The 142,233-nt window shown below is 40.8% G+C and overlaps 28 non-coding genes and 2 pseudogenes across 28 annotated transcripts; 28 read left to right on the forward strand and 2 right to left on the reverse strand.

The window, feature by feature from the left end:
* Positions 1–59,826: 59,826 nt before the first annotated feature.
* Positions 59,827–59,990, forward strand: LOC134995222 (U1 spliceosomal RNA). The gene has a single exon (XR_010198081.1). It is a non-coding gene; the product is annotated as a U1 spliceosomal RNA (small nuclear RNA).
* A 152-nt stretch (positions 59,991–60,142) lies between these two features.
* LOC134995220 (U1 spliceosomal RNA) lies at positions 60,143–60,284 on the forward strand (annotated as a pseudogene).
* Positions 60,285–60,976: 692 nt separating this feature from the next.
* On the forward strand, positions 60,977–61,140 carry LOC134995212 (U1 spliceosomal RNA). The gene has a single exon (XR_010198072.1). It is a non-coding gene; the product is annotated as a U1 spliceosomal RNA (small nuclear RNA).
* A 152-nt stretch (positions 61,141–61,292) lies between these two features.
* LOC134995237 (U1 spliceosomal RNA) lies at positions 61,293–61,455 on the forward strand. The gene has a single exon (XR_010198096.1). It is a non-coding gene; the product is annotated as a U1 spliceosomal RNA (small nuclear RNA).
* A 674-nt stretch (positions 61,456–62,129) lies between these two features.
* On the forward strand, positions 62,130–62,293 carry LOC134995239 (U1 spliceosomal RNA). The gene has a single exon (XR_010198097.1). It is a non-coding gene; the product is annotated as a U1 spliceosomal RNA (small nuclear RNA).
* Positions 62,294–63,265: 972 nt separating this feature from the next.
* On the forward strand, positions 63,266–63,431 carry LOC134995221 (U1 spliceosomal RNA). Its single transcript, XR_010198080.1, has one exon. It is a non-coding gene; the product is annotated as a U1 spliceosomal RNA (small nuclear RNA).
* A 152-nt stretch (positions 63,432–63,583) lies between these two features.
* Positions 63,584–63,746, forward strand: LOC134995223 (U1 spliceosomal RNA). Its single transcript, XR_010198082.1, has one exon. It is a non-coding gene; the product is annotated as a U1 spliceosomal RNA (small nuclear RNA).
* Positions 63,747–64,417: 671 nt separating this feature from the next.
* On the forward strand, positions 64,418–64,581 carry LOC134995233 (U1 spliceosomal RNA). Its single transcript, XR_010198092.1, has one exon. It is a non-coding gene; the product is annotated as a U1 spliceosomal RNA (small nuclear RNA).
* A 152-nt stretch (positions 64,582–64,733) lies between these two features.
* Positions 64,734–64,896, forward strand: LOC134995234 (U1 spliceosomal RNA). Its single transcript, XR_010198093.1, has one exon. It is a non-coding gene; the product is annotated as a U1 spliceosomal RNA (small nuclear RNA).
* Positions 64,897–65,567: 671 nt separating this feature from the next.
* Positions 65,568–65,732, forward strand: LOC134995227 (U1 spliceosomal RNA). The gene has a single exon (XR_010198086.1). It is a non-coding gene; the product is annotated as a U1 spliceosomal RNA (small nuclear RNA).
* Positions 65,733–65,884: 152 nt separating this feature from the next.
* Positions 65,885–66,047, forward strand: LOC134995235 (U1 spliceosomal RNA). Its single transcript, XR_010198094.1, has one exon. It is a non-coding gene; the product is annotated as a U1 spliceosomal RNA (small nuclear RNA).
* A 674-nt stretch (positions 66,048–66,721) lies between these two features.
* On the forward strand, positions 66,722–66,885 carry LOC134995211 (U1 spliceosomal RNA). Its single transcript, XR_010198071.1, has one exon. It is a non-coding gene; the product is annotated as a U1 spliceosomal RNA (small nuclear RNA).
* A 152-nt stretch (positions 66,886–67,037) lies between these two features.
* LOC134995224 (U1 spliceosomal RNA) lies at positions 67,038–67,200 on the forward strand. The gene has a single exon (XR_010198083.1). It is a non-coding gene; the product is annotated as a U1 spliceosomal RNA (small nuclear RNA).
* A 674-nt stretch (positions 67,201–67,874) lies between these two features.
* On the forward strand, positions 67,875–68,038 carry LOC134995215 (U1 spliceosomal RNA). Its single transcript, XR_010198075.1, has one exon. It is a non-coding gene; the product is annotated as a U1 spliceosomal RNA (small nuclear RNA).
* A 152-nt stretch (positions 68,039–68,190) lies between these two features.
* On the forward strand, positions 68,191–68,353 carry LOC134995230 (U1 spliceosomal RNA). The gene has a single exon (XR_010198089.1). It is a non-coding gene; the product is annotated as a U1 spliceosomal RNA (small nuclear RNA).
* Positions 68,354–69,027: 674 nt separating this feature from the next.
* LOC134995216 (U1 spliceosomal RNA) lies at positions 69,028–69,191 on the forward strand. Its single transcript, XR_010198076.1, has one exon. It is a non-coding gene; the product is annotated as a U1 spliceosomal RNA (small nuclear RNA).
* A 152-nt stretch (positions 69,192–69,343) lies between these two features.
* Positions 69,344–69,506, forward strand: LOC134995228 (U1 spliceosomal RNA). Its single transcript, XR_010198087.1, has one exon. It is a non-coding gene; the product is annotated as a U1 spliceosomal RNA (small nuclear RNA).
* A 666-nt stretch (positions 69,507–70,172) lies between these two features.
* On the forward strand, positions 70,173–70,336 carry LOC134995213 (U1 spliceosomal RNA). The gene has a single exon (XR_010198073.1). It is a non-coding gene; the product is annotated as a U1 spliceosomal RNA (small nuclear RNA).
* Positions 70,337–70,488: 152 nt separating this feature from the next.
* LOC134995231 (U1 spliceosomal RNA) lies at positions 70,489–70,651 on the forward strand. The gene has a single exon (XR_010198090.1). It is a non-coding gene; the product is annotated as a U1 spliceosomal RNA (small nuclear RNA).
* Positions 70,652–71,325: 674 nt separating this feature from the next.
* LOC134995219 (U1 spliceosomal RNA) lies at positions 71,326–71,489 on the forward strand. The gene has a single exon (XR_010198079.1). It is a non-coding gene; the product is annotated as a U1 spliceosomal RNA (small nuclear RNA).
* Positions 71,490–71,641: 152 nt separating this feature from the next.
* Positions 71,642–71,804, forward strand: LOC134995226 (U1 spliceosomal RNA). Its single transcript, XR_010198085.1, has one exon. It is a non-coding gene; the product is annotated as a U1 spliceosomal RNA (small nuclear RNA).
* Positions 71,805–72,478: 674 nt separating this feature from the next.
* Positions 72,479–72,642, forward strand: LOC134995214 (U1 spliceosomal RNA). Its single transcript, XR_010198074.1, has one exon. It is a non-coding gene; the product is annotated as a U1 spliceosomal RNA (small nuclear RNA).
* Positions 72,643–72,794: 152 nt separating this feature from the next.
* On the forward strand, positions 72,795–72,957 carry LOC134995229 (U1 spliceosomal RNA). The gene has a single exon (XR_010198088.1). It is a non-coding gene; the product is annotated as a U1 spliceosomal RNA (small nuclear RNA).
* Positions 72,958–73,631: 674 nt separating this feature from the next.
* On the forward strand, positions 73,632–73,795 carry LOC134995240 (U1 spliceosomal RNA). Its single transcript, XR_010198098.1, has one exon. It is a non-coding gene; the product is annotated as a U1 spliceosomal RNA (small nuclear RNA).
* Positions 73,796–73,947: 152 nt separating this feature from the next.
* LOC134995236 (U1 spliceosomal RNA) lies at positions 73,948–74,108 on the forward strand. The gene has a single exon (XR_010198095.1). It is a non-coding gene; the product is annotated as a U1 spliceosomal RNA (small nuclear RNA).
* A 674-nt stretch (positions 74,109–74,782) lies between these two features.
* Positions 74,783–74,946, forward strand: LOC134995217 (U1 spliceosomal RNA). Its single transcript, XR_010198077.1, has one exon. It is a non-coding gene; the product is annotated as a U1 spliceosomal RNA (small nuclear RNA).
* Positions 74,947–75,098: 152 nt separating this feature from the next.
* Positions 75,099–75,261, forward strand: LOC134995232 (U1 spliceosomal RNA). The gene has a single exon (XR_010198091.1). It is a non-coding gene; the product is annotated as a U1 spliceosomal RNA (small nuclear RNA).
* Positions 75,262–76,085: 824 nt separating this feature from the next.
* On the reverse strand, positions 76,086–76,248 carry LOC134995225 (U1 spliceosomal RNA). The gene has a single exon (XR_010198084.1). It is a non-coding gene; the product is annotated as a U1 spliceosomal RNA (small nuclear RNA).
* A 152-nt stretch (positions 76,249–76,400) lies between these two features.
* Positions 76,401–76,564, reverse strand: LOC134995218 (U1 spliceosomal RNA). Its single transcript, XR_010198078.1, has one exon. It is a non-coding gene; the product is annotated as a U1 spliceosomal RNA (small nuclear RNA).
* A 3,497-nt stretch (positions 76,565–80,061) lies between these two features.
* LOC134995238 (U1 spliceosomal RNA) lies at positions 80,062–80,240 on the forward strand (annotated as a pseudogene).
* Positions 80,241–142,233: the final 61,993 nt, after the last annotated feature.

The following is a 142,233-nucleotide window of genomic DNA, read 5'->3' on the forward strand; positions in this document are numbered from 1 at the left end:
AGCACTCACTCATCATGGGAAAGTACCAATGTGTTTCTTCATTGGTTGCTGGAAGAAACATCTTACAAAAACTCTCCAGATTATTGACTTTTTAAAGTTTTTCTAGGAAACGTTCTAGATGAATGCTTATTAGTCTTTGTCAGTATGGACTTTTTGCAAAGTGTCTCTGTGGCGCAATCAGTTAGTGTGTTCAGCTATTAGTCAAAAGGGTGGTGGTTCAATCCCACCCAGGGACGTAATTGACCTTGTGATCAGATTTTGGTGATATTTAAGTAGACAAGTCAAAATTGCAAACCCCCTCTTATGGTGTAGGGTACCTGGCCTTCTCTGATGTAATCAGAGTTAGATTTGTTTAAGTGATTTTATAAAAAATCAGCTAGGAAGCACAATTTAGCAGTGGGTTGCAGAGAAAAAGAAAAATGCTGGCAGAAAAATCCAATTGAGTGATTAAACAGCTCTTCATTTTCTGGCTTTATTTTTATGATAACAAATTTGTTCTCTGAAAAGTGTCCACAAAGCCAAGTATCTGATTAACATCTTTGTAGGGATGGTTTTTCACCTATTACTAAATTAAACTTGCTTCATTGGAAAGGCAGCAAGATGCATCCTCATTTCAATATCTACGGAAATAATACAGGTTGACACCAGGAAACATTAACGCCACTGCATCTTTGCTGTTTTCTCATGTGGAAGTCTGTTTAATGTGAAAACAAGGTGATATCTAATTAGCACACAGGTAAGGAATTAAGAAAATCTTTATTTAAGGGTGAAGATGTTTCTCACAAAATCGTTGCCCCAATGCATCATTGAAATTCAAGCTGGAAAGATGATTTTAATATATCACTTGTACATTTTGTATTGCTCTTCTGGTGACAATGTAGTTTGTTTTTGTCAATTACCATTTTAATAATCGGGTAAAGAAAATTAATTGGATTTTTGAAAGAAAACAATACTGTCAATATACTATTAAAACAAATTAAAATGGTAAAAGTTATTGTACTTTAAGTAAAAATAAAAGCTAAAATATCAATCCCAGTTTTGGATTACTTTAATGAACAAAAAAAAATGCATATAGCAAAGGATAGTTTCAATCTGCCTACCACTGGGTTATGGACCCAGCATGCTTCCATTGCAGTACTCTGCTGCACATGTAAGTGCAAGAGATCCTGAAGCACTCACTCATCATGCGAAAGTACCAATGTGTTTCTTCATTGGTTGCTGGAAGAAACATCTTACAAACACTCTCCAGATTATTGACTTTTTAAAGTTTTTCTAGGAAACGTTCTAGATGAATGCTTATTAGTCTTTGTCAGTATATACTTTTTGCAAAGTGTCTCTGTGGCGCAATCGGTTAGTGTGTTCAGCTATTAATCAAAAGGTTGGTGGTTCAATCCCACCCAGGGACGTAATTGACCTTGTGATCAGATTTTGGTGATATTTAAGTAGACAAGTCAAAATTGCAAACCCCCTCTTATGGTGTAGGGTACCTGGCCTTCTCTGATGTAATCCGAGTTAGATTTGATTCAGTGATTTTATAAAAACAGCTAGGAAGCACAATTTAGCAGTGGGTTGCAGAGAAAAAGAAATATGCTGGCAGAAAAATCCAATTGAGTGATTAAACAGCTCTTCATTTTCTGGCTTTATTTTTATGCTAACTAATTTGTTCTCTGAAAAGTGTCCACAAAGCCAAGTATCTGATTAACATATTTGTAGTGATGGTTTTTCACCTATTACTAAATTAAACTTGCTTCATTGGAAAGGCAGCAAGATGCATCCTCATTTCAATATCTACTGAAATAATACAGGTTGACACCAGGAAACATTAACGCCACTGCATCCTTGCTGCTTTCTCATGTGGAAGTCTGTTTAATGTGAAAACAAGGTGATATCTAATTAGCACACAGGTAAGGAATTAAGAAAATCTTTATTTAAGGGTGAAGATGTTTCTCACAAAATCGTTGCCCCAATGCATCATTGAAATTCAAGCTGGAAAGATGATTTTAATATATCACTTGTACATTTTGTATTGCTCTTCTGGTGACAATGTAGTTTGTTTTTGTCAATTACCATTTTAATAATCGGGTAAAGAAAATTAATTGGATTTTTGAAAGAAAACAATACTGTCAATATACTATTAAAACAAATTAAAATGGTAAAAGTTATTGTACTTTAAGTAAAAATAAAAGAGCAAAAATATCAATCCCAGTTTTGGATTACTTTAATTAACAAAAAAAAAATGCATATAGCAGAGGATAGTTTCAATCTGCCTACCTCTGGGTTATGGACCCAGCATGCTTCCATTACAATACTCTGCTGCACATGTAAGTGCAAGAGATCCTGAAGCACTCACTCATCATGGGAAAGTACCAATGTGTTTCTTCATTGGTTGCTGGAAGAAACATCTTACAAAAACTCTCCAGATTATTGACTTTTTAAAGTTTTTCTAGGAAACGTTCTAGATGAATGCTTATTAGTCTTTGTCAGTATGGACTTTTTGCAAAGTGTCTCTGTGGCGCAATCGGTTAGTGTGTTCAGCTATTAGTCAAAAGGTTGGTGGTTCAATCCCACCCAGGGACGTAATTGACCTTGTGATCAGATTTTGGTGATATTTAAGTAGACAAGTCAAAATTGCAAACCCCCTCTTATGGTGTAGGGTACCTGGCCTTCTCTGATGTAATCAGAGTTAGATTTGATTAAGTGATTTTATAAAAAATCAGCTAGGAAGCACAATTTAGCAGTGGGTTGCAGAGAAAAAGAAAAATGCTGGCAGAAAAATCCAATTGAGTGATTAAACAGCTCTTCATTTTCTGGCTTTATTTTTATGATAACAAATTTGTTCTCTGAAAAGTGTCCACAAAGCCAAGTATCTGATTAACATCTTTGTAGGGATGGTTTTTCACCTATTACTAAATTAAACTTGCTTCATTGGAAAGGCAGCAAGATGCATCCTCATTTCAATATCTACGGAAATAATACAGGTTGACACCAGGAAACATTAACGCCACTGCATCTTTGCTGTTTTCTCATGTGGAAGTCTGTTTAATGTGAAAACAAGGTGATATCTAATTAGCACACAGGTAAGGAATTAAGAAAATCTTTATTTAAGGGTGAAGATGTTTCTCACAAAATCGTTGCCCCAATGCATCATTGAAATTCAAGCTGGAAAGATGATTTTAATATATCACTTGTACATTTTGTATTGCTCTTCTGGTGACAATGTAGTTTGTTTTTGTCAATTACCATTTTAATAATCGGGTAAAGAAAATTAATTGGATTTTTGAAAGAAAACAATACTGTCAATATACTATTAAAACAAATTAAAATGGTAAAAGTTATTGTACTTTAAGTAAAAATGAAAGAGCAAAAATATCAATCCCAGTTTTGGATTACTTTAATTAACAAAAAAAATGCATATAGCAGAGGATAGTTTCAATCTGCCTACCTCTGGGTTATGGACCCAGCATGCTTCCATTACAGTACTCTGCTGCACATGTAAGTGCAAGAGATCCTGAAGCACTCACTCATCATGGGAAAGTACCAATGTGTTTCTTCATTGGTTGATGGAAGAAACATCTTACAAAAACTCTCCACATTATTGACTTTTTAAAATGTTTCTAGGAATCGTTCTAGATGAATGCTTATTAGCCTTTGTCAGTATATAGTTTTGCAAAGTGTCGCTGTGGCGCAATCAGTTAGTGTGTAAGGCTATTAACCAAAAGGTTGGTGGTTCAATCCCACCCAGGGACTTAATTGACCTTGTTATCAGATTTTGGTGATCTTTAAGTAGACAAGTCAAAATTTCAAACCCCCTGTTATGGTGTAGGTTACCTGGCCTTCTCTGATGTAATCAGAGTTAGATTTGATTCAGTGATTTTATAAAAACAGCTAGGAAGCACAATTTAGCAGTGGGTTGCAGAGAAAAAGAAATATGCTGGCAGAAAAATCCAATTGAGTGATTAAACAGCTCTTCATTTTCTGGCTTTATTTTTATGCTAACTAATTTGTTCTCTGAAAAGTGTCCACAAAGCCAAGTATCTGATTAACATATTTGTAGTGATGGTTTTTCACCTATTACTAAATTAAACTTGCTTCATTGGAAAGGCAGCAAGATGCATCCTCATTTCAATATCTACTGAAATAATACAGGTTGACACCAGGAAACATTAACGCCACTGCATCCTTGCTGCTTTCTCATGTGGAAGTCTGTTTAATGTGAAAACAAGGTGATATCTAATTAGCACACAGGTAAGGAATTAAGAAAATCTTTATTTAAGGGTGAAGATGTTTCTCACAAAATCGTTGCCCCAATGCATCATTGAAATTCAAGCTGGAAAGATGATTTTAATATATCACTTGTACATTTTGTATTGCTCTTCTGGTGACAATGTAGTTTGTTTTTGTCAATTACCATTTTAATAATCGGGTAAAGAAAATTAATTGGATTTTTGAAAGAAAACAATACTGTCAATATACTATTAAAACAAATTAAAATGGTAAAAGTTATTGTACTTTAAGTAAAAATAAAAGCTAAAATATCAATCCCAGTTTTGGATTACTTTAATGAACAAAAAAAAAATGCATATAGCAAAGGATAGTTTCAATCTGCCTACCTCTGGGTTATGGGCCCAGCATGCTTCCAGTGCAGTACTCTGCTGCACATGTAAGTGCAAGAGATCCTGAAGCACTCACTCATCATGCGAAAGTACCAATGTGTTTCTTCATTGGTTGCTGGAAGAAACATCTTACAAAAACTCTCCAGATTATTGACTTTTTAAAGTTTTTCTAGGAAACGTTCTAGATGAATGCTTATTAGTCTTTGTCAGTATGTACTTTTTGCAAAGTGTCTCTGTGGCGCAATCGGTTAGTGTGTTCAGCTATTAATCAAAAGGTTGGTGGTTCAATCCCACCCAGGGACGTAATTGACTTTGTGATCAGATTTTGGTGATATTTAAGTAGACAAGTCAAAATTTCGAAAACCCCTGTTATGGTGTAGGGTACCTGGCCTTCTCTGATGTAATCAGAGTTAGATTTGATTCAGTGATTTTATAAAAACAGCTAGGAAGCACAATTTAGCAGTGGGTTGCAGAGAAAAAGAAATATGCTGGCAAAAAAATCCAATTGACTGATTAAACAGCTCTTCATTTTCTGGCTTTATTTTTATGCTAACAAATTTGTTCTCTGAAAAGTGTCCACAAAGCCAAGTATCTGATTAACATCTTTGTAGGGATGGTTTTTCACCTATTACTAAATTAAACTTGCTTCATTGGAAAGGCAGCAAGATGCATCCTCATTTCAATATCTACGGAAATAATACAGGTTGACACCAGGAAACATTAACGCCACTGCATCTTTGCTGTTTTCTCATGTGGAAGTCTGTTTAATGTGAAAACAAGGTGATATCTAATTAGCACACAGGTAAGGAATTAAGAAAATCTTTATTTAAGGGTGAAGATGTTTCTCACAAAATCGTTGCCCCAATGCATCATTGAAATTCAAGCTGGAAAGATGATTTTAATATATCACTTGTACATTTTGTATTGCTCTTCTGGTGACAATGTAGTTTGCTTTTGTCAATTACCATTTTAATAATCGGGTAAAGAAAATTAATTGGATTTTTGAAAGAAAACAATACTGTCAATATACTATTAAAACAAATTAAAATGGTAAAAGTTATTGTACTTTAAGTAAAAATAAAAGAGCAAAAATATCAATCCCAGTTTTGGATTACTTTAATTAACAAAAAAAAAAATGCATATAGCAGAGGATAGTTTCAATCTGCCTACCTCTGGGTTATGGACCCAGCATGCTTCCATTACAGTACTCTGCTGCACATGTAAGTGCAAGAGATCCTGAAGCACTCACTCATCATGGGAAAGTACCAATGTGTTTCTTCATTGGTTGATGGAAGAAACATCATACAAAAACTCTCCACATTATTGACTTTTTAAAATGTTTCTAGGAATCGTTCTAGATGAATGCTTATTAGCCTTTGTCAGTATGTACTTTTGCGAAGTGTCGCGGTGGCGCAATCAGTTAGTGTGTAAGGCTATTAACCAAAAGGTTGGTGGTTCAATCCCACCCAGGGACTTAATTGACCTTGTTATCAGATTTTGGTGATCTTTAAGTAGACAAGTCAAAATTTCAAACCCCCTGTTATGGTGTAGGATACCTGGCCTTCTCTGATGTAATCAGAGTTAGATTTGATTCAGTGATTTTATAAAAACAGCTAGGAAGCACAATTTAGCAGTGGGTTGCAGAGAAAAAGAAAAATGCTGGCAGAAAAATCCAATTGAGTGATTAAACAGCTCTTCATTTTCTGGCTTTATTTTTATGCTAACTAATTTGTTCTCTGAAAAGTGTCCACAAAGCCAAGTATCTGATTAACATATTTGTAGGGATGGTTTTTCACCTATTACTAAATTAAACTTGCTTCATTGGAAAGGCAGCAAGATGCATCCTCATTTCAATATCTACTGAAATAATACAGGTTGACACCAGGAAACATTAACGCCACTGCATCCTTGCTGCTTTCTCATGTGGAAGTCTGTTTAATGTGAAAACAAGGTGATATCTAATTAGCACACAGGTAAGGAATTAAGAAAATCTTTATTTAAGGGTGAAGATGTTTCTCACAAAATCGTTGCCCCAATGCATCATTGAAATTCAGGCTGGAAAGATGATTTTAATATATCACTTGTACATTTTGTATTGCTCTTCTGGTGACAATGTAGTTTGTTTTTGTCAATTACCATTTTAATAATAGGGTAAAGAAAATTAAGTGGATTTTTGAAAGAAAACAATACTGTCAATATACTATTAAAACAAATTAAAATGGTAAAAGTTATTGTACTTTAAGTAAAAATAAAAGCTAAAATATCAATCCCAGTTTTGGATTACTTTAATGAACAAAAAAAAATGCATATAGCAAAGGATAGTTTCAATCTGCCTACCTCTGGGTTATGGGCCCAGCATGCTTCCAGTGCAGTACTCTGCTGCACATGTAAGTGCAAGAGATCCTGAAGCACTCACTCATCATGCGAAAGTACCAATGTGTTTCTTCATTGGTTGCTGGAAGAAACATCTTACAAAAACTCTCCAGATTATTGACTTTTTAAAGTTTTTCTAGGAAACGTTCTAGATGAATGCTTATTAGTCTTTGTCAGTATGTACTTTTTGCAAAGTGTCTCTGTGGCGCAATCGGTTAGTGTGTTCAGCTATTAATCAAAAGGTTGGTGGTTCAATCCCACCCAGGGACGTAATTGACCTTGTGATCAGATTTTGGTGATATTTAAGTAGACAAGTCAAAATTGCAAACCCCCTCTTATGGTGTAGGGTACCTGGCCTTCTCTGATGTAATCAGAGTTAGATTTGATTCAGTGATTTTATAAAAACAGCTAGGAAGCACAATTTAGCAGTGGGTTGCAGAGAAAAAGAAATATGCTGGCAGAAAAATCCAATTGAGTGATTAAACAGCTCTTCATTTTCTGGCTTTATTTTTATGCTAACTAATTTGTTCTCTGAAAAGTGTCCACAAAGCCAAGTATCTGATTAACATATTTGTAGTGATGGTTTTTCACCTATTACTAAATTAAACTTGCTTCATTGGAAAGGCAGCAAGATGCATCCTCATTTCAATATCTACTGAAATAATACAGGTTGACACCAGGAAACATTAACGCCACTGCATCCTTGCTGCTTTCTCATGTGGAAGTCTGTTTAATGTGAAAACAAGGTGATATCTAATTAGCACACAGGTAAGGAATTAAGAAAATCTTTATTTAAGGGTGAAGATGTTTCTCACAAAATCGTTGCCCCAATGCATCATTGAAATTCAAGCTGGAAAGATGATTTTAATATATCACTTGTACATTTTGTATTGCTCTTCTGGTGACAATGTAGTTTGTTTTTGTCAATTACCATTTTAATAATCGGGTAAAGAAAATTAATTGGATTTTTGAAAGAAAACAATACTGTCAATATACTATTAAAAAAAATTAAAATGGTAAAAGTTATTGTACTTTAAGTAAAAATAAAAGCTAAAATATCAATCCCAGTTTTGGATTACTTTAATGAACAAAAAAAAATGCATATAGCAAAGGATAGTTTCAATCTGCCTACCTCTGGGTTATGGGCCCAGCATGCTTCCAGTGCAGTACTCTGCTGCACATGTAAGTGCAAGAGATCCTGAAGCACTCACTCATCATGCGAAAGTACCAATGTGTTTCTTCATTGGTTGCTGGAAGAAACATCTTACAAAAACTCTCCAGATTATTGACTTTTTAAAGTTTTTCTAGGAAACGTTCTAGATGAATGCTTATTAGTCTTTGTCAGTATGTACTTTTTGCAAAGTGTCTCTGTGGCGCAATCGGTTAGTGTGTTCAGCTATTAATCAAAAGGTTGGTGGTTCAATCCCACCCAGGGACGTAATTGACTTTGTGATCAGATTTTGGTGATATTTAAGTAGACAAGTCAAAATTTCGAAAACCCCTGTTATGGTGTAGGGTACCTGGCCTTCTCTGATGTAATCAGAGTTAGATTTGATTCAGTGATTTTATAAAAACAGCTAGGAAGCACAATTTAGCAGTGGGTTGCAGAGAAAAAGAAATATGCTGGCAAAAAAATCCAATTGACTGATTAAACAGCTCTTCATTTTCTGGCTTTATTTTTATGCTAACAAATTTGTTCTCTGAAAAGTGTCCACAAAGCCAAGTATCTGATTAACATCTTTGTAGGGATGGTTTTTCACCTATTACTAAATTAAACTTGCTTCATTGGAAAGGCAGCAAGATGCATCCTCATTTCAATATCTACGGAAATAATACAGGTTGACACCAGGAAACATTAACGCCACTGCATCTTTGCTGTTTTCTCATGTGGAAGTCTGTTTAATGTGAAAACAAGGTGATATCTAATTAGCACACAGGTAAGGAATTAAGAAAATCTTTATTTAAGGGTGAAGATGTTTCTCACAAAATCGTTGCCCCAATGCATCATTGAAATTCAAGCTGGAAAGATGATTTTAATATATCACTTGTACATTTTGTATTGCTCTTCTGGTGACAATGTAGTTTGCTTTTGTCAATTACCATTTTAATAATCGGGTAAAGAAAATTAATTGGATTTTTGAAAGAAAACAATACTGTCAATATACTATTAAAACAAATTAAAATGGTAAAAGTTATTGTACTTTAAGTAAAAATAAAAGAGCAAAAATATCAATCCCAGTTTTGGATTACTTTAATTAACAAAAAAAAAAATGCATATAGCAGAGGATAGTTTCAATCTGCCTACCTCTGGGTTATGGACCCAGCATGCTTCCATTACAGTACTCTGCTGCACATGTAAGTGCAAGAGATCCTGAAGCACTCACTCATCATGGGAAAGTACCAATGTGTTTCTTCATTGGTTGATGGAAGAAACATCATACAAAAACTCTCCACATTATTGACTTTTTAAAATGTTTCTAGGAATCGTTCTAGATGAATGCTTATTAGCCTTTGTCAGTATGTACTTTTGCGAAGTGTCGCGGTGGCGCAATCAGTTAGTGTGTAAGGCTATTAACCAAAAGGTTGGTGGTTCAATCCCACCCAGGGACTTAATTGACCTTGTTATCAGATTTTGGTGATCTTTAAGTAGACAAGTCAAAATTTCAAACCCCCTGTTATGGTGTAGGATACCTGGCCTTCTCTGATGTAATCAGAGTTAGATTTGATTCAGTGATTTTATAAAAACAGCTAGGAAGCACAATTTAGCAGTGGGTTGCAGAGAAAAAGAAAAATGCTGGCAGAAAAATCCAATTGAGTGATTAAACAGCTCTTCATTTTCTGGCTTTATTTTTATGCTAACTAATTTGTTCTCTGAAAAGTGTCCACAAAGCCAAGTATCTGATTAACATATTTGTAGGGATGGTTTTTCACCTATTACTAAATTAAACTTGCTTCATTGGAAAGGCAGCAAGATGCATCCTCATTTCAATATCTACTGAAATAATACAGGTTGACACCAGGAAACATTAACGCCACTGCATCCTTGCTGCTTTCTCATGTGGAAGTCTGTTTAATGTGAAAACAAGGTGATATCTAATTAGCACACAGGTAAGGAATTAAGAAAATCTTTATTTAAGGGTGAAGATGTTTCTCACAAAATCGTTGCCCCAATGCATCATTGAAATTCAAGCTGGAAAGATGATTTTAATATATCACTTGTACATTTTGTATTGCTCTTCTGGTGACAATGTAGTTTGTTTTTGTCAATTACCATTTTAATAATAGGGTAAAGAAAATTAAGTGGATTTTTGAAAGAAAACAATACTGTCAATATACTATTAAAACAAATTAAAATGGTAAAAGTTATTGTACTTTAAGTAAAAATAAAAGCTAAAATATCAATCCCAGTTTTGGATTACTTTAATGAACAAAAAAAAATGCATATAGCAAAGGATAGTTTCAATCTGCCTACCTCTGGGTTATGGGCCCAGCATGCTTCCAGTGCAGTACTCTGCTGCACATGTAAGTGCAAGAGATCCTGAAGCACTCACTCATCATGCGAAAGTACCAATGTGTTTCTTCATTGGTTGCTGGAAGAAACATCTTACAAAAACTCTCCAGATTATTGACTTTTTAAAGTTTTTCTAGGAAACGTTCTAGATGAATGCTTATTAGTCTTTGTCAGTATGTACTTTTTGCAAAGTGTCTCTGTGGCGCAATCGGTTAGTGTGTTCAGCTATTAATCAAAAGGTTGGTGGTTCAATCCCACCCAGGGACGTAATTGACCTTGTGATCAGATTTTGGTGATATTTAAGTAGACAAGTCAAAATTGCAAACCCCCTCTTATGGTGTAGGGTACCTGGCCTTCTCTGATGTAATCAGAGTTAGATTTGATTCAGTGATTTTATAAAAACAGCTAGGAAGCACAATTTAGCAGTGGGTTGCAGAGAAAAAGAAATATGCTGGCAGAAAAATCCAATTGAGTGATTAAACAGCTCTTCATTTTCTGGCTTTATTTTTATGCTAACTAATTTGTTCTCTGAAAAGTGTCCACAAAGCCAAGTATCTGATTAACATATTTGTAGTGATGGTTTTTCACCTATTACTAAATTAAACTTGCTTCATTGGAAAGGCAGCAAGATGCATCCTCATTTCAATATCTACTGAAATAATACAGGTTGACACCAGGAAACATTAACGCCACTGCATCCTTGCTGCTTTCTCATGTGGAAGTCTGTTTAATGTGAAAACAAGGTGATATCTAATTAGCACACAGGTAAGGAATTAAGAAAATCTTTATTTAAGGGTGAAGATGTTTCTCACAAAATCGTTGCCCCAATGCATCATTGAAATTCAAGCTGGAAAGATGATTTTAATATATCACTTGTACATTTTGTATTGCTCTTCTGGTGACAATGTAGTTTGTTTTTGTCAATTACCATTTTAATAATCGGGTAAAGAAAATTAATTGGATTTTTGAAAGAAAACAATACTGTCAATATACTATTAAAAAAAATTAAAATGGTAAAAGTTATTGTACTTTAAGTAAAAATAAAAGCTAAAATATCAATCCCAGTTTTGGATTACTTTAATGAACAAAAAAAAATGCATATAGCAAAGGATAGTTTCAATCTGCCTACCTCTGGGTTATGGGCCCAGCATGCTTCCAGTGCAGTACTCTGCTGCACATGTAAGTGCAAGAGATCCTGAAGCACTCACTCATCATGCGAAAGTACCAATGTGTTTCTTCATTGGTTGCTGGAAGAAACATCTTACAAAAACTCTCCAGATTATTGACTTTTTAAAGTTTTTCTAGGAAACGTTCTAGATGAATGCTTATTAGTCTTTGTCAGTATGTACTTTTTGCAAAGTGTCTCTGTGGCGCAATCGGTTAGTGTGTTCAGCTATTAATCAAAAGGTTGGTGGTTCAATCCCACCCAGGGACGTAATTGACCTTGTGATCAGATTTTGGTGATATTTAAGTAGACAAGTCAAAATTTTGAAAACCCCTGTTATGGTGTAGGGTACCTGGCCTTCTCTGATGTAATCAGAGTTAGATTTGATTCAGTGATTTTCTAAAAACAGCTAGGAAGCACAATTTAGCAGTGGGTTGCAGAGAAAAAGAAATATGCTGGCAAAAAAATCCAATTGACTGATTAAACAGCTCTTCATTTTCTGGCTTTATTTTTATGCTAACAAATTTGTTCTCTGAAAAGTGTCCACAAAGCCAAGTATCTGATTAACATCTTTGTAGGGATGGTTTTTCACCTATTACTAAATTAAACTTGCTTCATTGGAAAGGCAGCAAGATGCATCCTCATTTCAATATCTACTGAAATAATACAGGTTGACACCAGGAAACATTAACGCCACTGCATCCTTGCTGCTTTCTCATGTGGAAGTCTGTTTAATGTGAAAACAAGGTGATATCTAATTAGCACACAGGTAAGGAATTAAGAAAATCTTTATTTAAGGGTGAAGATGTTTCTCACAAAATCGTTGCCCCAATGCATCATTGAAATTCAAGCTGGAAAGATGATTTTAATATATCACTTGTACATTTTGTATTGCTCTTCTGGTGACAATGTAGTTTGCTTTTGTCAATTACCATTTTAATAATCGGGTAAAGAAAATTAATTGGATTTTTGAAAGAAAACAATACTGTCAATATACTATTAAAACAAATTAAAATGGTAAAAGTTATTGTACTTTAAGTAAAAATAAAAGAGCAAAAATATCAATCCCAGTTTTGGATTACTTTAATTAACAAAAAAAAAATGCATATAGCAGAGGATAGTTTCAATCTGCCTACCTCTGGGTTATGGACCCAGCATGCTTCCATTACAGTACTCTGCTGCACATGTAAGTGCAAGAGATCCTGAAGCACTCACTCATCATGGGAAAGTACCAATGTGTTTCTTCATTGGTTGCTGGAAGAAACATCTTACAAAAACTCTCCAGATTATTGACTTTTTAAAGTTTTTCTAGGAAACGTTCTAGATGAATGCTTATTAGTCTTTGTCAGTATGGACTTTTTGCAAAGTGTCTCTGTGGCGCAATCGGTTAGTGTGTTCAGCTATTAGTCAAAAGGTTGGTGGTTCAATCCCACCCAGGGACGTAATTGACCTTGTGATCAGATTTTGGTGATATTTAAGTAGACAAGTCAAAATTGCAAACCCCCTCTTATGGTGTAGGGTACCTGGCCTTCTCTGATGTAATCAGAGTTAGATTTGATTAAGTGATTTTATAAAAAATCAGCTAGGAAGCACAATTTAGCAGTGGGTTGCAGAGAAAAAGAAAAATCCAATTGAGTGATTAAACAGCTCTTCATTTTCTGGCTTTATTTTTATGATAACAAATTTGTTCTCTGAAAAGTGTCCACAAAGCCAAGTATCTGATTAACATCTTTGTAGGGATGGTTTTTCACCTATTACTAAATTAAACTTGCTTCATTGGAAAGGCAGCAAGATGCATCCTCATTTCAATATCTACGGAAATAATACAGGTTGACACCAGGAAACATTAACGCCACTGCATCTTTGCTGTTTTCTCATGTGGAAGTCTGTTTAATGTGAAAACAAGGTGATATCTAATTAGCACACAGGTAAGGAATTAAGAAAATCTTTATTTAAGGGTGAAGATGTTTCTCACAAAATCGTTGCCCCAATGCATCATTGAAATTCAAGCTGGAAAGATGATTTTAATATATCACTTGTACATTTTGTATTGCTCTTCTGGTGACAATGTAGTTTGTTTTTGTCAATTACCATTTTAATAATCGGGTAAAGAAAATTAATTGGATTTTTGAAAGAAAACAATACTGTCAATATACTATTAAAACAAATTAAAATGGTAAAAGTTATTGTACTTTAAGTAAAAATAAAAGAGCAAAAATATCAATCCCAGTTTTGGATTACTTTAATTAACAAAAAAAATGCATATAGCAGAGGATAGTTTCAATCTGCCTACCTCTGGGTTATGGACCCAGCATGCTTCCATTACAGTACTCTGCTGCACATGTAAGTGCAAGAGATCCTGAAGCACTCACTCATCATGGGAAAGTACCAATGTGTTTCTTCATTGGTTGATGGAAGAAACATCTTACAAAAACTCTCCACATTATTGACTTTTTAAAATGTTTCTAGGAATCGTTCTAGATGAATGCTTATTAGCCTTTGTCAGTATATAGTTTTGCAAAGTGTCGCTGTGGCGCAATCAGTTAGTGTGTAAGGCTATTAACCAAAAGGTTGGTGGTTCAATCCCACCCAGGGACTTAATTGACCTTGTTATCAGATTTTGGTGATCTTTAAGTAGACAAGTCAAAATTTCAAACCCCCTGTTATGGTGTAGGGTACCTGGCCTTCTCTGATGTAATCAGAGTTAGATTTGATTCAGTGATTTTATAAAAACAGCTAGGAAGCACAATTTAGCAGTGGGTTGCAGAGAAAAAGAAATATGCTGGCAGAAAAATCCAATTGAGTGATTAAACAGCTCTTCATTTTCTGGCTTTATTTTTATGCTAACTAATTTGTTCTCTGAAAAGTGTCCACAAAGCCAAGTATCTGATTAACATATTTGTAGTGATGGTTTTTCACCTATTACTAAATTAAACTTGCTTCATTGGAAAGGCAGCAAGATGCATCCTCATTTCAATATCTACTGAAATAATACAGGTTGACACCAGGAAACATTAACGCCACTGCATCCTTGCTGCTTTCTCATGTGGAAGTCTGTTTAATGTGAAAACAAGGTGATATCTAATTAGCACACAGGTAAGGAATTAAGAAAATCTTTATTTAAGGGTGAAGATGTTTCTCACAAAATCGTTGCCCCAATGCATCATTGAAATTCAAGCTGGAAAGATGATTTTAATATATCACTTGTACATTTTGTATTGCTCTTCTGGTGACAATGTAGTTTGTTTTTGTCAATTACCATTTTAATAATCGGGTAAAGAAAATTAATTGGATTTTTGAAAGAAAACAATACTGTCAATATACTATTAAAACAAATTAAAATGGTAAAAGTTATTGTACTTTAAGTAAAAATAAAAGCTAAAATATCAATCCCAGTTTTGGATTACTTTAATGAACAAAAAAAAATGCATATAGCAAAGGATAGTTTCAATCTGCCTACCTCTGGGTTATGGGCCCAGCATGCTTCCAGTGCAGTACTCTGCTGCACATGTAAGTGCAAGAGATCCTGAAGCACTCACTCATCATGCGAAAGTACCAATGTGTTTCTTCATTGGTTGCTGGAAGAAACATCTTACAAAAACTCTCCAGATTATTGACTTTTTAAAGTTTTTCTAGGAAACGTTCTAGATGAATGCTTATTAGTCTTTGTCAGTATGTACTTTTCGCAAAGTGTCTCTGTGGCGCAATCGGTTAGTGTGTTCAGCTATTAATCAAAAGGTTGGTGGTTCAATCCCACCCAGGGACGTAATTGACCTTGTGATCAGATTTTGGTGATATTTAAGTAGACAAGTCAAAATTTCGAAAACCCCTGTTATGGTGTAGGGTACCTGGCCTTCTCTGATGTAATCAGAGTTAGATTTGATTCAGTGATTTTATAAAAACAGCTAGGAAGCACAATTTAGCAGTGGGTTGCAGAGAAAAAGAAATATGCTGGCAAAAAAATCCAATTGACTGATTAAACAGCTCTTCATTTTCTGGCTTTATTTTTATGCTAACAAATTTGTTCTCTGAAAAGTGTCCACAAAGCCAAGTATCTGATTAACATATTTGTAGGGATGGTTTTTCACCTATTACTAAATTAAACTTGCTTCATTGGAAAGGCAGCAAGATGCATCCTCATTTCAATATCTACTGAAATAATACAGGTTGACACCAGGAAACATTAACGCCACTGCATCCTTGCTGCTTTCTCATGTGGAAGTCTGTTTAATGTGAAAACAAGGTGATATCTAATTAGCACACAGGTAAGGAATTAAGAAAATCTTTATTTAAGGGTGAAGATGTTTCTCACAAAATCGTTGCCCCAATGCATCATTGAAATTCAAGCTGGAAAGATGATTTTAATATATCACTTGTACATTTTGTATTGCTCTTCTGGTGACAATGTAGTTTGTTTTTGTCAATTACCATTTTAATACTCGGGTAAAGAAAATTAATTGGATTTTTGAAAGAAAACAATACTGTCAATATACTATTAAAACAAATTAAAATGGTAAAAGTTATTGTACTTTAAGTAAAAATAAAAGCTAAAATATCAATCCCAGTTTTGGATTACTTTAATGAACAAAAAAAAAATGCATATAGCAAAGGATAGTTTCAATCTGCCTACCTCTGGGTTATGGGCCCAGCATGCTTCCAGTGCAGTACTCTGCTGCACATGTAAGTGCAAGAGATCCTGAAGCACTCACTCATCATGCGAAAGTACCAATGTGTTTCTTCATTGGTTGCTGGAAGAAACATCTTACAAAAACTCTCCAGATTATTGACTTTTTAAAGTTTTTCTAGGAAACGTTCTAGATGAATGCTTATTAGTCTTTGTCAGTATGTACTTTTTGCAAAGTGTCTCTGTGGCGCAATCGGTTAGTGTGTTCAGCTATTAATCAAAAGGTTGGTGGTTCAATCCCACCCAGGGACGTAATTGACCTTGTGATCAGATTTTGGTGATATTTAAGTAGACAAGTCAAAATTTCGAAAACCCCTGTTATGGTGTAGGGTACCTGGCCTTCTCTGATGTAATCAGAGTTAGATTTGATTCAGTGATTTTATAAAAACAGCTAGGAAGCACAATTTAGCAGTGGGTTGCAGAGAAAAAGAAATATGCTGGCAAAAAAATCCAATTGACTGATTAAACAGCTCTTCATTTTCTGGCTTTATTTTTATGCTAACAAATTTGTTCTCTGAAAAGTGTCCACAAAGCCAAGTATCTGATTAACATCTTTGTAGGGATGGTTTTTCACCTATTACTAAATTAAACTTGCTTCATTGGAAAGGCAGCAAGATGCATCCTCATTTCAATATCTACTGAAATAATACAGGTTGACACCAGGAAACATTAACGCCACTGCATCCTTGCTGCTTTCTCATGTGGAAGTCTGTTTAATGTGAAAACAAGGTGATATCTAATTAGCACACAGGTAAGGAATTAAGAAAATCTTTATTTAAGGGTGAAGATGTTTCTCACAAAATCGTTGCCCCAATGCATCATTGAAATTCAAGCTGGAAAGATGATTTTAATATATCACTTGTACATTTTGTATTGCTCTTCTGGTGACAATGTAGTTTGCTTTTGTCAATTACCATTTTAATAATCGGGTAAAGAAAATTAATTGGATTTTTGAAAGAAAACAATACTGTCAATATACTATTAAAACAAATTAAAATGGTAAAAGTTATTGTACTTTAAGTAAAAATAAAAGAGCAAAAATATCAATCCCAGTTTTGGATTACTTTAATTAACAAAAAAAAAATGCATATAGCAGAGGATAGTTTCAATCTGCCTACCTCTGGGTTATGGACCCAGCATGCTTCCATTACAGTACTCTGCTGCACATGTAAGTGCAAGAGATCCTGAAGCACTCACTCATCATGGGAAAGTACCAATGTGTTTCTGCATTGGTTGATGGAAGAAACATCATACAAAAACTCTCCACATTATTGACTTTTTAAAATGTTTCTAGGAATCGTTCTAGATGAATGCTTATTAGCCTTTGTCAGTATGTACTTTTGCAAAGTGTCGCGGTGGCGCAATCAGTTAGTGTGTAAGGCTATTAACCAAAAGGTTGGTGGTTCAATCCCACCCAGGGACTTAATTGACCTTGTTATCAGATTTTGGTGATCTTTAAGTAGACAAGTCAAAATTTCAAACCCCCTGTTATGGTGTAGGGTACCTGGCCTTCTCTGATGTAATCAGAGTTAGATTTGATTCAGTGATTTTATAAAAACAGCTAGGAAGCACAATTTAGCAGTGGGTTGCAGAGAAAAAGAAAAATGCTGGCAGAAAAATCCAATTGAGTGATTAAACAGCTCTTCATTTTCTGGCTTTATTTTTATGCTAACTAATTTGTTCTCTGAAAAGTGTCCACAAAGCCAAGTATCTGATTAACATATTTGTAGGGATGGTTTTTCACCTATTACTAAATTAAACTTGCTTCATTGGAAAGGCAGCAAGATGCATCCTCATTTCAATATCTACTGAAATAATACAGGTTGACACCAGGAAACATTAACGCCACTGCATCCTTGCTGCTTTCTCATGTGGAAGTCTGTTTAATGTGAAAACAAGGTGATATCTAATTAGCACACAGGTAAGGAATTAAGAAAATCTTTATTTAAGGGTGAAGATGTTTCTCACAAAATCGTTGCCCCAATGCATCATTGAAATTCAAGCTGGAAAGATGATTTTAATATATCACTTGTACATTTTGTATTGCTCTTCTGGTGACAATGTAGTTTGTTTTTGTCAATTACCATTTTAATAATAGGGTAAAGAAAATTAAGTGGATTTTTGAAAGAAAACAATACTGTCAATATACTATTAAAACAAATTAAAATGGTAAAAGTTATTGTACTTTAAGTAAAAATAAAAGCTAAAATATCAATCCCAGTTTTGGATTACTTTAATGAACAAAAAAAAATGCATATAGCAAAGGATAGTTTCAATCTGCCTACCTCTGGGTTATGGACCCAGCATGCTTCCATTGCAGTACTCTGCTGCACATGTAAGTGCAAGAGATCCTGAAGCACTCACTCATCATGCGAAAGTACCAATGTGTTTCTTCATTGGTTGCTGGAAGAAACATCTTACAAACACTCTCCAGATTATTGACTTTTTAAAGTTTTTCTAGGAAACGTTCTAGATGAATGCTTATTAGTCTTTGTCAGTATATACTTTTTGCAAAGTGTCTCTGTGGCGCAATCGGTTAGTGTGTTCAGCTATTAATCAAAAGGTTGGTGGTTCAATCCCACCCAGGGACGTAATTGACCTTGTGATCAGATTTTGGTGATATTTAAGTAGACAAGTCAAAATTGCAAACCCCCTCTTATGGTGTAGGGTACCTGGCCTTCTCTGATGTAATCAGAGTTAGATTTGATTCAGTGATTTTATAAAAACAGCTAGGAAGCACAATTTAGCAGTGGGTTGCAGAGAAAAAGAAATATGCTGGCAGAAAAATCCAATTGAATGATTAAACAGCTCTTCATTTTCTGGCTTTATTTTTATGCTAACTAATTTGTTCTCTGAAAAGTGTCCACAAAGCCAAGTATCTGATTAACATATTTGTAGTGATGGTTTTTCACCTATTACTAAATTAAACTTGCTTCATTGGAAAGGCAGCAAGATGCATCCTCATTTCAATATCTACTGAAATAATACAGGTTGACACCAGGAAACATTAACGCCACTGCATCCTTGCTGCTTTCTCATGTGGAAGTCTGTTTAATGTGAAAACAAGGTGATATCTAATTAGCACACAGGTAAGGAATTAAGAAAATCTTTATTTAAGGGTGAAGATGTTTCTCACAAAATCGTTGCCCCAATGCATCATTGAAATTCAAGCTGGAAAGATGATTTTAATATATCACTTGTACATTTTGTATTGCTCTTCTGGTGACAATGTAGTTTGTTTTTGTCAATTACCATTTTAATAATCGGGTAAAGAAAATTAATTGGATTTTTGAAAGAAAACAATACTGTCAATATACTATTAGAAAAATTTAAAATGGTAAAAGTTATTGTACTTTAAGTAAAAATAAAAGCTAAAATATCAATCCCAGTTTTGGATTACTTTAATGAACAAAAAAAAAATGCATATAGCAAAGGATAGTTTCAATCTGCCTACCTCTGGGTTATGGGCCCAGCATGCTTCCAGTGCAGTACTCTGCTGCATATGTAAGTGCAAGAGATCCTGAAGCACTCACTCATCATGCGAAAGTACCAATGTGTTTCTTCATTGGTTGCTGGAAGAAACATCTTACAAAAACTCTCCAGATTATTGACTTTTTAAAGTTTTTCTAGGAAACGTTCTAGATGAATGCTTATTAGTCTTTGTCAGTATGTACGTTTTGCAAAGTGTCTCTGTGGCGCAATCGGTTAGTGTGTTCAGCTATTAATCAAAAGGTTGGTGGCTCAATCCCACCCAGGGACGTAATTGACCTTGTGATCAGATTTTGGTGATATTTAAGTAGACAAGTCAAAATTTCGAAAACCCCTGTTATGGTGTAGGGTACCTGGCCTTCTCTGATGTAATCAGAGTTAGATTTGATTCAGTGATTTTATAAAAACAGCTAGGAAGCACAATTTAGCAGTGGGTTGCAGAGAAAAAGAAATATGCTGGCAAAAAAATCCAATTGACTGATTAAACAGCTCTTCATTTTCTGGCTTTATTTTTATGCTAACAAATTTGTTCTCTGAAAAGTGTCCACAAAGCCAAGTATCTGATTAACATCTTTGTAGGGATGGTTTTTCACCTATTACTAAATTAAACTTGCTTCATTGGAAAGGCAGCAAGATGCATCCTCATTTCAATATCTACTGAAATAATACAGGTTGACACCAGGAAACATTAACGCCACTGCATCCTTGCTGCTTTCTCATGTGGAAGTCTGTTTAATGTGAAAACAAGGTGATATCTAATTAGCACACAGGTAAGGAATTAAGAAAATCTTTATTTAAGGGTGAAGATGTTTCTCACAAAATCGTTGCCCCAATGCATCATTGAAATTCAAGCTGGAAAGATGATTTTAATATATCACTTGTACATTTTGTATTGCTCTTCTGGTGACAATGTAGTTTGCTTTTGTCAATTACCATTTTAATAATCGGGTAAAGAAAATTAATTGGATTTTTGAAAGAAAACAATACTGTCAATATACTATTAAAACAAATTAAAATGGTAAAAGTTATTGTACTTTAAGTAAAAATAAAAGAGCAAAAATATCAATCCCAGTTTTGGATTACTTTAATTAACAAAAAAAAATGCATATAGCAGAGGATAGTTTCAATCTGCCTACCTCTGGGTTATGGACCCAGCATGCTTCCATTACAGTACTCTGCTGCACATGTAAGTGCAAGAGATCCTGAAGCACTCACTCATCATGGGAAAGTACCAATGTGTTTCTTCATTGGTTGCTGGAAGAAACATCTTACAAAAACTCTCCACATTATTGACTTTTTAAAATGTTTCTAGGAATCGTTCTAGATGAATGCTTATTAGCCTTTGTCAGTATATAGTTTTGCAAAGTGTTGCTGTGGCGCAATCAGTTAGTGTGTAAGGCTATTAACCAAAAGGTTGGTGGTTCAATCCCACCCAGGGACTTAATTGACCTTGTTATCAGATTTTGGTGATCTTTAAGTAGACAAGTCAAAATTTCAAACCCCCTGTTATGGTGTAGGGTACCTGGCCTTCTCTGATGTAATCAGAGTTAGATTTGATTCAGTGATTTTATAAAAACAGCTAGGAAGCACAATTTAGCAGTGGGTTGCAGAGAAAAAGAAATATGCTGGCAGAAAAATCCAATTGAGTGATTAAACAGCTCTTCATTTTCTGGCTTTATTTTTATGCTAACTAATTTGTTCTCTGAAAAGTGTCCACAAAGCCAAGTATCTGATTAACATATTTGTAGTGATGGTTTTTCACCTATTACTAAATTAAACTTGCTTCATTGGAAAGGCAGCAAGATGCATCCTCATTTCAATATCTACTGAAATAATACAGGTTGACACCAGGAAACATTAACGCCACTGCATCCTTGCTGCTTTCTCATGTGGAAGTCTGTTTAATGTGAAAACAAGGTGATATCTAATTAGCACACAGGTAAGGAATTAAGAAAATCTTTATTTAAGGGTGAAGATGTTTCTCACAAAATCGTTGCCCCAATGCATCATTGAAATTCAAGCTGGAAAGATGATTTTAATATATCACTTGTACATTTTGTATTGCTCTTCTGGTGACAATGTAGTTTGTTTTTGTCAATTACCATTTTAATAATCGGGTAAAGAAAATTAATTGGATTTTTGAAAGAAAACAATACTGTCAATATACTATTAAAACAAATTAAAATGGTAAAAGTTATTGTACTTTAAGTAAAAATAAAAGCTAAAATATCAATCCCAGTTTTGGATTATTTTAATGAACAAAAAAAAAATGCATATAGCAAAGGATAGTTTCAATCTGCCTACCTCTGGGTTATGGGCCCAGCATGCTTCCAGTGCAGTACTCTGCTGCACATGTAAGTGCAAGAGATCCTGAAGCACTCACTCATCATGCGAAAGTACCAATGTGTTTCTTCATTGGTTGCTGGAAGAAACATCTTACAAAAACTCTCCAGATTATTGACTTTTTAAAGTTTTTCTAGGAAACGTTCTAGATGAATGCTTATTAGTCTTTGTCAGTATGTACTTTTTGCAAAGTGTCTCTGTGGCGCAATCGGTTAGTGTGTTCAGCTATTAATCAAAAGGTTGGTGGTTCAATCCCACCCAGGGACGTAATTGACCTTGTGATCAGATTTTGGTGATATTTAAGTAGACAAGTCAAAATTTCGAAAACCCCTGTTATGGTGTAGGGTACCTGGCCTTCTCTGATGTAATCAGAGTTAGATTTGATTCAGTGATTTTATAAAAACAGCTAGGAAGCACAATTTAGCAGTGGGTTGCAGAGAAAAAGAAATATGCTGGCAAAAAAATCCAATTGACTGATTAAACAGCTCTTCATTTTCTGGCTTTATTTTTATGCTAACAAATTTGTTCTCTGAAAAGTGTCCACAAAGCCAAGTATCTGATTAACATCTTTGTAGGGATGGTTTTTCACCTATTACTAAATTAAACTTGCTTCATTGGAAAGGCAGCAAGATGCATCCTCATTTCAATATCTACTGAAATAATACAGGTTGACACCAGGAAACATTAACGCCACTGCATCCTTGCTGCTTTCTCATGTGGAAGTCTGTTTAATGTGAAAACAAGGTGATATCTAATTAGCACACAGGTAAGGAATTAAGAAAATCTTTATTTAAGGGTGAAGATGTTTCTCACAAAATCGTTGCCCCAATGCATCATTGAAATTCAAGCTGGAAAGATGATTTTAATATATCACTTGTACATTTTGTATTGCTCTTCTGGTGACAATGTAGTTTGTTTTTGTCAATTACCATTTTAATACTCGGGTAAAGAAAATTAATTGGATTTTTGAAAGAAAACAATACTGTCAATATACTATTAAAACAAATTAAAATGGTAAAAGTTATTGTACTTTAAGTAAAAATAAAAGCTAAAATATCAATCCCAGTTTTGGATTACTTTAATGAACAAAAAAAAAATGCATATAGCAAAGGATAGTTTCAATCTGCCTACCTCTGGGTTATGGGCCCAGCATGCTTCCAGTGCAGTACTCTGCTGCACATGTAAGTGCAAGAGATCCTGAAGCACTCACTCATCATGCGAAAGTACCAATGTGTTTCTTCATTGGTTGCTGGAAGAAACATCTTACAAAAACTCTCCAGATTATTGACTTTTTAAAGTTTTTCTAGGAAACGTTCTAGATGAATGCTTATTAGTCTTTGTCAGTATGTACTTTTTGCAAAGTGTCTCTGTGGCGCAATCGGTTAGTGTGTTCAGCTATTAATCAAAAGGTTGGTGGTTCAATCCCACCCAGGGACGTAATTGACCTTGTGATCAGATTTTGGTGATATTTAAGTAGACAAGTCAAAATTTCGAAAACCCCTGTTATGGTGTAGGGTACCTGGCCTTCTCTGATGTAATCAGAGTTAGATTTGATTCAGTGATTTTATAAAAACAGCTAGGAAGCACAATTTAGCAGTGGGTTGCAGAGAAAAAGAAATATGCTGGCAAAAAAATCCAATTGACTGATTAAACAGCTCTTCATTTTCTGGCTTTATTTTTATGCTAACAAATTTGTTCTCTGAAAAGTGTCCACAAAGCCAAGTATCTGATTAACATCTTTGTAGGGATGGTTTTTCACCTATTACTAAATTAAACTTGCTTCATTGGAAAGGCAGCAAGATGCATCCTCATTTCAATATCTACTGAAATAATACAGGTTGACACCAGGAAACATTAACGCCACTGCATCCTTGCTGCTTTCTCATGTGGAAGTCTGTTTAATGTGAAAACAAGGTGATATCTAATTAGCACACAGGTAAGGAATTAAGAAAATCTTTATTTAAGGGTGAAGATGTTTCTCACAAAATCGTTGCCCCAATGCATCATTGAAATTCAAGCTGGAAAGATGATTTTAATATATCACTTGTACATTTTGTATTGCTCTTCTGGTGACAATGTAGTTTGCTTTTGTCAATTACCATTTTAATAATCGGGTAAAGAAAATTAATTGGATTTTTGAAAGAAAACAATACTGTCAATATACTATTAAAACAAATTAAAATGGTAAAAGTTATTGTACTTTAAGTAAAAATAAAAGAGCAAAAATATCAATCCCAGTTTTGGATTACTTTAATTAACAAAAAAAAAATGCATATAGCAGAGGATAGTTTCAATCTGCCTACCTCTGGGTTATGGACCCAGCATGCTTCCATTACAGTACTCTGCTGCACATGTAAGTGCAAGAGATCCTGAAGCACTCACTCATCATGGGAAAGTACCAATGTGTTTCTTCATTGGTTGATGGAAGAAACATCATACAAAAACTCTCCACATTATTGACTTTTTAAAATGTTTCTAGGAATCGTTCTAGATGAATGCTTATTAGCCTTTGTCAGTATGTACTTTTGCAAAGTGTCGCGGTGGCGCAATCAGTTAGTGTGTAAGGCTATTAACCAAAAGGTTGGTGGTTCAATCCCACCCAGGGACTTAATTGACCTTGTTATCAGATTTTGGTGATCTTTAAGTAGACAAGTCAAAATTTCAAACCCCCTGTTATGGTGTAGGGTACCTGGCCTTCTCTGATGTAATCAGAGTTAGATTTGATTCAGTGATTTTATAAAAACAGCTAGGAAGCACAATTTAGCAGTGGGTTGCAGAGAAAAAGAAAAATGCTGGCAGAAAAATCCAATTGAGTGATTAAACAGCTCTTCATTTTCTGGCTTTATTTTTATGCTAACTAATTTGTTCTCTGAAAAGTGTCCACAAAGCCAAGTATCTGATTAACATATTTGTAGGGATGGTTTTTCACCTATTACTAAATTAAACTTGCTTCATTGGAAAGGCAGCAAGATGCATCCTCATTTCAATATCTACTGAAATAATACAGGTTGACACCAGGAAACATTAACGCCACTGCATCCTTGCTGCTTTCTCATGTGGAAGTCTGTTTAATGTGAAAACAAGGTGATATCTAATTAGCACACAGGTAAGGAATTAAGAAAATCTTTATTTAAGGGTGAAGATGTTTCTCACAAAATCGTTGCCCCAATGCATCATTGAAATTCAAGCTGGAAAGATGATTTTAATATATCACTTGTACATTTTGTATTGCTCTTCTGGTGACAATGTAGTTTGTTTTTGTCAATTACCATTTTAATAATCGGGTAAAGAAAATTAATTGGATTTTTGAAAGAAAACAATACTGTCAATATACTATTAAAAAAAATTAAAATGGTAAAAGTTATTGTACTTTAAGTAAAAATAAAAGCTAAAATATCAATCCCAGTTTTGGATTACTTTAATGAACAAAAAAAAAATGCATATAGCAAAGGATAGTTTCAATCTGCCTACCTCTGGGTTATGGGCCCAGCATGCTTCCAGTGCAGTACTCTGCTGCACATGTAAGTGCAAGAGATCCTGAAGCACTCACTCATCATGCGAAAGTACCAATGTGTTTCTTCATTGGTTGCTGGAAGAAACATCTTACAAAAACTCTCCAGATTATTGACTTTTTAAAGTTTTTCTAGGAAACGTTCTAGATGAATGCTTATTAGTCTTTGTCAGTATGTACTTTTTGCAAAGTGTCTCTGTGGCGCAATCGGTTAGTGTGTTCAGCTATTAATCAAAAGGTTGGTGGTTCAATCCCACCCAGGGACGTAATTGACCTTGTGATCAGATTTTGGTGATATTTAAGTAGACAAGTCAAAATTTCGAAAACCCCTGTTATGGTGTAGGGTACCTGGCCTTCTCTGATGTAATCAGAGTTAGATTTGATTCAGTGATTTTATAAAAACAGCTAGGAAGCACAATTTAGCAGTGGGTTGCAGAGAAAAAGAAATATGCTGGCAAAAAAATCCAATTGACTGATTAAACAGCTCTTCATTTTCTGGCTTTATTTTTATGCTAACAAATTTGTTCTCTGAAAAGTGTCCACAAAGCCAAGTATCTGATTAACATCTTTGTAGGGATGGTTTTTCACCTATTACTAAATTAAACTTGCTTCATTGGAAAGGCAGCAAGATGCATCCTCATTTCAATATCTACTGAAATAATACAGGTTGACACCAGGAAACATTAACGCCACTGCATCCTTGCTGCTTTCTCATGTGGAAGTCTGTTTAATGTGAAAACAAGGTGATATCTAATTAGCACACAGGTAAGGAATTAAGAAAATCTTTATTTAAGGGTGAAGATGTTTCTCACAAAATCGTTGCCCCAATGCATCATTGAAATTCAAGCTGGAAAGATGATTTTAATATATCACTTGTACATTTTGTATTGCTCTTCTGGTGACAATGTAGTTTGTTTTTGTCAATTACCATTTTAATACTCGGGTAAAGAAAATTAATTGGATTTTTGAAAGAAAACAATACTGTCAATATACTATTAAAACAAATTAAAATGGTAAAAGTTATTGTACTTTAAGTAAAAATAAAAGCTAAAATATCAATCCCAGTTTTGGATTACTTTAATGAACAAAAAAAAAATGCATATAGCAAAGGATAGTTTCAATCTGCCTACCTCTGGGTTATGGGCCCAGCATGCTTCCAGTGCAGTACTCTGCTGCACATGTAAGTGCAAGAGATCCTGAAGCACTCACTCATCATGCGAAAGTACCAATGTGTTTCTTCATTGGTTGCTGGAAGAAACATCTTACAAAAACTCTCCAGATTATTGACTTTTTAAAGTTTTTCTAGGAAACGTTCTAGATGAATGCTTATTAGTCTTTGTCAGTATGTACTTTTTGCAAAGTGTCTCTGTGGCGCAATCGGTTAGTGTGTTCAGCTATTAATCAAAAGGTTGGTGGTTCAATCCCACCCAGGGACGTAATTGACCTTGTGATCAGATTTTGGTGATATTTAAGTAGACAAGTCAAAATTTCGAAAACCCCTGTTATGGTGTAGGGTACCTGGCCTTCTCTGATGTAATCAGAGTTAGATTTGATTCAGTGATTTTATAAAAACAGCTAGGAAGCACAATTTAGCAGTGGGTTGCAGAGAAAAAGAAATATGCTGGCAAAAAAATCCAATTGACTGATTAAACAGCTCTTCATTTTCTGGCTTTATTTTTATGCTAACAAATTTGTTCTCTGAAAAGTGTCCACAAAGCCAAGTATCTGATTAACATCTTTGTAGGGATGGTTTTTCACCTATTACTAAATTAAACTTGCTTCATTGGAAAGGCAGCAAGATGCATCCTCATTTCAATATCTACTGAAATAATACAGGTTGACACCAGGAAACATTAACGCCACTGCATCCTTGCTGCTTTCTCATGTGGAAGTCTGTTTAATGTGAAAACAAGGTGATATCTAATTAGCACACAGGTAAGGAATTAAGAAAATCTTTATTTAAGGGTGAAGATGTTTCTCACAAAATCGTTGCCCCAATGCATCATTGAAATTCAAGCTGGAAAGATGATTTTAATATATCACTTGTACATTTTGTATTGCTCTTCTGGTGACAATGTAGTTTGCTTTTGTCAATTACCATTTTAATAATCGGGTAAAGAAAATTAATTGGATTTTTGAAAGAAAACAATACTGTCAATATACTATTAAAACAAATTAAAATGGTAAAAGTTATTGTACTTTAAGTAAAAATAAAAGAGCAAAAATATCAATCCCAGTTTTGGATTACTTTAATTAACAAAAAAAAAATGCATATAGCAGAGGATAGTTTCAATCTGCCTACCTCTGGGTTATGGACCCAGCATGCTTCCATTACAGTACTCTGCTGCACATGTAAGTGCAAGAGATCCTGAAGCACTCACTCATCATGGGAAAGTACCAATGTGTTTCTTCATTGGTTGATGGAAGAAACATCATACAAAAACTCTCCACATTATTGACTTTTTAAAATGTTTCTAGGAATCGTTCTAGATGAATGCTTATTAGCCTTTGTCAGTATGTACTTTTGCAAAGTGTCGCGGTGGCGCAATCAGTTAGTGTGTAAGGCTATTAACCAAAAGGTTGGTGGTTCAATCCCACCCAGGGACTTAATTGACCTTGTTATCAGATTTTGGTGATCTTTAAGTAGACAAGTCAAAATTTCAAACCCCCTGTTATGGTGTAGGGTACCTGGCCTTCTCTGATGTAATCAGAGTTAGATTTGATTCAGTGATTTTATAAAAACAGCTAGGAAGCACAATTTAGCAGTGGGTTGCAGAGAAAAAGAAAAATGCTGGCAGAAAAATCCAATTGAGTGATTAAACAGCTCTTCATTTTCTGGCTTTATTTTTATGCTAACTAATTTGTTCTCTGAAAAGTGTCCACAAAGCCAAGTATCTGATTAACATATTTGTAGGGATGGTTTTTCACCTATTACTAAATTAAACTTGCTTCATTGGAAAGGCAGCAAGATGCATCCTCATTTCAATATCTACTGAAATAATACAGGTTGACACCAGGAAACATTAACGCCACTGCATCCTTGCTGCTTTCTCATGTGGAAGTATGTTTAATGTGAAAACAAGGTGATATCTAATTAGCACACAGGTAAGGAATTAAGAAAATCTTTATTTAAGGGTGAAGATGTTTCTCACAAAATCGTTGCCCCAATGCATCATTGAAATTCAAGCTGGAAAGATGATTTTAATATATCACTTGTACATTTTGTATTGCTCTTCTGGTGACAATGTAGTTTGTTTTTGTCAATTACCATTTTAATAATAGGGTAAAGAAAATTAAGTGGATTTTTGAAAGAAAACAATACTGTCAATATACTATTAAAACAAATTAAAATGGTAAAAGTTATTGTACTTTAAGTAAAAATAAAAGCTAAAATATCAATCCCAGTTTTGGATTACTTTAATGAACAAAAAAAAATGCATATAGCAAAGGATAGTTTCAATCTGCCTACCTCTGGGTTGTGGACCCAGCATGCTTCCATTGCAGTACTCTGCTGCACATGTAAGTGCAAGAGATCCTGAAGCACTCACTCATCATGCAAAAGTACCAATGTGTTTCTTCATTGGTTGCTGGAAGAAACATCTTACAAACACTCTCCAGATTATTGACTTTTTAAAGTTTTTCTAGGAAACGTTCTAGATGAATGCTTATTAGTCTTTGTCAGTATATACTTTTTGCAAAGTGTCTCCGTGGCGCAATCGGTTAGTGTGTTCAGCTATTAATCAAAAGGTTGGTGGTTCAATCCCACCCAGGGACGTAATTGACCTTGTGATCAGATTTTGGTGATATTTAAGTAGACAAGTCAAAATTGCAAACCCCCTCTTATGGTGTAGGGCAGGCATTCCCAACCACGGTCCTCAAGGCACACCAACAGTGCAGGTTTTAGTGATATCCAGGCTGCAGCACAGATGGTTAAATCAAAATAACTGAGCTACTAATTAAGTTACCTGTGCTGAAGCCTGGATATCACTAAAACCTGCACTGTTAGTGTGCCTTGAGGACCGTGGTTGGGAATGCCTGGTGTAGGGTACCTGGCCTTCTCTGATGTAATCAGAGTTAGATTTGATTCAGTGATTTTATAAAAACAGCTAGGAAGCACAATTTAGCAGTGGGTTGCAGAGAAAAAGAAATATGCTGGCAGAAAAATCCAATTGAATGATTAAACAGCTCTTCATTTTCTGGCTTTATTTTTATGCTAACTAATTTGTTCTCTGAAAAGTGTCCACAAAGCCAAGTATCTGATTAACATATTTGTAGTGATGGTTTTTCACCTATTACTAAATTAAACTTGCTTCATTGGAAAGGCAGCAAGATGCATCCTCATTTCAATATCTACTGAAATAATACAGGTTGACACCAGGAAACATTAACGCCACTGCATCCTTGCTGCTTTCTCATGTGGAAGTCTGTTTAATGTGAAAACAAGGTGATATCTAATTAGCACACAGGTAAGGAATTAAGAAAATCTTTATTTAAGGGTGAAGATGTTTCTCACAAAATCGTTGCCCCAATGCATCATTGACATTCAAGCTGGAAAGATGATTTTAATATATCACTTGTACATTTTGTATTGCTCTTCTGGTGACAATGTAGTTTGTTTTTGTCAATTACCATTTTAATAATCGGGTAAAGAAAATTAATTGGATTTTTGAAAGAAAACAATACTGTCAATATACTATTAGAAAAAATTAAAATGGTAAAAGTTATTGTACTTTAAGTAAAAATAAAAGCTAAAATATCAATCCCAGTTTTGGATTACTTTAATGAACAAAAAAAAAATGCATATAGCAAAGGATAGTTTCAATCTGCCTACCTCTGGGTTATGGGCCCAGCATGCTTCCAGTGCAGTACTCTGCTGCACATGTAAGTGCAAGAGATCCTGAAGCACTCACTCATCATGCGAAAGTACCAATGTGTTTCTTCATTGGTTGCTGGAAGAAACATCTTACAAAAACTCTCCAGATTATTGACTTTTTAAAGTTTTTCTAGGAAACGTTCTAGATGAATGCTTATTAGTCTTTGTCAGTATGTACTTTTTGCAAAGTGTCTCTGTGGCGCAATCGGTTAGTGTGTTCAGCTATTAATCAAAAGGTTGGTGGTTCAATCCCACCCAGGGACGTAATTGACCTTGTGATCAGATTTTGGTGATATTTAAGTAGACAAGTCAAAATTTCGAAAACCCCTGTTATGGTGTAGGGTACCTGGCCTTCTCTGATGTAATCAGAGTTAGATTTGATTCAGTGATTTTATAAAAACAGCTAGGAAGCACAATTTAGCAGTGGGTTGCAGAGAAAAAGAAATATGCTGGCAAAAAAATCAAATTGACTGATTAAACAGCTCTTCATTTTCTGGCTTTATTTTTATGCTAACAAATTTGTTCTCTGAAAAGTGTCCACAAAGCCAAGTATCTGATTAACATCTTTGTAGGGATGGTTTTTCACCTATTACTAAATTAAACTTGCTTCATTGGAAAGGCAGCAAGATGCATCCTCATTTCAATATCTACTGAAATAATACAGGTTGACACCAGGAAACATTAACGCCACTGCATCCTTGCTGCTTTCTCATGTGGAAGTCTGTTTAATGTGAAAACAAGGTGATATCTAATTAGCACACAGGTAAGGAATTAAGAAAATCTTTATTTAAGGGTGAAGATGTTTCTCACAAAATCGTTGCCCCAATGCATCATTGAAATTCAAGCTGGAAAGATGATTTTAATATATCACTTGTACATTTTGTATTGCTCTTCTGGTGACAATGTAGTTTGCTTTTGTCAATTACCATTTTAATAATCGGGTAAAGAAAATTAATTGGATTTTTGAAAGAAAACAATACTGTCAATATACTATTAAAACAAATTAAAATGGTAAAAGTTATTGTACTTTAAGTAAAAATAAAAGAGCAAAAATATCAATCCCAGTTTTGGATTACTTTAATTAACAAAAAAAAAATGCATATAGCAGAGGATAGTTTCAATCTGCCTACCTCTGGGTTATGGACCCAGCATGCTTCCATTACAGTACTCTGCTGCACATGTAAGTGCAAGAGATCCTGAAGCACTCACTCGTCATGGGAAAGTACCAATGTGTTTCTTCATTGGTTGATGGAAGAAACATCATACAAAAACTCTCCACATTATTGACTTTTTAAAATGTTTCTAGGAATCGTTCTAGATGAATGCTTATTAGCCTTTGTCAGTATGTACTTTTGCAAAGTGTCGCGGTGGCGCAATCAGTTAGTGTGTAAGGCTATTAACCAAAAGGTTGGTGGTTCAATCCCACCCAGGGACTTAATTGACCTTGTTATCAGATTTTGGTGATCTTTAAGTAGACAAGTCAAAATTTCAAACCCCCTGTTATGGTGTAGGGTACCTGGCCTTCTCTGATGTAATCAGAGTTAGATTTGATTCAGTGATTTTATAAAAACAGCTAGGAAGCACAATTTAGCAGTGGGTTGCAGAGAAAAAGAAAAATGCTGGCAGAAAAATCCAATTGAGTGATTAAACAGCTCTTCATTTTCTGGCTTTATTTTTATGCTAACTAATTTGTTCTCTGAAAAGTGTCCACAAAGCCAAGTATCTGATTAACATATTTGTAGGGATGGTTTTTCACCTATTACTAAATTAAACTTGCTTCATTGGAAAGGCAGCAAGATGCATCCTCATTTCAATATCTACTGAAATAATACAGGTTGACACCAGGAAACATTAACGCCACTGCATCCTTGCTGCTTTCTCATGTGGAAGTCTGTTTAATGTGAAAACAAGGTGATATCTAATTAGCACACAGGTAAGGAATTAAGAAAATCTTTATTTAAGGGTGAAGATGTTTCTCACAAAATCGTTGCCCCAATGCATCATTGAAATTCAAGCTGGAAAGATGATTTTAATATATCACTTGTACATTTTGTATTGCTCTTCTGGTGACAATGTAGTTTGTTTTTGTCAATTACCATTTTAATAATCGGGTAAAGAAAATTAATTGGATTTTTGAAAGAAAACAATACTGTCAATATACTATTAAAAAAATTAAAATGGTAAAAGTTATTGTACTTTAAGTAAAAATAAAAGCTAAAATATCAATCCCAGTTTTGGATTACTTTAATGAACAAAAAAAAAATGCATATAGCAAAGGATAGTTTCAATCTGCCTACCTCTGGGTTATGGGCCCAGCATGCTTCCAGTGCAGTACTCTGCTGCACATGTAAGTGCAAGAGATCCTGAAGCACTCACTCATCATGCGAAAGTACCAATGTGTTTCTTCATTGGTTGCTGGAAGAAACATCTTACAAAAACTCTCCAGATTATTGACTTTTTAAAGTTTTTCTAGGAAACGTTCTAGATGAATGCTTATTAGTCTTTGTCAGTATGTACTTTTTGCAAAGTGTCTCTGTGGCGCAATCGGTTAGTGTGTTCAGCTATTAATCAAAAGGTTGGTGGTTCAATCCCACCCAGGGATGTAATTGACCTTGTGATCAGATTTTGGTGATATTTAAGTAGACAAGTAAAAATTTCGAAAACCCCTGTTATGGTGTAGGGTACCTGGCCTTCTCTGATGTAATCAGAGTTAGATTTGATTCAGTGATTTTATAAAAACAGCTAGGAAGCACAATTTAGCAGTGGGTTGCAGAGAAAAAGAAATATGCTGGCAAAAAAATCCAATTGACTGATTAAACAGCTCTTCATTTTCTGGCTTTATTTTTATGCTAACAAATTTGTTCTCTGAAAAGTGTCCACAAAGCCAAGTATCTGATTAACATCTTTGTAGGGATGGTTTTTCACCTATTACTAAATTAAACTTGCTTCATTGGAAAGGCAGCAAGATGCATCCTCATTTCAATATCTACTGAAATAATACAGGTTGACACCAGGAAACATTAACGCCACTGCATCCTTGCTGCTTTCTCATGTGGAAGTCTGTTTAATGTGAAAACAAGGTGATATCTAATTAGCACACAGGTAAGGAATTAAGAAAATCTTTATTTAAGGGTGAAGATGTTTCTCACAAAATCGTTGCCCCAATGCATCATTGAAATTCAAGCTGGAAAGATGATTTTAATATATCACTTGTACATTTTGTATTGCTCTTCTGGTGACAATGTAGTTTGCTTTTGTCAATTACCATTTTAATAATCGGGTAAAGAAAATTAATTGGATTTTTGAAAGAAAACAATACTGTCAATATACTATTAAAACAAATTAAAATGGTAAAAGTTATTGTACTTTAAGTAAAAATAAAAGAGCAAAAATATCAATCCCAGTTTTGGATTACTTTAATTAACAAAAAAAAAATGCATATAGCAGAGGATAGTTTCAATCTGCCTACCTCTGGGTTATGGACCCAGCATGCTTCCATTACAGTACTCTGCTGCACATGTAAGTGCAAGAGATCCTGAAGCACTCACTCATCATGGGAAAGTACCAATGTGTTTCTTCATTGGTTGATGGAAGAAACATCATACAAAAACTCTCCACATTATTGACTTTTTAAAATGTTTCTAGGAATCGTTCTAGATGAATGCTTATTAGCCTTTGTCAGTATGTACTTTTGCAAAGTGTCGCGGTGGCGCAATCAGTTAGTGTGTAAGGCTATTAACCAAAAGGTTGGTGGTTCAATCCCACCCAGGGACTTAATTGACCTTGTTATCAGATTTTGGTGATCTTTAAGTAGACAAGTCAAAATTTCAAACCCCCTGTTATGGTGTAGGGTACCTGGCCTTCTCTGATGTAATCAGAGTTAGATTTGATTCAGTGATTTTATAAAAACAGCTAGGAAGCACAATTTAGCAGTGGGTTGCAGAGAAAAAGAAAAATGCTGGCAGAAAAATCCAATTGAGTGATTAAACAGCTCTTCATTTTCTGGCTTTATTTTTATGCTAACAAATTTGTTCTCTGAAAAGTGTCCACAAAGCCAAGTATCTGATTAACATCTTTGTAGGGATGGTTTTTCACCTATTACTAAATTAAACTTGCTTCATTGGAAAGGCAGCAAGATGCATCCTCATTTCAATATCTACTGAAATAATACAGGTTGACACCAGGAAACATTAACGCCACTGCATCCTTGCTGCTTTCTCATGTGGAAGTCTGTTTAATGTGAAAACAAGGTGATATCTAATTAGCACACAGGTAAGGAATTAAGAAAATCTTTATTTAAGGGTGAAGATGTTTCTCACAAAATCGTTGCCCCAATGCATCATTGAAATTCAAGCTGGAAAGATGATTTTAATATATCACTTGTACATTTTGTATTGCTCTTCTGGTGACAATGTAGTTTGTTTTTGTCAATTACCATTTTAATAATCGGGTAAAGAAAATTAATTGGATTTTTGAAAGAAAACAATACTGTCAATATACTATTAGAAAAAATTAAAATGGTAAAAGTTATTGTACTTTAAGTAAAAATAAAAGCTAAAATATCAATCCCAGTTTTGGATTACTTTAATGAACAAAAAAAAAATGCATATAGCAAAGGATAGTTTCAATCTGCCTACCTCTGGGTTATGGGCCCAGCATGCTTCCAGTGCAGTACTCTGCTGCACATGTAAGTGCAAGAGATCCTGAAGCACTCACTCATCATGCGAAAGTACCAATGTGTTTCTTCATTGGTTGCTGGAAGAAACATCTTACAAAAACTCTCCAGATTATTGACTTTTTAAAGTTTTTCTAGGAAACGTTCTAGATGAATGCTTATTAGTCTTTGTCAGTATGTACTTTTTGCAAAGTGTCTCTGTGGCGCAATCGGTTAGTGTGTTCAGCTATTAATCAAAAGGTTGGTGGTTCAATCCCACCCAGGGACGTAATTGACCTTGTGATCAGATTTTGGTGATATTTAAGTAGACAAGTCAAAATTTCGAAAACCCCTGTTATGGTGTAGGGTACCTGGCCTTCTCTGATGTAATCAGAGTTAGATTTGATTCAGTGATTTTATAAAAACAGCTAGGAAGCACAATTTAGCAGTGGGTTGCAGAGAAAAAGAAATATGCTGGCAAAAAAATCAAATTGACTGATTAAACAGCTCTTCATTTTCTGGCTTTATTTTTATGCTAACAAATTTGTTCTCTGAAAAGTGTCCACAAAGCCAAGTATCTGATTAACATCTTTGTAGGGATGGTTTTTCACCTATTACTAAATTAAACTTGCTTCATTGGAAAGGCAGCAAGATGCATCCTCATTTCAATATCTACTGAAATAATACAGGTTGACACCAGGAAACATTAACGCCACTGCATCCTTGCTGCTTTCTCATGTGGAAGTCTGTTTAATGTGAAAACAAGGTGATATCTAATTAGCACACAGGTAAGGAATTAAGAAAATCTTTATTTAAGGGTGAAGATGTTTCTCACAAAATCGTTGCCCCAATGCATCATTGAAATTCAAGCTGGAAAGATGATTTTAATATATCACTTGTACATTTTGTATTGCTCTTCTGGTGACAATGTAGTTTGCTTTTGTCAATTACCATTTTAATAATCGGGTAAAGAAAATTAATTGGATTTTTGAAAGAAAACAATACTGTCAATATACTATTAAAACAAATTAAAATGGTAAAAGTTATTGTACTTTAAGTAAAAATAAAAGAGCAAAAATATCAATCCCAGTTTTGGATTACTTTAATTAACAAAAAAAAAATGCATATAGCAGAGGATAGTTTCAATCTGCCTACCTCTGGGTTATGGACCCAGCATGCTTCCATTACAGTACTCTGCTGCACATGTAAGTGCAAGAGATCCTGAAGCACTCACTCGTCATGGGAAAGTACCAATGTGTTTCTTCATTGGTTGATGGAAGAAACATCATACAAAAACTCTCCACATTATTGACTTTTTAAAATGTTTCTAGGAATCGTTCTAGATGAATGCTTATTAGCCTTTGTCAGTATGTACTTTTGCAAAGTGTCGCGGTGGCGCAATCAGTTAGTGTGTAAGGCTATTAACCAAAAGGTTGGTGGTTCAATCCCACCCAGGGACTTAATTGACCTTGTTATCAGATTTTGGTGATCTTTAAGTAGACAAGTCAAAATTTCAAACCCCCTGTTATGGTGTAGGGTACCTGGCCTTCTCTGATGTAATCAGAGTTAGATTTGATTCAGTGATTTTATAAAAACAGCTAGGAAGCACAATTTAGCAGTGGGTTGCAGAGAAAAAGAAAAATGCTGGCAGAAAAATCCAATTGAGTGATTAAACAGCTCTTCATTTTCTGGCTTTATTTTTATGCTAACTAATTTGTTCTCTGAAAAGTGTCCACAAAGCCAAGTATCTGATTAACATATTTGTAGGGATGGTTTTTCACCTATTACTAAATTAAACTTGCTTCATTGGAAAGGCAGCAAGATGCATCCTCATTTCAATATCTACTGAAATAATACAGGTTGACACCAGGAAACATTAACGCCACTGCATCCTTGCTGCTTTCTCATGTGGAAGTCTGTTTAATGTGAAAACAAGGTGATATCTAATTAGCACACAGGTAAGGAATTAAGAAAATCTTTATTTAAGGGTGAAGATGTTTCTCACAAAATCGTTGCCCCAATGCATCATTGAAATTCAAGCTGGAAAGATGATTTTAATATATCACTTGTACATTTTGTATTGCTCTTCTGGTGACAATGTAGTTTGTTTTTGTCAATTACCATTTTAATAATCGGGTAAAGAAAATTAATTGGATTTTTGAAAGAAAACAATACTGTCAATATACTATTAAAAAAATTAAAATGGTAAAAGTTATTGTACTTTAAGTAAAAATAAAAGCTAAAATATCAATCCCAGTTTTGGATTACTTTAATGAACAAAAAAAAAATGCATATAGCAAAGGATAGTTTCAATCTGCCTACCTCTGGGTTATGGGCCCAGCATGCTTCCAGTGCAGTACTCTGCTGCACATGTAAGTGCAAGAGATCCTGAAGCACTCACTCATCATGCGAAAGTACCAATGTGTTTCTTCATTGGTTGCTGGAAGAAACATCTTACAAAAACTCTCCAGATTATTGACTTTTTAAAGTTTTTCTAGGAAACGTTCTAGATGAATGCTTATTAGTCTTTGTCAGTATGTACTTTTTGCAAAGTGTCTCTGTGGCGCAATCGGTTAGTGTGTTCAGCTATTAATCAAAAGGTTGGTGGTTCAATCCCACCCAGGGATGTAATTGACCTTGTGATCAGATTTTGGTGATATTTAAGTAGACAAGTAAAAATTTCGAAAACCCCTGTTATGGTGTAGGGTACCTGGCCTTCTCTGATGTAATCAGAGTTAGATTTGATTCAGTGATTTTATAAAAACAGCTAGGAAGCACAATTTAGCAGTGGGTTGCAGAGAAAAAGAAATATGCTGGCAAAAAAATCCAATTGACTGATTAAACAGCTCTTCATTTTCTGGCTTTATTTTTATGCTAACAAATTTGTTCTCTGAAAAGTGTCCACAAAGCCAAGTATCTGATTAACATCTTTGTAGGGATGGTTTTTCACCTATTACTAAATTAAACTTGCTTCATTGGAAAGGCAGCAAGATGCATCCTCATTTCAATATCTACTGAAATAATACAGGTTGACACCAGGAAACATTAACGCCACTGCATCCTTGCTGCTTTCTCATGTGGAAGTCTGTTTAATGTGAAAACAAGGTGATATCTAATTAGCACACAGGTAAGGAATTAAGAAAATCTTTATTTAAGGGTGAAGATGTTTCTCACAAAATCGTTGCCCCAATGCATCATTGAAATTCAAGCTGGAAAGATGATTTTAATATATCACTTGTACATTTTGTATTGCTCTTCTGGTGACAATGTAGTTTGCTTTTGTCAATTACCATTTTAATAATCGGGTAAAGAAAATTAATTGGATTTTTGAAAGAAAACAATACTGTCAATATACTATTAAAACAAATTAAAATGGTAAAAGTTATTGTACTTTAAGTAAAAATAAAAGAGCAAAAATATCAATCCCAGTTTTGGATTACTTTAATTAACAAAAAAAAAATGCATATAGCAGAGGATAGTTTCAATCTGCCTACCTCTGGGTTATGGACCCAGCATGCTTCCATTACAGTACTCTGCTGCACATGTAAGTGCAAGAGATCCTGAAGCACTCACTCATCATGGGAAAGTACCAATGTGTTTCTTCATTGGTTGATGGAAGAAACATCATACAAAAACTCTCCACATTATTGACTTTTTAAAATGTTTCTAGGAATCGTTCTAGATGAATGCTTATTAGCCTTTGTCAGTATGTACTTTTGCAAAGTGTCGCGGTGGCGCAATCAGTTAGTGTGTAAGGCTATTAACCAAAAGGTTGGTGGTTCAATCCCACCCAGGGACTTAATTGACCTTGTTATCAGATTTTGGTGATCTTTAAGTAGACAAGTCAAAATTTCAAACCCCCTGTTATGGTGTAGGGTACCTGGCCTTCTCTGATGTAATCAGAGTTAGATTTGATTCAGTGATTTTATAAAAACAGCTAGGAAGCACAATTTAGCAGTGGGTTGCAGAGAAAAAGAAAAATGCTGGCAGAAAAATCCAATTGAGTGATTAAACAGCTCTTCATTTTCTGGCTTTATTTTTATGCTAACAAATTTGTTCTCTGAAAAGTGTCCACAAAGCCAAGTATCTGATTAACATCTTTGTAGGGATGGTTTTTCACCTATTACTAAATTAAACTTGCTTCATTGGAAAGGCAGCAAGATGCATCCTCATTTCAATATCTACTGAAATAATACAGGTTGACACCAGGAAACATTAACGCCACTGCATCCTTGCTGCTTTCTCATGTGGAAGTCTGTTTAATGTGAAAACAAGGTGATATCTAATTAGCACACAGGTAAGGAATTAAGAAAATCTTTATTTAAGGGTGAAGATGTTTCTCACAAAATCGTTGCCCCAATGCATCATTGAAATTCAAGCTGGAAAGATGATTTTAATATATCACTTGTACATTTTGTATTGCTCTTCTGGTGACAATGTAGTTTGTTTTTGTCAATTACCATTTTAATAATCGGGTAAAGAAAATTAATTGGATTTTTGAAAGAAAACAATACTGTCAATATACTATTAAAAAAAATTAAAATGGTAAAAGTTATTGTACTTTAAGTAAAAATAAAAGCTAAAATATCAATCCCAGTTTTGGATTACTTTAATGAACAAAAAAAAAATGCATATAGCAAAGGATAGTTTCAATCTGCCTACCTCTGGGTTATGGGCCCAGCATGCTTCCAGTGCAGTACTCTGCTGCACATGTAAGTGCAAGAGATCCTGAAGCACTCACTCATCATGCGAAAGTACCAATGTGTTTCTTCATTGGTTGCTGGAAGAAACATCTTACAAAAACTCTCCAGATTATTGACTTTTTAAAGTTTTTCTAGGAAACGTTCTAGATGAATGCTTATTAGTCTTTGTCAGTATGTACTTTTTGCAAAGTGTCTCTGTGGCGCAATCGGTTAGTGTGTTCAGCTATTAATCAAAAGGTTGGTGGTTCAATCCCACCCAGGGATGTAATTGACCTTGTGATCAGATTTTGGTGATATTTAAGTAGACAAGTCAAAATTTCGAAAACCCCTGTTATGGTGTAGGGTACCTGGCCTTCTCTGATGTAATCAGAGTTAGATTTGATTCAGTGATTTTATAAAAACAGCTAGGAAGCACAATTTAGCAGTGGGTTGCAGAGAAAAAGAAATATGCTGGCAAAAAAATCCAATTGACTGATTAAACAGCTCTTCATTTTCTGGCTTTATTTTTATGCTAACAAATTTGTTCTCTGAAAAGTGTCCACAAAGCCAAGTATCTGATTAACATCTTTGTAGGGATGGTTTTTCACCTATTACTAAATTAAACTTGCTTCATTGGAAAGGCAGCAAGATGCATCCTCATTTCAATATCTACTGAAATAATACAGGTTGACACCAGGAAACATTAACGCCACTGCATCCTTGCTGCTTTCTCATGTGGAAGTCTGTTTAATGTGAAAACAAGGTGATATCTAATTAGCACACAGGTAAGGAATTAAGAAAATCTTTATTTAAGGGTGAAGATGTTTCTCACAAAATCGTTGCCCCAATGCATCATTGAAATTCAAGCTGGAAAGATGATTTTAATATATCACTTGTACATTTTGTATTGCTCTTCTGGTGACAATGTAGTTTGCTTTTGTCAATTACCATTTTAATAATCGGGTAAAGAAAATTAATTGGATTTTTGAAAGAAAACAATACTGTCAATATACTATTAAAACAAATTAAAATGGTAAAAGTTATTGTACTTTAAGTAAAAATAAAAGAGCAAAAATATCAATCCCAGTTTTGGATTACTTTAATTAACAAAAAAAAAATGCATATAGCAGAGGATAGTTTCAATCTGCCTACCTCTGGGTTATGGACCCAGCATGCTTCCATTACAGTACTCTGCTGCACATGTAAGTGCAAGAGATCCTGAAGCACTCACTCATCATGGGAAAGTACCAATGTGTTTCTTCATTGGTTGATGGAAGAAACATCATACAAAAACTCTCCACATTATTGACTTTTTAAAATGTTTCTAGGAATCGTTCTAGATGAATGCTTATTAGCCTTTGTCAGTATTTACTTTTGCAAAGTGTCGCGGTGGCGCAATCAGTTAGTGTGTAAGGCTATTAACCAAAAGGTTGGTGGTTCAATCCCACCCAGGGACTTAATTGACCTTGTTATCAGATTTTGGTGATCTTTAAGTAGACAAGTCAAAATTTCAAACCCCCTGTTATGGTGTAGGGTACCTGGCCTTCTCTGATGTAATCAGAGTTAGATTTGATTCAGTGATTTTATAAAAACAGCTAGGAAGCACAATTTAGCAGTGGGTTGCAGAGAAAAAGAAAAATGCTGGCAGAAAAATCCAATTGAGTGATTAAACAGCTCTTCATTTTCTGGCTTTATTTTTATGCTAACTAATTTGTTCTCTGAAAAGTGTCCACAAAGCCAAGTATCTGATTAACATATTTGTAGGGATGGTTTTTCACCTATTACTAAATTAAACTTGCTTCATTGGAAAGGCAGCAAGATGCATCCTCATTTCAATATCTACTGAAATAATACAGGTTGACACCAGGAAACATTAACGCCACTGCATCCTTGCTGCTTTCTCATGTGGAAGTCTGTTTAATGTGAAAACAAGGTGATATCTAATTAGCACACAGGTAAGGAATTAAGAAAATCTTTATTTAAGGGTGAAGATGTTTCTCACAAAATCGTTGCCCCAATGCATCATTGAAATTCAAGCTGGAAAGATGATTTTAATATATCACTTGTACATTTTGTATTGCTCTTCTGGTGACAATGTAGTTTGTTTTTGTCAATTACCATTTTAATAATCGGGTAAAGAAAATTAATTGGATTTTTGAAAGAAAACAATACTGTCAATATACTATTAAAAAAAATTAAAATGGTAAAAGTTATTGTACTTTAAGTAAAAATAAAAGCTAAAATATCAATCCCAGTTTTGGATTACTTTAATGAACAAAAAAAAATGCATATAGCAAAGGATAGTTTCAATCTGCCTACCTCTGGGTTATGGGCCCAGCATGCTTCCAGTGCAGTACTCTGCTGCACATGTAAGTGCAAGAGATCCTGAAGCACTCACTCATCATGCGAAAGTACCAATGTGTTTCTTCATTGGTTGCTGGAAGAAACATCTTACAAAAACTCTCCAGATTATTGACTTTTTAAAGTTTTTCTAGGAAACGTTCTAGATGAATGCTTATTAGTCTTTGTCAGTATGTACTTTTTGCAAAGTGTCTCTGTGGCGCAATCGGTTAGTGTGTTCAGCTATTAATCAAAAGGTTGGTGGTTCAATCCCACCCAGGGATGTAATTGACCTTGTGATCAGATTTTGGTGATATTTAAGTAGACAAGTCAAAATTTCGAAAACCCCTGTTATGGTGTAGGGTACCTGGCCTTCTCTGATGTAATCAGAGTTAGATTTGATTCAGTGATTTTATAAAAACAGCTAGGAAGCACAATTTAGCAGTGGGTTGCAGAGAAAAAGAAATATGCTGGCAAAAAAATCCAATTGACTGATTAAACAGCTCTTCATTTTCTGGCTTTATTTTTATGCTAACAAATTTGTTCTCTGAAAAGTGTCCACAAAGCCAAGTATCTGATTAACATCTTTGTAGGGATGGTTTTTCACCTATTACTAAATTAAACTTGCTTCATTGGAAAGGCAGCAAGATGCATCCTCATTTCAATATCTACTGAAATAATACAGGTTGACACCAGGAAACATTAACGCCACTGCATCCTTGCTGCTTTCTCATGTGGAAGTCTGTTTAATGTGAAAACAAGGTGATATCTAATTAGCACACAGGTAAGGAATTAAGAAAATCTTTATTTAAGGGTGAAGATGTTTCTCACAAAATCGTTGCCCCAATGCATCATTGAAATTCAAGCTGGAAAGATGATTTTAATATATCACTTGTACATTTTGTATTGCTCTTCTGGTGACAATGTAGTTTGCTTTTGTCAATTACCATTTTAATAATCGGGTAAAGAAAATTAATTGGATTTTTGAAAGAAAACAATACTGTCAATATACTATTAAAACAAATTAAAATGGTAAAAGTTATTGTACTTTAAGTAAAAATAAAAGAGCAAAAATATCAATCCCAGTTTTGGATTACTTTAATTAACAAAAAAAAAATGCATATAGCAGAGGATAGTTTCAATCTGCCTACCTCTGGGTTATGGACCCAGCATGCTTCCATTACAGTACTCTGCTGCACATGTAAGTGCAAGAGATCCTGAAGCACTCACTTATCATGGGAAAGTACCAATGTGTTTCTTCATTGGTTGATGGAAGAAACATCATACAAAAACTCTCCACATTATTGACTTTTTAAAATGTTTCTAGGAATCGTTCTAGATGAATGCTTATTAGCCTTTGTCAGTATGTACTTTTGCAAAGTGTCGCGGTGGCGCAATCAGTTAGTGTGTAAGGCTATTAACCAAAAGGTTGGTGGTTCAATCCCACCCAGGGACTTAATTTACCTTGTTATCAGATTTTGGTGATCTTTAAGTAGACAAGTCAAAATTTCGAAAACCCCTGTTATGGTGTAGGGTACCTGGCCTTCTCTGATGTAATCAGAGTTAGATTTGATTCAGTGATTTTATAAAAACAGCTAGGAAGCACAATTTAGCAGTGGGTTGCAGAGAAAAAGAAATATGCTGGCAAAAAAATCCAATTGACTGATTAAACAGCTCTTCATTTTCTGGCTTTATTTTTATGCTAACAAATTTGTTCTCTGAAAAGTGTCCACAAAGCCAAGTATCTGATTAACATCTTTGTAGGGATGGTTTTTCACCTATTACTAAATTAAACTTGCTTCATTGGAAAGGCAGCAAGATGCATCCTCATTTCAATATCTACTGAAATAATACAGGTTGACACCAGGAAACATTAACGCCACTGCATCCTTGCTGCTTTCTCATGTGGAAGTCTGTTTAATGTGAAAACAAGGTGATATCTAATTAGCACACAGGTAAGGAATTAAGAAAATCTTTATTTAAGGGTGAAGATGTTTCTCACAAAATCGTTGCCCCAATGCATCATTGAAATTCAAGCTGGAAAGATGATTTTAATATATCACTTGTACATTTTGTATTGCTCTTCTGGTGACAATGTAGTTTGCTTTTGTCAATTACCATTTTAATAATCGGGTAAAGAAAATTAATTGGATTTTTGAAAGAAAACAATACTGTCAATATACTATTAAAACAAATTAAAATGGTAAAAGTTATTGTACTTTAAGTAAAAATAAAAGAGCAAAAATATCAATCCCAGTTTTGGATTACTTTAATTAACAAAAAAAAAATGCATATAACAGAGGATAGTTTCAATCTGCCTACCTCTGGGTTATGGACCCAGCATGCTTCCATTACAGTACTCTGCTGCACATGTAAGTGCAAGAGATCCTGAAGCACTCACTCATCATGGGAAAGTACCAATGTGTTTCTTCATTGGTTGATGGAAGAAACATCATACAAAAACTCTCCACATTATTGACTTTTTAAAATGTTTCTAGGAATCGTTCTAGATGAATGCTTATTAGCCTTTGTCAGTATGTACTTTTGCAAAGTGTCGCGGTGGCGCAATCAGTTAGTGTGTAAGGCTATTAACCAAAAGGTTGGTGGTTCAATCCCACCCAGGGACTTAATTGACCTTGTTATCAGATTTTGGTGATCTTTAAGTAGACAAGTCAAAATTTCAAACCCCCTGTTATGGTGTAGGGTACCTGGCCTTCTCTGATGTAATCAGAGTTAGATTTGATTCAGTGATTTTATAAAAACAGCTAGGAAGCACAATTTAGCAGTGGGTTGCAGAGAAAAAGAAAAATGCTGGCAGAAAAATCCAATTGAGTGATTAAACAGCTCTTCATTTTCTGGCTTTATTTTTATGCTAACTAATTTGTTCTCTGAAAAGTGTCCACAAAGCCAAGTATCTGATTAACATATTTGTAGGGATGGTTTTTCACCTATTACTAAATTAAACTTGCTTCATTGGAAAGGCAGCAAGATGCATCCTCATTTCAATATCTACTGAAATAATACAGGTTGACACCAGGAAACATTAACGCCACTGCATCCTTGCTGCTTTCTCATGTGGAAGTCTGTTTAATGTGAAAACAAGGTGATATCTAATTAGCACACAGGTAAGGAATTAAGAAAATCTTTATTTAAGGGTGAAGATGTTTCTCACAAAATCGTTGCCCCAATGCATCATTGAAATTCAAGCTGGAAAGATGATTTTAATATATCACTTGTACATTTTGTATTGCCCTTCTGGTGACAATGTAGTTTGTTTTTGTCAATTACCATTTTAATAATAGGGTAAAGAAAATTAAGTGGATTTTTGAAAGAAAACAATACTGTCAATATACTATTAAAACAAATTAAAATGGTAAAAGTTATTGTACTTTAAGTAAAAATAAAAGCTAAAATATCAATCCCAGTTTTGGATTACTTTAATGAACAACAAAAAAATGCATATAGCAAAGGATAGTTTCAATCTGCCTACCTCTGGGTTATGGACCCAGCATGCTTCCATTGCAGTACTCTGCTGCACATGTAAGTGCAAGCGATCCTGAAGCACTCACTCATCATGCGAAAGTACCAATGTGTTTCTTCATTGGTTGCTGGAAGAAACATCTTACAAACACTCTCCAGATTATTGACTTTTTAAAGTTTTTCTAGGAAACGTTCTAGATGAATGCTTATTAGTCTTTGTCAGTATATACTTTTTGCAAAGTGTCTCTGTGGCGCAATCGGTTAGTGTGTTCAGCTATTAATCAAAAGGTTGGTGGTTCAATCCCACCCAGGGACGTAATTGACCTTGTGATCAGATTTTGGTGATATTTAAGTAGACAAGTCAAAATTGCAAACCCCCTCTTATGGTGTAGGGTACCTGGCCTTCTCTGATGTAATCAGAGTTAGATTTGATTCAGTGATTTTATAAAAAAACAGCTAGGAAGCACAATTTAGCAGTGGGTTGCAGAGAAAAAGAAAAATGCTGGCAGAAAAATCCAATTGAGTGATTAAACAGCTCTTCATTTTCTGGCTTTATTTTTATGCTAACTAATTTGTTCTCTGAAAAGTGTCCACAAAGCCAAGTATCTGATTAACATCTTTGTAGGGATGGTTTTTCACCTATTACTAAATTAAACTTGCTTCATTGGAAAGGCAGCAAGATGCATCCTCATTTCAATGTCTACGGAAATAATACAGGTTGACACCAGGAAACATTAACGCCACTGCATCTTTGCTGTTTTCTCATGTGGAAGTCTGTTTAATGTGAAAACAAGGTGATATCTAATTAGCACACAGGTAAGGAATTAAGAAAATCTTTATTTAAGGGTGAAGATGTTTCTCACAAAATCGTTGCGCCAATGCATCATTGAAATTCAAGCTGGAAAGATGATTTTAATATATCACTAGTACATTTTGTATTGCTCTTCTGGTGACAATGTAGTTTGTTTTTGTCAATTACCATTTTAATAATCGGGTAAAGAAAATTAAGTGGATTTTTGAAAGAAAACAATACTGTCAATTATAAGGGCACGGTCGTGCCCTTATATTAAGGCTGAATCGAACAAACGGAATTCTCCCATAGGGAACTTCTGAGATGGGGGCATGGTGTTTGAGGGGCTACACCTCAAAACTGATAGGACGTACTGAGCTGAAATTTGGCATGGACGCGTAGAATCGTCACCCGCTGCTGCAGGCCAAATTTCAGGGCAAAATAATAAAAAATGAGGAATTGGGAGTAAGCTAAAGTTCCAACTGTCAGTTTTTTTCTGCCACTCCCTCTGTGGCTTTTTGACAACGTTTTCCTATAGAGTGAATGAAGATTTTTTTGGGAAGGCATAACTCAGGATAGAGGACGAATTAAGACTTGGGGTTTGTTTTACTAGATAGAGTATGCCCCAGTGTAGTGCCTTTTGGGGTTGTGGTTTTTCAGAAAGTTATAGGGTTTTTTTAATTAAGAGAAATATGCCCCATTATAGAGATAGGGCATTTCAATTTGTTGCGCCTGCGCAGTGACCGCCAGCAGGGGGTGTACAGAGAGTAGCTCTGGCAGTTGGGCACGAGGAGACAGAGCGGGAAGGAGTCACGTGGAGCTGCAGGAGGACAGCCAGCGGTTCCCGGCGTGTGAGTTCATTGAGGTCCATGAAGCGGGAGGAGATCGCCGGAGCTGCGTAGCACTGGGTGAGTTCTGTCAGGCAGCCCACCGCTGTGTACCCAGCTTCCACTTCTCCCCCGCGTGTCCGGCCACCCTCCCTTCCCGCCCGCCGGCCACCCTCCCCTCCCGCCCGCCCGCCCGCCCGCCCGCTCGCCCGCCCGCTTGCCCGCTGTGTGCCCGGCCGCCCGCCGGACCCTTCCCTGGTGGCTGCCTGCGTCTCCTCCCCGCGTCTGTGGTGCGGCTGGCAGTAGGAGGCGTCTCGGGCAGCTGTGTCCGGCCACTCCTCCCTCCTCCTCCTCCTGCTGTGTCCGGCCCTCCCTACCTGCAGTATGCGGTATTTATCAAGGTCTCTATGGTCACCAGTCACCCCCCTTCCCCCTCTCGCCCTCCCTGCTGTGTGTCCGTCTCCCCCCCCCCTGCTGTGTGTCCGTCGCCCCCCCCCCCCTTGCCCTCCCTGCTGTGTGTCCCCCCCCTCCTCCCTGCAGTGTGTTCCCCCCCGTGCCCTCCCTGCTGTGTGTCCGGCCACCCTCCCCCTCCTCCCGCTGTGTCCGGCCCACCCCCCCCCTCCCGCTGTGTCCGGCCACCCCCCCCCCCCCCCCCCTGTGTCCACCACCCCCCCCCCCTCCCGCTGTGTCCGGCCACCCCCCCCCCTCCCGCTGTGACCGGCCACCCCCCCCCCTCCCGCTGTGTCTGGCCACCCCCCCCCTCCCGCTGTGTCCGGCCACCCTCCCCTCCTCCCGCTGTGTCCGGCCACCCTCCCCCTCCTCCCGCTGTGTCCGGCCACCCTCCCCTCCTCCCGCTGTGTCCGGCCACCCCCCCCTCCCGCTGTGTCCGGCCACCCCCCCCTCCCGCTGTGTCCGTCCACCCCCCCCCTCCCGCTGTGTCCCGGCCACCCTCCCCCTCCCGCTGTGTCCGGCCACCCCCCCCCTCATCCCGCTGTGTCCGGCCACCCCCCCTCCTCCCGCTGTGTCAGGCCACCCCCCCTCCTCCCGCTGTGTCTGTCCACCCCCCCCTCCTCCTCTCTGCTGTGTGTCCGTTCTCCCCCCGCCCTCCCTGCTGTGTGTCCGTCCCCCCCCGCCCTCCCTGCAGCGCCTGACACACGCACACGCAGCGCCTGACACACACGCACACACGCAGCACCTGACACACACACACAGACGCAGCACCTGACACTCACACGGACCTGACACACACGCACACACTCACACGCAGCGCCTGACACACACAGACACGCAGCGCCTGACACACACAGACACGCAGCGCCTGACACACACACACTCACGCACCTGACACACACACTCACGCACCTGACACACACACACACACTCACGCACCTGACACACACACACTCACGCACCTGACACACGCACACTCACGCACCTGACACACGCACACGGCACGCAGCACCTGACACACACACACATCACCTGACACACACACACACACACACACGCAGCACCTGACACACAGACATGCAGCGCCTGACACACACACACAGACACGCAGCACCTGACACACACACGCAGACACGCAGCACCTGACACACACACACACACGCAGCACCTGACACACACACGCAGACATGCAGCACCTGACACACACACGCAGACACGCAGCACCTGACACACACACGCAGACACGCAGCACCTGACACAGACACGCAGCACCTGACACACACACATACGCAGCACCTGACACACACACACACACAGCACCTGACACACACACACGCAGCACCTGACACAGACATGCAGCGCCTGACACACACACGCAGACATGCAGCACCTGACACACACATGCAGCACCTGACAGACACACACACACACACACACATGCAGCACCTGACACACCCACACACACAGACATGCAGCACCTGACACACCCACACACACACGCAGCACCTGACACACATACATACATGTGGCATTTAACGCACACACGCACAGCACCTGACACACAATCATATACACTCAGAGCACCTAACACACACATACACTCGCAGCACCTCACACACACTCGTATACACACGCAGCACCTGCCACTCACACATATATACACATGTAGCACCTGCCACTCCCACATACATGAACAGCACCTAACACACACATATATACATGCAGCACCTGACACACACATACACGTGCAGCACCTGACAGTCACACACATACAGATGCGACACAAACACATACACGCTCAACACCTGACACCCACGTGGCAGCTGACGCATACAAATGCAGCACCTGAGATACACACATATACACGTGCAGCACCTGAGACACACACATACACGTACAGCACCTGACACACACACACATGTATGTACACGTGCGGCTCCAGGCACACACATACGTACGTACACACGCGGAATTTAACACACACACACACACATACACGTGCGGCACCTGACACACATGTACGAACACGCGTGGCTCCTGACACACACACACGCGTGGCTCCTGACACACACACACACACACATGTACGAACACGCGCGGCTCCTGACACACACACGTATATACGTATACGCACGGCACCTGACACCTACACGTATGTACGTATACGCACGGCTCCTGACACCCACACGCATGTACACGCGCGGCTCCTGGCACACACACACACACACACGTACGTACACGCGCGGCACCTGACACACGCCTGTACGTACACACATGCACAGCACCTGACATACACACATGTAGGTACGCGCCACCTGACACACACACACACACACACGTACACGTACGACACTTGACACACACGTACGTACACGCACGGCACTGACACGTATGTACGCGCACGGCACCTGACACTCACGTACATACTAGTGATGAGTGGGTTCGGTTCGTCGGAATCCGAACCCCCCGAACTTCACCCATTTTACACGGGTCCGAGGCAGGTTCGAACCTTCCCGCCTTGCTCGGCTAGCCTGAGCGCGCACGAACGTCATCATCCCGCTGTCGGATTCTCGCGAGATTCGGATGTCTGCATTCGTGGAAAGGGATCCCATGTGTAAACATGGGACCCCTTTCAGTCCGTCTGGTCCGGGTGTTCGGTTTGTTGTTTTGCCAAGTACGTGGATTTAATCTGGAACCTGGATCAGGTGAGTATAATTATCTTTTATTTTCAGGTACCCGTGGATTCTACTTGGAGAAGAGGACCGACTGCTTCATGTCAACATAGGTAAGTATGTGTGTGTCGGCAGGTGGGAAATAAAGTTATACTTTCACGGTGTCTGTGTCCTGTTTTTATTTGGGTATTTTTTCCCCAGTAGAACTACAGGTACCAGCGGGCCCGTTTTTCTCCTGCATGCTGGTACTTGTGGTTCTCCAAGTACCAGCTTGCGGGGGAGGCTTGCTGGGACTTGTAGTACTACTAGAAAAAACAATATTCTTTAAATTTTCTCAAGGCTATCAGCCTCCCATCCGCAGCCCTTGGATGGGGGGGACAGCCTCGGGCTTCACCCCTGGCCCTTAGGTGGCTGGGGGGGGGACCCCTTGATTGAAGGGGTCACCACTCCCCCAGGGTACCCCGGCCAGGGGTGACTAGTTGGATATTTAATGCCACGGCCGCAGGGCACTGTATAAAAGTGACCCCCGGCTGTGGCATTATCTGTCCAGCTAGTGGAGCCCGATGCTGGTGTAAAAAATACGGGGGACCCCTACTCTTTTTGTCCCCCGTATTTTTTGCACCAGCACCAGGCGCAGAGCCCGGTGCTGGTTTTAAAAATACGGGGGATCCCCTGTCCGTTTTTCCCCCGGATTTTTAGAACCAGGACCGGCTCGAAGAGCCCGAGGCTGGTTATGCTTTGGAGGGGGGACCCACGCAATTTTTTTTTCGGGTTTTTCACATTCCATTTAAAAAATAAATAATATTTAAAAAAATATATAAATAATACTTGTGCCTCCAAAAAAGACAAACCAAGTACCTAATCCCTTCTAATATAAATAGATATGCTATTACCAAAAAAAAAAAACTGCAAAAAAAAAACATGTTTTTAAATTTTTTTTATTAGATTCCGCCAGCAAAGTGTGGCGGATTGAAAATGACGAATTTACTGTTTAAAAGCACTGTTGTCGAATTTACAAACTTCAATTGAATATACTTTTGTCGAATTGCCGCATTTGTACCATTGCAGAAAAGTCGAATTTGTCAAATGTCGAATTTTAAAGTCGAATTTTGAAAGCCTGTAAGAATAGGCTCCGTCCCCTTCTACCCCTGTACCTTGCTCTCTCCTGTCTGTGCTCTCTCCCGTCTGTAGGACTAGGCCCCGCCCCCTTCTTACCCTCCTGTGACTGCTCTCTCCTGACAAGCGGACCAGGCCTGCCCCCTACACGCTGCTGGTGTCTTCATTGTTACTTGGTCTGGAGCTCCGTTGGGGAGAGAACTCACGTGAGCTCATTAAGAATGAGGAACTGGGATGTTTTAATTTTATTGTGAGTAGTGTAGTGTGGTGATGTAGTATGTTGTATGGGGGGTATAGTGTAATTATGAAGTGCAGCATATGGGAGGGCTGTAGCATAGTGATGTAGTGTGGCATATGGGGGGTGGTAGCGCATAGGCGTGCGTACAGGGGGTGCCTGGTGCGCACAGGCACTCCCTAATGTCCAGCACCGCTGCACGCCACACTTGCTGTAGCACAGTGATCGCTGACTGTGTGATCGGTGGAGCCTAGCCTGCAGCTCATTTCCGTACCTCCCACCACCGCTGCACCCGACCCCCCTCTGCCTGCTGCTAATACTATGCTGAGTGCATTCGTCGGCGGCCTCACTGGGGGGACTGGCGTCACCTTGCAATGTGACGTGGTGATGTCCGCCCATGCTCTCCTCCCGCCCACCTGTGCTTTCCTCCTGCTGCGGTCTCTCAGTCCTAGTGTGCCGCGGCCGCCACACCACTGGCAGTGTTCCTCTAGGAGGGACTGGGAGCTGCTGGCAGACACATTCTGCTGAGACTTACTTGTCAGTGCGGGTTCCGGACGGCAGGCGGCGGGTGGGAGGGCAGACGGGGAGCAGGTGTCACAAGGAGTGTGTGGGTAACTAATTCACAATACTTCCGCTCAACGTGGCACTGCTGGTCCTTCATCTCCCATGTCTCTTCACCAGGTGGCGGGCGGCCCGGAAATTAAGTGATGTGTTGTGCAGCAGTCAGTGTGAAGTGACTGTGAGTAACACTGGTGGTGCTGATGATGCTGCTGCAGAATCTGGAAGCAATTAATTCATAAATATAATGTACTCTATCAGTGTTTCTCTGACGTCCTAGTGGATGCTGGGAACTCCGTAAGGACCATGGGGATTAGCGGCTCCGCAGGATACTGGGCACAAAAGTAAAGCTTTAGGACTACCTGGTGTGCACTGGCTCCTCCCCCTATGACAATCCTCCAAGCCTCAGTTAGATTTTTGTGCCCGGCCGAGAAGGGTGCACACTAGGGGCTCTCCTGAGCTTCTTAGTGAAAGTTTAGTTTTAGGTTTTTTATTTTCAGTGAGACCTGCTGGCAACAGGCTCACTGCATCGAGGGACTAAGGGGAGAAGAAGCGAACTCACCTGCGTGCAGAGTGGATTGGGCTTCTTAGGCTACTGGACACCATTAGCTCCAGAGGGACCGAACACAGGCCCAGCCTCGGAGCTCGGTCCCAGAGCCGCGCCGCCGGCCCCCTTACAGAGCCAGAAGCAAGAAGAGGTCCGGAAAATCGGCGGCAGAAGACATCCTGTCTTCACCAAGGTAGCGCACAGCACTGCAGCTGTGCGCCATTGCTCCTCAGCACACTTCACACTTCGGTCACTGAGGGTGCAGGGCGCTAGGGGGGGCACCCTGAGCAGCAATAGAAACACCTTGGCTGGCGAAAATACATCACATATAGCCCCCAGGGCTATATGGATGAATTTTAACCCCTGGCAGATTCCACAGAAAAACGGGAGAAAAGGCCGCCGAGAAGGGGGCGGAGCCTATCTCCTCAGCACACTGGCGCCATTTTCTCTCACAGCTCCGTTGGAGGGAAACTCCCTGGCTCTCCCCTGCAGTTACTACACTACAGAAAGGGGTTAAAAAAGAGAGGGGGGCACTAATTAGGCGTAGTATAACAATACAGCAGCTATAAGGGGAAAAACACTTATATAAGGTTATCCCTGTATATATATATATATATATATAGCGCTCTGGTGTGTGCTGGCATACTCTCCCTCTGTCTCCCCAAAGGGCTAGTGGGGTCCTGTCCTCTATCAGAGCATTCCCTGTGTGTGTGTGTGTCGGTACGATTGTGTCGACATGTATGAGGAGGAAAATGGTGTGGAGGCGGAGCAATTGCCTGTAATGGAGTTGTCACCCCCTAGGGAGTCGACACCTGAGTGGCTGAGCTTATGGAAGGAATTACGTGACAGTGTCAGCTCTTTACAAAAGATTGATGACATGAGACAGCCGGCTACTCAGCCTGTGCCTGTCCAGGTGTCTCAAAAGCCATCAGGGGCTCTAAAACGCCCGTTACCGCAGATGGCAGATACAGACGCCGACACGGATACTGATTCCAGTGTCGACGATTAAGAGACGAATGTGACTTCCAGTAGGGCCACACGTTACATGATTGAGGCTATGGAAAATGTTTTTACACATTTCTGATAATACCAGTACCACTAAAAAGGGTATTATGTTGGGTGAGAAAAAACTGCCTGTAGTTTTTCCTGCATCTGAGGAATTAAATGAAGTGTGTGATGATGCGTGGGTTTCCCCCGATAAAAACTGTTAATTCCTAAAAAGTTATTAGCATCATACCCCTTCCCGCCAGAGGATAGGGCACATTGGGAAACACCCCCTAGGGTGAATAAAGCGCTCACACGCTTGTCTAAACAGGTGGCACTACCGTCCCCGGATACGGCCGCCCTTAAGGAACCTGCTGACAGAAAGCAGTAAAATATCCTAAAATGTATATACACTCACACGGGTGTGATACTGCGACCAGCAATCGCCTCAGCCTGGATGTGCAGTGCTGGGGTGGCTTGGTCGGATTCCCTGACTGACAATATTGATACCCTAGATAGGGACAGTATATTACTGACTATAGAGCATTTAAAAGATGCTTTCTATATATGCGTGATGCACAGAGGGATATTTGCCGACTGGCATCAAGAGTAAGTGCGCTGTCCATTTCTGCCAGAAGAGGGTTATGGACAAGACAGTGGTCAGGTGATGCTGATTCCAAAAGGCATATGGAAGTATCGCCTTATAAAAGGGAGGAGTTATTTGGGGTAGGTCTAACAGACCTGGTGGCCACGGCAACGGCTGGGAAATCCACATTTTTACCCCAGGTAGCCTCTCAACATAAGAAGACGCCGTATTATCAGGCGCAGTCCTTTGGGCCCCATAAGGGCAAGCGGGCAAAAGGCTCCTCATTTCTGCCCCGTGGCAGAGGGAGAGGAAAAAGGCTGCAGCAAACAGCCAGTTCCCAGGAACAGAAACGGTGGGGGCCCGTCTCATAAATTTCAGCGTGCAGTGGGCTCACTCACAGGTGGACCCCTGGATCCTTCAGGTGGTATCTCAGGGGTACAAATTGGAATTCGAGACGTCTCCCCTTCGCCGTTTTCCTAAAGTCTGCTTTACCGACGTCTCCCTCCGACAGGGAGGCGGTATGGGAAGCCATTCACAAGCTGTATTCCCAGCAGGTGATAATCAAGGTACCCCTCCTACAACAGGGAAAGGGGTATTATTCCACGCTGTTTGTGGTACCGAAGCCGGACGGCTCGGTGAGACCTAATTTAAATCTGAAATCCTTGAACACTTACATACAAAGGTTCAAATTCAAGATGGAGTCACTCAGAGCGGTGATGGCAAACCGGGAAGAAGGGGATTATATGGTGTCTCTGGACATCAAGGATGCTTATCTCCATGTCCCAAATTACCCTTCTCACCAAGGGTACCTCAGGTTTGTGGTACAGAACTGTCACTATCAGTTTCAGACGCTGCCGTTTGGTTTGTCCACGGCACCCCGGGTCTTTACCAAAGTAATGGCCGAAATGATGATACTCCTTCGAAGGAAGGGAGTTTTAATTATCCCTTACTTGGACGATCTCCGGATAAGGGCAAGATCCAGGGAACAGTTGGTAGTCGGGGTAGCACTATCTCAAGTAGTGTTGCGGCAGCACGGTTGGATTCTTAATATTCCAAAATCGCAGCTGATTCCGACGACACGTCTTCTATTCCTAAGGATGATCCTGGACACAGTCCAGAAAATAAGAATTTACTTACCGATAATTCTATTTCTCATAGTCCGTAGTGGATGCTGGGGACTCCGAAAGGACCATGGGGAATAGCGGCTCCGCAGGAGACTGGGCACAAAGTAAAAGCTTTAGGACTAGCTGGTGTGCACTGGCTCCTCCCCCTATGACCCTCCTCCAAGCCTCAGTTAGGATACTGTGCCCGGACGAGCGTACACAATAAGGAAGGATTTTGAATCCCGGGTAAGACTCATACCAGCCACACCAATCACACCGTACAACTTGTGATCTGAACCCAGTTAACAGCATGATAACAGAAGGAGCCTCTGAAAAGATGGCTCACAACAACAATAACCCGATTTTTGTAACAATAACTATGTACAAGTAATGCAGACAATCCGCACTTGGGATGGGCGCCCAGCATCCACTATGGACTATGAGAAATAGAATTATCGGTAAGTAAATTCTTATTTTCTCTAACGTCCTAGTGGATGCTGGGGACTCCGAAAGGACCATGGGGATTATACCAAAGCTCCCAACCGGGTGGGAGAGTGCGGATGACTCTGCAGCACCGAATGAGAGAACTCCAGGTCCTCCTCAGCCAGGGTATCAAATTTGTAGAATTTAGCAAACATGTTTTCCCCTGACCAAGTAGCTGCTCGGCAAAGTTGTAAAGCCGAGACCCCTCGGGCAGCCGCCCAAGATGAGCCCACTTTCCGTGTGGAATGGGCTTTTACAGATTTTGGCTGTGGCAGGCCTGCCACAGAATGTGCAAGCTGAATTGTACTACAAATCCAACGAGCAATCGTCTGCTTAGAAGCAGGAGCACCCAGCTTGCTGGGTGCATACAGGATAAACAGCGAATCAGATTTTCTGACTCCAGCCGTCCTGGAAACATATATTTTCAGGGCCCTGACTACGTCCAGCAACTTGGAATCCTCCAAGTCCCTAGTAGCCGCAGGCACCACATATGAAAAATTAGGTAAGGGCTTTTATAGGATAAAGCCGCCAATTCTGAGACACGATGTACAGAGAGCCAACGTAATAAATAACAATGTTTATTAATAAAACATATAAAAAGATTAATTGTCAAATAACCGGTGAAAAATATATATAAATATATATAAGAACATTCTACCTTTGAGAAAGTCACGTGAACGTGACGAAACGCGTCAGGACCCGCCCCTATCCACACTCAGCTCAGGTGAAATCTTCCAGGTGTTCCTTGGACCCCGCTGCACCCTCCTTCTACAGCATCCGACATCAGCGGCTTCAGCGCACACGCCGCCACGACCGGGTTGTGAGAGAGACGGTCCATTCCTTTCCGCTGCACAGCGTATATGGGCATTGCAGGACATTGAAGCCGAGGACGCTCGGCTCTTACCAGCCCATTTTGGAAAGGTATTGAATATCAATTTCAACTGAGGGACTTTTTTATTCATTAGGATCCTACCAACACACCTGGTATTTATCAACTATCTAACAAGTGAATCACTGAACTTTTCACCCCAATAAGCTGAGTCATTACAATATACCACTAGTTCACGTCTAGTGACTGTTCTTATATATATTTGTATATATTTTTCACCGGTTATTTGACAATTAATCTTTTTATATGTTTTATTAATAAACATTGTTATTTTTTACGTTGGCTCTCTGTACATCATGTTTCGTTCCTGATATTCAGCGCAGCCGTTTGTTCTTTTTCTATGCTATCACCACAATACTACACATAGTATTCCGGCAAGCGCAGACTATCAGGAACATAAAATTGTGATTATTTAATTCTATGAAACACGTATTGGTTTTCACTTTTTATTTTGATGATTAGGCGCTCGTTTGTTGCAGTTTTTTGTTTTGGTCAATTCTGAGACACGCCTGGCTGAAGCCAGGGCTAACAGCATTACCACTTTCCATGTGAGATATTTTAAGTCCACAGTGGTGAGTGGTTCAAACCAATGTGATTTTAGGAATCCCAAAACTACATTGAGATCCCAAGGTGCCACTGGAGGCACAAAAGGAGGCTGTATATGCAGTACTCCCTTGACAAACGTCTGAACTTCAGGAACAGAAGCCAGTTCTTTTTGGAAGAATATTGACAGGGCCGAAATTTGAACCTTAATGGACCCTAATTTGAGGCCCATAGACAGTCCTGTTTGCAGGAAATGCAGGAAACGACCCAGTTGAAATTCCTCTGTAGGGGCCTTCCTGGCCTCGCACCACGCAACATATTTACGCCAAATACGGTGATAATGTTGTATGGTTACATCCTTCCTGGCTTTGATCAGGGTAGGGATGACTTCATCCGGAATGCCTTTTTCCTTCAGGATCCGGCGTTCAACCGCCATGCCGTCAAACGCAGCCGCGGTAAGTCTTGGAACAGACATGGTCCCTGCTGGAGCAGGTCCTTTCTTAGAGGTAGAGGCCACGGGTCTTCCGTGAGCATCTCTTGAATTTCCGGGTACCAAGTCCTTCTTGGCCAATCCGGAGCCACGAGTATAGTCTTTACTCCTCTCCTTCTTATGATTCTCAGTACTTTTGGTATGAGAGGAAGAGGAGGGAACACATACACTGACTGGTACACCCACGGTGTTACCAGAGAGTCCACAGCTATTGCCTGAGGGTCCCTTGACCTGGCGCAATATCTATCCAGCTTTTTGTTGAGGCGGGACGCCATCATGTCCACCCTTTGGTTTTTCCCAACGGTTCACAATCATGTGGAAGACTTCTGGGTGAAGTCCCCACTCCCCCGGGTGAAGATCGTGTCTGCTGAGGAAGTCTGCTTCCCAGTTGTCCACTCCCGGAATGAACACTGCTGACAGTGCTATCACATGATTCTCCGCCCAGCGAAGAATCCTTGCCACTTCCATCATTGCCCTCCTGCTTCTTGTGCCGCCCTGTCTGTTTACGTGGGCGACTGCCGTGATGTTGTCCGACTGGATCAACACCGGCTGACCCTGAAGCAGAGGTCTTGCCTGACTTAGGGCATTGTAAATGGCCCTTAGTTCCAGGATATTTATGTGAAGTGACGTTTCCATGCTTGACCACAAGCCCAGGAAATTTCTTCCCTGTGTGACTGCTCCCCAGCCTCTCAGGCTGGCATCCGTGGTCACCAGGACCCAATCCTGAATGCCGAATCTGCGGCCCTCTAGGAGATGAGCACTCTGTAACCACCACAGGAGAGACATCCTTGTCCTTGGAGACAGGGTTATCCGCTGATGCATTTGAAGATGCGATCCGGACCATTTGTCCAGCAGATCCCACTGAAAAGTTCTTGCATGGAATCTGCCGAATGGAATCGCTTCGTAAGAAGCCACCATCTTTCCCAGGACCATTGTGCATTGTACTGACACTTGGCCTGGTCTTAGGAGGTTCCTGACTATGTCGGATAACTCCTTGGCTTTCTCCTCCGGGAGAAACACCTTTTTCTGTACTGTGTCCAGAATCATCCCTAGGAACAGCAGACGTGTCGTCGGAATCAGCTGCGATTTTGGAATATTTAGAATCCATCCGTGCTGTCGTAGTACTACTTGAGATAGTGCTACTCCGACCTCTAACTGTTCTCTGGACCTTGCCTGCTTACTTTGTGCCTTCCAATGCACAATGCAAACTACAGGTAGTGCTGCAGGGCCCACACCCTTTTACTTGCCGTACAGAGCAGCTCTGGAGCTGTTACAGTGCCCAGCTGCTGCAAGAAATCAGCTTGAATGCTTCAGGGGCTGGGGCATAGCCAACATGAGCCCCACACCGAAGGAGGGTGGAGGTGTTTAATGCGAACTAGGGGTCATCCAAGCGCCGCAAAAGGCCGCCATGCCCTGCACGCCCCTTTTCTCTTTTCATATGCAGACGAGGGTTGAAGCCAACTTTGACCCACTGCTTGGATGACATCACCGTATGCAAATCCATCTGCTGCAGGCCTTCCCCCAGGAATGCTTGCACTAGTTGTTGCATTTGGTTTGTTGTTTGACCCACTGCTTGGATGACATCACCGTATGCAAATCCATCTGCTGCAGGCCTTCCCCCAGGAATGCTTGCACTAGTTGTTGCATTTGGTTTGTTGTTTGGGGGTGCTTCATTATTAGGCAGCCTTCTGCCCTCCCATGTTCATCTGAAAATTTGTGTTCTCCCTGCAGTTGTTGTCCCCAGATGAGAGTTCCCTTGTGCTGCCTCAGTTGAATCTCCTTTACTTGACAGAGATGTGCCTGAGCAGCGGCCCTCCCCAGCCCTATCCCAAATCATACTTATTTTGCATAGGAGATACCATGGTCATGAAGATTGTTCTCCCAGGGTGAGGTTCATTCATTGCATTCTGGGTATGCTGACCCCTGTGATTTCCCCAAATGTGGGAAACTCGACTGCATTATTTGTGGTAGTGGGGGACTGTGTTTGTGCTTTCCTCTGGTCAGCTCTGGTAAAAGTCAGATTTATTTGTCTCAGATCTTCCTCTAGCCTTGTTCTTCTTTCGAGAGTTCCCTTGTGCTGCCTCAGTTGGATCTCCTTCACTTGACAGGGGGGTACCCGAGCAGCGACCCTCCCCAGCTCTAGCCCAACTTCTACTTACCTGGCAGGTGAGATACTATGATCATGTAGGTGCTTCTCCCAGGGCAAGGCTCACCCATTGCACTCTGGGTGTGCTGCTCCTGCGATTTCCCCAAATGTGGGAAACTTGACTGCATAATTTGTGTTTCCCCTGGTCGGCTCTCATATAATTCAGATCTCTTTGTCTCAGGTCTCTCTCCAGCCTAGTTTGCTGTCTGTTTCAACTTCTCTTTTCTTGAGCCGCTCCCTTCTATGCCCTTGCGCACTATCCTGACTTCTCCCGTCTGCTTACTTTGTGCCTTCCAATGCACAATGCAAACTACAGGTAGTGCTGCAGGGCCCACACCCTTTTACTTGCCGTTCAGAGCAGCTCTGGAGCTGTTACAGTGCCCAGCTGCTGCAAGAAATCAGCTTGAATGCTTCAGGGGCTGGGGCATAGCCAACATGAGCCCCACACCGAAGGAGGGTGGAGGTGTTTAATGCGAACTAGGGGTCATCCAAGCGCCGCAAAAGGCCGCCATGCCCTGCACGCCCCTTTTCTCTTTTCATATGCAGACGAGGGTTGAAGCCAACTTTGACCCACTGCTTGGATGACATCACCATATGCAAATCCATCTGCTGCAGGCCTTCCCCCAGGAATGCTTGTACTAGTTGTTGCATTTGGTTTGTTGTTTGGGGGTGCTTCAGTATTAGGCAGCCTTCTGCCCTCCCATGTTTATCTGGAAATATGTGTTCTCCCTGCAGTTGTTGTCCCCAGATGAGAGTTCCCTTGTGCTGCCTCAGTTGAATCTCCTTTACTTGACAGAGATGTGCCTGAGCAGCGGCCCTCCCCAGCCCTATCCAAAATCATACTTATTTTGCATAGGCGATACCATGGTCATGAAGATTGTTCTCCCAGGGTGAGGTTCATTCATTGCATTCTGGGTATGCTGACCCCTGTGATTTCCCCAAATGTGGGAAACTCGACTGCATTATTTGTGGTAGTGGGGGACTGTGTTTGTGCTTTCCTCTGGACAGCTCTGGTAAAAGTCAGATTTATTTGTCTCAGATCTTCCTCTAGCCTTGTTCTTCTTTCGAGAGTTCCCTTGTGCTGCCTCAGTTGGATCTCTTTCACTTGACAGGGGGGTGCCAGAGCAGCGACCCTCCTCAGCTCTAGCCCAACTCCTACTTACCTGCCAGGTGAGATACTTTGATCATGAAGGTGCTTCTCCCAGGGCAAGGCTCACCCATTGCACTCTGGGTGTGGTGCCCCTGCGATTTCCCCAAATGTGGGAAGCTTGACTGCATAATTTGTGTTTCCCCTGGTCAGCTCTCGTATAATTCAGATCTCTTTGTCTCAGGTCTCTCTCCAGCCTAGTTTGCTGTCTGTTTCCACTTCTTTTTTCATGAGCCCCTCCCTTTAATACCCTTGTGCACTATCCTGACTTCTCCTCCTGTCTGCTTACTTTGTGCCTTCCAATGCACAATGCAAACTACAGGTAGTGCTGCAGGGCCCACACCCTTTTACTTGCCGTACAGAGCAGCTCTGGAGCTGTTACAGTGCCCAGCTGCTGCAAGAAATCAGCTTGAATGCTTCAGGGGCTGGGGCATAGCCAACATGAGCCCCACACCGAAGGAGGGTGGAGGTGTTTAATGTGAACTAGGGGTCATCCAAGCGCCGCAAAAGGCCGCCATGCCCTGCACGCCCCTTTTCTCTTTTCATATGCAGACGAGGGTTGAAGCCAACTTTGACCCACTGCTTGGATGACATCACCGTATGCAAATCCATCTGCTGCAGGCCTTCCCCCAGGAATGCTTGCACTAGTTGTTGCATTTGGTTTGTTGTTTGGGGGTGCTTCAGTATTAAGCAGCCTTCTGCCCTCCCATGTTCATCTGAAAATATGTGTTCTCCCTGCAGTTGTTGTCCCCAGATGAGAGTTCCCTTGTGCTGCCTCAGTTGAATCTCCTTTACTTGACAGAGATGTGCCTGAGCAGCGGCCCTCCCCAGCCCTATCCCAAATCATACTTATTTTGCATAGGAGATACCATGGTCATGAAGATTGTTCTCCCAGGGTGAGGTTCATTCATTGTATTCTGGGTATGCTGACCCCTGTGATTTCCCCAAATGTGGGAAACTCGACTGCATTATTTGTGGTAGTGGGGGACTGTGTTTGTGCTTTCCTCTGGTCAGCTCTGGTAAAAGTCAGATTTATTTGTCTCAGATCTTCCTCTAGCCTTGTTCTTCTTTCGAGAGTTCCCTTGTGCTGCCTCAGTTGGATCTCTTTCACTTGACAGGGGGGTGCCCGAGCAGCGACCCTCCCCAGCTCTAGCCCAACTCCTACTTACCTGCCAGGTGAGATACTATGATCATGAAGGTGCTTCTCCCAGGGCAAGGCTCACCCATTGCACTCTGATTTCCCCAAATGTGGGAAGCTTGACTGCATAATTTGTGTTTCCCCTGGTCGGCTCTCGTATAATTCAGATCTCTTTGTCTCAGGTCTCTCTCCAGCCTAATTTGCTGTCTGTTTCCACTTCTTTTTTCATGAGCCCCTCCCTTTTATACCCTTGTGCACTATCCTGACTTCTCCTCCTGTCTGCTTTCTTTGTGCCTTCCAATGCACAATGCAAACTACAGGTAGTGCTGCAGGGCCCACACCCTTTTACTTGCCGTACAGAGCAGCTCTGGAGCTGTTACAGTGCCCAGCTGCTGCAAGAAATCAGCTTGAATGCTTCAGGGGCTGGGGCATAGCCAACATGAGCCCCACACCGAAGGAGGGTGGAGGTGTTTAATGCGAACTAGGGGTCATCCAAGCGTCGCAAAAGGCCGCCATGCCCTGCACGCCCCTTTTCTCTTTTCATATGCAGACGAGGGTTGAAGCCAACTTTGACCCACTGCTTGGATGACATCACCGTATGCAAATCCATCTGCTGCAGGCCTTCCCCCAGGAATGCTTGCACTAGTTGTTGCATTTGGTTTGTTGTTTGGGGGTGCTTCAGTATTAGGCAGCCTTCTGCCCTCCCATGTTCATCTGAAAATATGTGTTCTCCCTGCAGTTGTTGTCCCCAGATGAGAGTTCCCTTGTGCTGCCTCAGTTGAATCTCCTTTACTTGACAGAGATGTGCATGAGCAGCGGCCCTCCCCAGCCCTATCCCAAATCATACTTATTTTGCATAGGAGATACCATGGTCATGAAGATTACTCTCCCAGGGTGAGGTTCATTCATTGCATTCTGGGTATGCTGACCCCTGTGATTTCCCCAAATGTGGGAAACGCGACTGCTTTATTTGTTGGTAGTGGGGGGACTGTGTTTGTGCTTTCTTCTGGTCAGCTCTGGTAAAAGTCAGATTTCTTTGTCTCAGATCTTCCTCTAGCCTTGTTCTTCTTTCGAGAGTTCCTTTGTGCTGCCTCAGTTGGATCTCCTTCACTTGACAGGGGGGTGCCCGAGCAGCGACCCTCCCCAGCTCTTGCCCAACTCCTACTTACCTGCCAGGTGAGATACTATGATCATGAAGGTGCTTCTCCCAGGGCAAGGCTCACCCATTGCACTCTGGGTGTGCTGCCCCTGCGATTTCCCCAAATGTGGGAAACTTGACTGCATAATTTGTGTTTCCCCTGGTCGGCTCTCGTATAATTCAGATCTCTTTGTCTCAGGTCTCTCTCCAGCCTAGTTTGCTGTCTGTTTCCACTTCTCTTTTCTTGAGCCGCTCCCTTCTATGCCCTTGCGCACTATCCTGACTTCTCCCGTCTGCTTACTTTGTGCCTTCCTACGCACAATGCGAACTACAGGTAGTGCTGCAGGGCCCACACCCTTTTAGTTGCCTTACAGAGCAGCTCTGGAGCTGTTACAGTGCCCAGCTGCTGCAAGAAATCAGCTTGAATGCTTCAGGGGCTGGGGCATAGCCAACATGAGCCCCACACCGAAGGAGGGTGGAGGTGTTTAATGCGAACTAGGGGTCATCCAAGCGCCGCAAAAGGCCGCCATGCCCTGCATAACCCTTTTCTCTTTTCATATGCAGATGAGGGTTCCAGCCAACTTTGGCCCACTGCTTGGATGACATCACCGTATGCAAATCCGTCTTCTGCAGACCTTCACCCAGGAATGCTTTTACTAGTTGTTGCATTTGGTTTGTTGTTTGGGGGTGCTTCAGTATTAGGCAGCCTTCTGTCCTCCCATGTTCATCTGAAAATATGTGTTCTCCCTGCAGTTGTTGTCCCCAGATGAGAGTTCCCTTGTGCTGCCTCAGTTGAATCTCCTTTACTTGACAGAGATGTGCCTGAGCAGCGGCCCTCCCCAGCCCTATCCCAAATCATACTTATTTTGCATAGGAGATACCATGGTCATGAAGATTGTTCTCCCAGGGTGAGGTTCATTCATTGCATTCTGGGTATGCTGACCCCTGTGATTTCCCCAAATTTGGGAAACTCGACTGCATTATTTGTGGTAGTGGGGGACTGTGTTTGTGCTTTCCTCTGGTCAGCTCTGGTAAAAGTCAGATTTCTTTGTCTCAGATCTTCCTCTAGCCTTGTTCTTCTTTCGAGAGTTTCCTTGTGCTGCCTCAGTTGGATCTCCTTCACTTGACAGGGGGGTGCCCGAGCAGCGACCCTCCCAAGCTCTAGCCCAACTCCTACTTACCTGCCAGGTGAGATACTATAATCAGGAAGGTGCTTCTCCCAGGGCAAGGCTCACCCATTGCACTCTGGGTGTGCTGCTCCTGCGATTTCCCCAAATGTGGGAAACTTGACTGCATAATTTGTGTTTCCCCTGGTCGGCTCTCGTATAATTCAGATCTCTTTGTCTCAGGTCTCTCTCCAGCCTAGTTTGCTGTCTGTTTCAACTTCTCTTTTCTTGAGCCGCTCCCTTCTATGCCCTTGCGCACTATCCTGACTTCTCCCGTCTGCTTACTTTGTGCCTTCCAATGCACAATGTAAACTACAGGTAGTGCTGCAGGGCCCACACCCTTTTACTTGCCGTTCAGAGCAGCTCTGGAGCTGTTACAGTGCCCAGCTTCTGCAATAAATCAGCTTGAATGCTTCAGGGGATGGGGCATGGCCAACATGAGCCCCACACCAAAGGAGGGTGGGGGTGTTTAATGCGAACTAGGGGTCATCCAAGCACCGCAAAAGGCCGCCATGCCCTGCACGCCCCTTTTCTCTTTTCATATGCAGATGAGGGTTGAAGCCAACTTTGACCCACTGCTTGGATGACATCACCGTATGCAAATCCGTCTTCTGCAGAACTTACCCCAGGAATGCTTGCACTAGTTGTTGCATTTGGTTTGTTGTTTGGGGGTGCTTCAGTATTAGGCAGCCTTCTGCCCTCCCATGTTCATCTGAAAATATGTGTTCTCCCTGCAGTTGTTGTCCCCAGATGAGAGTTCCCTTGTGCTGCCTCAGTTGAATCTCCTTTACTTGACAGAGATGTGCATGAGCAGCGGCCCTCCCCAGCCCTATCCCAAATCATACTTATTTTGCATAGGAGATACCATGGTCATGAAGATTACTCTCCCAGGGTGAGGTTCATTCATTGCATTCTGGGTATGCTGACCCCTGTGATTTCCCCAAATGTGGGAAACGCGACTGCTTTATTTGTTGGTAGTGGGGGACTGTGTTTGTGTTTTCCTCTGGTCAGCTCTGGTAAAAGTCAAATTTCTTTGTCTCAGATCTTCCTCTAGCCTTGTTCTTCTTTCGAGAGTTTCCTTGTGCTGCCTCAGTTGGATCTCCTTCACTTGACAGGGGGGTGCCCGAGCAGCGACCCTCCCCAGCTCTAGCCCAACTCCTACTTACCTGCCAGGTGAGATACTATGATCATGAAGGTGCTTCTCCCAGGGCAAGGCTCACCCATTGCACTCTGGGTGTGCTGCCCCTGCGATTTCCCCAAATGTTGGAAACTTGACTGCATAATTTGTGTTTCCCCTGGTCAGGTCTCGTATAATTCAGATCTCTTTGTCTCAGGTCTCTCTCCAGCCTAGTTTGCTGTCTGTTTCAACTTCTCTTTTCTTGAGCCGCTCCCTTTTATACCCTTGTGCACTATCCTGACTTCTCCTCCTGTCTGCTTACTTTGTGCCTTCCAATGCGCAATGCAAACTACAGGTAGTGCTGCAGGGCCCACACCCTTTTACTTGCCTAACAGAACAGCTCTGGAGCTGTTACAGTGCCAAGCTGCTGCAAGAAATCAGCTTGAATGCTTCAGGGGATGGGGCATGGCCAACATGAGCCCCACACCGAAGGAGGGTGGGGGTGTTTAATGCGAACTAAGGGTCATCCAAGCGCCGCAAAAGGCCGCCATGCCCTGCATACCCCTTTTCTCTTTTCATATGCAGATGAGGGTTCCAGCCAACTTTGGCCCACTGCTTGGATGACATCACCGTATGCAATTCCGTCTTCTGCAGAACTTCCCCCAGGAATGCTTGTACTAGTTGTTGCATTTGGTTTGTTGTTTGGGGGTGCTTCAGTATTAGGCAGCCTTCTGCCCTCCCATGTTCATCTGAAAATATGTGTTCTCCCTGCAGTTGTTGTCGCCAGATGAGAGTTTCCTTGTGCTGCCTCAGTTGAATCTCCTTTACTTGACAGAGATGTGCATGAGCAGCGGCCCTCCCCAGCCCTATCCCAAATCATACTTATTTTGCATAGGAGATACCATGGTCATGAAGATTGTTCTCCCAGGGTGAGGTTCATTCATTGCATTTTGGGTATGCTGACCCCTGTGATTTCCCCAAATGTGGGAAACTCGACTGCATTATTTGTGGTAGTGGGGGACTGTGTTTGTGCTTTCCTCTGGTCAGCTCTGGAAAAAGTCAGATTTCTTTGTCTCAGATCTTCCTCTAGCCTTGTTCTTCTTTCGAGAGTTCCCTTGTGCTGCCTCAGTTGGATCTCTTTCACTTGACAGGGGGGTGCCCGAACAGCGACTTTCCCCAGCTCTAGCCCAACTCCTACTTACCTGCCAGGTGAGATACTATGATCATGAAGGTGCTTCTCCCAGGGCAAGGCTCACCCATTGCACTCTGGGTGTGCTGCCCCTGCGATTTCCCCAAATGTGGGAAACTTGACTGCATAATTTGTGTTTCCCCTGGTCGGCTCTCGTATAATTCAGATCTCTTTGTCTCAGGTCTCTCTCCAGCCTAGTTTGCTGTCTGTTTCCACTTCTCTTTTCTTCAGCCGCTCCCTTCTATACCCTTGTGCACTATCCTGACTTCTCCTCCCATCTGCTTACTTTGTGCCTTCCAATGCACAATGCAAACTACAGGTAGTGCTGCAGGGCCCACACCCTTTTACTTGCCTTACAGAGCAGCTCTGGAGCTGTTACAGTGCCCAGCTGCTGCAAGAAATCAGCTTGAATGCTTCAGGGGATGGGGCATGGCCAACATGAGCCCCACACCAAAGGAGGGTGGAGGTGTTTAATGCGAACTAGGGGTCATCCAAGCACCGCAAAAGGCCGCCATGCCCTGCACGCCCCTTTTCTCTTTTCATATGCAGATGAGGGTTGAAGCCAACTTTGACCCACTGCTTGTATGACATCACCGTATGCAAATCCGTCTTCTGCAGAACTTCCCCCAGGAATGCTTGGACTAGTTGTTGCATTTGGTTTGTTGTTTGGGGGTGCTTCAGTATTAGGCAGCCTTCTGCCCTCCCATGTTCATCTGAAAATATGTGTTCTCCCTGCAGTTGTTGTCCCCAGATGAAAGTTCCCTTGTGCTGCCTCAGTTGAATCTCCTTTACTTGACAGAGATGTGCATGAGCAGCGGCCCTCCCCAGCCCTATTCCAAATCATACTTATTTTGCATAGGAGATACCATGGTCATGAAGATTTTTCTCCCAGGGTGAGGTTCATTCATTGCATTTTGGGTATGCTGACCCCTGTGATTTCCCCAAATGTGGGAAACTTGACTGCATTATTTGTGGTAGTGGGAGACTGTGTTTGTGCTTTCCTCTGGTCAGCTCTGGTAAAAGTCAGATTTCTTTGTCTCAGATTTTCCTTTAGCCTTGTTCTTCTTTCGAGAGTTCCCTTGTGCTGCCTCAGTTGGATCTCCTTCACTTTACAGGGGGGTACCCGAGCAGCGACCCTCCCCAGCTCTAGCCCAACTCCTACTTACCTGCCAGGTGAGATACTATGATCATGAAGGTGCTTCTCCCAGGGCAAGGCTCACCCATTGTACTCTGGGTGTGCTGCTCCTGCGATTTCCCCAAATGTGGGAAACTTGACTGCATAATTTGTGTTTCCCCTGGTCGGCTCTCGTATAATTCAGATCTCTTTGTCACAGGTCTCTCTCCAGCCTAGTTTGCTGTCTATTTCCACTTCTCTTTTCTTCAGCCGCTCCCTTCTATACCCTTGTGCACTATCCTGACTTCTCCTCCCGTCTGCTTACTTTGTGCCTTCCAATGCACAATGCAAACTACAGGTAGTGCTGCAGGGCCCACACCCTTTTACTTGCCTTACAGAGCAGCTCTGGAGCTGTTACAGTGCCCAGCTGCTGCAAGAAATCAGCTTGAATGCTTCAGGGGATGGGGCATGGCCAACATGAGCCCCACACCAAAGGAGGGTGGAGGTGTTTAATGCGAACTAGGGGTCATCCAAGCACCGCAAAAGGCCGCCATGCCCTGCACGCCCCTTTTCTCTTTTCATATGCAGATGAGGGTTGAAGCCAACTTTGACCCACTGCTTGGATGACATCACCGTATGCAAATCCGTCTTCTGCAGAACTTCCCCCAGGAATGCTTGCACTAGTTGTTGCATTTGGTTTGTTGTTTGGGGGTGCTTCAGTATTAGGCAGCCTTCTGCCCTCCCATGTTCATCTGAAAATATGTGTTCTCCCTGCAGTTGTTGTCCCAAGATGAGAGTTCCCTTGTGCTGCCTCAGTTGAATCTCCTTTACTTGACAGAGATGTGCATGAGCAGCGGCCCTCCCCAGCCCTATTCCAAATCATACTTATTTTGCATAGGAGATACCATGGTCATGAAGATTTTTCTCCCAGGGTGAGGTTCATTCATTGCATTTTGGGTATGCTGACCCCTGTGATTTCCCCAAATGTGGGAAACTTGACTGCATTATTTGTGGTAGTGGGAGACTGTGTTTGTGCTTTCCTCTGGTCAGCTCTGGTAAAAGTCAGATTTCTTTGTCTCAGATTTTCCTTTAGCCTTGTTCTTCTTTCGAGAGTTCCCTTGTGCTGCCTCAGTTGGATCTCCTTCACTTTACAGGGGGGTACCCGAGCAGCGACCCTCCCCAGCTCTAGCCCAACTCCTACTTACCTGCCAGGTGAGATACTATGATCATGAAGGTGCTTCTCCCAGGGCAAGGCTCACCCATTGTACTCTGGGTGTGCTGCTCCTGCAATTTCCCCAAATGTGGGAAACTTGACTGCATAATTTGTGTTTCCCCTGGTCGGCTCTCGTATAATTCAGATCTCTTTGTCTCAGGTCTCTCTCCAGCCTAGTTTGCTGTCTGTTTCCACTTCTCTTTTCTTCAGCCGCTCCCTTCTATACCCTTGTGCACTATCCTGACTTCTCCTCCCGTCTGCTTACTTTGTGCCTTCCAATGCACAATGCAAACTACAGGTAGTGCTGCAGGGCCCACACCCTTTTACTTGCCTTACAGAGCAGCTGTTACAGTGCCCAGCTGCTGCAAGAAATCAGCTTGAATGCTTCAGGGGCTGGGGCATAGCCAACATGAGCCCCACACCGAAGGAGGGTGGAGGTGTTTAATGCAAACTAGGGGTCAGACAAGCGCCGCAAAAGGCCACCATGCCCTGCACGCCCCTTTTCTGTTTTCATATGCAGACGAGGGTTGAAGCCAACTTTGACCCACTGCTTGGATGACATCACCATATGCAAATCCATCTGCGGCAGGCCTTCCCCCAGGAATGCTTGCACTAGTTGTTGCATTTGGTTTGTTGTTTGGGGGTGCTTCAGTATTAGGCAGCCTTCTGCCCTCCCATGTTCATCTGAAAATATGTGTTCTCCCTGCAGTTGTTGTCCCAAGATGAGAGTTCCCTTTTGCTGCCTCAGTTGAATCTCCTTTACTTGACAGAGATGTGCATGAGCAGCGGCCCTCCCCAGCCCTATTCCAAATCATACTTATTTTGCATAGGAGATACCATGGTCATGAAGATTGTTCTCCCAGGGTGAGGTTCATTCATTGCATTTTGGGTATGCTGACCCCTGTGATTTCCCCAAATGTGGGAAACTTGACTGCATTATTTGTGGTAGTGGGAGACTGTGTTTGTGCTTTCCTCTGGTCAGCTCTGGTAAAAGTCAGATTTCTTTGTCTCAGATTTTCCTTTAGCCTTGTTCTTCTTTCGAGAGTTCCCTTGTGCTGCCTCAGTTGGATCTCCTTCACTTTACAGGGGGGTACCCGAGCAGCGACCCTCCCCAGCTCTAGCCCAACTCCTACTTACCTGCCAGGTGAGATACTATGATCATGAAGGTGCTTCTCCCAGGGCAAGGCTCACCCATTGTACTCTGGGTGTGCTGCTCCTGCGATTTCCCCAAATGTGGGAAACTTGACTGCATAATTTGTGTTTCCCCTGGTCGGCTCTCGTATAATTCAGATCTCTTTGTCTCAGGTCTCTCTCCAGCCTAGTTTGCTGTCTGTTTCCACTTCTCTTTTCTTCAGCCGCTCCCTTCTATACCCTTGTGCACTATCCTGACTTCTCCTCCCGTCTGCTTACTTTGTGCCTTCCAATGCACAATGCAAACTACAGGTAGTGCTGCAGGGCCCACACCCTTTTACTTGCCTTACAGAGCAGCTCTGGAGCTGTTACAGTGCCCAGCTGCTGCAAGAAATCAGCTTGAATGCTTCAGGGGATGGGGCATGGCCAACATGAGCCCCACACCAAAGGAGGGTGGAGGTGTTTAATGCGAACTACGGGTCATCGAAGCACCGCAAAAGGCCGCCATGCCCTGCACGCCCCTTTTCTCTTTTCATATGCAGATGAGGGTTGAAGCCAACTTTGACCCACTGCTTGGATGACATCACCGTATGCAAATCCGTCTTCTGCAGAACTTCCCCCAGGAATGCTTGCACTAGTTGTTGCATTTGGTTTGTTGTTTGGGGGTGCTTCAGTATTAGGCAGCCTTCTGCCCTCCCATGTTCATCTGAAAATATGTGTTCTCCCTGCAGTTGTTGACCCAAGATGAGAGTTCCCTTGTGCTGCCTCAGTTGAATCTCCATTACTTGACAGAGATGTGCATGAGCAGCGGCCGTCCCCAGCCCTATTCCAAATCATGCTTATTTTGCATAGGAGATACCATGGTCATGAAGATTTTTCTCCCAGGGTGAGGTTCATTCATTGCATTTTGGGTATGCTGACCCCTGTGATTTCCCCAAATGTGGGAAACTTGACTGCATTATTTGTGGTAGTGGGAGACTGTGTTTGTGCTTTCCTCTGGTCAGCTCTGGTAAAAGTCAGATTTCTTTGTCTCACATTTTCCTTTAGCCTTGTTCTTCTTTCGAGAGTTCCCTTGTGCTGCCTCAGTTGGATCTCCTTCACTTTACAGGGGGGTACCCGAGCAGCGACCCTCCCCAGCTCTAGCCCAACTCCTACTTACCTGCCAGGTGAGATACTATGATCATGAAGGTGCTTCTCCCTGGGCAAGGCTCACCCATTGTACTCTGGGTGTGCTGCTCCTGCAATTTCCCCAAATGTGGGAAACTTGACTGCATAATTTGTGTTTCCCCTGGTCGGCTCTCGTATAATTCAGATCTCTCTGTCTCAGGTCTCTCTCCAGCCTAGTTTGCTGTCTGTTTCCACTTCTCTTTTCTTCAGCCGCTCCCTTCTATACCCTTGTGCACTATCCTGACTTCTCCTCCCGTCTGCTTACTTTGTGCCTTCCAATGCACAATGCAAACTACAGGTAGTGCTGCAGGGCCCACACCCTTTTACTTGCCTTACAGAGCAGCTCTGGAGCTGTTACAGTGCCCAGCTGCTGCAAGAAATCAGCTTGAATGCTTCAGGGGCTGGGGCATAGCCAACATGAGCCCCACACCGAAGGAGGGTGGAGGTGTTTAATGCAAACTAGGGGTCAGACAAGCGCCGCAAAAGGCCACCATGCCCTGCACGCCCCTTTTCTGTTTTCATATGCAGACGAGGGTTGAAGCCAACTTTGACCCACTGCTTGGATGACATCACCATATGCAAATCCATCTGCGGCAGGCCTTCCCCCAGGAATGCTTGCACTAGTTGTTGCATTTGGTTTGTTGTTTGGGGGTGCTTCAGTATTAGGCAGCCTTCTGCCCTCCCATGTTCATCTGAAAATATGTGTTCTCCCTGCAGTTGTTGTCCCCAGATGAGAGTTCCCTTGTGCTGCCTCAGTTGAGTCTCCTTAACTTGACAGAGATGTGCCTGAGCAGCGGCCCACCCCAGCTCTATCCCAAATCATACTTATTTTGCATAGGAGATACCATGGTCATGAAGATTATTCTCCCAGGGTGAGGTTCATTCATTGCATTCTGGGTATGCTGACCCCTGTGATTTCCCCAAATGTGGGAAACTCGACTGCTTTATTTGTGGTAGTGGGGGACTGTGTTTGTGTTTTCCTCTGGTCAGCTCTGGTAAAAGTCAGATTTCTTTGTTTCAGATCTTCCTCTAGCCTTGTTCTTCTTTTGAGAGTTCCCTTGTGCTGCCTCAGTTGGATCTCCTTCACTTGACAGGGGGGTGCCCGAGCAGAGACCCTCCCCAGCTCTAGCCCAACTCCTACTTACCTGCCAGGTGAGATACTATGATCATGATGGTGCTTCTCCCAGGGCAAGGCTCACCCATTGCACTCTGGGTGTGCTGCCCCTGCGATTTCCCCAAATGTGGGAAACTTGACTGCATAATTTGTGTTTCCCCTGGTCGGCTCTCGTATAATTCAGATCTCTTTGTCTCAGGTCTCTCTCCAGCCTAGTTTGCTGTCTGTTTCCACTTCTCTTTTCTTCAGCCGCTCCCTTCTATACCCTTGTGCACTATCCTGACTTCTCCTCCCGTCTGCTTACTTTGTGCCTTCCAATGCACAATGCAAACTACAGGTGGTGCTGCAGGGCCCACACCCTTTTACTTGCCTTACAGAGCAGCTCTGGAGCTGTTACAGTGCCCAGCTGCTGCAAGAAATCTGCTTGAATGCTTCAGGGGATGGGGCATGGCCAACATGAGCCCCACACCAAAGGAGGGTGGAGGTGTTTAATGCGACCTAGGGGTCATCCAAGCACCGCAAAAGGCCGCCATGCCCTGCACGCCCCTTTTCTCTTTTCATATGCAGATGAGGGTTGAAGCCAACTTTGACCCACTGCTTGGATGACATCACCGTATGCAAATCCGTCTTCTGCAGAACTTCCCCCAGGAATGCTTGCACTAGTTGTTGCATTTGGTTTGTTGTTTGGGGGTGCTTCAGTATTAGGCAGCCTTCTGCCCTCCCATGTTCATCTGAAAATATGTGTTCTCCCTGCAGTTGTTGTCCCCAGATGAGAGTTCCCTTGTGCTGCCTCAGTTGAATCTCCTTTACTTGACAGAGATGTGCATGAGCAGCGGCCCTCCCCAGCCCTATTCCAAATCATACTTATTTTGCATAGGAGATACCATGGTCATGAAGATTGTTCTCCCAGGGTGAGGTTCATTCATTGCATTTTGGGTATGCTGACCCCTGTGATTTCCCCAAATGTGGGAAACTTGACTGCATTATTTGTGGTAGTGGGGGACTGTGTTTGTGCTTTCCTCTGGTCAGCTCTGGTAAAAGTCAGATTTCTTTGTCTCAGATTTTCCTCTAGCCTTGTTCTTCTTTCGAGAGTTCCCTTGTGCTGCCTCAGTTGGATCTCCTTCACTTTACAGGGGGGTACCCGAGCAGCGACCCTCCCCAGCTCTAGCCCAACTCCTACTTACCTGCCAGGTGAGATACTATGATCATGAAGGTGCTTCTCCCAGGGCAAGGCTCACCCATTGCTCTGGGTGTGCTGCTCCTGCGATTTCCCCAAATGTGGGAAACTTGACTGCATAATTTGTGTTTCCCCTGGTCGGCTCTCGTATAATTCAGATCTCTTTGTCTCAGGTCTCTCTCCAGCCTAGTTTGCTGTCTGTTTCCACTTCTCTTTTCTTGAGCCGCTCCCTTCTATGCCCTTGCGCACTATCCTGACTTCTCCTCCTGTCTGCTTACTTTGTGCCTTCCAACGCACAATGCGAACTACAGGTAGTGCTGCAGGGCCCACACCCTTTTACTTGCCTTACAGAGCAGCTCTGGAGCTGTTACAGTGCCCAGCTGCTGCAAGAAATCAGCTTGAATGCTTCAGGGGCTGGGGCATAGCCAACATGAGCCCCACACCAAAGGAGGGTGGAGGTGTTTAATGCAAACTAGGGGTCAGACAAGCGCCGCAAAAGGCCACCATGCCCTGCACGCCCCTTTTCTCTTTTCATATGCAGACGAGGGTTGAAGCCAACTTTGACCCACTGCTTGGATGACATCACCATATGCAAATCCATCTGCGGCAGGCCTTCCCCCAGGAATGCTTGCACTAGTTGTTGCATTTGGTTTGTTGTTTGGGGGTGCTTCAGTATTAGGCAGCCTTCTGCCCTCCCATGTTCATCTGAAAATATATGTTCTCCCTGCAGTTGTTGTCCCCAGATGAGAGTTCCCTTGTGTTGCCTCAGTTAAATCTCCTTTACTTGACAGAGATGTGCATGAGCAGCGGCCCTCCCCAGCCCTATTCCAAATCATACTTATTTTGCATAGGAGATACCATGGTCATGAAGATTTTTCTCCCAGGGTGAGGTTTATTCATTGCATTTTGGGTATGCTGACCCCTGTGATTTCCCCAAATGTGGGAAACTTGACTGCATTATTTGTGGTAGTGGGAGGCTGTGTTTGTGATTTCTTCTGGTCAGCTCTGGTAAAAGTCAGATTTCTTTGTCTCAGATTTTCCTTTAGCCTTGTTCTTCTTTCGAGAGTTCCCTTGTGCTGCCTCAATTGGATCTCCTTCACTTTACAGGGGGGTACCCGAGCAGCGACCCTCCCCAGCTCTAGCCCAACTCCTACTTACCTGCCAGGTGAGATACTATGATCATGAAGGTGCTTCTCCCAGGGCAAGGCTCACCCATTGTACTCTGGGTGTGCTGCTCCTGCGATTTCCCCAAATGTGGGAAACTTGACTGCATAATTTGTGTTTCCCCTGGTCGGCTCTCGTATAATTCAGATCTCTTTGTCTCAGGTCTCTCTCCAGCCTAGTTTGCTGTCTGTTTCCACTTCTCTTTTCTTCAGCCGCTCCCTTCTATACCCTTGTGCACTATCCTGACTTCTCCTCCCGTCTGCTAACTTTGTGCCTTCCAATGCACAATGCAAACTACAGGTAGTGCTGCAGGGCCCACACCCTTTTACTTGCCTTACAGAGCAGCTCTGGAGCTGTTACAGTGGCCAGCTGCTGCAAGAAATCAGCTTGAATGCTTCAGGGGCTGGGGCATAGCCAACATGAGCCCCACACCGAAGGAGGGTGGAGGTGTTTAATGCAAACTAGGGGTCAGTCAAGCGCCGCAAAAGGCCACCATGCCCTGCACGCCCCTTTTCTGTTTTCATATGCAGACGAGGGTTGAAGCCACCTTTGACCAACTGCTTGGATGACATCACCACAAATCCATCTGCGGCAGGCCTTCCCCCAGGAATGCTTGCACTAGTTGTTGCATTTGGTTTGTTGTTTGGGGGTGCTTCAGTATTAGGCAGCCTTCTGCTCCACCCTCCTTTGGTGTGGGGCTCATGTTGGCCATGTCCCATCCCCTGAAGCATTCAAGCAGATTTCTTGCAGCAGCTGGGCACTGTAACAGCTCCAGAGACGCTCTGTAAGGCAAGTAAAAGGGTGTGGGCCCTGCAGCACTACCTGTAGTTTGCATTGTGCATTGGAAGGCACAAAGTAAGCAGACTGGAGGAGAAGTCAGGATAGTGCACAAGGGTATAGAAGGGAGCGGCTGAAGAAAAGAGAAGTGGAAACAGACAGCAAACTAGGCTGGAGAGAGATCTGAGACAAAGAGATCTGAATTATACGAGAGCCGACCAGGGGAAACACAAATTATGCAGTCAAGTTTCCCACATTTGGGGAAATCGCAGGGGCAGCACACCCAGAGTGCAATGGGTGAGCCTTGCCCTGGGAGAAGCACCTTCATGATCATAGTATCTCACCTGGCAGGTAAGTAGGAGTTGGGCTAGAGCTGGGGAGGGTCGCTGCTCGGGCACCCCCCTGTTAAGTGAAGGAGATCCAACTGAGGCAGCACAAGGGAACTCTCGAAAGAAGAACAAGGCTAAAGGAAAATCTGAAACAAAGAAATCTGACTTTTACCAGAGCTGACCAGAAGAAATCACAAACACAGCCTCCCACTACCACAAATAATGCAGTCGAGTTTCCCACATTTGGGGAAATCACAGGGGTCAGCATACCCAAAATGCAATGAATGAACCTCACCCTGGGAGAAAAATCTTCATGACCATGGTATCTCCTATGCAAAATAAGTATGATTTGGAATAGGGCTGGGGAGGGCCGCTGCTCATGCACATCTCTGTCAAGTAAAGGAGATTCAACTGAGGCAGCACAAGGGAACTCTCATCTTGGGACAACAACTGCAGGGAGAACATATATTTTCAGATGAACATGGGAGGGCAGAAGGCTGCCTAATACTGAAGCACCCCCAAACAACAAACCAAATGCAACAACTAGTGCAAGCATTCCTGGGGGAAGGCCTGCCGCAGATGGATTTGCATATGGTGATGTCATCCAAGCAGTTGGTCAAAGTTGGCTTCAACCCTCGTCTGCATATGAAAAGAGAAAAGGGGCGTGCAGGGCATGGCGGCCTTTTGCGGCGCTTGGCTGACCCCTAGTTTGCATTAAACACCTCCACCCTCCTTTGGTGTGGGGCTCATGTTGGCTATGCCCCAGCCCCTGAAGCATTCAAGCTGAATTCTTGCAGCAGCTGGGCACTGTAACAGCTCCAGAGCTGCTCTGTAAGGCAAGTAAAAGGGTGTGGGCCCTGCAGCACTACCTGTAGTTCGCAGATGGATTTGCCGCCATAGAATGCGCCTGCTGAATCGTGTTACAGATCCAGAGAGCAATAGTCTGCTTTGAAGCAGGGGTGCCAATCTTGTTGGCTGCATACAGGACAAACAGTGCTTCTGTTTTTCTGACTCTAGCCGTTCTGGCCACGTAAATTTTCAAAGCCCTGACCACATCAAGGGACTCGGAATCCTCCAAGTCACGCGTAGCCACAGGCATCACAATAGGTTGGTTCATATGAAAGGATGATTCCACTTTTAGCAGGAATTGAGGACGGGTCTGCAATTCCGCTGCCACCGCGCTACAACCCCGGCCGACGCAATTGCCGGTCTGAGTAAGGTACCAGAATGTGTGTAAATGGACTTTAGGGTAACCTCCTGCTTGCGGTCAGCAGGGTCCCTGATGGTAGCCGTATCCTGGGATGGCAGCGCTACCTTTTTGGATAAGCGTGTCAATGCTTTATCCACCCTAGCGGAGGATTCCCACCGTATCCTGTCCATTGGCGGGAAAGGATACGCCATAAGAATCCTTTTGGGAATCTGCAGCTTTTTGTCTGGAGATTCCCAAGCTTTTTCACATAATTCGTTCAACTCATGTGAGGGGGGAAAGGTTATCTCAGGTTTCTTTCCCTTATACATGTGTACCCTCGTGTCAGGGACAGGGGACTCTGTGATGTGCAAAACATCTTTTAGTGCAATAATCATATATCGAATACATTTAGCCAATTTTGGCTGTAACTTTGCATCATCGTAGTCGACACTGGAGTCAGAATCCGTGTCGGTATCTGTGTCAACTATTTGGGATAGTGGGCGCTTTTGAGACCCCGAAGGTCCTTGCGACATAGGGACAGGCATGGGTTGACTCCCTGACTGTTCCCTAGCTTCAGCTTTGTCTAATCTCTTGTGTAATAAGTTTACATTAGCACTTAAAACATTCCACATATCCATCCAGTCAGGTGTCGGCGTTGTCGATGGAGACACCACATTAATTTGCTCCTGCTCCTCTCTAGGAGAGCCTTCTACCTCAGACATGTCGACACACGTGTACCGACACACCATACACTCAGGGAATCCTCTTATCTGAGGACAGTTCCCCAACAAGGCCCTTTGGAGAGACAGAGAGAGAGAGTATGCCAGCACACACCCCAGCGCTATATGACCCAGGAAAAAAACACAATAATTTTATGTTTACCCAGTAGCGCTGTATTTCCATATATATATGCGCCTAATTATGTGCCCCCCTCTTCTTTAAGACCCTCTTTCTACCGTGGTATAAGCAGGGGAGAGTCCGTGGAGCTTCCCCTCAGCGGTGCTGTGGAGAAAATGGCGCTGGTGAGTGCAGAGGGAGAAGCCCCACCCCCTCAGCGACGGGCTTCTGTCCCGCTCAAATATAGTAAAAAAAAGGCGGGGGCTCTTATATATATATACAGTGCCTAGCTGCATATATATTTATTTTGCCAAAGAGAGGTCTATATTGCTGCCCAGGGCATCCCCCCTGCGCCCTTCACCCTTACACTGACTGCCGTGTGAGAGGTGTATGGGAGCAATGGAGCACAGCTTTACTGCTGTGCGTTACCTCAGTGAAGATCATGAAGTCTTCCGCCGCCTCTGAAGTCTTCTTTTCTTCTCATACTCACCCGGCTTCTATCTTCCGGCTCTGCGAGGGGGACGGCGGCGCGGCGCTGGGACGGACGGCGAGGGTGAGACCTGCGTACCGATCCCTCTGGAGCTAATGCTGTACAGTAGCCTAAGAAGCAGAGCCTATCAACTCACAGAAGTAGGTGTGCATCTCTTCCCTCCGCCCCTCGATGCAGGGAGTCTGTTGCCAGCAGGCTCCCTGAAAATAAAAAAATCTAACAAATATACTTTCTGTCAGGAAACTCAGGAGAGCTCCCTGAAAAGCACCCAGTCTCCTCTGGGCACAGTAGTAAACTGAGGTCTGGAGGAGGGGCATAGAGGGAGGAGCCAGTGCACACCCAGATCTAAAGTCTTTCTTAAAGTGCCCATGTCTCCTGCGGAGCCCGTCTATCCCCCATGGTCCTTACGGAGTCCCCAGCATCCTCTAGGACGTAAGAGAAAAATTATGCTGGCAGAAAAATCCAATTGAGTGATTAAACAGCTCCAGAGCTGCTCTGTAAGGCAAGTAAAAGGGTGTGGGCCCTGCAGCACTACCTGTAGTTTGCATTGTGCATTGGAAGCCTAGTTTGCTGTCTGTTTCCACTTCTTTTTTCTTGAGCCCCTCCCGTCTATACCCTTGTGCACTATCCTGACTTCTCTTCCCGTCTGCTTACTTTGTGCCTTCCAAAGCACAATGCAAACTACAGGTAGTGCTGCAGGGCCCACACCCTTTTACTTGCCTTACAGAGCAGCTCTTGAGCTGTTACAGTGCCCAGCTGCTGCAAGAAATCAGCGTGAATGCTTCAGGGGCTGGGGCATGGCCAACATGAGCCCCACACCGAAGGAGGGTGGGGGTGTTTAATGCGAACTAGGGGTCTCGCACAATGCGAACTACAGGTAGTGCTGCAGGGCCCACACCCTTTTACTTGCCTTACAGAGCAGCTCTGGAGCTGTTACAGTGCCCAGCTGCTGCAAGAAATGTGAACTAGGGGTCATCCAAGTGCCGCAAAAGGCTGCCATGCCCTGCACGCCCCTTTTCTCTTTTCATATGCAGACGAGGGTTGAAGCCAACTTTGACCCACTGCTTGGATGACATCGCCATATGCAAATCCATCTGCTGCAGGCCTTCCCCCAGGAATGCTTGCACTAGTTGTTGCATTTGGTTTGTTGTTTGGGGGTGCTTCAGTATTAGGCAGCCTTCTGCCCTCCCATGTTCATCTGAAAATATGTGTTCTCCCTGCAGTTGTTGTCCCCAGATGAGAGTTCCCTTGTGCTGCCTCAGTTGAATCTCCTTTACTTGACAGAGATGTGCCTGAGCAGCGGCCCTCCCCAGCCCTATCCCAAATCATACTTATTTTGCATAGGAGATACCATGGTCATGAAGACTGTTCTCCCAGGGAGCGGTTCATTCATTGCATTCTGGGTATGCTGACCCCTGTGATTTCCCCAAATGTGGGAAACTCGACTGCATTATTTAATGCGAACTAGGGGTCATCCAAGCACCGCAAAAGGCCGCCATGCCCTGCATACCCCTTTTCTCTTTTCATAAGCAGACGAGGTTTGAAGCCAACTTTGACCCACTGCTTGGATGACATCACTTGCTGCCTTACCAATGAAGCAAGTTTAATTTAATAATAGGTGAAAAACCATCCCTACAAAGGTGTTAATCAGATACTTGGCTTTGTGGACACTTTTCAGAGCACAAATTTGTTAGCATAAAATAAAGCCAGAAAATGAAGAGCTGTTTAATCACTCAATTGGATTTTTCTGCCAGCATATTTCTTTTTCTCTGCAACCCACTGCTAAATTGTGCTTCCTAGCTGTTTTTATAAAATCACTGAATCAAATCTAACTCTGATTACATCAGAGAAGGCCAGGTACCCTACACCATAACAGGGGGTTTGAAATTTTGACTTGTCTACTTAAAGATCACCAAAATCTGATAACAAGGTCAATTAAGTCTCTGGGTGGGATTGAACCACCAACCTTTTGGTTAATAGCCTTACACACTAACTGATTGCGCCACAGCAACACTTTGCAAAAGTCCATACTGACAAAGGCTAATATGCATTCATCTAGAACGATTCCTAGAAACATTTTAAAAAGTCAATAATGTGGAGAGTTTTTGTAAGATGTTTCTTCCATCAACCAATGAAGAAACACATTGGTACTTTCCCATGATGAGTGAGTGCTTCAGGATCTTTTGCACTTACATGTGCAGCAGAGTACTGTAATGGAAGTGCTGGGTCCATAACCCAGAGGTAGGCAGATTGAAACTATCCTCTGCTATATGCATTTTTTTTTGTTAATTAAAGTAATCCAAAACTGGGATTGATATTTTTGCTCTTTTATTTTTACTTAAAGTACAATAACTTTTACCATTTTAATTTGTTTTAATAGTATATTGACAGTATTGTTTTCTTTCAAAAATCCAATTAATTTTCTTTACCCGATTATTAAAATGGTAATTGACAAAAACAAACTACATTGTCACCAGAAGAGCAATACAAAATGTACAAGTGATATATTAAAATCATCTTTCCAGCTTGAATTTCAATGATGCATTGGGGCAACGATTTTGTGAGAAACATCTTCACCCTTAAATAAAGATTTTCTTAATTCCTTACCTGTGTGCTAATTAGATATCACCTTGTTTTCATATTAAACAGACTTCCACATGAGAAAACAGCAAAGATGCAGTGGCGTTAATGTTTCCTGGTGTCAACCTGTATTATTTCCGTAGATATTGAAATGAGGATGCATCTTGCTGCCTTTCCAATGAAGCAAGTTTAATTTAGTAATAGGTGAAAAACCATCCCTACAAAGATGTTAATCAGATACTTGGCTTTGTGGACACTTTTCTGAGAACAAATTTGTTATCATAAAAATAAAGCCAGAAAATGAAGAGCTGTTTAATCACTCAATTGGATTTTTCTGCCAGCATTTTTCTTTTTCTCTGCAACCCACTGCTAAATTGTGCTTCCTAGCTGTTTTTTTTATAAAATCACTTAATCAAATCTAACTCTGATTACATCAGAGAAGGCCAGGTACCCTACACCATAAGAGGGGGTTTGCAATTTTGACTTGTCTACTTAAATATCACCAAAATCTGATGACAAGGTCAATTACGTCCCTGGGTGGGATTGAACCACCAACCTTTTGATAAATAGCTGAACACACTAACCGATTGCGCCACAGAGACACTTTGCAGAAAATACATACTGACAAAGACTAATAAGCATTCATCTAGAACGTTTCCTAGAAAAACTTTAAAAAGTCAATAATCTGGAGAGTTTTTGTAAGATGTTTCTTCCAGCAACCAATGAAGAAACACATTGGTACTTTCGCATGATGAGTGAGTGCTTCAGGATCTCTTGCACTTACATGTGCAGCAGAGTACTGCAATGGAAGCATGCTGGGCCCATAACCCAGAGGTAGGCAGATTGAAACTATCCTTTGCTATATGCATTATTTTTTTGTACATTAAAGTAATTCATAACTGGGATTGATATTTTAGCTTTTATTTTTACTTAAAGTACAATAACTTTTACCATTTTAATTTGTTTTAATAGTATATTGACAGTATTGTTTTCTTTCAAAAATCCAAGCCACTGCATCTTTGCTGTTTTCTCATATGGAAGTCTGTTTAATGTGAAAACAAGGTGATATCTAATTAGCACACAGGTAAGGAATTAAGAAAATCTTTATTTAAGGGTGAAGATGTTTCTCACAAAATCGTTGCCCCAATGCATCATTGAAATTCAAGCTGGAAAGATGATTTTAATATATCACTTGTACATTTTGTATTGCTCTTCTGGTGACAATGTAGTTTGTTTTTGTCAATTACCATTTTAATAATCGGGTAAAGAAAATTAATTGGATTTTTGAAAGAAAACAATACTGTCAATATACTATTAAAACAAATTAAAATGGTAAAAGTTATTGTACTTTAAGTAAAAATAAAAGCTAAAATATCAATCCCAGTTTTGGATTACTTTAATGAACAAAAAAAAATGCATATAGCAAAGGATAGTTTCAATCTGCCTACCTCTGGGTTATGGGCCCAGCATGCTTCCAGTGCAGTACTCTGCTACACATGTAAGTGCAAGAGATCCTGAAGCACTCACTCATCATGCGAAAGTACCAATGTGTTTCTTCATTGGTTGCTGGAAGAAACATCTTACAAAAACTCTCCAGATTATTGACTTTTTAAAGTTTTTCTAGGAAACGTTCTAGATGAATGCTTATTAGTCTTTGTCAGTATGTACTTTTTGCAAAGTGTCTCTGTGGCGCAATCGGTTAGTGTGTTCAGCTATTAATCAAAAGGTTGGTGGTTCAATCCCACCCAGGGACGTAATTGACCTTGTGATCAGATTTTGGTGATATTTAAGTAGACAAGTCAAAATTGCAAACCCCCTCTTATGGTGTAGGGTACCTGGCCTTCTCTGATGTAATCAGAGTTAGATTTGATTAAGTGATTTTATAAAAAAACAGCTAGGAAGCACAATTTAGCAGTGGGTTGCAGAGAAAAAGAAAAATGCTGGCAGAAAAATCCAATTGAGTGATTAAACAGCTCTTCATTTTCTGGCTTTATTTTTATGATAACAAATTTGTTCTCTGAAAAGTGTCCACAAAGCCAAGTATCTGATTAACATCTTTGTAGGGATGGTTTTTCACCTATTACTAAATTAAACATGCTTCATTGGAAAGGCAGCAAGATGCATCCTCATTTCAATATCTACGGAAATAATACAGGTTGACACCAGGAAACATTAACGCCACTGCATCTTTGCTGTTTTCTCATGTGGAAGTCTGTTTAATGTGAAAACAAGGTGATATCTAATTAGCACACAGGTAAGGAATTAAGAAAATCTTTATTTAAGGGTGAAGATGTTTCTCACAAAATCGTTGCCCCAATGCATCATTGAAATTCAAGCTGGAAAGATGATTTTAATATATCACTTGTACATTTTGTATTGCTCTTCTGGTGACAATGTAGTTTGTTTTTGTCAATTACCATTTTAATAATCGGGTAAAGAAAATTAATTGGATTTTTGAAAGAAAACAATACTGTCAATATACTATTAAAACAAATTAAAATGGTAAAAGTTATTGTACTTTAAGTAAAAATAAAAGAGCAAAAATGTCAATCCCAGTTTTGGATTACTTTAATTAACAAAAAAAAATGCATATAGCAGAGGATAGTTTCAATCTGCCTACCTCTGGGTTATGGACCCAGCATGCTTCCATTACAGTACTCTGCTGCACATGTAAGTGCAAGAGATCCTGAAGCACTCACTCATCATGGGAAAGTACCAATGTGTTTCTTCATTGGTTGATGGAAGAAACATCTTACAAAAACTCTCCAGATTATTGACTATTTAAAGTTTTTATAGGAAACGTTCTAGATGAATGCTTATTAGCCTTTGTCAGTATGTACTTTTGAAAAGTGTCGCTGTGGCGCAATCAGTTAGTGTGTACGGCAATTAACCAAAAGGTTGGTGGTTCAATCCCACCCAGGGACGTAATTGACCTTGTTATCAGATTTTGTTGATCTTTAAGTAGACAAGTCAAAATTTCGAATACCCCTGTTATGGTGTAGGGTACCTGGCCTTCTCTGATGTAATCAGAATTAGATTTGATTCAGTGATTTTATAAAAACAGCTAGGAAGCACAATTTAGCAGTGGGTTGCAGAGAAAAAGAAATATGCTGGCAAAAAAATCCAATCGAGTGATTAAACAGCTCTTCATTTTCTGGCTTTATTTTTATGCTAACAAATTTGTTCTCTGAAAAGTGTCCACAAAGCCAAGTATCTGATTAACATCTTTGTAGGGATGGTTTTTCACCTATTACTAAATTAAACTTGCTTCATTGGAAAGGCAGCAAGATGCATCCTCATTTCAATATCTACTGAAATAATACAGGTTGACACCAGGAAACATCAACGCCACTGCATCCTTGCTGCTTTCTCATGTGGAAGTCTGTTTAATGTGAAAACAAGGAGATATCTAATTAGCACACAGGTAAGGAATTAAGAAAATCTTTATTTAAGGGTGAAGATGTTTCTCACAAAATCGTTGCCCCAATGCATCATTGAAATTCAAGCTGGAAAGATGATTTTAATATATCACTTGTACATTTTGTATTGCTCTTCTGGTGACAATGTAGTTTGCTTTTGTCAATTACCATTTTAATAATCGGGTAAAGAAAATTAATTGGATTTTTGAAAGAAAACAATACTGTCAATATACTATTAAAACAAATTAAAATGGTAAAAGTTATTGTACTTTAAGTAAAAATAAAAGAGCAAAAATATCAATCCCAGTTTTGGATTACTTTAATTAACAAAAAAAAATGCATATAGCAGAGGATAGTTTCAATCTGCCTACCTCTGGGTTATGGACCCAGCATGCTTCCATTACAGTACTCTGCTGCACATGTAAGTGCAAGAGATCCTGAAGCACTCACTCATCATGGGAAAGTACCAATGTGTTTCTTCATTGGTTGATGGAAGAAACATCTTACAAAAACTCTCCACATTATTGACTTTTTAAAATGTTTCTAGGAATCGTTCTAGATGAATGCTTATTAGCCTTTGTCAGTATCTACTTTTGCAAAGTGTTGCTGTGGCGCAATCAGTTAGTGTGTAAGGCTATTAACCAAAAGGTTGGTGGTTCAATTCCACCCAGGGACTTAATTGACCTTGTTATCAGATTTTGGTGATCTTTAAGTAGACAAGTCAAAATTTCAAACCCCCTGTTATGGTGTAGGGTACCTGGCCTTCTCTGATGTAATCAGAGTTAGATTTGATTCAGTGATTTTATAAAAACAGCTAGGAAGCACAATTTAGCAGTGGGTTGCAGAGAAAAAGAAATATGCTGGCAGAAAAATCCAATTGAGTGATTAAACAGCTCTTCATTTTCTGGCTTTATTTTTATGCTAACTAATTTGTTCTCTGAAAAGTGTCCACAAAGCCAAGTATCTGATTAACATATTTGTAGGGATGGTTTTTCACCTATTACTAAATTAAACTTGCTTCATTGGAAAGGCAGCAAGATGCATCCTCATTTCAATATCTACTGAAATAATACAGGTTGACACCAGGAAACATTAACGCCACTGCATCCTTGCTGCTTTCTCATGTGGAAGTCTGTTTAATGTGAAAACAAGGTGATATCTAATTAGCACACAGGTAAGGAATTAAGAAAATCTTTATTTAAGGGTGAAGATGTTTCTCACAAAATCGTTGCCCCAATGCATCATTGAAATTCAAGCTGGAAAGATGATTTTAATATATCACTTGTACATTTTGTATTGCTCTTCTGGTGACAATGTAGTTTGTTTTTGTCAATTACCATTTTAATAATAGGGTAAAGAAAATTAAGTGGATTTTTGAAAGAAAACAATACTGTCAATATACTATTAAAACAAATTAAAATGGTAAAAGTTATTGTACTTTAAGTAAAAATAAAAGCTAAAATATCAATCCCAGTTTTGGATTACTTTAATGAACAAAAAAAAATGCATATAGCAAAGGATAGTTTCAATCTGCCTACCTCTGGGTTATGGGCCCAGCATGCTTCCATTGCAGTACTCTGCTGCACATGTAAGTGCAAGAGATCCTGAAGCACTCACTCATCATGCGAAAGTACCAATGTGTTTCTTCATTGGTTGCTGGAAGAAACATCTTACAAAAACTCTCCAGATTATTGACTTTTTAAAGTTTTTCTAGGAAACGTTCTAGATGAATGCTTATTAGTCTTTGTCAGTATATAGTTTTTGCAAAGTGTCTCTGTGGCGCAATCGGTTAGTGTGTTCAGCTATTAATCAAAAGGTTGGTGGTTCAATCCCACCCAGGGACGTAATTGACCTTGTGATCAGATTTTGGTGATATTTAAGTAGACAAGTCAAAATTGCAAACCCCCTCTTATGGTGTAGGGTACCTGGCCTTCTCTGATGTAATCAGAGTTAGATTTGATTAAGTGATTTTATAAAAAAACAGCTAGGAAGCACAATTTAGCAGTGGGTTGCAGAGAAAAAGAAAAATGCTGGCAGAAAAATCCAATTGAGTGATTAAACAGCTCTTCATTTTCTGGCTTTATTTTTATGATAACAAATTTGTTCTCTGAAAAGTGTCCACAAAGCCAAGTATCTGATTAACATCTTTGTAGGGATGGTTTTTCACCTATTACTAAATTAAACTTGCTTCATTGGAAAGGCAGCAAGATGCATCCTCATTTCAATATCTACGGAAATAATACAGGTTGACACCAGGAAACATTAACACCACTGCATCTTTGCTGTTTTCTCATGTGGAAGTCTGTTTAATGTGAAAACAAGGTGATATCTAATTAGCACACAGGTAAGGAATTAAGAAAATCTTTATTTAAGGGTGAAGATGTTTCTCACAAAATCGTTGCCCCAATGCATCATTGAAATTCAAGCTGGAAAGATGATTTTAATATATCACTTGTACATTTTGTATTGCTCTTCTGGTGACAATGTAGTTTGTTTTTGTCAATTACCATTTTAATAATCGGGTAAAGAAAATTAAGTGGATTTTTGAAAGAAAACAATACAGTCAATTATAAGGGCACGGTCGTGCCCTTATATTAAGGCTGAATCGAACAAACGGAATTCTCCCATAGGGAACTTCTGAGATGGGGGCATGGTGTTTGAGGGGCTACACCTCAAAACTGATTGGACGTACTGAGCTGAAATTTGGTATGGACGCGTAGAATCGTCACCCGCTGCTGCAGGACAAATTTCAGGGCAAAATAATAAAAAATGAGGAATTGGGAGTAAGCTAAATTTCCAACTGTCAGTTTTTTTCTGCCACTCCCTCTGTGGCTTTTTGACAACGTTTTCCCATAGAGTGAATGAAGATTTTTTTGGGAAGGCATAAGTCAGGATAGAGGACGAATTAAGACTTGGGGTTTGTTTTACTAGATAGAGTATGCCCCAGTGTAGTGCCTTTTGGGGTTGTGGTTTTTCAGAAAGTTATAGGGTTTTTTTAATTAAGAGAAATATGCCCCATTATAGAGATAGGGCATTTCAATTTGTTGCGCCTGCGCAGTGACCGCCAGCAGGGGGTGTACAGAGAGTAGCTCTGGCAGTTGGGCACGAGGAGACAGAGCGGGAAGGAGTCACGTGGAGCTGCAGGAGGACAGCCAGCGGTTCCCGGCGTGTGAGTTCATTGAGGTCCATGAAGCGGGAGGAGATCGCCGGAGCTGCGTAGCACTGGGTGAGTTCTGTCAGGCAGCCCACCGCTGTGTACCCAGCATCCACTTCTCCCCCGCGTGTCCGGCCACCCTCCCCTCCCGCCCGCCCGGCCACCCTCCCCTCCCGCCCGCCCGCCCGCCCGCCCGCTCGCCCGCCCGCTCGCCCGCTGTGTGCCCGGCCGCCCGCCGGACCTTCCCTGGTGGCTGCCTGCGTCTCCTCCCCGCGTCTGTAGTGCGGCTGGCAGTAGGAGGCGCCTCGGGCAGCTGTGTCCGGCCACTCCTCCCTCCTCCTCCTCCCGCTGTGTCCGGCCCTCCCTCCGTGCAGTATGCGGTATTTATCAAGGTCTCTATGGTCACCAGTCACCCCCCCCTCCCCCTCTCGCCCTCCCTGCTGTGTGTCCGTCTCCCTCCCCCCCCCCTGCTGTGTGTCCGTCGCCCCCCCCTTGCCCTCCCTGCTGTGTGTCCCCCCCCTCCTCCCTGCAGTGTGTTCCCCCCCGCGCCCTCCCTGCTGTGTGTCCGGCCACCCTCCCCTCCTCCCGCTGTGTCCGGCCACCCTCCCCTCCTCCCGCTGTGTCCGGCCACCCCCCCCTCCCGCTGTGTCCGGCCACCCCTCCCTCTCGCTGTGTCCGTCCACCCCCCCTCCCGCTGTGTCCGGCCACCCCCCCCTCCCGCTGTGTCCGGCCACCCCCCCCTCCCGCTGTGTCTGGCCACCCCCCCTCCCGCTGTGTCCGGCCACCCTCCCCTCCTCCCGCTGTGTCCGGCCACCCCCCCCTCCCGCTGTGTCCGGCCACCCCCCCTCCCGCTGTGTCCGTCCACCCCCCCCTCCCGCTGTGTCCGGCCACCACCCCCTCCCGCTGTGTCCGGCCACCCCCCCCTCCCGCTGTGTCCGGCCACCCCCTCTCCTCCCGCTGTGTCCGGCCACCCCCCCTCCTCCCGCTGTGTCCGGCCACCCCCCTCCTCCCGCTGTGTCCGGGGCCACCCCCCCTCCTCCCGCTGTGTCCGGCCACCCCCCCTCCTCCTCTCTGCTGTGTGTCCGTTCTCCCCCCGCCCTCCCTGCTGTGTGTCCGTCCCCCCCCGCCCTCCCTGCTGTCCGTCCCCCCCGCCCTCCCTGCAGCGCCTGACACACGCACACGCAGCGCCTGACACACACGCACACACGCAGCACCTGACACACACACACAGACGCAGCACCTGACACTCACACGGACCTGACACACACGCACACACTCACACGCAGCGCCTTACACACACAGACACGCAGCGCCTGACACACACAGACACGCAGCACCTGACACACACACACTCACGCACCTGACACACACACTCACGCACCTGACACACACACACACACTCACGCACCTGACACACACACACTCACGCACCTGACACACGCACACTCACGCACCTGACACACGCACACGGCACGCAGCACCTGACACACACACACAGCACCTGACACACACACACGCAGCACCTGACACACAGACATGCAGCGCCTGACACACACACACGCAGACATGCAGCACCTGACACACACACGCAGACACGCAGCACCTGACACACACACACACACACACACACACACACACACACACACGCAGCACCTGACACACACACGCAGACACGCAGCACCTGACACACACACGCAGACACGCAGCACCTGACACACACACACACACACACACACACACTGCACCTGACACACACACACACACACACACACACAGCACCTGACACAGACATGCAGCGCCTGACACACACGCAGACATGCAGCACCTGACACACACATGCAGCACCTGACAGACACACACACACACACACACATGCAGCACCTGACACACCCACACACACAGACATGCAGCACCTGACACACCCACACACACACGCAGCACCTGACACACATACATACATACATGTGGCATTTAACGCACACACGCACAGCACCTGACACACAATCATATACACTCAGAGCACCTAACACACACATACACTCGCAGCACCTCACACACACTCGTATACACACGCAGCACCTGCCACTCACACATATATACACATGTAGCACCTGCCACTCCCACATACATGAACAGCACCTAACACACACATATATACATGCAGCACCTGACACACACATACACGTGCAGCACCTGACAGTCACACACATACAGATGCGACACAAACACATACACGCTCAACACCTGACACCCACGTGGCAGCTGACGCATACAAATGCAGCACCTGAGATACACACGTACAGCACCTGACACACACACACATGTATGTACACGCGCGGCTCCAGGCACACACATACGTACGTACACACGCGGAATTTAACACACACACACACATACACGTGCGGCACCTGACACACATGTACGAACACGCGCGGCTCCTGACACACACACACACACGCGTGGCTCCTGACACACACACACATGTACGAACACGCGCGGCTCCTGACACACACACGTATATACGTATACGCACGGCACCTGACACCTACACGTATGTACGTATACGCACGGCTCCTGACACCCACACGCATGTACACGCGCGGCTCCTGGCACACACACACACGTACGTACACGCGCGGCACCTGACACACGCCTGTACGTACACACATGCACAGCACCTGACATACACACATGTAGGTACGCGCCACCTGACACACACACACACACGTACACGCACGACACTTGACACACACGTACGTACACGCACGGCACTGACACGTATGTACGCGCACGGCACCTGACACTCACGTACATACTAGTGATGAGTGGGTTCGGTTCGTCGGAATCCGAACCCCCCGAACTTCACCCATTTTACACGGGTCCGAGGCAGGTTCGAACCTTCCCGCCTTGCTCGGCTAGCCCGAGCGCGCACGAACGTCATCATCCCGCTGTCGGATTCTCGCGAGATTCGGATGTCTGCATTCGTGGAAAGGGATCCCATGTGTAAACATGGGACCCCTTTCAGTCCGTCTGGTCCGGGTGTTCGGTTTGTTGTTTTGCCAAGTACGTGGATTTAATCTGGAACCTGGATCAGGTGAGTATAATTATCTTTTATTTTCAGGTACCCGTGGATTCTACTTGGAGAAGAGGACCGACTGCTTCATGTCAACATAGGTAAGTATGGGTGTGTCGGCAGGTGGGAAATAAAGTTAAATTTTTACGGTGTCTGTGTCCTGTTTTTATTTGGGTATTTTTTCCCCAGTAGAACTACAGGTACCAGCGGGCCCGTTTTTCTCCTGCATGCTGGTACTTGTGGTTCTCCAAGTACCAGCTTGCGGGGGAGGCTTGCTGGGACTTGTAGTACTACTAGAAAAAACAATATTATTTAAATTTTCTCAAGGCTATCAGCCTCCCATCCGCAGCCCTTGGATGGGGGGGACAGCCTCGGGCTTCACCCCTGGCCCTTGGGTGGCTGGGGGGGACCCCTTGATTGAAGGGGTCCCCACTCCCCAAGGGTACCCCGGCCAGGGGTGACTAGTTGGATATTTAATGCCACGGCCGCAGGGCACTGTATAAAAGTGACCCCCGGCTGTGGCATTATCTGTCCAGCTAGTGGAGCCCGATGCTGGTGTAAAAAATACGGGGGACCCCTACTCTTTTTGTTCCCCGTATTTTTTGCACCAGCACCAGGCGCAGAGCCCGGTGCTGGTTTTAAAAATACGGGGGATCCCCTGTCCGTTTTTCCCCCAGATTTTTAGAACCAGGACCGGCTCGAAGAGCCCGAGGCTGGTTATGCTTTGGAGGGGGGACCCACGCAATTTTTTTTCGGGTTTTTCACATTCCATTTAAAAAATAAATAATATTTTAAAAAATATATAAATAATACTTGTGCCTCCAAAAAAGACAAACCAAGTACCTAATCCCTTCTAATATAAATAGATATGCTATTACCAAAAAAAAAAAACTGCAAAAAAAAAAACATGTTTTTAATTTTTTTTTATTAGATTCCGCCAGCAAAGTGTGGCGGATTGAAAATGACGAATTTACTGTTTAAAAGCACTGTTGTCGAATTTACAAACTTCAATTGAATATACTTTTGTCGAATTGCCGCATTTGTACCATTGCAGAAAAGTCGAATTTGTCAAATGTCGAATTTTAAAGTCGAATTTTGAAAGCGTGTAAGAATAGGCTCCGTCCCCTTCTACCCCTGTACCTTGCTCTCTCCTGTCTGTGCTCTCTCCCGTCTGTAGGACTAGGCCCCGCCCCCTTCTTACCCTCCTGTGACTGCTCTCTCCTGACAAGTGGACCAGGCCTGCCCCCTACACGCTGCTGGTGTCTTCATTGTTACTTGGTCTGGAGCTCCGTTGGGGAGAGAACTCACGTGAGCTCATTAAGAATGAGGAACTGGGATGTTTTAATTTTATTGTGAGTAGTGTAGTGTGGTGATGTAGTATGTTGTATGGGGGGTATAGTGTAATTATGAAGTGCAGCATATGGGAGGGCTGTAGCATAGTGATGTAGTGTGGCATATGGGTGGTGGTAGCGCATAGGCGTGCGTACAGGGGGTGCCTGGTGCGCACAGGCACTCCCTAATGTCCAGCACCGCTGCACGCCACGCTTGCTGTAGCACAGTGATCGCTGAGTGTGTGATCGGTGGAGCCTAGCCTGCAGCTCATTTCCGTACCTCCCACCACCGCTGCACCCGACCCCCCTCTGCCTGCTGCTAATACTATGCTGAGTGCATTCGTCGGCGGCCTCACTGGGGGGACTGGCGTCACCTTGCAATGTGACATGGTGATGTCCGCCCATGCTCTCCTCCCGCCCACCTGTGCTTTCCTCCTGCTGCGGTCTCTCAGTCCTAGTGTGCCGCGGCCGCCACACCACTGGCAGTGTTCCTCTAGGAGGGACTGGGAGCTGCTGGCAGACACATTCTGCTGAGACTTACTTGTCAGTGCGGGTTCCGGACGGCAGGCGGCGGGTGGGAGGGCAGACGGGGAGCAGGTGTCACAAGGAGTGTGTGGGTAACTAATTCACAATACTTCCGCTCAACGTGGCACTGCTGGTCCTTCATCTCCCATGTCTCTTCACCAGGTGGCGGGCGGCCCGGAAATTAAGTGATGTGTTGTGCAGCAGTCAGTGTGAAGTGACTGTGAGTAACACTGGTGGTGCTGATGATGCTGCTGCAGAATCTGGAAGCAATTAATTCATAAATATAATGTACTCTATCAGTGTTTCTCTGACGTCCTAGTGGATGCTGGGAACTCCATAAGGACCATGGGGATTAGCGGCTCCGCTGGAGACTGGGCACAAAAGTAAAGCTTTAGGACTACCTGGTGTGCACTGGCTCCTCCCCCTATGACAATCCTCCAAGCCTCAGTTAGATTTTTGTGCCCGGCCGAGAAGGGTGCACACTAGGTGCTCTCCTGAGCTTCTTAGTGAAAGTTTAGTTTTAGGTTTTTTATTTTCAGTGAGACCTGCTGGCAACAGGCTCACTGCATCGAGGGACTAAGGGGAGAAGAAGCGAACTCACCTGCGTGCAGAGTGGATTGGGCTTCTTAGGCTACTGGACACCATTAGCTCCAGAGGGACCGAACACAGGCCCAGCCTCGGAGCTCGGTCCCAGAGCCGCGCCGCCGGCCCCCTTACAGAGCCAGAAGCAAGAAGAGGTCCGGAAAATCGGCGGCTGAAGACATCCTGTCTTCACCAAGGTAGCGCACAGCACTGCAGCTGTGCGCCATTGCTCCTCAGCACACTTCACACTTCGGTCACTGAGGGTGCAGGGCGCTAGGGGGGGGCGCCCTGAGCAGCAATAGAAACACCTTGGCTGGCGAAAATACATCACATATAGCCCCCAGGGCTATATGGATGAATTTTAACCCCTGCCAGATTCCACAGAAAAACGGGAGAAAAGGCCGCCGAGAAGGGGGCGGAGCCTATCTCCTCAGCACACTGGCGCCATTTTCTCTCACAGCTCCGTTGGAGGGAAGCTCCCTGGCTCTCCCCTGCAGTTACTACACTACAGAAAGGGGTTAAAAAAGAGAGGGGGGCACTAATTAGGCGTAGTATAACAATACAGCAGCTATAAGGGGAAAAACACTTATATAAGGTTATCCCTGTATATATATTATTAGCGCTCTGGTGTGTGCTGGCATACTCTCCCTCTGTCTCCCCAAAGGGCTAGTGGGGTCCTGTCCTCTATCAGAGCATTCCCTGTGTGTGTGCTGTGTGTCGGTACGATTGTGTCGACATGTATGAGGAGGAAAATGGTGTGGAGGCGGAGCAATTGCCTGTAATGGAGTTGTCACCCCCTAGGGAGTCAACACCTGAGTGGCTGAGCTTATGGAAGGAATTACGTGACAGTGTCAGCTCTTTACAAAAGATTGATGACATGAGACAGCCGGCTACTCAGCCTGTGCCTGTCCAGGTGTCTCAAAAGCCATCAGGGGCTCTAAAACGCCCGTTACCGCAGATGGCAGATACAGACGCCGACACGGATACTGATTCCAGTGTCGACGATTAAGAGACGAATGTGACTTCCAGTAGGGCCACACGTTACATGATTGAGGCTATGGAAAATGTTTTTACACATTTCTGATAATACCAGTACCACTAAAAAGGGTATTATGTTGGGTGAGAAAAAACTGCCTGTAGTTTTTCCTGCATCTGAGGAATTAAATGAAGTGTGTGATGATGCGTGGGTTTCCCCCGATAAAAACTGTTAATTCCTAAAAAGTTATTAGCATCATACCCCTTCCCGCCAGAGGATAGGGCACATTGGGAAACACCCCCTAGGGTGAATAAAGCGCTCACACGCTTGTCTAAACAGGTGGCACTACCGTCCCCGGATACGGCCGCCCTTAAGGAACCTGCTGACAGAAAGCAGTAAAATATCCTAAAATGTATATACACTCACACGGGTGTGATACTGCGACCAGCAATCGCCTCAGCCTGGATGTGCAGTGCTGGGGTGGCTTGGTCGGATTCCCTGACTGACAATATTGATACCCTAGATAGGGACAGTATATTACTGACTATAGAGCATTTAAAATATGCTTTCTATATATGCGTGATGCACAGAGGGATATTTGCCGACTGGCATCAAGAGTAAGTGCGCTGTCCATTTCTGCCAGAAGAGGGTTATGGACAAGACAGTGGTCAGGTGATGCTGATTCCAAAAGGCATATGGAAGTATCGCCTTATAAAAGGGAGGAGTTATTTGGGGTAGGTCTAACAGACCTGGTGGCCACGGCAACGGCTGGGAAATCCACATTTTTACCCCAGGTAGCCTCTCAACATAAGAAGACGCCGTATTATCAGGCGCAGTCCTTTGGGCCCCATAAGGGCAAGCGGGCAAAAGGCTCCTCATTTCTGCCCCGTGGCAGAGGGAGAGGAAAAAGGCTGCAGCAAACAGCCAGTTCCCAGGAACAGAAACGGTGTGGGCCCGTCTCATAAATTTCAGCGTGCAGTGGGCTCACTCACAGGTGGACCCCTGGATCCTTCAGGTGGTATCTCAGGGGTACAAATTGGAATTCGAGACGTCTCCCCTTCGCCGTTTTCCTAAAGTCTGCTTTACCGACGTCTCCCTCCGACAGGGAGGCGGTATGGGAAGCCATTCACAAGCTGTATTCCCAGCAGGTGATAATCAAGGTACCCCTCCTACAACAGGGAAAGGGGTATTATTCCACGCTGTTTGTGGTACCGAAGCCGGACGGCTCGGTGAGACCTAATTTAAATCTGAAATCCTTGAACACTTACATACAAAGGTTCAAATTCAAGATGGAGTCACTCAGAGCGGTGATGGCAAACCGGGAAGAAGGGGATTATATGGTGTCTCTGGACATCAAGGATGCTTATCTCCATGTCCCAAATTACCCTTCTCACCAAGGGTACCTCAGGTTTGTGGTACAGAACTGTCACTATCAGTTTCAGACGCTGCCGTTTGGTTTGTCCACGGCACCCCGGGTCTTTACCAAAGTAATGGCCGAAATGATGATACTCCTTCGAAGGAAGGGAGTTTTAATTATCCCTTACTTGGACGATCTCCGGATAAGGGCAAGATCCAGGGAACAGTTGGTAGTCGGGGTAGCACTATCTCAGGTAGTGTTGCGGCAGCACGGTTGGATTCTTAATATTCCAAAATCGCAGCTGATCCCGACGACACGTCTTCTATTCCTAAGGATGATCCTGGACACAGTCCAGAAAATAAGAATTTACTTACCGATAATTCTATTTCTCATAGTCCGTAGTGGATGCTGGGGACTCCGAAAGGACCATGGGGAATAGCGGCTCCGCAGGAGACTGGGCACAAAGTAAAAGCTTTAGGACTAGCTGGTGTGCACTGGCTCCTCCCCCTATGACCCTCCTCCAAGCCTCAGTTAGGATACTGTGCCCGGACGAGCGTACACAATAAGGAAGGATTTTGAATCCCGGGTAAGACTCATACCAGCCACACCAATCACACCGTACAACTTGTGATCTGAACCCAGTTAACAGCATGATAACAAAGAGATAGGCATTGGAAAATTCAGGGCTATAACAAGTAGATGAAGCACTAACAGGAGGCTTTAAAATTTTCATTCTAGTGTCTTTCGTTTGGGAGAAAAATGCAAAGGTACAATACAGCTTTTCCTTGCCGATATCTCTCTTTTGCAAAGAGATAGGCATTGGAAAATTCAGGGCTATAACGTGTAGATGAAGCATTAACAGGAGGCTTTAAAATTTTCATTCTAGTGTCCTTCGTTTGGGAGAAAAATGCAAAGGTACAATACAGCTTTTCCTTGCCGATATCTCTCTTTTGCAAAGAGATAGGCATTGGAAAATTCAGGGCTATAACGTGTAGATGAAGCACTAACAGGAGGCTTTAAAATTTTTATTCTAGTGTCCTTCGTTTGGGAGAAAAATGCAAAGGTACAATACAGCTTTTCCTTGCCGATATCTCTCTTTTGCAAAGAGATAGGCATTGGAAAATTCAGGGCTATAACGTGTAGATGAAGCACTAACAGGAGGCTTTAAAATTTTCATTCTAGTGTCTTTCGTTTGGGAGAAAAATGCAAAAGTACAATGCAGCTTTTCCTTGCCGATATCTCTCTTTTGCAAAGAGATAGGCATTGGAAAATGCAGGGCTATAACGTGTAGATGAAGCACTAACAGGAGGCTTTAAAATTTTCATTCTAGTGTCTTTCGTTTGGGAGAAAAATGCAAAGGTACAATACAGCATTTCCTTGCCGATATCTCTCTTTTGCAAAGAGATAGGCATTGGAAAATTCAGGGCTATTACGTGTAGATGAAGCACTAACAGGAGGCTTTAAAATTTTCATTCTAGTGTCTTTCGTTTGGGAGAAAAATGCAAAAGTACAATGCAGCTTTTCCTTGCCGATATCTCTCTTTTGCAAAGAGATAGGCATTGGAAAATGCAGGGCTATAACGTGTAGATGAAGCACTAACAGGAGGCTTTAAAATTTTCATTCTAGTGTCTTTCGTTTGGGAGAAAAATGCAAAGGTACAATACAGCATTTCCTTGCCGATATCTCTCTTTTGCAAAGAGATAGGCATTGGAAAATTCAGGGCTATAACGTGTAGATTAAGCACTAACAGGAGGCTTTAAAATTTTCATTCTAGTGTCCTTCGTTTGGGAGAAAAATGCAAAGGTGCAATACAGCTTTTCCTTGCCGATATCTCTCTTTTGCAAAGAGATAGGCATTGGAAAATTCAGGGCTATAACGTGTAGATGAAGCACTAATAGGAGGCTTTAAAATTTTCATTCTAGTGTCCTTCGTTTGGGAGAAAAATGCAAAGGTACAATACAGCTTTTCCTTGCCGATATCTCTCTTTTGCAAAGAGATAGGCATTGGAAAATTCAGGGCTATAACGTGTAGATGAAGCACTAATAGGAGGCTTTAAAATTTTCATTCTAGTGTCCTTCGTTTGGGAGAAAAATGCAAAGGTACAATACAGCTTTTCCTTGCCGATATCTCTCTTTTGCAAAGAGATAGGAATTGGAAAATTCAGGGCTATAACGTGTAGATGAAGCACTAACAGGAGGCTTTAAAATTTTCATTCTAGTGTCTTTCGTTTGGGAGAAAAATGCAAAAGTACAATGCAGCTTTTCCTTGCCGATATCTCTCTTTTGCAAAGAGATAGGCATTGGAAAATGCAGGGCTATAACGTGTAGATGAAGCACTAACAGGAGGCTTTAAAATTTTCATTCTAGTGTCTTTCGTTTGGGAGAAAAATGCAAAGGTACAATACAGCATTTCCTTGCCGATATCTCTCTTTTGCAAAGAGATAGGCATTGGAAAATTCAGGGCTATTACGTGTAGATGAAGCACTAACAGGAGGCTTTAAATTTTTCATTCTAGTGTCTTTCGTTTGGGAGAAAAATGCAAAAGTACAATGCAGCTTTTCCTTGCCGATATCTCTCTTTTGCAAAGAGATAGGCATTGGAAAATGCAGCGCTATAACGTGTAGATGAAGCACTAACAGGAGGCTTTAAAATTTTCATTCTAGTGTCTTTCGTTTGGGAGAAAAATGCAAAGGTACAATACAGCTTTTCCTTGCCGATATCTCTCTTTTGCAAAGAGATAGGCATTGGAAAATTCAGGGCTATAACGTGTAGATGAAGCACTAATAGGAGGCTTTAAAATTTTCATTCTAGTGTCCTTCGTTTGGGAGAAAAATGCAAAGGTACAATACAGCTTTTCCTTGCCGATATCTCTCTTTTGCAAAGAGATAGGCATTGGAAAATTCAGGGCTATAACGTGTAGACGAAGCACTAACAGGAGGCTTTAAAATTTTCATTCTAGTGTCTTTCGTTTGGGAGAAAAATGCAAAGGTACAATACAGCTTTTCCTTGCCGATATCTCTCTTTTGCAAAGAGCTAGGCATTGGAAAATTCAGAGCTATAACGTGTAGATGAAGCACTAACAGTAGGCTTTAAAATTTTAATTCTAGTGTCTTTCGTTTGGGAGAAAAATGCAAAGGTACAATACAGCTTTTCCTTGCCGATATCTCTCTTTTGCAAAGAGATAGGCATTGGAAAATGCAGGGCTATAACGTGTAGATGAAGCACTAACAGGAGGCTTTAAAATTTTCATTCTAGTGTCTTTCGTTTGGGAGAAAAATGCAAAGGTACAATACAGATTTTCCTTGCCGATATCTCTCTTTTGCAAAGAGCTAGGCATTGGAAAATTCAGGGCTATAACGTGTAGATGAAGCACTAACAGGAGGCTTTAAAATTTTCATTCTAGTGTCCTTCGTTTGGGAGAAAAATGCAAAGGTACAATACAGCTTTTCCTTGCCAATATCTCTCTTTTGCAAAGAGCTAGGCATTGGAAAATTCAGGGCTATACCGTGTAGTTGAAGCACTAACAGGAGGCTTTTAAATTTTCATTCTAGTGTCCTTCGTTTGGGAGAAAAATGCAAAGGTACAATACAGCTTTTCCTTGCCGATATCTCTCTTTTGCAAAGAGATAGGCATTGGAAAATTCAGGGCTATAACGTGTAGATGAAGCACTGACAGGAGGCTTTAAAATTTTCATTCTAGTGTCTTTCGTTTGGGAGAAAAATGCAAAGGTACAATACAGCTTTTCCTTGCCGATATCTCTCTTTTGCAAAGAGCTAGGCATTGGAAAATTCAGGGCTATAACGTGTAGATGAAGCACTAACAGTAGGCTTTAAAATTTTCATTCTAGTGTCTTTCGTTTGGGAGAAAAATGCAAAGGTACAATACAGCTTTTCCTTGCCAATATCTCTCTTTTGCAAAGAGCTAGGCATTGGAAAATTCAGGGCTATACCGTGTAGATGAAGCACTAACAGGAGGCTTTTAAATTTTCATTCTAGTGTCCTTCGTTTGGGAGAAAAATGCAAAGGTACAATACAGCTTTTCCTTGCCGATATCTCTCTTTTGCAAAGAGATAGGCATTGGAAAATGCAGGGCTATAACGTGTAGATGAAGCACTAACAGGAGGCTTTAAAATTTTCATTCTAGTGTCTTTCGTTTGGGAGAAAAATGCAAAGGTACAATACAGTTTTTCCTTGCCGATATCTCTCTTTGGCAAAGAGATAGGCATTGGAAAATTCAGGGCTATAACGTGTAGATGAAGCACTAACAGGAGGCTTTAAAATTTTCATTCTAGTGTCTTTCGTTTGGGAGAAAAATGCAAAAGTACAATGCAGCTTTTCCTTGCCGATATCTCTCTTTTGCAAAGAGATAGGCATTGGAAAATGCAGGGCTATAACGTGTAGATGAAGCACTAACAGGAGGCTTTAAAATTTTCATTCTAGTGTCTTTCGTTTGGGAGAAAAATGCAAAGGTACAATACAGCATTTCCTTGCCGATATCTCTCTTTTGTAAAGAGATAGGCATTGGAAAATTCAGGGCTATTACGTGTAGATGAAGCACTAACAGGAGGCTTTAAAATTTTAATTCTAGTGTCTTTCGTTTGGGAGAAAAATGCAAAGGTACAATACAGTTTTTCCTTGCCGATATCTCTCTTTGGCAAAGAGATAGGCATTGGAAAATTCAGGGCTATAACGTGTAGATGAAGCACTAACAGGAGGCTTTAAAATTTTCATTCTAGTGTCTTTCGTTTGGGAGAAAAATGCAAAGGTACAATACAGCTTTTCCTTGCCGATATCTCTCTTTTGCAAAGAGATAGGCATTGGAAAATTCAGGGCTATAACGTGTAGATGAAGCACTAACAGGAGGCTTTAAAATTTTCATTCTAGTGTCTTTCGTTTGGGAGAAAAATGCAAAGGTACAATACAGCATTTCCTTGCCGATATCTCTCTTTTGTAAAGAGATAGGCATTGGAAAATTCAGGGCTATTACGTGTAGATGAAGCACTAACAGGAGGCTTTAAAATTTTCATTCTAGTGTCTTTCGTTTGGGAGAAAAATGCAAAAGTACAATGCAGCTTTTCCTTGCCGATATCTCTCTTTTGCAAAGAGATAGGCATTGGAAAATGCAGGGCTATAACGTGTAGATGAAGCACTAACAGGAGGCTTTAAAATTTTCATTCTAGTGTCTTTCGTTTGGGAGAAAAATGCAAAGGTATAATACAGCATTTCCTTGCCGATATCTCTCTTTTGCAAAGAGATAGGCATTGGAAAATTCAGGGCTATAACGTGTAGATGAAGCACTAACAGGAGGCTTTAAAATTTTCATTCTAGTGTCTTTCGTTTGGGAGAAAAATGCAAAGGTATAATACAGCATTTCCTTGCCGATATCTCTCTTTTGCAAAGAGATAGGCATTGGAAAATTCAGGGCTATAACGTGTAGATGAAGCACTAACAGGAGGCTTTAAAATTTTCATTCTAGTGTCTTTCGTTTGGGAGAAAAATGCAAAGGTACAATACAGCTTTTCCTTGCCGATATCTCTCTTTTGCAAAGAGATAGGCATTGGAAAATTCAGGGCTATAACGTGTAGATGAAGCACTAACAGGAGGCTTTAAAATTTTCATTCTAGTGTCTTTCGTTTAGGAGAAAAATGCAAAGGTACAATACAGTTTTTCCTTGCCAATATATCTCTTTTGCAAAGAGATAGGCATTGGAAAATTCAGGGCTATAACGTGCAGATGAAGCACTAACAGGAGGCTTTAAAATTTTCATTCTAGTGTCCTTCGTTTGGGAGAAAAATGCAAAGGTACAATACAGCTTTTCCTTGCCAATATCTCTCTTTTGCAAAGAGCTAGGCATTGGAAAATTCAGGGCTATACCGTGTAGATGAAGCACTAACAGGAGGCTTTTAAATTTTCATTCTAGTGTCCTTCGTTTGGGAGAAAAATGCAAAGGTACAATACAGCTTTTCCTTGCCGATATCTCTCTTTTGCAAAGAGATAGGCATTGGAAAATTCAGGGCTATAACGTGTAGATGAAGCCCTAACAGGAGGCTATAAAATTTTCATTCTAGTGTCTTTCGTTTGGGAGAAAAATGCAAAGGTACAATACAGCTTTTCCTTGCCGATATCTCTCTTTTGCAAAGAGATAGGCATTGGAAAATTCAGGGCTATAACGTGTAGATGAAGCACTAACAGGAGGCTTTAAAATTTTCATTCTAGTGTCTTTCGTTTGGGAGAAAAATGCAAAGGTACAATACAGCTTTTCCTTGCCGATATCTCTCTTTTGCAAAGAGATAGGCATTGGAAAATTCAGGGCTATAACGTGTAGATGAAGCACTAACAGGAGGCTTTAAAATTTTCATTCTAGTGTCCTTCGTTTGGGAGAAAAATGCAAAGGTACAATACAGCTTTTCCTTGCCGATATCTCTCTTTTGCAAAGAGATAGGCATTGGAAAATTCAGGGCTATAACGTGTAGATGAAGCACTAATAGGAGGCTTTAAAATTTTCAATCTAGTGTCCTTCGTTTGGGAGAAAAATGCAAAGGTACAATACAGCTTTTCCTTGCCGATATCTCTCTTTTGCAAAGAGCTAGGCATTGGAAAATTCAGGGCTATAACGTGTAGATGAAGCACTAACAGGAGGCTTTAAAATTTTCATTCTAGTGTCTTTCCTTTGGGAGAAAAATGCAAAAGTACAATGCTGCTTTTCCTTGCCGATATCTCTCTTTTGCAAAGAGATAGGCATTTGAAAATGCAGGGCTATAACGTGTAGATGAAGCACTAACAGGAGGCTTTAAAATTTTCATTCTAGTGTCTTTCGTTTGAGAGAAAAAATGCAAAGGTACAATACAGCTTTTCCTTGCCAATATCTCTCTTTTGCAAAGAGCTAGGCATTGGAAAATTCAGGGCTATACCGTGTAGATGAAGCACTAACAGGAGGCTTTTAAATTTTCATTCTAGTGTCCTTCGTTTGGGAGAAAAATGCAAAGGTACAATACAGTTTTTCCTTGCCGATATCTCTCTTTGGCAAAGAGATAGGCATTGGAAAATTCAGGGCTATAACGTGTAGATGAAGCACTAACAGGAGGCTTTAAAATTTTCATTCTAGTGTCTTTCGTTTGGGAGAAAAATGCAAAGGTACAATACAGTTTTTCCTTGCCGATATCTCTCTTTGGCAAAGAGATAGGCATTGGAAAATTCAGGGCTATAACGCGTAGATGAAGCACTAACAGGAGGCTTTAAAATTTTCATTCTAGTGTCTTTCGTTTGGGAGAAAAATGCAAAAGTACAATGCAGCTTTTCCTTGCCGATATCTCTCTTTTGCAAAGAGATAGCAATTGGAAAATGCAGGGCTATAACGTGTAGATGAAGCACTAACAGGAGGCTTTAAAATTTTCATTCTAGTGTCTTTCGTTTGGGAGAAAAATGCAAAGGTACAATACAGATTTTCCTTGCCGATATCTCTCTTTTGCAAAGAGCTAGGCATTGGAAAATTCAGGGCTATAACGTGTAGATGAAGCACTAACAGGAGGCTTTTAAATTTTCATTCTAGTGTCCTTCGTTTGGGAGAAAAATGCAAAGGTACAATACAGCTTTTCCTTGCCAATATCTCTCTTTTGCAAAGAGCTAGGCATTGGAAAATTCAGGGCTATACCGTGTAGATGAAGCACTAACAGGAGGCTTTTAAATTTTCATTCTAGTGTCCTTCGTTTGGGAGAAAAATGCAAAGGTACAATACAGCTTTTCCTTGCCGATATCTCTCTTTTGCAAAGAGATAGGCATTGGAAAATTCAGGGCTATAACGTGTAGATGAAGCACTAACAGGAGGCTTTAAAATTTTCATTCTAGTGTCTTTCGTTTGGGAGAAAAATGCAAAGGTACAATACAGCTTTTCCTTGCCGATATCTCTCTTTTGCAAAGAGCTAGGCATTGGAAAATTCAGGGCTATAACGTGTAGATGAAGCACTAACAGTAGGCTTTAAAATTTTAATTCTAGTGTCTTTCGTTTGGGAGAAAAATGCAAAGGTACAATACAGCTTTTCCTTGCCGATATCTCTCTTTTGCAAAGAGCTAGGCATTGGAAAATTCAGGGCTATACCGTGTAGATGAAGCACTAACAGGAGGCTTTTAAATTTTCATTCTAGTGTCCTTCGTTTGGGAGAAAAATGCAAAGGTACAATACAGCTTTTCCTTGCCAATATCTCTCTTTTGAAAGAGATAGGCATTGGAAAATTCAGGGCTATACCGTGTAGATGAAGCACTAACAGGAGGCTTTAAAATTTTCATTCTAGTGTCTTTCGTTTGGGAGAAAAATGCAAAGGTACAATACAGCATTTCCTTGCCGATATCTCTCTTTTGCAAAGAGATAGGCATTGGAAAATTCAGGGCTATAACGTGTAGATGAATCACTAACAGGAGGCTTTAAAATTTTCATTCTAGTGTCTTTCGTTTGGGAGAAAAATGCAAAGGTACAATACAGCTTTTCCTTGCCGATATCTCTCTTTTGCAAAGAGCTAGGCATTGGAAAATTCAGGGCATTAACGTGTAGATGAAGCACTAACAGTAGGCTTTAAAATTTTCATTCTAGTGTCCTTCGTTTGGGAGAAAAATGCAAAGGTTCAATACAGCTTTTCCTTGCCGATATCTCTCTTTTGCAAAGAGCTAGGCATTGGAAAATTCAGGGCTATAACGTGTAGATGAAGCACTAACAGGAGGCTTTAAAATTTTCATTCTAGTGTCTTTCGTTTGGGAGAAAAATGCAAAGGTACAATACAGCTTTTCCTTGCCGATATCTCTCTTTTGCAAAGAGCTAGGCATTGGAAAATTCAGGGCTATACCGTGTAGATGAAGCACTAACAGCAGGCTTTTAAATTTTCATTCTAGTGTCCTTCGTTTGGGAGAAAAATGCAAAGGTACAATACAGCTTTTCCTTGCCGATATCTCTCTTTTGCAAAGAGATAGGCATTGGAAAATTCAGGGCTATAACGTGTAGATGAAGCACTAACAGGAGGCTTTAAAATTTTCATTCTAGTGTCTTTCGTTTGGGAGAAAAATGCAAAGGTACAATACAGCTTTTCCTTGCCGATATCTCTCTTTTGCAAAGAGATAGGCATTGGAAAATTCAGGGCTATAACGTGTAGATGAAGCACTAATAGGAGGCTTTAAAATTTTCATTCTAGTGTCCTTCGTTTGGGAGAAAAATGCAAAGGTACAATACAGCTTTTCCTTGCCGATATCTCTCGTTTGCAAAGAGATAGGCATTGGAAAATTCAGGGCTATAACGTGTAGATGAAGCACTAACAGGAGGCTTTAAAATTTTCATTCTAGTGTATTTCGTTTGGGAGAAAAATGCAAAGGTACAATACCGCTTTTCCTTGCCGATATCTCTCTTTTGCAAAGAGCTAGGCATTGGAAAATTCAGGGCTATAACGTGTAGATGAAGCACTAATAGGAGGCTTTAAAATTTTCAATCTAGTGTCCTTCGTTTGGGAGAAAAATGCAAAGGTACAATACAGCTTTTCCTTGCCAATATCTCTCTTTTGCAAAGAGCTAGGCATTGGAAAATTCAGGGCTATACCGTGTAGATGAAGCACTAACAGGAGGCTTTAAAATTTTCATTCTAGTGTCTTTCGTTTGGGAGAAAAATGCAAAGGTACAATACAGCATTTCCTTGCCGATATCTCTCTTTTGCAAAGAGATAGGCATTGGAAAATTCAGGGCTATAACGTGTAGATGAAGCACTAACAGGAGGCTTTAAAATGTTCATTCTAGTGTCTTTCGTTTGGGAGAAAAATGCAAAGGTACAATACAGCTTTTCCTTGCCGATATCTCTCTTTTGCAAAGAGATAGGCATTGGAAAATTCAGGGCTATAACGTGTAGATGAAGCACTAACAGGAGGCTTTAAAATTTTCATTCTAGTGTCCTTCGTTTGGGAGAAAAATGCAAAGGTACAATACAGCTTTTCCTTGCCGATATCTCTCTTTTGCAAAGAGATAGGCATTGGAAAATTCAGGGCTATAACGTGTAGATGAAGCACTAACAGTAGGCTTTAAAATTTTCATTCTAGTGTCTTTCGTTTGGGAGAAAAATGCAAAGGTTCAATACAGCTTTTCCTTGCCGATATCTCTCTTTTGCAAAGAGCTAGGCATTGGAAAATTCAGGGCTATAACGTGTAGATGAAGCACTAACAGGAGGCTTTAAAATTTTCATTCTAGTGTCTTTCGTTTGGGAGAAAAATGCAAAGGTACAATGCAGCTTTTCCTTGCCGATATCTCTCTTTTGCAAAGAGATAGGCATTGGAAAATTCAGGGCTATAACGTGTAGATGAAGCACTAACAGGAGGCTTTACAATTTTCATTCTAGTGTCTTTCGTTTGGGAGAAAAATGCAAAGGTACAATACAGCTTTTCCTTGCCGATATCTCTCTTTTGCAAAGAGATAGGCATTGGAAAATTCAGGGCTATAACGTGTAGATGAAGCACTAACAGGAGGCTTTAAAATTTTCATTCTAGTGTCCTTCGTTTGGGAGAAAAATGCAAAGGTACAATACAGCTTTTCCTTGCCGATATCTCTCTTTTGCAAAGAGATAGGCATTGGAAAATTCAGGGCTATAACGTGTAGATGAAGCACTAATAGGAGGCTTTAAAATTTTCAATCTAGTGTCCTTCGTTTGGGAGAAAAATGCAAAGGTACAATACAGCTTTTCCTTGCCAATATCTCTCTTTTGCAAAGAGCTAGGCATTGGAAAATGCAGGGCTATAACGTGTAGATGAAGCACTAACAGGAGGCTTTAAAATTTTCATTCTAGTGTCTTTCGTTTGGGAGAAAAATGCAAAGGTACAATACAGCATTTCCTTGCAGATATCTCTCTTTTGCACAGAGATGGGCATTGGAAAATTCAGGGCTATAACGTGTAGATGAAGCACTAACAGGAGGCTTTAAAATTTTCATTCTAGTGTCTTTCGTTTGGGAGAAAAATGCAAAGGTACAATACAGCTTTTCCTTGCCGATATCTCTCTTTTGCAAAGAGATAGGCATTGGAAAATTCAGGGCTATAACGTGTAGATGAAGCACTAACAGGAGGCTTTAAAATTTTCATTCTAGTGTCCTTCGTTTGGGAGAAAAATGCAAAGGTACAATACAGCTTTTCCTTGCCGATATCTCTCTTTTGCAAAGAGATAGGCATTGGAAAATTCAGGGCTATAACGTGTAGATGAAGCACTAATAGGAGGCTTTAAAATTTTCAATCTAGTGTCCTTCGTTTGGGAGAAAAATGCAAAGGTACAATACAGCTTTTCCTTGCCAATATCTCTCTTTTGCAAAGAGCTAGGCATTGGAAAATGCAGGGCTATAACGTGTAGATGAAGCACTAACAGGAGGCTTTACAATTTTCATTCTAGTGTCTTTCGTTTGGGAGAAAAATGCAAAGGTACAATAGTTTTTCCTTGCCGATATCTCTCTTTTGCAAAGAGATAGGCATTGGAAAATTCAGGGCTATAACGTGTAGATGAAGCACTAATAGGAGGCTTTAAAATTTTCAATCTAGTGTCCTTCGTTTGGGAGAAAAATGCAAAGGTACAATACAGCTTTTCCTTGCCAATATCTCTCTTTTGCAAAGAGCTAGGCATTGGAAAATTCAGGCCTATAACGTGTAGATGAAGCACTAACAGGAGGCTTTAAAATTTTCATTCTAGTGTCTTTCGTTTGGGAGAAAAATGCAAAGGTACAATACAGTTTTTCCTTGCCGATATCTCTCTTTTGCAAAGAGATAGGCATTGGAAAATTCAGGGCTATAACGTGTAGATGAAGCACTAACAGGAGGCTTTACAATTTTTATTCTAGTGTCTTTCGTTTGGGAGAAAAATGCAAAGGTACAATACAGCTTTTCCTTGCCGATATCTCTCTTTTGCAAAGAGATAGGCATTGGAAAATTCAGGGCTATAACGTGTAGATGAAGCACTAATAGGAGGCTTTAAAATTTTCAATCTAGTGTCCTTCGTTTGGGAGAAAAATGCAAAGGTACAATACAGCTTTTCCTTGCCAATATCTCTCTTTTGCAAAGAGCTAGGCATTGGAAAATGCAGGGCTATAACGTGTAGATGAAGCACTAACAGGAGGCTTTACAATTTTCATTCTAGTGTCTTTCGTTTGGGAGAAAAATGCAAAGGTACAATGCAGCTTTTCCTTGCCGATATCTCTCTTTTGCAAAGAGATAGGCATTGGAAAATGCAGGGCTATAACGTGTAGATGAAGCACTAACAGGAGGCTTTAAAATTTTCATTCTAGTGTCTTTCGTTTGGGAGAAAAATGCAAAGGTACAATACAGCATTTCCTTGCCGATATCTCTCTTTTGCACAGAGATAGGCATTGGAAAATTCAGGGCTATAACGTGTAGATGAAGCACTAACAGGAGGCTTTAAAATTTTCATTCTAGTGTCTTTCGTTTGGGAGAAAAATGCAAAGGTACAATACAGCTTTTCCTTGCCGATATCTCTCTTTTGCAAAGAGATAGGCATTGGAAAATTCAGGGCTATAACGTGTAGATGAAGCACTAACAGGAGGCTTTAAAATTTTCATTCTAGTGTCTTTCGTTTGGGAGAAAAATGCAAAGGTACAATACAGCTTTTCCTTGCCGATATCTCTCTTTTGCAAAGAGATAGGCATTGGAAAATTCAGGGCTATAACGTGTAGATGAAGCACTAATAGGAGGCTTTAAAATTTTCAATCTAGTGTCCTTCGTTTGGGAGAAAAATGCAAAGGTACAATACAGCTTTTCCTTGCCAATATCTCTCTTTTGCAAAGAGCTAGGCATTGGAAAATGCAGGGCTATAACGTGTAGATGAAGCACTAACAGGAGGCTTTACAATTTTCATTCTAGTGTCTTTCGTTTGGGAGAAAAATGCAAAGGTACAATACAGTTTTTCCTTGCCGATATCTCTCTTTTGCAAAGAGATAGGCATTGGAAAATTCAGGGCTATAACGTGTAGATGAAGCACTAATAGGAGGCTTTAAAATTTTCAATCTAGTGTCCTTCGTTTGGGAGAAAAATGCAAAGGTACAATACAGCTTTTCCTTGCCAATATCTCTCTTTTGCAAAGAGCTAGGCATTGGAAAATTCAGGCCTATAACGTGTAGATGAAGCACTAACAGGAGGCTTTAAAATTTTCATTCTAGTGTCTTTCGTTTGGGAGAAAAATGCAAAGGTACAATACAGTTTTTCCTTGCCGATATCTCTCTTTTGCAAAGAGACAGGCATTGGAAAATTCAGGGCTATAACGTGTAGATGAAGCACTAACAGGAGGCTTTACAATTTTCATTCTAGTGTCTTTCGTTTGGGAGAAAAATGCAAAGGTACAATACAGCTTTTCCTTGCCGATATCTCTCTTTTGCAAAGAGATAGGCATTGGAAAATGCAGGGCTATAACGTGTAGTTGAAGCACTAACAGGAGGCTTTAAAATTTTCATTCTAGTGTCTTTCGTTTGGGAGAAAAATGCAAAGGTACAATACAGCATTTCCTTGCCGATATCTCTCTTTTGCACAGAGATAGGCATTGGAAAATTCAGGGCTATAACGTGTAGATGAAGCACTAACAGGAGGCTTTAAAATTTTCATTCTAGTGTCTTTCGTTTGGGAGAAAAATGCAAAGGTACAATACAGCTTTTCCTTGCCGATATCTCTCTTTTGCAAAGAGATAGGCATTGGAAAATTCAGGGCTATAACGTGTAGATGAAGCACTAATAGGAGGCTTTAAAATTTTCAATCTAGTGTCCTTCGTTTGGGAGAAAAATGCAAAGGTACAATACAGCTTTTCCTTGCCAATATCTCTCTTTTGCAAAGAGCTAGGCATTGGAAAATGCAGGGCTATAACGTGTAGATGAAGCACTAACAGGAGGCTTTACAATTTTCATTCTAGTGTCTTTCGTTTGGGAGAAAAATGCAAAGGTACAATGCAGCTTTTCCTTGCCGATATCTCTCTTTTGCAAAGAGATAGGCATTGGAAAATGCAGGGCTATAACGTGTAGATGAAGCACTAACAGCAGGCTTTAAAATTTTCATTCTAGTGTCTTTCGTTTGGGAGAAAAATGCAAAGGTACAATACAGTTTTTCCTTGCCGATATCTCTCTTTTGCAAAGAGATAGGCATTGGAAAATTCAGGGCTATAACGTGTAGATGAAGCACTAACAGGAGGCTTTACAATTTTCATTCTAGTGTCTTTCGTTTGGGAGAAAAATGCAAAGGTACAATACAGCTTTTCCTTGCCGATATCTCTCTTTTGCAAAGAGATAGGCATTGGAAAATTCAGGGCTATAACGTGTAGATGAAGCACTAACAGGAGGCTTTAAAATTTTCATTCTAGTGTCTTTCGTTTGGGAGAAAAATGCAAAGGTACAATACAGCATTTCCTTGCCGATATCTCTCTTTTGCAAAGAGATAGGCATTGGAAAATTCAGGACTATTACGTGTAGATGAAGCACTAAAAGGAGGCTTTAAAATTTTCATTCTAGTGTCTTTCGTTTGGGAGAAAAATGCAAAAGTACAATACAGCTTTTCCTTGCCAATATCTCTCTTTTGCAAAGAGCTAGGCATTGGAAAATTCAGGGCTATAACGTGTAGATGAAGCACTAATAGGAGGCTTTAAAATTTTCAATCTAGTGTCCTTCGTTTGGGAGAAAAATGCAAAGGTACAATACAGCTTTTCCTTGCCAATATCTCTCTTTTGCAAAGAGCTAGGCATTGGAAAATGCAGGGCTATAACGTGTAGATGAAGCACTAACAGGAGGCTTTACAATTTTCATTCTAGTGTCTTTCGTTTGGGAGAAAAATGCAAAGGTACAATGCAGCTTTTCCTTGCCGATATCTCTCTTTTGCAAAGAGATAGGCATTGGAAAACGCAGGGCTATAACGTGTAGATGAAGCACTAACAGGAGGCTTTAAAATTTTCATTCTAGTGTCTTTCGTTTGGGAGAAAAATGCAAAGGTACAATACAGCTTTTCCTTGCCGATATCTCTCTTTTGCAAAGAGATAGGCATTGGAAAATTCAGGGCTATAACGTGTAGATGAAGCACTAACAGGAGGCTTTAAAATTTTCATTCTAGTGTCCTTCGTTTGGGAGAAAAATGCAAAGGTACAATACAGCTTTTCCTTGCCGATATCTCTCTTTTGCAAAGAGATAGGCATTGGAAAATTCAGGGCTATAACGTGTAGATGAAGCACTAATAGGAGGCTTTAAAATTTTCAATCTAGTGTCCTTCGTTTGGGAGAAAAATGCAAAGGTACAATACAGCTTTTCCTTGCCAATATCTCTCTTTTGCAAAGAGCTAGGCATTGGAAAATTCAGGGCTATAACGTGTAGATGAAGCACTAACAGGAGGCTATAAAATTTTCATTCTAGTGTCTTTCGTTTGGGAGAAAAATGCAAAGGTACAATACAGTTTTTCCTTGCCGATATCTCTCTTTTGCAAAGAGATAGGCATTGGAAAATTCAGGGCTATAACGTGTAGATGAAGCACTAACAGGAGGCTTTACAATTTTCATTCTAGTGTCTTTCGTTTGGGAGAAAAATGCAAAGGTACAATACAGCTTTTCCTTGCCGGTATCTCTCTTTTGCAAAGAGATAGGCATTGGAAAATGCAGGGATATAACGTGTAGATGAAGCACTAACAGGAGGCTTTAAAATTTTCATTCTAGTGTCTTTCGTTTGGGAGAAAAATGCAAAGGTACAATACAGCTTTTCCTTGCCGATATCTCTCTTTTGCAAAGAGATAGGCATTGGAAAATTCAGGACTATTACGTGTAGATGAAGCACTAAAAGGAGGCTTTAAAATTTTCATTCTAGTGTCTTTCGTTTGGGAGAAAAATGCAAAAGTACATTGCAGCTTTTCCTTGCCGATATCTCTCTTTTGCAAAGAGATAGGCATTGGAAAATTCAGGGCTATAACGTGTAGATGAAGCACTAATAGGAGGCTTTAAAATTTTCAATCTAGTGTCCTTCGTTTGGGAGAAAAATGCAAAGGTACAATACAGCTTTTCCTTGCCAATATCTCTCTTTTGCAAAGAGCTAGGCATTGGAAAATGCAGGGCTATAACGTGTAGATGAAGCACTAACAGGAGGCTTTACAATTTTCATTCTAGTGTCTTTCGTTTGGAGAAAAATGCAAAGGTACAATACAGTTTTTCCTTGCCGATATCTCTCTTTTGCAAAGAGATAGGCATTGGAAAATTCAGGGCTATAACGTGTAGATGAAGCACTAATAGGAGGCTTTAAAATTTTCAATCTAGTGTCCTTCGTTTGGGAGAAAAATGCAAAGGTACAATACAGCTTTTCCTTGCCAATATCTCTCTTTTGCAAAGAGCTAGGCTTTGGAAAATTCAGGGCTATAACGTGTAGATGAAGCACTAACAGGAGGCTTTAAAATTTTCATTCTAGTGTCTTTCGTTTGGGAGAAAAATGCAAAGGTACAATACAGTTTTTCCTTGCCGATATCTCTCTTTTGCAAAGAGATAGGCATTGGAAAATTCAGGGCTTTAACGTGTAGATGAAGCACTAACAGGAGGCTTTACAATTTTCATTCTAGTGTCTTTCGTTTGGGAGAAAAATGCAAAGGTACTATACAGCTTTTCCTTGCCGATATCTCTCTTTTGCAAAGAGATAGGCATTGGAAAATGCAGGGCTATAACGTGTAGATGAAGCACTAACAGGAGGCTTTAAAATTTTCATTCTAGTGTCTTTCGTTTGGGAGAAAAATGCAAAGGTACAATACAGCATTTCCTTGCCGATATCTCTCTTTTGCAAAGAGATAGGCATTGGAAAATTCAGGACTATTACGTGTAGATGAAGCACTAAAAGGAGGCTTTAAAATTTTCATTCTAGTGTCTTTCGTTTGGGAGAAAAATGCAAAAGTACATTGCAGCTTTTCCTTGCCGATATCTCTCTTTTGCAAAGAGATATGCATTGGAAAATTCAGGGCTATAACGTGTAGATGAAGCACTAATAGGAGGCTTTAAAATTTTCAATCTAGTGTCCTTCGTTTGGGAGAAAAATGCAAAGGTACAATACAGCTTTTCCTTGCCAATATCTCTCTTTTGCAAAGAGCTAGGCATTGGAAAATGCAGGGCTATAACGTGTAGATGAAGCACTAACAGGAGGCTTTACAATTTTCATTCTAGTGTCTTTCGTTTGGGAGAAAAATGCAAAGGTACAATACAGTTTTTCCTTGCCGATATCTCTCTTTTACAAAGAGATAGGCATTGGAAAATTCAGGGCTATAACGTGTAGATGAAGCACTAACAGGAGGCTTTACAATTTTCATTCTAGTGTCTTTCGTTTGGGAGAAAAATGCAAAGGTACAATACAGCTTTTCCTTGCCGATATCTCTCTTTTGCAAAGAGATAGGCATTGGAAAATGCAGGGCTATAACGTGTAGATGAAGCACTAACAGGAGGCTTTAAAATTTTCATTCTAGTGTCTTTCGTTTGGGAGAAAAATGCAAAGGTACAATACAGCATTTCCTTGCCGATATCTCTCTTTTGCAAAGAGATAGGCATTGGAAAATTCAGGACTATTACGTGTAGATGAAGCACTAAAAGGAGGCTTTAAAATTTTCATTCTAGTGTCTTTCGTTTGGGAGAAAAATGCAAAAGTACAATGCAGCTTTTCCTTGCCGATATCTCTCTTTTGCAAAGAGATAGGCATTGGAAAATTCAGGGCTATAACGTGTAGATGAAGCACTAATAGGAGGCTTTAAAATTTTCAATCTAGTGTCCTTCGTTTGGGAGAAAAATGCAAAGGTACAATACAGCTTTTCCTTGCCAATATCTCTCTTTTGCAAAGAGCTAGGCATTGGAAAATTCAGGGCTATAACGTGTAGATGAAGCACTAATAGGAGGCTTTAAAATTTTTCAATCTAGTGTCCTTCGTTTGGGAGAAAAATGCAAAGGTACAATACAGCTTTTCCTTGCCAATATCTCTCTTTTGCAAAGAGCTAGGCATTGGAAAATGCAGGGCTATAACGTGTAGATGAAGCACTAACAGGAGGCTTTACAATTTTCATTCTAGTGTCTTTCGTTTGGGAGAAAAATGCAAAGGTACAATGCAGCTTTTCCTTGCCGATATCTCTCTTTTGTAAAGAGATAGGCATTGGAAAATGCAGGGCTATAACGTGTAGATGAAGCACTAACAGGAGGCTTTAAAATTTTCATTCTAGTGTCTTTCGTTTGGGAGAAAAATGCAAAGGTACAATACAGCTTTTCCTTGCCGATATCTCTCTTTTGCAAAGAGATAGGCATTGGAAAATTCAGGGCTATAACGTGTAGATGAAGCACTAACAGGAGGCTTTAAAATTTTCATTCTAGTGTCCTTCGTTTGGGAGAAAAATGCAAAAGTACAATACAGCTTTTCCTTGCCGATATCTCTCTTTTGCAAAGAGATAGGCATTGGAAAATTCAGGGCTATAACGTGTAGATGAAGCACTAATAGGAAGCTTTAAAATTTTCAATCTAGTGTCCTTCGTTTGGGAGAAAAATGCAAAGGTACAATACAGTTTTTCCTTGCCGATATCTCTCTTTTGCAAAGAGATAGGCATTGGAAAATTCAGGGCTATAACGTGTAGATGAAGCACTAACAGGAGGCTTTACAATTTTCATTCTAGTGTCTTTCGTTTGGGAGAAAAATGCAAAGGTACAATACAGCTTTTCCTTGCCGATATCTCTCTTTTGCAAAGAGATAGGCATTGGAAAATGCAGGGCTATAACGTGTAGATGAAGCACTAACAGGAGGCTTTAAAATTTTCATTCTAGTGTCTTTCGTTTGGGAGAAAAATGCAAAGGTACAATACAGCATTTCCTTGCCGATATCTCTCTTTTGCAAAGAGATAGGCATTGGAAAATTCAGGACTATTACGTGTAGATGAAGCACTAAAAGGAGGCTTTAAAATTTTCATTCTAGTGTCTTTCGTTTGGGAGAAAAATGCAAAAGTACATTGCAGCTTTTCCTTGCCGATATCTCTCTTTTGCAAAGAGATAGGCATTGGAAAATGCAGGGCTATAACGTGTAGATGAAGCACTAACAGGAGGCTTTAAAATTTTCATTCTAGTGTCTTTCGTTTGGGAGAAAAATGCAAAGGTACAATACAGCATTTCCTTGCCGATATCTCTCTTTTGCAAAGAGATAGGCATTGGAAAATTCAGGACTATTACGTGTAGATGAAGCACTAAAAGGAGGCTTTAAAATTTTCATTCTAGTGTCTTTCGTTTGGGAGAAAAATGCAAAAGTACAATGCAGCTTTTCCTTGCCGATATCTCTCTTTTGCAAAGAGATAGGCATTGGAAAATTCAGGGCTATAACGTGTAGATGAAGCACTAACAGGAGGCTTTACAATTTTCATTCTAGTGTCTTTCGTTTGGGAGAAAAATGCAAAGGTACAATACAGCTTTTCCTTGCCGATATCTCTCTTTTGCAAAGAGATAGGCATTGGAAAATGCAGGGCTATAACGTGTAGATGAAGCACTAACAGGAGGCTTTAAAATTTTCATTCTAGTGTCTTTCGTTTGGGAGAAAAATGCAAAGGTACAATACAGCATTTCCTTGCCGATATCTCTCTTTTGCAAAGAGATAGGCATTGGAAAATTCAGGACTATTACGTGTAGATGAAGCACTAAAAGGAGGCTTTAAAATTTTCATTCTAGTGTCTTTCGTTTGGGAGAAAAATGCAAAAGTACAATGCAGCTTTTCCTTGCCGATATCTCTCTTTTGCAAAGAGATAGGCATTGGAAAATTCAGGGCTATAACGTGTAGATGAAGCACTAATAGGAGGCTTTAAAATTTTCAATCTAGTGTCCTTCGTTTGGGAGAAAAATGCAAAGGTACAATACAGCTTTTCCTTGCCAATATCTCTCTTTTGCAAAGAGCTAGGCATTGGAAAATTCAGGGCTATAACGTGTAGATGAAGCACTAATAGGAGGCTTTAAAATTTTCAATCTAGTGTCCTTCGTTTGGGAGAAAAATGCAAAGGTACAACACAGCTTTTCCTTGCCAATATCTCTCTTTTGCAAAGAGCTAGGCATTGGAAAATGCAGGGCTATAACGTGTAGATGAAGCACTAACAGGAGGCTTTACAATTTTCATTCTAGTGTCTTTCGTTTGGGAGAAAAATGCAAAGGTACAATGCAGCTTTTCCTTGCCGATATCTCTCTTTTGTAAAGAGATAGGCATTGGAAAATGCAGGGCTATAACATGTAGATGAAGCACTAACAGGAGGCTTTAAAATTTTCATTCTAGTGTCTTTCGTTTGGGAGAAAAATGCAAAGGTACAATACAGCTTTTCCTTGCCGATATCTCTCTTTTGCAAAGAGATAGGCATTGGAAAATTCAGGGCTATAACGTGTAGATGAAGCACTAACAGGAGGCTTTAAAATTTTCATTCTAGTGTCCTTCGTTTGGGAGAAAAATGCAAAGGTACAATACAGCTTTTCCTTGCCGATATCTCTCTTTTGCAAAGAGATAGGCATTGGAAAATTCAGGGCTATAACGTGTAGATGAAGCACTAATAGGAGGCTTTAAAATTTTCAATCTAGTGTCCTTCGTTTGGGAGAAAAATGCAAAGGTACAATACAGCTTTTCCTTGCCAATATCTCTCTTTTGCAAAGAGCTAGGCTTTGGAAAATTCAGGGCTATAACGTGTAGATGAAGCACTAACAGGAGGCTTTAAAATTTTCATTCTAGTGTCTTTCGTTTGGGAGAAAAATGCAAAGGTACAATACAGTTTTTCCTTGCCGATATCTCTCTTTTGCAAAGAGATAGGCATTGGAAAATTCAGGGCTTTAACGTGTAGATGAAGCACTAACAGGAGGCTTTACAATTTTCATTCTAGTGTCTTTCGTTTGGGAGAAAAATGCAAAGGTACTATACAGCTTTTCCTTGCCGATATCTCTCTTTTGCAAAGAGATAGGCATTGGAAAATGCAGGGCTATAACGTGTAGATGAAGCACTAACAGGAGGCTTTAAAATTTTCATTCTAGTGTCTTTCGTTTGGGAGAAAAATGCAAAGTTACAATACAGCATTTCCTTGCCGATATCTCTCTTTTGCAAAGAGATAGGCATTGGAAAATTCAGGACTATTACGTGTAGATGAAGCACTAAAAGGAGGCTTTAAAATTTTCATTCTAGTGTCTTTCGTTTGGGAGAAAAATGCAAAAGTACATTGCAGCTTTTCCTTGCCGATATCTCTCTTTTGCAAAGAGATAGGCATTGGAAAATTCAGGGCTATAACGTGTAGATGAAGCACTAATAGGAGGCTTTAAAATTTTCAATCTAGTGTCCTTCGTTTGGGAGAAAAATGCAAAGGTACAATACAGCTTTTCCTTGCCAATATCTCTCTTTTGCAAAGAGCTAGGCATTGGAAAATGCAGGGCTATAACGTGTAGATGAAGCACTAACAGGAGGCTTTACAGTTTTCATTCTAGTGTCTTTCGTTTGGGAGAAAAATGCAAAGGTACAATACAGATTTTCCTTGCCGATATCTCTCTTTTGCAAAGAGATAGGCATTGGAAAATTCAGGGCTATAACGTGTAGATGAAGCACTAACAGGAGGCTTTACAATTTTCATTCTAGTGTCTTTCGTTTGGGAGAAAAATGCAAAGGTACAATACAGCTTTTCCTTGCCGATATCTCTCTTTTGCAAAGAGATAGGCATTGGAAAATGCAGGGCTATAACGTGTAGATGAAGCACTAACAGGAGGCTTTAAAATTTTCATTCTAGTGTCTTTCGTTTGGGAGAAAAATGCAAAGGTACAATACAGCATTTCCTTGCCGATATCTCTCTTTTGCAAAGAGATAGGCATTGGAAAATTCAGGACTATTACGTGTAGATGAAGCACTAAAAGGAGGCTTTAAAATTTTCATTCTAGTGTCTTTCGTTTGGGAGAAAAATGCAAAAGTACAATGCAGCTTTTCCTTGCCGATATCTCTCTTTTGCAAAGAGATAGGCATTGGAAAATTCAGGGCTATAACGTGTAGATGAAGCACTAATAGGAGGCTTTAAAATTTTCAATCTAGTGTCCTTCGTTTGGGAGAAAAATGCAAAGGTACAATACAGCTTTTCCTTGCCAATATCTCTCTTTTGCAAAGAGCTAGGCATTGGAAAATTCAGGGCTATAACGTGTAGATGAAGCACTAATAGGAGGCTTTAAAATTTTTCAATCTAGTGTCCTTCGTTTGGGAGAAAAATGCAAAGGTACAATACAGCTTTTCCTTGCCAATATCTCTCTTTTGCAAAGAGCTAGGCATTGGAAAATGCAGGGCTATAACGTGTAGATGAAGCACTAACAGGAGGCTTTACAATTTTCATTCTAGTGTCTTTCGTTTGGGAGAAAAATGCAAAGGTACAATGCAGCTTTTCCTTGCCGATATCTCTCTTTTGTAAAGAGATAGGCATTGGAAAATGCAGGGCTATAACGTGTAGATGAAGCACTAACAGGAGGCTTTAAAATTTTCATTCTAGTGTCTTTCGTTTGGGAGAAAAATGCAAAGGTACAATACAGCTTTTCCTTGCCGATATCTCTCTTTTGCAAAGAGATAGGCATTGGAAAATTCAGGGCTATAACGTGTAGATGAAGCACTAACAGGAGGCTTTAAAATTTTCATTCTAGTGTCCTTCGTTTGGGAGAAAAATGCAAAAGTACAATACAGCTTTTCCTTGCCGATATCTCTCTTTTGCAAAGAGATAGGCATTGGAAAATGCAGGGCTATAACGTGTAGATGAAGCACTAATAGGAGGCTTTAAAATTTTCAATCTAGTGTCCTTCGTTTGGGAGAAAAATGCAAAGGTACAATACAGCATTTCCTTGCCGATATCTCTCTTTTGCAAAGAGATAGGCATTGGAAAATTCAGGACTATTACGTGTAGATGAAGCACTAAAAGGAGGCTTTAAATTTTTCATTCTAGTGTCTTTCGTTTGGGAGAAAAATGCAAAAGTACAATGCAGCTTTTCCTTGCCGATATCTCTCTTTTGCAAAGAGATAGGCATTGGAAAATTCAGGGCTATAACGTGTAGATGAAGCACTTATAGGAGGCTTTAAAATTTTCAATCTAGTGTCCTTCGTTTGGGAGAAAAATGCAAAGGTACAATACAGCTTTTCCTTGCCAATATCTCTCTTTTGCAAAGAGCTAGGCATTGGAAAATGCAGGGCTATAACGTGTAGATGAAGCACTAACAGGAGGCTTTACAATTTTCATTCTAGTGTCTTTCGTTTGGGAGAAAAATGCAAAGGTACAATGCAGCATTTCCTTGCCGATATCTCTCTTTTGCAAAGAGATAGGCATTGGAAAATGCAGGGCTATAACGTGTAGATGAAGCACTAACAGGAGGCTTTAAAATTTTCATTCTAGTGTCTTTCGTTTGGGAGAAAAATGCAAAGGTACAATACAGCATTTCCTTGCCGATATCTCTCTTTTGCACAGAGATAGGCATTGGAAAATTCAGGGCTATAACGTGTAGATGAAGCACTAACAGGAGGCTTTAAAATTTTCATTCTAGTGTCTTTCGTTTGGGAGAAAAATGCAAAGGTACAATACAGCTTTTCCTTGCCGATATCTCTCTTTTGCAAAGAGATAGGCATTGGAAAATTCAGGGCTATAACGTGTAGATGAAGCACTAACAGGAGGCTTTAAAATTTTCATTCTAGTGTCCTTCGTTTGGGAGAAAAATGCAAAGGTACAATACAGCTTTTCCTTGCCGATATCTCTCTTTTGCAAAGAGCTAGGCATTGGAAAATTCAGGGCTATAACGTGTAGATGAAGCACTAACAGGAGGCTTTAAAATTTTCATTCTAGTGTCTTTCGTTTGGGAGAAAAATGCAAAGGTACAATACAGTTTTTCCTTGCCGATATCTCTCTTTTGCAAAGAGATAGGCATTGGAAAATTCAGGGCTATAACGTGTAGATGAAGCACTAACAGGAGGCTTTACAATTTTCATTCTAGTGTCTTTCGTTTGGGAGAAAAATGCAAAGGTACAATACAGCTTTTCCTTGCCGATATCTCTCTTTTGCAAAGAGATAGGCATTGGAAAATGCAGGGCTATAACGTGTAGATGAAGCACTAAAAGGAGGCTTTAAAATTTTCATTCTAGTGTCTTTCGTTTGGGAGAAAAATGCAAAAGTACAATGCAGCTTTTCCTTGCCGATATCTCTCTTTTGCAAAGAGATAGGCATTGGAAAATTCAGGGCTATAACGTGTAGATGAAGCACTAATTGGAGACTTTAAAATTTTCAATCTAGTGTCCTTCGTTTGGGAGAAAAATGCAAAGGTACAATACAGCTTTTCCTTGCCAATATCTCTCTTTTGCAAAGAGCTAGGCATTGGAAAATGCAGGGCTATAACGTGTAGATGAAGCACTAACAGGAGGCTTTACAATTTTCATTCTAGTGTCTTTCGTTTGGGAGAAAAATGCAAAGGTACAATGCAGCTTTTCCTTGCCGATATCTCTCTTTTGCAAAGAGATAGGCATTGGAAAATGCAGGGCTATAACGTGTAGATGAAGCACTAACAGGAGGCTTTAAAATTTTCATTCTAGTGTCTTTCGTTTGGGAGAAAAATGCAAAGGTACAATACAGCTTTTCCTTGCCGATATCTCTCTTTTGCAAAGAGATAGGCATTGGAAAATTCAGGGCTATAACGTGTAGATGAAGCACTAACAGGAGGCTTTAAAATTTTCATTCTAGTGTCCTTCGTTTGGGAGAAAAATGCAAAGGTACAATACAGCTTTTCCTTGCCGATATCTCTCTTTTGCAAAGAGATAGGCATTGGAAAATTCAGGGCTATAACGTGTAGATGAAGCACTAATAGGAGGCTTTAAAATTTTCAATCTAGTGTCCTTCGTTTGGGAGAAAAATGCAAAGGTACAATACAGCTTTTCCTTGCCAATATCTCTCTTTTGCAAAGAGCTAGGCATTGGAAAATTCAGGGCTTTAACGTGTAGATGAAGCACTAACAGGAGGCTTTAAAATTTTCATTCTAGTGTCTTTCGTTTGGGAGAAAAATGCAAAGGTACAATACAGCTTTTCCTTGCCGATATCTCTCTTTTGCAAAGAGATAGGCATTGGAAAATTCAGGGCTATAACGTGTAGATGAAGCACTAACAGGAGGCTTTAAAATTTTCATTCTAGTGTCTTTCGTTTGGGAGAAAAATGCAAAGGTACAATACAGCATTTCCTTGCCGATATCTCTCTTTTGCAAAGAGCTAGGCATTGGAAAATGCAGGGCTATAACGTGTAGATGAAGCACTAACAGGAGGCTTTACAATTTTCATTCTAGTGTCTTTCGTTTGGGAGAAAAATGCAAAGGTACAATGCAGCTTTTCCTTGCCGATATCTCTCTTTTGCAAAGAGATAGGCATTGGAAAATGCAGGGCTATAACGTGTAGATGAAGCACTAACAGGAGGCTTTAAAATTTTCATTCTAGTGTCTTTCGTTTGGGAGAAAAATGCAAAGGTACAATACAGCTTTTCCTTGCCGATATCTCTCTTTTGCAAAGAGATAGGCATTGGAAAATTCAGGGCTATAACGTGTAGATGAAGCACTAACAGGAGGCTTTAAAATTTTCATTCTAGTGTCTTTCGTTTGGGAGAAAAATGCAAAGGTACAATACAGCTTTTCCTTGCCGATATCTCTCTTTTGCAAAGAGATAGGCATTGGAAAATGCAGGGCTATAACGTGTAGATGAAGCACTAACAGGAGGCTTTAAAATTTTCATTCTAGTGTCTTTCGTTTGGGAGAAAAATGCAAAGGTACAATACAGCATTTCCTTGCCGATATCTCTCTTTTGCAAAGAGATAGGCATTTGAAAATTCAGGACTATTACGTGTAGATGAAGCACTAAAAGGAGGCTTTAACATTTTCATTCTAGTGTCTTTCGTTTGGGAGAAAAATGCAAAAGTACAATGCAGCTTTTCCTTGCCGATATCTCTCTTTTGCAAAGAGATAGGCATTGGAAAATTCAGGGCTATAACGTGTAGATGAAGCACTAATAGGAGGCTTTAAAATTTTCAATCTAGTGTCCTTCGTTTGGGAGAAAAATGCAAAGGTACAATACAGCTTTTCCTTGCCAATATCTCTCTTTTGCAAAGAGCTAGGCATTGGAAAATGCAGGGCTATAACGTGTAGATGAAGCACTAACAGGAGGCTTTAAAATTTTCATTCTAGTGTCTTTCGTTTGGGAGAAAAATGCAAAGGTACAATACAGCATTTCCTTGCCGATATCTCTCTTTTGCAAAGAGATAGGCATTGGAAAATTCAGGACTATTAAGTGTAGATGAAGCACTAAAAGGAGGCTTTAAAATTTTCATTCTAGTGTCTTTCGTTTGGGAGAAAAATGCAAAAGTACAATGCAGCTTTTCCTTGCCGATATCTCTCTTTTGCAAAGAGATAGGCATTGGAAAATTCAGGGCTATAACGTGTAGATGAAGCACTGATAGGAGGCTTTAAAATTTTCAATCTAGTGTCCTTCGTTTGGGAGAAAAATGCAAAGGTACAATACAGCTTTTCCTTGCCAATATCTCTCTTTTGCAAAGAGCTAGGCATTGGAAAATGCAGGGCTATAACGTGTAGATGAATCACTAACAGGAGGCTTTACAATTTTCATTCTAGTGTCTTTCGTTTGGGAGAAAAATGCAAAGGTACAATGCAGCTTTTCCTTGCCGATATCTCTCTTTTGCAAAGAGATAGGCATTGGAAAATGCAGGGCTATAACGTGTAGATGAAGCACTAACAGGAGGCTTTAAAATTTTCATTCTAGTGTCTTTCGTTTGGGAGAAAAATGCAAAGGTACAATACAGCATTTCCTTGCCGATATCTCTCTTTTGCACAGAGATAGGCATTGGAAAATTCAGGGCTATAACGTGTAGATGAAGCACTAATAGGAGGCTTTAAAATTTTCAATCTAGTGTCCTTCGTTTGGGAGAAAAATGCAAAGGTACAATACAGCTTTTCCTTGCCAATATCTCTCTTTTGCAAAGAGCTAGGCTTTGGAAAATTCAGGGCTATAACGTGTAGATGAAGCACTAACAGGAGGCTTTAAAATTTTCATTCTAGTGTCTTTCGTTTGGGAGAAAAATGCAAAGGTACAATACAGTTTTTCCTTGCCGATATCTCTCTTTTGCAAAGAGATAGGCATTGGAAAATTCAGGGCTTTAACGTGTAGATGAAGCACTAACAGGAGGCTTTACAATTATCATTCTAGTGTCTTTCGTTTGGGAGAAAAATGCAAAGGTACTATACAGCTTTTCCTTGCCGATATCTCTCTTTTGCAAAGAGATAGGCATTGGAAAATGCAGGGCTATAACGTGTAGATGAAGCACTAACAGGAGGCTTTAAAATTTTCATTCTAGTGTCTTTCGTTTGGGAGAAAAATGCAAAGGTACAATACAGCATTTCCTTGCCGATATCTCTCTTTTGCAAAGAGATAGGCATTGGAAAATTCAGGACTATTACGTGTAGATGAAGCACTAAAAGGAGGCTTTAAAATTTTCATTCTAGTGTCTTTCGTTTGGGAGAAAAATGCAAAAGTACATTGCAGCTTTTCCTTGCCGATATCTCTCTTTTGCAAAGAGATAAGCATTGGAAAATTCAGGGCTATAACGTGTAGATGAAGCACTAATAGGAGGCTTTAAAATTTTCAATCTAGTGTCCTTCGTTTGGGAGAAAAATGCAAAGGTACAATACAGCTTTTCCTTGCCAATATCTCTCTTTTGCAAAGAGCTAGGCATTGGAAAATGCAGGGCTATAACGTGTAGATGAAGCACTAACAGGAGGCTTTACAATTTTCATTCTAGTGTCTTTCGTTTGGGAGAAAAATGCAAAGGTACAATACAGTTTTTCCTTGCCGATATCTCTCTTTTGCAAAGAGATAGGCATTGGAAAATTCAGGGCTATAACGTGTAGATGAAGCACTAACAGGAGGCTTTACAATTTTCATTCTAGTGTCTTTCGTTTGGGAGAAAAATGCAAAGGTACAATACAGCTTTTCCTTGCCGATATCTCTCTTTTGCAAAGAGATAGGCATTGGAAAATGCAGGGCTATAACGTGTAGATGAAGCACTAACAGGAGGCTTTAAAATTTTCATTCTAGTGTCTTTCGTTTGGGAGAAAAATGCAAAGGTACAATACAGCATTTCCTTGCCGATATCTCTCTTTTGCAAAGAGATAGGCATTGGAAAATTCAGGACTATTACGTGTAGATGAAGCACTAAAAGGAGGCTTTAAAATTTTCATTCTAGTGTCTTTCGTTTGGGAGAAAAATGCAAAAGTACAATGCAGCTTTTCCTTGCCGATATCTCTCTTTTGCAAAGAGATAGGTATTGGAAAATTCAGGGCTATAACGTGTAGATGAAGCACTAATAGGAGGCTTTAAAATTTTCAATCTAGTGTCCTTCGTTTGGGAGAAAAATGCAAAGGTACAATACAGCTTTTCCTTGCCAATATCTCTCTTTTGCAAAGAGCTAGGCATTGGAAAATTCAGGGCTATAACGTGTAGATGAAGCACTAATAGGAGGCTTTAAAATTTTTCAATCTAGTGTCCTTCGTTTGGGAGAAAAATGCAAAGGTACAATACAGCTTTTCCTTGCCAATATCTCTCTTTTGCAAAGAGCTAGGCATTGGAAAATGCAGGGCTATAACGTGTAGATGAAGCACTAACAGGAGGCTTTACAATTTTCATTCTAGTGTCTTTCGTTTGGGAGAAAAATGCAAAGGTACAATGCAGCTTTTCCTTGCCGATATCTCTCTTTTGTAAAGAGATAGGCATTGGAAAATGCAGGGCTATAACGTGTAGATGAAGCACTAACAGGAGGCTTTAAAATTTTCATTCTAGTGTCTTTCGTTTGGGAGAAAAATGCAAAGGTACAATACAGCATTTCCTTGCCGATATCTCTCTTTTGCAAAGAGATAGGCATTGGAAAATTCAGGACTATTACGTGTAGATGAAGCACTAAAAGGAGGCTTTAAAATTTTCATTCTAGTGTCTTTCGTTTGGGAGAAAAATGCAAAAGTACAATGCAGCTTTTCCTTGCCGATATCTCTCTTTTGCAAAGAGATAGGCATTGGAAAATGCAGGGCTATAACGTGTAGATGAAGCACTAATAGGAGGCTTTAAAATTTTCAATCTAGTGTCCTTCGTTTGGGAGAAAAATGCAAAGGTACAATACAGCATTTCCTTGCCGATATCTCTCTTTTGCAAAGAGATAGGCATTGGAAAATTCAGGACTATTACGTGTAGATGAAGCACTAAAAGGAGGCTTTAAATTTTTCATTCTAGTGTCTTTCGTTTGGGAGAAAAATGCAAAAGTACAATGCAGCTTTTCCTTGCCGATATCTCTCTTTTGCAAAGAGATAGGCATTGGAAAATTCAGGGCTATAACGTGTAGATGAAGCACTTATAGGAGGCTTTAAAATTTTCAATCTAGTGTCCTTCGTTTGGGAGAAAAATGCAAAGGTACAATACAGCTTTTCCTTGCCAATATCTCTCTTTTGCAAAGAGCTAGGCATTGGAAAATGCAGGGCTATAACGTGTAGATGAAGCACTAACAGGAGGCTTTACAATTTTCATTCTAGTGTCTTTCGTTTGGGAGAAAAATGCAAAGGTACAATGCAGCATTTCCTTGCCGATATCTCTCTTTTGCAAAGAGATAGGCATTGGAAAATGCAGGGCTATAACGTGTAGATGAAGCACTAACAGGAGGCTTTAAAATTTTCATTCTAGTGTCTTTCGTTTGGGAGAAAAATGCAAAGGTACAATACAGCATTTCCTTGCCGATATCTCTCTTTTGCACAGAGATAGGCATTGGAAAATTCAGGGCTATAACGTGTAGATGAAGCACTAACAGGAGGCTTTAAAATTTTCATTCTAGTGTCTTTCGTTTGGGAGAAAAATGCAAAGGTACAATACAGCTTTTCCTTGCCGATATCTCTCTTTTGCAAAGAGATAGGCATTGGAAAATTCAGGGCTATAACGTGTAGATGAAGCACTAACAGGAGGCTTTAAAATTTTCATTCTAGTGTCCTTCGTTTGGGAGAAAAATGCAAAGGTACAATACAGCTTTTCCTTGCCGATATCTCTCTTTTGCAAAGAGCTAGGCATTGGAAAATTCAGGGCTATAACGTGTAGATGAAGCACTAACAGGAGGCTTTAAAATTTTCATTCTAGTGTCTTTCGTTTGGGAGAAAAATGCAAAGGTACAATACAGTTTTTCCTTGCCGATATCTCTCTTTTGCAAAGAGATAGGCATTGGAAAATTCAGGGCTATAACGTGTAGATGAAGCACTAACAGGAGGCTTTACAATTTTCATTCTAGTGTCTTTCGTTTGGGAGAAAAATGCAAAGGTACAATACAGCTTTTCCTTGCCGATATCTCTCTTTTGCAAAGAGATAGGCATTGGAAAATGCAGGGCTATAACGTGTAGATGAAGCACTAAAAGGAGGCTTTAAAATTTTCATTCTAGTGTCTTTCGTTTGGGAGAAAAATGCAAAAGTACAATGCAGCTTTTCCTTGCCGATATCTCTCTTTTGCAAAGAGATAGGCATTGGAAAATTCAGGGCTATAACGTGTAGATGAAGCACTAATTGGAGACTTTAAAATTTTCAATCTAGTGTCCTTCGTTTGGGAGAAAAATGCAAAGGTACAATACAGCTTTTCCTTGCCAATATCTCTCTTTTGCAAAGAGCTAGGCATTGGAAAATGCAGGGCTATAACGTGTAGATGAAGCACTAACAGGAGGCTTTACAATTTTCATTCTAGTGTCTTTCGTTTGGGAGAAAAATGCAAAGGTACAATGCAGCTTTTCCTTGCCGATATCTCTCTTTTGCAAAGAGATAGGCATTGGAAAATGCAGGGCTATAACGTGTAGATGAAGCACTAACAGGAGGCTTTAAAATTTTCATTCTAGTGTCTTTCGTTTGGGAGAAAAATGCAAAGGTACAATACAGCTTTTCCTTGCCGATATCTCTCTTTTGCAAAGAGATAGGCATTGGAAAATTCAGGGCTATAACGTGTAGATGAAGCACTAACAGGAGGCTTTAAAATTTTCATTCTAGTGTCCTTCGTTTGGGAGAAAAATGCAAAGGTACAATACAGCTTTTCCTTGCCGATATCTCTCTTTTGCAAAGAGATAGGCATTGGAAAATTCAGGGCTATAACGTGTAGATGAAGCACTAACAGGAGGCTTTAAAATTTTCATTCTAGTGTCTTTCGTTTGGGAGAAAAATGCAAAGGTACAATACAGCTTTTCCTTGCCGATATCTCTCTTTTGCAAAGAGATAGGCATTGGAAAATTCAGGGCTATAACGTGTAGATGAAGCACTAACAGGAGGCTTTAAAATTTTCATTCTAGTGTCTTTCGTTTGGGAGAAAAATGCAAAGGTACAATACAGCATTTCCTTGCCGATATCTCTCTTTTGCAAAGAGCTAGGCATTGGAAAATGCAGGGCTATAACGTGTAGATGAAGCACTAACAGGAGGCTTTACAATTTTCATTCTAGTGTCTTTCGTTTGGGAGAAAAATGCAAAGGTACAATGCAGCTTTTCCTTGCCGATATCTCTCTTTTGCAAAGAGATAGGCATTGGAAAATGCAGGGCTATAACGTGTAGATGAAGCACTAACAGGAGGCTTTAAAATTTTCATTCTAGTGTCTTTCGTTTGGGAGAAAAATGCAAAGGTACAATACAGCTTTTCCTTGCCGATATCTCTCTTTTGCAAAGAGATAGGCATTGGAAAATTCAGGGCTATAACGTGTAGATGAAGCACTAACAGGAGGCTTTAAAATTTTCATTCTAGTGTCTTTCGTTTGGGAGAAAAATGCAAAGGTACAATACAGCTTTTCCTTGCCGATATCTCTCTTTTGCAAAGAGATAGGCATTGGAAAATGCAGGGCTATAACGTGTAGATGAAGCACTAACAGGAGGCTTTAAAATTTTCATTCTAGTGTCTTTCGTTTGGGAGAAAAATGCAAAGGTACAATACAGCATTTCCTTGCCGATATCTCTCTTTTGCAGAGATAGGCATTTGAAAATTCAGGACTATTACGTGTAGATGAAGCACTAAAAGGAGGCTTTAACATTTTCATTCTAGTGTCTTTCGTTTGGGAGAAAAATGCAAAAGTACAATGCAGCTTTTCCTTGCCGATATCTCTCTTTTGCAAAGAGATAGGCATTGGAAAATTCAGGGCTATAACGTGTAGATGAAGCACTAATAGGAGGCTTTAAAATTTTCAATCTAGTGTCCTTCGTTTGGGAGAAAAATGCAAAGGTACAATACAGCTTTTCCTTGCCAATATCTCTCTTTTGCAAAGAGCTAGGCATTGGAAAATGCAGGGCTATAACGTGTAGATGAAGCACTGACAGGAGGCTTTACAATTTTCATTCTAGTGTCTTTCGTTTGGGAGAAAAATGCAAAGGTACAATGCAGCATTTCCTTGCCGATATCTCTCTTTTGCAAAGAGATAGGCATTGGAAAATGCAGGGCTATAACGTGTAGATGAAGCACTAACAGGAGGCTTTAAAATTTTCATTCTAGTGTCTTTCGTTTGGGAGAAAAATGCAAAGGTACAATACAGCATTTCCTTGCCGATATCTCTCTTTTGCACAGAGATAGGCATTGGAAAATTCAGGGCTATAACGTGTAGATGAAGCACTAACAGGAGGCTTTAAAATTTTCATTCTAGTGTCTTTCGTTTGGGAGAAAAATGCAAAGGTACAATACAGCTTTTCCTTGCCGATATCTCTCTTTTGCAAAGAGATAGGCATTGGAAAATTCAGGGCTATAACGTGTAGATGAAGCACTAACAGGAGGCTTTAAAATTTTCATTCTAGTGTCCTTCGTTTGGGAGAAAAATGCAAAGGTACAATACAGCTTTTCCTTGCCGATATCTCTCTTTTGCAAAGAGCTAGGCATTGGAAAATTCAGGGCTATAACGTGTAGATGAAGCACTAACAGGAGGCTTTAAAATTTTCATTCTAGTGTCTTTCGTTTGGGAGAAAAATGCAAAGGTACAATACAGTTTTTCCTTGCCGATATCTCTCTTTTGCAAAGAGATAGGCATTGGAAAATTCAGGGCTATAACGTGTAGATGAAGCACTAACAGGAGGCTTTACAATTTTCATTCTAGTGTCTTTCGTTTGGGAGAAAAATGCAAAGGTACAATACAGCTTTTCCTTGCCGATATCTCTCTTTTGCAAAGAGATAGGCATTGGAAAATGCAGGGCTATAACGTGTAGATGAAGCACTAAAAGGAGGCTTTAAAATTTTCATTCTAGTGTCTTTCGTTTGGGAGAAAAATGCAAAAGTACAATGCAGCTTTTCCTTGCCGATATCTCTCTTTTGCAAAGAGATAGGCATTGGAAAATTCAGGGCTATAACGTGTAGATGAAGCACTAATAGGAGGCTTTAAAATTTTCAATCTAGTGTCCTTCGTTTGGGAGAAAAATGCAAAGGTACAATACAGCTTTTCCTTGCCAATATCTCTCTTTTGCAAAGAGCTAGGCATTGGAAAATGCAGGGCTATAACGTGTAGATGAAGCACTAACAGGAGGCTTTAAAATTTTCATTCTAGTGTCTTTCGTTTGGGAGAAAAATGCAAAGGTACAATACAGCATTTCCTTGCCGATATCTCTCTTTTGCAAAGAGATAGGCATTGGAAAATTCAGGACTATTACGTGTAGATGAAGCACTAAAAGGAGGCTTTAAAATTTTCATTCTAGTGTCTTTCGTTTGGGAGAAAAATGCAAAAGTACAATGCAGCTTTTCCTTGCCGATATCTCTCTTTTGCAAAGAGATAGGCATTGGAAAATTCAGGGCTATAACGTGTAGATGAAGCACTGATAGGAGGCTTTAAAATTTTCAATCTAGTGTCCTTCGTTTGGGAGAAAAATGCAAAGGTACAATACAGCTTTTCCTTGCCAATATCTCTCTTTTGCAAAGAGCTAGGCATTGGAAAATGCAGGGCTATAACGTGTAGATGAATCACTAACAGGAGGCTTTACAATTTTCATTCTAGTGTCTTTCGTTTGGGAGAAAAATGCAAAGGTACAATGCAGCTTTTCCTTGCCGATATCTCTCTTTTGCAAAGAGATAGGCATTGGAAAATGCAGGGCTATAACGTGTAGATGAAGCACTAACAGGAGGCTTTAAAATTTTCATTCTAGTGTCTTTCGTTTGGGAGAAAAATGCAAAGGTACAATACAGCATTTCCTTGCCGATATCTCTCTTTTGCACAGAGATAGGCATTGGAAAATTCAGGGCTATAACGTGTAGATGAAGCACTAATAGGAGGCTTTAAAATTTTCAATCTAGTGTCCTTCGTTTGGGAGAAAAATGCAAAGGTACAATACAGCTTTTCCTTGCCAATATCTCTCTTTTGCAAAGAGCTAGGCTTTGGAAAATTCAGGGCTATAACGTGTAGATGAAGCACTAACAGGAGGCTTTAAAATTTTCATTCTAGTGTCTTTCGTTTGGGAGAAAAATGCAAAGGTACAATACAGTTTTTCCTTGCCGATATCTCTCTTTTGCAAAGAGATAGGCATTGGAAAATTCAGGGCTTTAACGTGTAGATGAAGCACTAACAGGAGGCTTTACAATTATCATTCTAGTGTCTTTCGTTTGGGAGAAAAATGCAAAGGTACTATACAGCTTTTCCTTGCCGATATCTCTCTTTTGCAAAGAGATAGGCATTGGAAAATGCAGGGCTATAACGTGTAGATGAAGCACTAACAGGAGGCTTTAAAATTTTCATTCTAGTGTCTTTCGTTTGGGAGAAAAATGCAAAGGTACAATACAGCATTTCCTTGCCGATATCTCTCTTTTGCAAAGAGATAGGCATTGGAAAATTCAGGACTATTACGTGTAGATGAAGCACTAAAAGGAGGCTTTAAAATTTTCATTCTAGTGTCTTTCGTTTGGGAGAAAAATGCAAAAGTACATTGCAGCTTTTCCTTGCCGATATCTCTCTTTTGCAAAGAGATAAGCATTGGAAAATTCAGGGCTATAACGTGTAGATGAAGCACTAATAGGAGGCTTTAAAATTTTCAATCTAGTGTCCTTCGTTTGGGAGAAAAATGCAAAGGTACAATACAGCTTTTCCTTGCCAATATCTCTCTTTTGCAAAGAGCTAGGCATTGGAAAATGCAGGGCTATAACGTGTAGATGAAGCACTAACAGGAGGCTTTACAATTTTCATTCTAGTGTCTTTCGTTTGGGAGAAAAATGCAAAGGTACAATACAGTTTTTCCTTGCCGATATCTCTCTTTTGCAAAGAGATAGGCATTGGAAAATTCAGGGCTATAACGTGTAGATGAAGCACTAACAGGAGGCTTTACAATTTTCATTCTAGTGTCTTTCGTTTGGGAGAAAAATGCAAAGGTACAATACAGCTTTTCCTTGCCGATATCTCTCTTTTGCAAAGAGATAGGCATTGGAAAATGCAGGGCTATAACGTGTAGATGAAGCACTAACAGGAGGCTTTAAAATTTTCATTCTAGTGTCTTTCGTTTGGGAGAAAAATGCAAAGGTACAATACAGCATTTCCTTGCCGATATCTCTCTTTTGCAAAGAGATAGGCATTGGAAAATTCAGGACTATTACGTGTAGATGAAGCACTAAAAGGAGGCTTTAAAATTTTCATTCTAGTGTCTTTCGTTTGGGAGAAAAATGCAAAAGTACAATGCAGCTTTTCCTTGCCGATATCTCTCTTTTGCAAAGAGATAGGTATTGGAAAATTCAGGGCTATAACGTGTAGATGAAGCACTAATAGGAGGCTTTAAAATTTTCAATCTAGTGTCCTTCGTTTGGGAGAAAAATGCAAAGGTACAATACAGCTTTTCCTTGCCAATATCTCTCTTTTGCAAAGAGCTAGGCATTGGAAAATTCAGGGCTATAACGTGTAGATGAAGCACTAATAGGAGGCTTTAAAATTTTTCAATCTAGTGTCCTTCGTTTGGGAGAAAAATGCAAAGGTACAATACAGCTTTTCCTTGCCAATATCTCTCTTTTGCAAAGAGCTAGGCATTGGAAAATGCAGGGCTATAACGTGTAGATGAAGCACTAACAGGAGGCTTTACAATTTTCATTCTAGTGTCTTTCGTTTGGGAGAAAAATGCAAAGGTACAATGCAGCTTTTCCTTGCCGATATCTCTCTTTTGTAAAGAGATAGGCATTGGAAAATGCAGGGCTATAACGTGTAGATGAAGCACTAACAGGAGGCTTTAAAATTTTCATTCTAGTGTCTTTCGTTTGGGAGAAAAATGCAAAGGTACAATACAGCTTTTCCTTGCCGATATCTCTCTTTTGCAAAGAGATAGGCATTGGAAAATTCAGGGCTATAACGTGTAGATGAAGCACTAACAGGAGGCTTTAAAATTTTCATTCTAGTGTCCTTCGTTTGGGAGAAAAATGCAAAAGTACAATACAGCTTTTCCTTGCCGATATCTCTCTTTTGCAAAGAGATAGGCATTGGAAAATTCAGGGCTATAACGTGTAGATGAAGCACTAATAGGAAGCTTTAAAATTTTCAATCTAGTGTCCTTCGTTTGGGAGAAAAATGCAAAGGTACAATACAGTTTTTCCTTGCCGATATCTCTCTTTTGCAAAGAGATAGGCATTGGAAAATTCAGGGCTATAACGTGTAGATGAAGCACTAACAGGAGGCTTTACAATTTTCATTCTAGTGTCTTTCGTTTGGGAGAAAAATGCAAAGGTACAATACAGCTTTTCCTTGCCGATATCTCTCTTTTGCAAAGAGATAGGCATTGGAAAATGCAGGGCTATAACGTGTAGATGAAGCACTAACAGGAGGCTTTAAAATTTTCATTCTAGTGTCTTTCGTTTGGGAGAAAAATGCAAAGGTACAATACAGCATTTCCTTGCCGATATCTCTCTTTTGCAAAGAGATAGGCATTGGAAAATTCAGGACTATTACGTGTAGATGAAGCACTAAAAGGAGGCTTTAAAATTTTCATTCTAGTGTCTTTCGTTTGGGAGAAAAATGCAAAAGTACATTGCAGCTTTTCCTTGCCGATATCTCTCTTTTGCAAAGAGATAGGCATTGGAAAATGCAGGGCTATAACGTGTAGATGAAGCACTAACAGGAGGCTTTAAAATTTTCATTCTAGTGTCTTTCGTTTGGGAGAAAAATGCAAAGGTACAATACAGCATTTCCTTGCCGATATCTCTCTTTTGTAAAGAGATAGGCATTGGAAAATTCAGGACTATTACGTGTAGATGAAGCACTAAAAGGAGGCTTTAAAATTTTCATTCTAGTGTCTTTCGTTTGGGAGAAAAATGCAAAAGTACAATGCAGCTTTTCCTTGCCGATATCTCTCTTTTGCAAAGAGATAGGCATTGGAAAATTCAGGGCTATAACGTGTAGATGAAGCACTAACAGGAGGCTTTACAATTTTCATTCTAGTGTCTTTCGTTTGGGAGAAAAATGCAAAGGTACAATACAGCTTTTCCTTGCCGATATCTCTCTTTTGCAAAGAGATAGGCATTGGAAAATGCAGGGCTATAACGTGTAGATGAAGCACTAACAGGAGGCTTTCAAATTTTCATTCTAGTGTCTTTCGTTTGGGAGAAAAATGCAAAGGTACAATACAGCATTTCCTTGCCGATATCTCTCTTTTGCAAAGAGATAGGCATTGGAAAATTCAGGACTATTACGTGTAGATGAAGCACTAAAAGGAGGCTTTAAAATTTTCATTCTAGTGTCTTTCGTTTGGGAGAAAAATGCAAAAGTACAATGCAGCTTTTCCTTGCCGATATCTCTCTTTTGCAAAGAGATAGGCATTGGAAAATTCAGGGCTATAACGTGTAGATGAAGCACTAATAGGAGGCTTTAAAATTTTCAATCTAGTGTCCTTCGTTTGGGAGAAAAATGCAAAGGTACAATACAGCTTTTCCTTGCCAATATCTCTCTTTTGCAAAGAGCTAGGCATTGGAAAATTCAGGGCTATAACGTGTAGATGAAGCACTAATAGGAGGCTTTAAAATTTTCAATCTAGTGTCCTTCGTTTGGGAGAAAAATGCAAAGGTACAATACAGCTTTTCCTTGCCAATATCTCTCTTTTGCAAAGAGCTAGGCATTGGAAAATGCAGGGCTATAACGTGTAGATGAAGCACTAACAGGAGGCTTTACAATTTTCATTCTAGTGTCTTTCGTTTGGGAGAAAAATGCAAAGGTACAATGCAGCTTTTCCTTGCCGATATCTCTCTTTTGTAAAGAGATAGGCATTGGAAAATGCAGGGCTATAACGTGTAGATGAAGCACTAACAGGAGGCTTTAAAATTTTCATTCTAGTGTCTTTCGTTTGGGAGAAAAATGCAAAGGTACAATACAGCTTTTCCTTGCCGATATCTCTCTTTTGCAAAGAGATAGGCATTGGAAAATTCAGGGCTATAACGTGTAGATGAAGCACTAACAGGAGGCTTTAAAATTTTCATTCTAGTGTCCTTCGTTTGGGAGAAAAATGCAAAGGTACAATACAGCTTTTCCTTGCCGATATCTCTCTTTTGCAAAGAGATAGGCATTGGAAAATTCAGGGCTATAACGTGTAGATGAAGCACTAATAGGAGGCTTTAAAATTTTCAATCTAGTGTCCTTCGTTTGGGAGAAAAATGCAAAGGTACAATACAGCTTTTCCTTGCCAATATCTCTCTTTTGCAAAGAGCTAGGCTTTGGAAAATTCAGGGCTATAACGTGTAGATGAAGCACTAACAGGAGGCTTTAAAATTTTCATTCTAGTGTCTTTCGTTTGGGAGAAAAATGCAAAGGTACAATACAGTTTTTCCTTGCCGATATCTCTCTTTTGCAAAGAGATAGGCATTGGAAAATTCAGGGCTTTAACGTGTAGATGAAGCACTAACAGGAGGCTTTACAATTTTCATTCTAGTGTCTTTCGTTTGGGAGAAAAATGCAAAGGTACTATACAGCTTTTCCTTGCCGATATCTCTCTTTTGCAAAGAGATAGGCATTGGAAAATGCAGGGCTATAACGTGTAGATGAAGCACTAACAGGAGGCTTTAAAATTTTCATTCTAGTGTCTTTCGTTTGGGAGAAAAATGCAAAGGTACAATATAGCATTTCCTTGCCGATATCTCTCTTTTGCAAAGAGATAGGCATTGGAAAATTCAGGACTATTACGTGTAGATGAAGCACTAAAAGGAGGCTTTAAAATTTTCATTCTAGTGTCTTTCGTTTGGGAGAAAAATGCAAAAGTACATTGCAGCTTTTCCTTGCCGATATCTCTCTTTTGCAAAGAGATAGGCATTGGAAAATTCAGGGCTATAACGTGTAGATGAAGCACTAATAGGAGGCTTTAAAATTTTCAATCTAGTGTCCTTCGTTTGGGAGAAAAATGCAAAGGTACAATACAGCTTTTCCTTGCCAATATCTCTCTTTTGCAAAGAGCTAGGCATTGGAAAATGCAGGGCTATAACGTGTAGATGAAGCACTAACAGGAGGCTTTACAATTTTCATTCTAGTGTCTTTCGTTTGGGAGAAAAATGCAAAGGTACAATACAGTTTTTCCTTGCCGATATCTCTCTTTTGCAAAGAGATAGGCATTGGAAAATTCAGGGCTATAACGTGTAGATGAAGCACTAACAGGAGGCTTTACAATTTTCATTCTAGTGTCTTTCGTTTGGGAGAAAAATGCAAAGGTACAATACAGCTTTTCCTTGCCGATATCTCTCTTTTGCAAAGAGATAGGCATTGGAAAATGCAGGGCTATAACGTGTAGATGAAGCACTAACAGGAGGCTTTAAAATTTTCATTCTAGTGTCTTTCGTTTGGGAGAAAAATGCAAAGGTACAATACAGCATTTCCTTGCCGATATCTCTCTTTTGCAAAGAGATAGGCATTGGAAAATTCAGGACTATTACGTGTAGATGAAGCACTAAAAGGAGGCTTTAAAATTTTCATTCTAGTGTCTTTCGTTTGGGAGAAAAATGCAAAAGTACAATGCAGCTTTTCCTTGCCGATATCTCTCTTTTGCAAAGAGATAGGCATTGGAAAATTCAGGGCTATAACGTGTAGATGAAGCACTAATAGGAGGATTTAAAATTTTCAATCTAGTGTCCTTCGTTTGGGAGAAAAATGCAAAGGTACAATACAGCATTTCCTTGCCGATATCTCTCTTTTGCAAAGAGATAGGCATTGGAAAATTCAGGACTATTACGTGTAGATGAAGCACTAAAAGGAGGCTTTAAAATTTTCATTCTAGTGTCTTTCGTTTGGGAGAAAAATGCAAAAGTACAATGCAGCTTTTCCTTGCCGATATCTCTCTTTTGCAAAGAGATAGGCATTGGAAAATTCAGGGCTATAACGTGTAGATGAAGCACTAATAGGAGGCTTTAAAATTTTCAATCTAGTGTCCTTCGTTTGGGAGAAAAATGCAAAGGTACAATACAGCTTTTCCTTGCCAATATCTCTCTTTTGCAAAGAGCTAGGCATTGGAAAATTCAGGGCTATAACGTGTAGATGAAGCACTAATAGGAGGCTTTAAAATTTTCAATCTAGTGTCCTTCGTTTGGGAGAAAAATGCAAAGGTACAATACAGCTTTTCCTTGCCAATATCTCTCTTTTGCAAAGAGCTAGGCATTGGAAAATGCAGGGCTATAACGTGTAGATGAAGCACTAACAGGAGGCTTTACAATTTTCATTCTAGTGTCTTTCGTTTGGGAGAAAAATGCAAAGGTACAATACAGTTTTTCCTTGCCGATATCTCTCTTTTGCAAAGAGATAGGCATTGGAAAATTCAGGGCTATAACGTGTAGATGAAGCACTAATAGGAGGCTTTAAAATTTTCAATCTAGTGTCCTTCGTTTGGGAGAAAAATGCAAAGGTACAATACAGCTTTTCCTTGCCAATATCTCTCTTTTGCAAAGAGCTAGGCATTGGAAAATTCAGGCCTATAACGTGTAGATGAAGCACTAACAGGAGGCTTTAAAATTTTCATTCTAGTGTCTTTCGTTTGGGAGAAAAATGCAAAGGTACAATACAGTTTTTCCTTGCCGATATCTCTCTTTTGCAAAGAGACAGGCATTGGAAAATTCAGGGCTATAACGTGTAGATGAAGCACTAACAGGAGGCTTTACAATTTTCATTCTAGTGTCTTTCGTTTGGGAGAAAAATGCAAAGGTACAATACAGCTTTTCCTTGCCGATATCTCTCTTTTGCAAAGAGATAGGCATTGGAAAATGCAGGGCTATAACGTGTAGTTGAAGCACTAACAGGAGGCTTTAAAATTTTCATTCTAGTGTCTTTCGTTTGGGAGAAAAATGCAAAGGTACAATACAGCATTTCCTTGCCGATATCTCTCTTTTGCACAGAGATAGGCATTGGAAAATTCAGGGCTATAACGTGTAGATGAAGCACTAACAGGAGGCTTTACAATTTTCATTCTAGTGTCTTTCGTTTGGGAGAAAAATGCAAAGGTACAATACAGCTTTTCCTTGCCGATATCTCTCTTTTGCAAAGAGATAGGCATTGGAAAATGCAGGGCTATAACGTGTAGATGAAGCACTAAAAGGAGGCTTTAAAATTTTCATTCTAGTGTCTTTCGTTTGGGAGAAAAATGCAAAAGTACAATGCAGCTTTTCCTTGCCGATATCTCTCTTTTGCAAAGAGATAGGCATTGGAAAATTCAGGGCTATAACGTGTAGATGAAGCACTAATAGGAGGCTTTAAAATTTTCAATCTAGTGTCCTTCGTTTGGGAGAAAAATGCAAAGGTACAATACAGCTTTTCCTTGCCAATATCTCTCTTTTGCAAAGAGCTAGGCATTGGAAAATGCAGGGCTATAACGTGTAGATGAAGCACTAACAGGAGGCTTTACAATTTTCATTCTAGTGTCTTTCGTTTGGGAGAAAAATGCAAAGGTACAATGCAGCTTTTCCTTGCCGATATCTCTCTTTTGCAAAGAGATAGGCATTGGAAAATGCAGGGCTATAACGTGTAGATGAAGCACTAACAGGAGGCTTTAAAATTTTCATTCTAGTGTCTTTCGTTTGGGAGAAAAATGCAAAGGTACAATACAGCTTTTCCTTGCCGATATCTCTCTTTTGCAAAGAGATAGGCATTGGAAAATTCAGGGCTATAACGTGTAGATGAAGCACTAACAGGAGGCTTTAAAATTTTCATTCTAGTGTCCTTCGTTTGGGAGAAAAATGCAAAGGTACAATACAGCTTTTCCTTGCCGATATCTCTCTTTTGCAAAGAGATAGGCATTGGAAAATTCAGGGCTATAACGTGTAGATGAAGCACTAATAGGAGGCTTTAAAATTTTCAATCTAGTGTCCTTCGTTTGGGAGAAAAATGCAAAGGTACAATACAGCTTTTCCTTGCCAATATCTCTCTTTTGCAAAGAGCTAGGCATTGGAAAATTCAGGGCTATAACGTGTAGATGAAGCACTAACAGGAGGCTTTAAAATTTTCATTCTAGTGTCTTTCGTTTGGGAGAAAAATGCAAAGGTACAATACAGTTTTTCCTTGCCGATATCTCTCTTTTGCAAAGAGATAGGCATTGGAAAATTCAGGGCTATAACGTGTAGATGAAGCACTAACAGGAGGCTTTAAAATTTTCATTCTAGTGTCTTTCGTTTGGGAGAAAAATGCAAAGGTACAATACAGCATTTCCTTGCCGATATCTCTCTTTTGCAAAGAGCTAGGCATTGGAAAATGCAGGGCTATAACGTGTAGATGAAGCACTAACAGGAGGCTTTACAATTTTCATTCTAGTGTCTTTCGTTTGGGAGAAAAATGCAAAGGTACAATGCAGCTTTTCCTTGCCGATATCTCTCTTTTGCAAAGAGATAGGCATTGGAAAATGCAGGGCTATAACGTGTAGATGAAGCACTAACAGGAGGCTTTAAAATTTTCATTCTAGTGTCTTTCGTTTGGGAGAAAAATGCAAAGGTACAATACAGCTTTTCCTTGCCGATATCTCTCTTTTGCAAAGAGATAGGCATTGGAAAATTCAGGGCTATAACGTGTAGATGAAGCACTAACAGGAGGCTTTAAAATTTTCATTCTAGTGTCTTTCGTTTGGGAGAAAAATGCAAAGGTACAATACAGCTTTTCCTTGCCGATATCTCTCTTTTGCAAAGAGATAGGCATTGGAAAATGCAGGGCTATAACGTGTAGATGAAGCACTAACAGGAGGCTTTAAAATTTTCATTCTAGTGTCTTTCGTTTGGGAGAAAAATGCAAAGGTACAATACAGCATTTCCTTGCCGATATCTCTCTTTTGCAAAGAGATAGGCATTTGAAAATTCAGGACTATTACGTGTAGATGAAGCACTAAAAGGAGGCTTTAACATTTTCATTCTAGTGTCTTTCGTTTGGGAGAAAAATGCAAAAGTACAATGCAGCTTTTCCTTGCCGATATCTCTCTTTTGCAAAGAGATAGGCATTGGAAAATTCAGGGCTATAACGTGTAGATGAAGCACTAATAGGAGGCTTTAAAATTTTCAATCTAGTGTCCTTCGTTTGGGAGAAAAATGCAAAGGTACAATACAGCTTTTCCTTGCCAATATCTCTCTTTTGCAAAGAGCTAGGCATTGGAAAATGCAGGGCTATAACGTGTAGATGAAGCACTAACAGGAGGCTTTACAATTTTCATTCTAGTGTCTTTCGTTTGGGAGAAAAATGCAAAGGTACAATGCAGCATTTCCTTGCCGATATCTCTCTTTTGCAAAGAGATAGGCATTGGAAAATGCAGGGCTATAACGTGTAGATGAAGCACTAACAGGAGGCTTTAAAATTTTCATTCTAGTGTCTTTCGTTTGGGAGAAAAATGCAAAGGTACAATACAGCATTTCCTTGCCGATATCTCTCTTTTGCACAGAGATAGGCATTGGAAAATTCAGGGCTATAACGTGTAGATGAAGCACTAACAGGAGGCTTTAAAATTTTCATTCTAGTGTCTTTCGTTTGGGAGAAAAATGCAAAGGTACAATACAGCTTTTCCTTGCCGATATCTCTCTTTTGCAAAGAGATAGGCATTGGAAAATTCAGGGCTATAACGTGTAGATGAAGCACTAACAGGAGGCTTTAAAATTTTCATTCTAGTGTCCTTCGTTTGGGAGAAAAATGCAAAGGTACAATACAGCTTTTCCTTGCCGATATCTCTCTTTTGCAAAGAGCTAGGCATTGGAAAATTCAGGGCTATAACGTGTAGATGAAGCACTAACAGGAGGCTTTAAAATTTTCATTCTAGTGTCTTTCGTTTGGGAGAAAAATGCAAAGGTACAATACAGTTTTTCCTTGCCGATATCTCTCTTTTGCAAAGAGATAGGCATTGGAAAATTCAGGGCTATAACGTGTAGATGAAGCACTAACAGGAGGCTTTACAATTTTCATTCTAGTGTCTTTCGTTTGGGAGAAAAATGCAAAGGTACAATACAGCTTTTCCTTGCCGATATCTCTCTTTTGCAAAGAGATAGGCATTGGAAAATGCAGGGCTATAACGTGTAGATGAAGCACTAACAGGAGGCTTTAAAATTTTCATTCTAGTGTCTTTCGTTTGGGAGAAAAATGCAAAGGTACAATACAGCTTTTCCTTGCCGATATCTCTCTTTTGCAAAGAGATAGGCATTGGAAAATTCAGGGCTATAACGTGTAGATGAAGCACTAACAGGAGGCTTTAAAATTTTCATTCTAGTGTCCTTCGTTTGGGAGAAAAATGCAAAGGTACAATACAGCTTTTCCTTGCCGATATCTCTCTTTTGCAAAGAGATAGGCATTGGAAAATTCAGGGCTATAACGTGTAGATGAAGCACTAATAGGAGGCTTTAAAATTTTCAATCTAGTGTCCTTCGTTTGGGAGAAAAATGCAAAGGTACAATACAGCTTTTCCTTGCCAATATCTCTCTTTTGCAAAGAGCTAGGCATTGGAAAATTCAGGGCTATAACGTGTAGATGAAGCACTAACAGGAGGCTTTAAAATTTTCATTCTAGTGTCTTTCGTTTGGGAGAAAAATGCAAAGGTACAATACAGTTTTTCCTTGCCGATATCTCTCTTTTGCAAAGAGATAGGCATTGGAAAATTCAGGGCTATAACGTGTAGATGAAGCACTAACAGGAGGCTTTAAAATTTTCATTCTAGTGTCTTTCGTTTGGGAGAAAAATGCAAAAGTACAATGCAGCTTTTCCTTGCCGATATCTCTCTTTTGCAAAGAGATAGGCATTGGAAAATTCAGGGCTATAACGTGTAGATGAAGCACTAACAGGAGGCTTTAAAATTTTCATTCTAGTGTCCTTCGTTTGGGAGAAAAATGCAAAGGTACAATACAGCTTTTCCTTGCCGATATCTCTCTTTTGCAAAGAGATAGGCATTGGAAAATTCAGGGCTATAACGTGTAGATGAAGCACTAATAGGAGGCTTTAAAATTTTCAATCTAGTGTCCTTCGTTTGGGAGAAAAATGCAAAGGTACAATACAGCTTTTCCTTGCCAATATCTCTCTTTTGCAAAGAGCTAGGCATTGGAAAATTCAGGGCTATAACGTGTAGATGAAGCACTAACAGGAGGCTTTAAAATTTTCATTCTAGTGTCTTTCGTTTGGGAGAAAAATGCAAAGGTACAATACAGTTTTTCCTTGCCGATATCTCTCTTTTGCAAAGAGATAGGCATTGGAAAATTCAGGGCTATAACGTGTAGATGAAGCACTAACAGGAGGCTTTAAAATTTTCATTCTAGTGTCTTTCGTTTGGGAGAAAAATGCAAAGGTACAATACAGCATTTCCTTGCCGATATCTCTCTTTTGCAAAGAGCTAGGCATTGGAAAATGCAGGGCTATAACGTGTAGATGAAGCACTAACAGGAGGCTTTACAATTTTCATTCTAGTGTCTTTCGTTTGGGAGAAAAATGCAAAGGTACAATGCAGCTTTTCCTTGCCGATATCTCTCTTTTGCAAAGAGATAGGCATTGGAAAATGCAGGGCTATAACGTGTAGATGAAGCACTAACAGGAGGCTTTAAAATTTTCATTCTAGTGTCTTTCGTTTGGGAGAAAAATGCAAAGGTACAATACAGCTTTTCCTTGCCGATATCTCTCTTTTGCAAAGAGATAGGCATTGGAAAATTCAGGGCTATAACGTGTAGATGAAGCACTAACAGGAGGCTTTAAAATTTTCATTCTAGTGTCTTTCGTTTGGGAGAAAAATGCAAAGGTACAATACAGCTTTTCCTTGCCGATATCTCTCTTTTGCAAAGAGATAGGCATTGGAAAATGCAGGGCTATAACGTGTAGATGAAGCACTAACAGGAGGCTTTAAAATTTTCATTCTAGTGTCTTTCGTTTGGGAGAAAAATGCAAAGGTACAATACAGCATTTCCTTGCCGATATCTCTCTTTTGCAAAGAGATAGGCATTTGAAAATTCAGGACTATTACGTGTAGATGAAGCACTAAAAGGAGGCTTTAACATTTTCATTCTAGTGTCTTTCGTTTGGGAGAAAAATGCAAAAGTAC

The sequence above is a fragment of the Pseudophryne corroboree genome, unplaced genomic scaffold (genome assembly GCF_028390025.1).
Source record: "Pseudophryne corroboree isolate aPseCor3 unplaced genomic scaffold, aPseCor3.hap2 scaffold_1376, whole genome shotgun sequence".
Lineage (NCBI taxonomy): Eukaryota > Metazoa > Chordata > Amphibia > Anura > Myobatrachidae > Pseudophryne > Pseudophryne corroboree.